We start from the raw sequence: 144,179 nt of genomic DNA on the forward strand, positions 1-144,179 counted from the left end.
ATTCACAACACTGCATGTTTTTATTGGCCTACTTATAACAAGTGCACTGGTTGAGTTTCTCCCAAAATCTTAGCCACACTTACAATGCACACATGCACCCGCCTATTCCACACTTCCTACTGCTTTGCAACCAGCCACCACTGTCAGTCTTTCCTGAATTTTACTTTGTGTTTGTGTGTGTCCTGCGGTGGATTGGCACCCTGCCCGGAATTGGTTCCTGCCTTGTGCCCTGTGTTGGCTGGGATTGGCACCAGCAGACCCCCCGTGACCCTGTGTTCGGATATACTGTAGCAGGTTGGATAATGACTGACTGACTTTTTTTGCCTGAAAAACAGCTTTGCATTGTCTATTTTTTCTTTCAATTCCACATCAGGTTTTGCATTCAAAATGACAACGTGCAACAACTCCTATGGCAATCTTACACTCTTGTCCTTGGTTAGTGGAGTTGAGAAAAAAAATTTACAACAACAGCATCAGTTTTCACAACTCTATACTAACTAGAGCTTTTTTATGTTTAAAAGATCACAGCATAAAAGTAGAGAAATATTTTTATTTATAAAGTAAGAGTGAGCTTAGTAGTGAAGGCATGTAAATGTTCGAGTAATGTTATGTTTGCTCTGACAGTTTGTTCTGCTAGGTGCATTACAGAATGTCGTATGTGTTTAAAATCGAGAAAGTAAACTGTTTACGTGGTTCTCTTTTTGTGATCAGATTGTCAAATATATCTAATGAGGCAAAGGGAGGGGAAAGTTAAACATAGCACTTAAAATGTAACATGAGGGACAATGAAGGCCAAATTACCTAAAAGGATTTTGTATTTGAAGATACTAAAGAATATTTGAACAGTCAGCAAAAACTAAAAAGAACAAAGCTTCAAAAAACATATACAGTATCTCAGAAGGATTATTATAGTTAATCGTCCTGACGTGCTTCAATTTCAACAATAAAAACCAAAGTAGTTTGCCTTTATTAAGTCTTAACTCCAGTAGTTCACTAGGCGTGACTCCAGGCCCTTGTGTGACCTTAAACTCAGCCTGTTGAAGTAAAAAGGGAATTTAGTTCCAAAGTAGTTTGTGTACATGTGACAGATCCACTGTACTTGACTGGGTTTTTTTCCAGGGTTGTCAGTGGAGATTCTAGCTCCAAAATTTTTAAGAGGTCTCGAGTATTACTAGGCCACTGGCAAAGCTTACTGTGAAATGAAGGACGTTGCCTTTGATGCCCATATCAACAAAGGCTGGATCATCAACTATGCCAGTGTTAAAAAGAGAAGAAATCCTCTAATCTGGAGGATTAGAGATTGAGGAAAAAATTGTGTCCAGTTTTGACTGAATCTGATGTTGGAATAAGAAAAAGGAATATTCTTTAGCTAAGGGATTCATCAAAATTAATTGGAATCAAATTTAACACAGACATAAATTCACAGAGTGTATGATATGCATGAGGATCGTGGTGATAGGCAGGGAAGGAAAATTTATATGACCTAAGTGGTTGTGGAATTAAATATGTCAATACCAATAATTAATTAAAAAATCTTGAAGACTCTGGATCTGATTGGTCAGAAAGGGGAGGAATTAGGAATAAATATTTATGCAATAGAGGCTCAGGCAAAACTTGGGGCAAATGTCTTCCCATCAAACTTGACTAATATATAACAAAACCTAGAATCCTCAGATGAAGAGAGCAAAATAAAAGAATAGGCACTCCACATTTATGTTTAAAGGGCAGAGGCAGAAATTGACATAAAGTAAAACTCACTAGCTCCTTCACCCTGTACAATATCCACAAAATTAGATGCAGCAGAACTCCTGGTCCACATAGCTTATCACATCTGGACTCCAGCAACTCTCTGCTGGGAGGAGTACCAGCATGATTGACCAAACCGCTGCAGATGATTCTAAATGCAGCAGCACATCTGGTGTGAAACCATCCACGGAGTGCAACAGGAGCAGGATCAACTTACCCCCCTGGATATCTCCCAGCTGAAGGCTGAAGAACGTTAGTGGGAGATGGGGAGCAGGGTTCCTGAAGACCCCAGCTGAATGCCCTGGTTGACGGCAAGAACCAGCAGCACAGATAAGGGATGACTGCACTTGCCGGAGGAAATATCCCTTTGCTGAGCAAACTTTAGAAGGGGAACAAGGAGAGTGTTTTTAGATGGAAGCACCAATCCTGTTTTTACCTTAGTATTATTGATGTGATTTTAATCTCCACTTCAACACTGGTTTTATTATGGACAATTTATTAACTTATTTATTGAAAGACTGCACTGCACTGTTATGAATTAAAACAATAAACACTTTAGCCCCTTTCTCTCGCTGTTGTGTCCTCATTGCCCGATCCAGCCCAGTCATGACTGTTGATGGTCCCGGGGGTTCAAGGAGTGATGGCAGCTGCACCTAACCCAAACCATCAATTTCCTACTTATGAGAATTATAAAGGTTTCTAGCCCAAAATAAAGTGAATTGTATCCAAAAAAGTTCTCACTGCTTATTATTTTAGCTTATTTTGATTATATGTTTTACATGAGTTATCCCTAATATTACCAACTTGTCTCATTTTAGCTCACTTATATGTATGAAAGTTTCGAGTGGTTGAGTTAGAGTGTGGGGCGCAGTGGGTAGCGCTGCTGCCTCGCAGTAAGGAGACCTGGGTTCACTTCCCGGGTCGTCCTGGCGTGGAGTTTGCATGTTCTCCCCATGTCTGCGTGGGTTTCCTCCGGGTGCTCCGGTTTCCTCCCACAGTCCAAGACATGCAGGTTAGGTGGATTGGCAAATCTAAATTGGCCCTAGTGTGTGCTTGGTGTGTGGGTGTGTTTGTGTGTGTCTTGTGGTGGGTTGATGCCCTGCCCGGGATTGGTTCCTGCCTTGCGCCCTGTGTTGGCTGGGATTGGCTCCAGCAGACCCCCATGACCCTGTAGTTAGGATATACCGGGTTGCATAATGGATGGATGGATGGAGTTACAGTGTGCATAAAGCGACCACCATCTACACTGTGATAAAATGATCTGCGTGATATTCGCATGTGGGAAATAACAAACAAAACCATGATATTGAAACTAACGATGTGTAGTGTGATCTTCTTTCATCTTAACTAACACAGTAAGTCCGCAAGGCCAAGGTAACTGCAGCCATCTGTTTGTGATGGAATTAGTTTATTACTGAAACAGAATACAAAGAGCTTTAGAGCAATTAGTCAGCCATCTCGACTCAGGTTTCAGCCAGCCTCAAAGGATAGAGTTTCATTTCCTTCAGTGTGGTGTCATGTAATTCATTAAAGATTAACTCATTCGGTTAGATTGTTTGTTTTCTTTTTTCTTCTTACTCTATAGAAAAGGCAAGATTCAAGCTGCCACAACAGACCTCTGCTTTGACCCTTCGTGTTTCAATGTTTATTGGCTGACATGTAGTTTCTGTCCCTTTCAACATGTTGGGCACATCTTCTCAGTCTGATCTTCAGTTCTCTCGTTCCAGTGTAAAGTCACCGGTGCTGGACAATGGGATGTTCTACCGGCCTTTCACACTAAGCATTAGCAATTTAAATGGACATAGCAACCTGTACTCTGGGAATGCTAAGCAGGGTGACAAGGTAAGAGATGTGCGCTTCATCTCCCCATTGCATAGCCCCACACCTACGTCAAGTCAGATGTCCATTCTTCCAGTCCGGCCCATGAGTTCCTTGAACTCAAATTCAGCATTTCTTCAGTTAAGTCGTTTGCAAGGGGAGCTGGTACGAAAAAGAAAGGTAAGATTTTACATTTATTGGATTTTTTCTTTCATATATGACTTTGAAGTGTTATGTGTGAATAGTTTACGTGCTTAAAAAAACAAAGTAAAGCAATTGCTGTTCTTTTGCACAAGTGAGAAATCAAAGTGCACGGAGCGAGCTAAACAAAGACTGCAAACATCCAGGGCTCTGGCTTTGTCAAATAACCAAAGACGTGCAGTAACATATTTAAAAAGAATTTTTTTTTCAATGTGACTGCAAGTTCATATCATTTTGGAATAATTTTATATTACTAGTTAACTATGCCAAAATTTCAACAGATGATGGAATAGCTCCTTTTCATCCATCCATTTTCTAATCCCACTTACCTTGTCACAATTGAAATGTAGAGAGTGGTAGCATGAATTAGAGTGTCCTCTGCGTGTGTGTGTGTGTGTGTGTGTGTGTGTGTGTGTGTGTATAGTACTGTGCAAACATATTAGGCACTTGTAAGGAAAAATGCTGTAAACTATAAAATCTTTTAAAAATAATGTCAACGGCAGTTTTTATTAATCTATAAACTTACTAAAAAGTGTAGTAAACAAAAAACATCAATGAAATGAATATTTGGTGTGATCACTCTTTGCCTTAAATCTTTTGTCCAATATCATCCGCACAGGGTCAGGGGTTCCAAACATCTTGGAGAACTTGCCATTGTTCCACAGCATATTTTGGTGATCTTACTTGCTTCTGTCTCCCAGACTGGCTCCAAGATGTTGAGATCAGGGCTCTGGGGGTGTCATACCACCTGTCGTTGGATTCCTTGTTCCTCTTTTCGCTGCAAATAGTTTTGTTTAATTTATTTATAAAGCACATTTAAAACAATCGACATTGACCAGTATGCTCTACATTAGAACAAATGAAGTAAGAAGAGCTACATTCTAAGACAGGATAGGGTTAAACAAAAACATAAAACACACTTAAAAATATTAAAGAAACCAATTCTAATTAAAAGGCAAAGAAAAAGATGTTACGAATGATCAGAGCTGTAGCAGATCTAACATATAAATAGGTAGTTTGAGCCAAAGCCTAGGAGTGGATGTTAAAAAACTACCCTCATCTTTAAATTTTAGGTGAGCCAATGGCACTACTAGGGCGGCACGGTGGTGCAGTGGGTAGTGCTGCTACCTCGCAGTAAGGAGACCTGGGTTCACATCCTGGGTCCTCCCTGTGTGGGGTTTGCATGTTCTCCCCATGTCTGCGTGGGTTTTCTCCCACAGTCCAAAGACATGCAGGTTAGGTGGATTGGCGAATCTAAATTGGCCCTAGTGTGTGGGTGTGTTTGTGTGTGTCTTGCAGTGGGTTGGCACCCTGCCCAGGATTGGTTCCTGCCTTGTGCCCTGTGTTGGCTGGGATTGGCTCCAGCAGACCCCCGTGACCCTGTGTTCGGTTTCAGCGGGTTGGAAAATGGATGGATGGCACTACTAAGAGCATCTGATCAGATGACCTAAGTTGGTGAGATGGAATATAAAGGTGTAAAATCTTGGAGAGACGGGACAAACAACAGCACCTTAAAATCAACCCTGTAAAAGAGCAGAAGCCAATGAAGGGAGGCTAAAACAGGAGACATGCTTAAGTATGCCAGTCAAAAGTACCTGAGAAGGGGATTGCCGGATAACTCCAATGTAATAGGAGTTTCAATAGTCGAAGCACAAAAAAAAAGTACGAGTCGTCTTTTAAAGATCAACAACAGACAAAAATGACTTGATCTTAAGTAACACTCATAGTTACTCCAACCCGCTCTATCCTAACTACAGGGTCACGGGGGTCTGCTGGAGCCAATCCCAGCCAACACGGGGCACAAGGCAGGAAACAAACCCCAGGCAGGGTGCCAGCCCACCACAGGGCACGCACACACACACCAAGCACAATTTAGGATCGCCAATGCACCTTTGGACTGTGGGAGGAAACCGGAGCAGACACGGGGAGAACATGCAAACTTCACGCAAGGAGGATATGGGAAGCGAACCCGGTTCTCCTAACTGCGAGGCAGCAGCACTATCCACTGCGCCAGCGTGGTGGGTGTTGTCATGCTACATAATGAAGCTGGAATGAATCAGACATCTCCCTGATGATACTGCGTGATCAATAACAATCTGCCTGTATTTCCCACCAGCGACCGGTCATTCACCAACTCCATTTGCAGAAATGCAGCTCCAAACCTACCAAAACAGGAAAGATCGAGGATTGGAAATGCTGTGCTTGGCTACAGAATCTGAGTGCAGCAAATGAGAAATACATCATGCTTACTTACTCTTGTACTCCATACCATCGTAGCATATACGGATAATACAAACTTCTATGCTAATGTTCTGTTCACTGCTTCCTTCTGTCAAACAGTCTAGGACCATAGCAACTGGCACCAGTAGATTCAGGGATAGTTCCTATCTACATATCAGAAGAACAAATACAATGCCTTGTGAAAGTATTCATTCCCCTCAGTATTTGTCCTGTTTTGTCCCATTTCAACCTGGAATTAAAATGGAGTTTTGGGGAGGTAGCACCATTTAATTTACACAACACGCCTACCACTTTGTGCAAACTATTCTTTATTGTGACATCAGAAGAGACACAACGAGCTGATAATTAAGGCAGAAAAGGTTTTCACCTCCCAAAGCTAATGCTTTGTAGAGCCACCTCTTGATGCAATTACAGTTACAAGTCTCTTGGGAATGTCTGTATTAGTTTAGCACATCCAGACACTGGGATTTTCACCCATCCTTCGAGGCAAAATTGCTCATAAATTGGTGTACAGCAATCTTCAAGTCATGCTACAGATTGGTTATTCATCTCTGAGCATTGTGGCCTATTGACATGATGGTATAATTACTTGTTAATATGAAGGGTTCACATTTATGTAATATCACAAGAAATGTGTATTGTTAAGCCACCTTAGAGCACCCCAAAGTGCATTTTTGTTAGTAAGTCACATTGCAGAAATAATTAAATACTTTATACATGCTTTGTAAGAGTTATGAAGATTCAAAGAAGTTCTTCTTAGCCTGTTACATAATAGTAAATGAATAATAGATGGATTTTTGCAGTATCAAAACTAAAGTGTTGCCAGGGTTTCATAGCAAAGAGGATGAATACATATACACTCACAACTTTTCAGTTTTTATTTGTTTTTTCACATGTATAAAAGGTGTTTTATTTTTCATGCCACTTCAACATTTTGGACTATATTGTTAAGTCTCTTATACGAAATCCAAAATGAAGATCCATTTTAATTCCAGATTGCAGTGTGACAAAACAAGACAAACACCAAGTCGGATGAAAACATTTGCAAGGCACTGTATAGCAACATGAGAAATATCTATAACATATAATTAATGCTATTAAATTTATATTGTACTGTATGTAATTGTATATATAAGTTGAATGCTATGTATAATGTTTTGTGTGTGTGTCTTTTTAATAGTATTGTATTATTATAAGCTGTTCTGAGGAGACATGCAAGGAAGAATCTCCTTGTACTGAGTCCACATAATTATAAACTTGAGCTTGAATTTAAACTTAAATCAAATCCCCATTACACACATGAGTATACAGACACAGACACAAACACAAAATCAAGTCAATCTGAACCCATCTTTTTATCGTGTGCTGATTTTCCCAGGAATGTGAAGATTTAAAGCAGCAAAACAAGGTTCTGTCAAATGAGATCCACATAGAAAAACATGTGATGCGTTCAGAGAGTGAACTGACAATGAGAAAACTCCGAAATTTAAACCAGGATCTGCAAGTCCAAGTGAAGGAGGTGAGTTAGTGACTCGTGAACAAAGTGGTGAATATTTTTGTGGTGTCTTTCTCTTGCATTCTATAAGATGGCAGAGGGGCATAATGCTTAAAGCTGTTACCTCTCACTATGGTGACCAGAAAGAAGCAACTTCAGATTTTCAGAGTCTGATGAACTAACACACAATTCTCATTCTCGGAATGTAGCATTCTTGGTTTTCAATTTATTTTTATACTTTAGCATTTTTTATGTGGATTCAGATTTATTCAGGCATGTTCCATAATCTGGGGTGTTAAATGACTTTCTTTCACAGCTTACTCATTTCTATCATACAGGGTGGCACAGGGAATCAAATTTTGGAATGAGGTTTTGGCGACACTGGGGTGTAGGCAGTTGTTGGGACCAATGCGGCCTTGTTTAGAACCTCTTGCCATTAGTTATAATGGAGCAAAGGAGTGGTGTGCAATGAACGTTCACTGTGAAAGCCTTTTATAAGAATGGTGATAGTGTGACTGCTGCACAAAAGGGAATTTCAGCGTCGTTACCAGTTAGGACATCATGATCGTGTCCCGTCTGCTCATGTTATTGCAACATGGGTACGTTACTTTGAAGAAACGGGTTCAGCCTTTAAAAAGAAGTCCCTAGGTGGAGCCACTTCACATATTGCCTGACAATCGCTGACATTCCTCTTGACATGTTACATCAAGCAATGCAGAATTTCCACAACAGGCTGTCAGAATGTGTACAGAGAAATGGACAACACCTTCATGATGTTTTCTCCAAAACATAATATAAATATTGAATGAATATTGATTTCCATCATTAATTGCTGTGATAAGCTGCCCGGACACAGACAGACGGACACCGTATTAAAGTCCACCACACGTTTATTATGCATTATATTTACAATAAAGTGCACAGACCCAATGCACAAAGCACCAATCACCCCTTCAAGTCCTGGCCACAACACAATGCCTTTCTCAGTCTTTTGGTCCGCCTCCACTCCTCTCCAACACGCTTCGTCTTCTTCCTCCCGACTCTTGCCCTGACTGGAGGGAGGCGGCCCCTTTTATGTGCCCCGGATGGGCTCCAGGTGCATCGTCAGGGCCTCCGTAGCCACACCCCTGTGTGGCGGAAGCTCCCAAGGTGAAGCCGGAAGTCCACCGGGTGCCCTCAAGTCTCTTCCCCCCAGTACTTCCCGGTGTGGCGGAAGTACTGAGGGCCAACACTCCCAAGGCATTGGGCGCGCCCCCTGGCGGTGACCACGGGCCCCTACAGGGCTGAGCTTCCAAGCTCCGTACCCGTGGTCCCCAAAGCCACCAGGGAGGACGCCCCCTCGTGTCCTGGAGGAGGCACAAGCCCTCCTCCACTCCTCCTAGGCGTCCCGGCCGGGCATGGACACCCGCTGGGCACCACAGTGCCCCATCGCCAGCGAAGACCCGTTGGTCCGAGCGACACACCCCGTTAGGGCGGCTCAACCCCGAAGTGGGTCCTACTCTCTGTCCAGGGTCCAATCCGGCACCCTGGAACTCTTCTTCGGCACCCCCTCCGAGATCTCCTCGCCCCGCTGTTTAGTGCCGCTCGTGCCTTCGCAGCCTCCGCTGGTTGAGAGGCTGCCCCATCGCCAGCGAAATGTCGTCCGGCCAGACGGTCCATCTGATGAGGGTCGGCTTCCCACGAAGCAGGTCCTACTGCTCGTCCCGGGCCCAATCCTGCAACACACAGAAACACAGGGGCAGAGCCGCTGCCTGGACACCCTTCCCTGGCGTCCCTCTGTGCCACGCACTGGCAGCGCTCCCCCCTTTTACAAGGACCCCGGAACTTGCCTGTTCGGAACCTTTTCCGCAGGTTGCGTGTCCCTCTGGCTGACGGGACCGCCTGCTTTTCTCTCCCTTCCACTGGCTCAGGGGAGTGGCCCTTAACTGGACGTGCGCACCCAGCAGCACATCCTTTCCTGTTGGAGGAATCGGCACTCAGCCCTCGATCCCTCCTTTCCCTCTTGGACGCCCTGACGGTTTGAGTCTGCGCATGACAAACGCGCAGCCCCATTCCCGTCTGCGTCCCTGCAGAGCGATGGGAGACTGCCGCGGGCTCGGGGCATCGGGCACTAGGACCCAGGGCACTTGTCAGCCCCTGTCCGCCCTGCTCTCTTGCTGTTACTCCCCTCACCACACGAGCAGCCTGCACTGCGGCATCCGCTGTCGGAGACCTACCGACATGGTCCCGATCACTGTAATCACGGTCCCCATCAGTAGGATCTCCCTTTCTTTGTACGGGGGCAGTCTCACTTACCGTCCCCGCCGCGTCCCTCCGGCTGAAGCCTCCAGCACCGCGCCGATCCGCCCACTGTCGCAGCGTCATCACGGACGTGGCCGTCTTCACCTCCAGCTCCTTCAATCCTCTACGGAGGACGCGCATCACCTGTAAAAGCGACTCTGCGGGCTGCAGGCATTCCTCCAGCTCACGCAGAGCCGCTGGCAAGCACAGAGAGTTTGTCGGCAATTGCCTTACCTTTCTGTCAGGCAGATCCGCCGGCTGCTCTCTGAGGGGCCTTCCCACCGGCCCCGTCGGGTCCTTTCTCAGCCCGGGATTGACATTCTGTGTGCCCGCCTTCATCCAATCATTGGCGGACATGTCAGACACACCGCCCAATCCCGAGCCAGTCTCTGGGAGCGGCTTCTGGTCCGTGGCCATTTTGGCTCTGTTTCCTTGTCTCCTGATGCGGCGACGTGCCTTCCTGGATTCCAGCAGCGGCTGCTGCTTATCGAGCTGCAGCGACTCCTCTCTTGTGGCACTGCCTACTGCCACCTCGGCGCCATCGACAGCCTGAGGCACGGCCTCCCGTTGCCACTGACGCAGTCCCAGGTAGTCCCTGCCTGCAGCACAAAAGGTAAACTTGCCCCCACGGGGCCTATCGCCATTGGGCAGGGTACTCACCTCCTGGGACTCGCCTTCCTGTCTCGCCGTCCTCACCGCGCTGCCAAACCGGACGTCTTCGGCGACAGTGTGCCTGCTGGAGCCCGCTGTACTCCGGCAACGTCCTTGTTTTTCTCCCCGCACCAGGAGACCATGGCCATTTAAGGGACCGGTGGCGGGCCGTGAGGTGAATCGCTCCCGCGGGGTTGTGCATGCGTCGCTCCCGCGGCGCGTGTGGGGGTGCCGCTGCTGCGCGAGGCTGCTCACAGAATATTTGTTAAATGCAGGTTCGCACCTTGTGCCAGGTGCAGCCTCCTGCCGACTACGCCACTGTGATAAGTTGCCCGGACACAGACAGACGGACACCGTATTAAAGTCCACCACACGTTTATTATACATTATATTTACAATAAAGTGCACAAACCCAATGCACAAAGCACCAATCACCCCTTCAAGTCCTGGCCACAACACAATGCCTTTCTCAGTCTTTTGGTCCGCCTCCACTCCTCTCCAACACGCTTCGTCTTCTTCCTCCCGACTCTTGCCCTGACTGGAGGGAGGCAACCCCTTTTATGTGCCCCGGATGGGCTCCAGGTGCATCGTCAGGGCCTCCGTAGCCACACCCCTGTGTGGCGGAAGCTCCCAAAGTGAAGCCGGAAGTCCACCGGGTGCCCTCAAGTCTCTTCCCCCCAGTACTTCCCGGTGCGGCGGAAGTACTGAGGGCCAACACTCCCAAGGCATTGGGGCGCCCCCTGGCAGTGACCACGGGCCCCTACAGGGCTGAGCTTCCAAGCTCCGTACCCGTGGTCCCCAAAGCCACCAGGGAGGACGCCCCCTCGTGTCCTGGAGGAGGCACAAGCCCTCCTCCACTCCTCCTAGGCGTCCCGGCCGGGCATGGACACCCGCCGGGCACCACATTGCATATCCTGTACAATATATTTCATTATTAAATGTAGTTTGGAATATGTTTATTCGTGCATTGAACGTCAGTTGAAAATTTCCCTTTTCCCTGTGCGTATAATTTATTCTCATTTTGTTTATAAATGTTTCCAGATAAATTTTTGAAGGGACGCGGTAGTTAGTACTGCTGTCTCACAGCTTCATTCTTGAATTTAAACCCCAGTCTGCTTGCTGCTTCTGTGACATTTGTACACTCTGTCTGCTACTGTTGTTTTTTCTCTCAGGAATATTCAGTTTCTTGCAATCTCCTAAAAACATGAAGGTTAGGATTAATGGCCACCTTAAACTGGCCTGGTGCCTGAGAGAGCGGGTCATTCCATGGCCTTGCACCCTGTCCAGGGTTGGATAAACCTTTGTGCTCAATACGCACATGGTATACTTTGGTCTTCTCTTACCAGAAAAATGTGCAAAACTGACCCAACAACAAATAATGCAATTTTTAATTTTTTTCCACTGTACTATATAAATGACACAAGTATGTCACTGTGCGATGATCTGATGTATCTGAATGAATGTCACCCTCTGTAAACCTTTTACTTTTAAATATTTTCATATTTTGTAAATGTTGTCACATGTTAATGCACTTCATATCCCACAGATATCTCCAATAAGGTATGTACAAACGACTGCACTGGTAAACTGGATGTGAGAGGAGGTTCAAGGTAAACATCAGTTTGAAGTCCAGAATAAAGTAACACCAGAGATATGTACACTCACTGGCCACTTTATTAGGTACACCTGTTCAACTGGTTGTTAATGCGAATATCTAATCAGCCAATCACATGGCAGCAACTTAATGCATTTAGGCATGTAGACATTGTCAAGATGACCTTCTGAAGTTCAAACTGAGCATCAGAATGTAGAAGAAAGGTGATTGAAGTAACTTCAAATGTGGTATATTTGTTGGTGCCAGAAGGGCTGGTCTGAGTATTTCAGAAACTGCTGATCTATTGGGATTTTCACACACAACCATCTTGAGGATTACAGAGAATGGTCCAAAAAAAGGGAAAATATTCAGTGAGCGGCAGTTCTCTGGATGAAAATGCTTTGTTAATGCCACAGATCAGAGGATGGCCAGACTGGTTTGAGCTGATAGTAATTCAAATAACTACTTGTTATAACTGAGGTATGCTGAAGAGCATCTCTGAATGCACAACACATCAAAACTTGAAGCAGATGGGCTATCGCAGCAGGAGACAACAATAAGTGCCACTCCTGCCAGCTGAGAACAGGCAACTAAGGCTACAATTTGCACAGGCTCATCAAAATTAGACAATAGAAAATTGGAAAAATGTTGCCTGGTCTGATGAGTCACGATTTCTGCTACAACATTCAGATGGTAAGGATGGAATTTGGCATCAATAACATGAAATCATGGATCCATCCTGTCTTGTATCAACAGTTCAGGCTGGTGTTAGTGGGGTAATGCTGTGGGAGATATTTTCTTGGTAAACTTTGGGCCCCTTAGTACCATCTGAACATTGTTTAAATGCCACAGCCAACCTGAGTATTGTGGCTGACCACAGTGTACCCTTCTTCTGATGGCTAATTCCAGCAGGATAACCTGCCATGTCACAAAGCTCAAATCATCTCAAAATGGTTTCTTGAACATGAGAATGAATTTACCTTAACTCAAATGACCTCCACAGTCACCAGATCTCAATCCAGTAGAGCACATTTGTAATGTTGTGGAATGGGAGATTTGCATCATGAATTTGCAGCCAAAAAATCTGCAGCAACTGCGTAATGCTGTCATGTCAATATGGATCCAAATCCCTGAGGAATGTTTCCAGCACCTTGCTGAATCTATGCCATGATAAATTAAAGCAGTTCTGATAGCAAAATGGGGTCCAACCTGGTACTAGCAAGGTGCTCCTAATAAAGTGGACAGTGAGCATAGATCAATTTGGATAAGCTCTCCTGTTCATGTACTACTGGTAGGATATTCTTGTGTAGCTGTAGCTGGTTCTCCTACAAGTTGCAGGCAGTCATGAGATTGGCTTCTTTCACATGTCCTTGGATGAGAGACTAGAGTAATTTTAATGGGAAGCACTAACAATCCTACCAAAGATCGAAATGCAGAGTTTGCCATCACTTAAATCCCTTTAGCAATGTTCAACCAAATTACAATATAGATAGATTGTATAGATTGTAATTAGATTGTTTGTTTCCTCAGAAGGGCCGTTAATAAAAAAAAACCTCCACTAGAGCTTCCAAGTTCCATACATTTTCAGTGTCAAAGTTTTAGAATTTCATATTCACTGGACTAAGGTTTGTAGGAGGCTGATTCCTTCTTTGGTGTTCAGTGCTGTTGCCATAGGCCTCAGTTTCCTGCTTATGTGTAATGGAGTTTGGAGGTTCAGCAAGGAATCAATAACTCTGGTATCCCATTTCAAATCTGAGGGGAGGAGAAAAGGAACATGGAATCAGTTAACATTATAAGACAATGTACCCAGGGATTATTTCAAATGAAAGAATGGGACCAGGAGATAATAACGTAAAATGAGAATCACAGTCAGGCAAGGTAGGGTCAAAACTAAAAGATCAAAAAGATCTAAAAGATCACAGTCAGGCAACAAAGTACTGGGGCAAACCAAAAATCAAAGTCAAAGAGATCAAAACCCTGTAATTAAACCTAGCACTTGAGGTTCTTGATAAACAAATTAACTACCAGTAAAGAATTTGAGATTTATCCAACTGAAGAATAATGTTACATGGAGTCTTCGACATATTTATAGCCAAATTTCCACAAATGTCACCCATGTGCCGATCATGGTAACATGACATGACTGTGTGGCACATAAACAAATACCATGAAAATAAGTTAAATAATAAAAATCAATCCCAAGACGTCCCTAAAGACAATGTGTAATACTACAGTTAAAGCTTGTTTTGAATGTCTTTGTACCATCAAAACACAACCTAGAAAAGATCCATTCACTGGGTGTTTAGATAATTAGAACAATACAGATGAGAACAGGCCATTCAGCCCAACAAAGCGTGCCACTTGATGATTTTTTGGAAGAAATAAATAAATAAGTCGACATTTAAAAGTCCTTAAAGTGATACTGTCTACTACACTACTTGGCAGCTTATTCCAAGTGTCTATCGTTCTTTGTGTAAAGAAAAGCTTCCTAATGTTTGTGTGAAATTTACCCTTAACAAGTTTCCAACTGTGTCCCCGTGTTCTTGATGAACTCATTTTAAACTAAGAGTCTCGATCCACTGTACTAATTCCCTTCATAATTTTAAACACTTCAATCATGTCACATCTTAATCTTCTTTTGCTTAAACTGTATAGGCTCAGCTCTTTTAATCTTTCCTCATAATTCAACCCCTGTAGCCCTGGAATCAGCCTATTCGCTCTTCTCTGGACATTTTCTAGTGCTGCTATGTTCTTTTTGTAGCCTGGAGTCCAAAACTGCACACAATACTCCAGATGAGGCCTCACCAGTGCATTATAAAGGTTGAGCATAACCTCCTTGGACTTGTACTCCACACATCGTGCTATATAATCTAACATTCTGTTAGCTTTCTTAATGGCTTCTGAACACTGTCGGGAAGTCGATAGCTTAGAGTCCACTATGACTCCTAAATCCTTCTCATAAGGTGTACTCTCGATTTTCTGACTGCCCACTGTGTATTCAAACCTAACATTTTTACTTCGTATGTGTAATACTTCACATTTACTGACATTAAATTTCACCTGCCACAAATCTGCCCAAGCCTGTATGCTATCCAAGTCCTTCTGTAATGATATAACGGAATCCAAATTATCTACTAATTCACCTATCTTGGCATCATCTGCAAACTTAACCAGCTTGTTACTTATTATTCCTATGTAAATCATTTATATATATATTAAAAATAGCAGTGGCCCTAGCACTGACCCCTGTGGAACACCACTCTTAACATTGGTCAGTTCTGATGAGGTTCCTCGCACCATCACCCTCTGCTTCCTGTGTCTGTGCCAATTCTGCACCCATCTAAAAACATCACCCTGAACTCCCACTTCTTTTAACTTGATGCCCGACCTCTCATGTGGCACCTTATCAAATGCTTTCTGAAATTCAAGATAAATAATATCATATGCTCCATTTTGATCGTATCCTTTTGTTGCCTCCTCGTAGAATTCCAGCATGTTAGTAAAACACGACCTCCCTCTTCTGAACCCATGCTGACTATTCAGAATAACTTCTGTCCTTGCCAAGTGTTGCTCAATCTTATCCTTAATAATTCCTTCCATTAATTTTCCTGTGATGCATGTTAAGCTTACTGGCCTATAGTTGCTTGGATTTGCCCTGTCACCCTTTTTATATAATGGGATGATATTTGCCATTTTCCAGTCCTTCGGAATTTCTCCAGTGCGCAGTGACTTCCTAAAAATATGTGTCAAGGGTTTATATATGTACTCACTAGCCACCTAAAGAACTTGAGGATAAATATTATCTGGTCCTGGTGATTTGTTCGATTTCAGCTTATTTAATCTGAGCAGCACTTGTCCCTCTACAATTTCCAAATCCCTCAGTACCTCCTTAGCAGTCCCTGTTACCTCTGGGAGGTTATCCACTTCCTTACTTGTGAAGACCTCAGAAAAATGTAAGTTTAGGGCATTCGCTATTTCATTGTCTATGTCTTTTAATTCTCCTTTACTATTTCTGATGCACTTGACCTCCTCCTTGACTGTTCTTTTGCTACTAAAATACTGAAAGAATCTCTTAGGGTCTCCTTTCGCCTTATCTGCAATGTTCCTCTCCAACTGTCTTTTAGCCTCCCTGATATCCTTCTTAATGGTTGCTCTCATGTTCTCATACGCTCTACAATTCACTTGGCAGTCATTAGTGTTGTATGCTTTATAAAGCGTTTTTTTCCTTTGCAGCTTCTTTTTTAAATCTTTATTAATCCACTGTGGAGTTTTTTAAAATTTCCTGTTAATTCCAAATTTAGGTATGTACCTATCCTGCATTACATGTAAAACATTCTTAAACCTGTTCTACTGCTCCTCGACTGTCTCCACACTTAAAAGCTTATCCCAGTTTATCCTCCTTAAACTTTATCGAATCTGCTCAAAATTTGCCCTACCAAAGTTCAATTTAACAATTTTAGTCTTTGCATCTGCATTCTTACAAAATACTGAGAATTATATTACATTATGGTCACTTGACCCTAGTGGTTTAATCACCTCTACACCCTCAATTCTATCCTGATTATTACAAAATACTAAATCCAGACAAGCTTCAGCTGATGTTGGTGCTTTAACATGCTTTGCTCCTCCATCTGCAAGGTTATTTGAATAATTAAAGTCCCCCATGACTATAATATCTCCCTGTAAACTTGCCTTTTTGATATTACTAAAAAGATGTGTGTTGAAATGACTGTCTGAATTGGGTGGTCTATAACACACTCCTAAAATAAGACCTCTTTCCCTAATGGTTTCCAGGTGTAGCCACATGTCCTCACTAAGATGGAGCTCATCATCCAACTGAAGAGGACTTACATTTAAATTCTGTTTGACATAAGCAGCAACCCCACCTCCTTTTCTGTTCTGTCTATCCCTCTATGTTACACTCATCCCCATCTTTGTTATTTAGCCAGGTTTCTGTTATTGCTATAATATTATAATTATGCTCTGCTACATGCAACTCCAACTCACTTACCTTATTTTTGATACTTCTAGCATTAAGGCAAGCTAATTTTAATGTGTTACTCCTTCTACATTTAAATGTTAGGTTGATGATGATGGTTTTGCTCTTGTTCCCACAAAGAGAAATGAGTTTCTTGTTAATTTCTGTAGGGGAAATGTCTGAATTGAAGACAGAACTCTTGAATAATGAATGTGGTGTACAGGCGGGTTTTCAATTCAAAAGCACAATTCCATGTGCATTTTGCAGATGTATTTGTTTAACAATATTTTAGCAAAAAATGGATGAGCTTTGACACTGTGAGCATACAGGTGAATTTGGAGTAATATGAGATTTCTTCATTGACATTTTTGATATTGTTTGCTGTTGTCCAGCATAGGTTTCCATTTTGTCAAAAACATGTTATGCATGAAAGCGTGAGATTACAAATTTTGCTCAGACCATCACTATAAACCACACAGGGTAAGTAACATATTTTTAAAAATTATTTTTGGGTGGAGTATTCCTTGAAGTGTTTTTTACAGTGCTTACTTGAAAATTGGGCTCACCTTAAAAGCCTGTGATCCCTAGAAAGATATGCTTTTTGTAGCAGCTCCTGTTTTCTTGCAAACCATACACCCCAAGCACCAGGTCAGCAATTTTCTATACAAAAAAATTATCTTGCTTTTGTCTAAACACAAAAGGAAAGCATTTGGGCATTTTACCCAGAGTTACCATATTTTACTAATACACCTCTTTTTCATTTGTCGAGATAATTCTGTCATTTTTTCCCCTCTTTCCCCTCAGCTAAAACAGAAATTGCTTGTTGCTCAGCAGAAGGCAGCCACATCTAACAGAATTGCAGAAGAAGCAGAAGCTGTCAAATGTGAAGCTGAGAGAGATCGTCTTCTGGCTGAAACGCAGGCAAAGGACTACTGTGAGGAAAGAAACCTGGTTATGACTGAAAAGGAAAAGCTGAAGGACAAAGTGTTTAATCTGGACGCTAGGGTAAGACAACGTCAGTAGACAGCAAATCCTGTCAACAATTTAAAGAATAAGTAAGGGGTGCTTGAATAATCTTGAAATTGGACAGAACCTAACAAGTCTATCCCAAAGTGCTACAAATGTCTACCACTGTGATTGCAGAGGTCTCACTTACATGTATTCTCTAAGCACCTTTTGACTAAAATATAGGTTTCCGGTAGTTGCCATATGGTGCTTTGGGATGAAACATTTTTGGGCTTGTTTTCTGGGCTTTCAATGCAACTAACATGTATGGCAACCTATGTTAACTGTTGTGCTGTATGTAATCAGATGAGATGACTCCTTTTTATTTCTTTTAAGGATTGCTCTCTGGTATATGCTTATTAGGGTATCCACATTGGTGGCAATAACATTTCCTACCTGTATGGCAGCCTGCTGGAGCCATATGTAATAAAGGACTAGATTATGTGGTGATCAAAGGACAGTGTCGCTTTCAAGGAATCGCTCAGGGTCTCAGCCCTCTCCATTCATATCCTCCCATGTACAGGCTATCCATGATCTCTTGGCCACCAAGTCAGAAGTGAATACTTATCCAGTTTCACTAAAGGGAATTTTCCATTCTCAGCGGTGTAAAGAGGCTTCTTGACACTTACTGTAATGAGCAGGTTTTCATATTACACAGCACAGGCTTTCTCTCTCAAAGCTACCCTTTTTTTACACAGTATAATAATTCTGTTCCCTATAAAAAAAATCGTTGTTAGCAAAGAAATAAGCAGTTTTGCATGTAGAGTAGATGCTTGTATTACTATTATTCCAACTACTGTATGATTATTATTAATGTGGATTTCCAGATGTTTTATTCAGTCACTGTTCCTCTCTCATCTCACAGAACTAATGAAGAGAGAAATGATTCATGCAAAATAGAATTGACAGTAAGGCTCAGTGCTCCACTTAAAAAAAAAAAAAAAAAAAAAAAAAAAAAAAAATTGCAAAATAAATGGTGCTTCGTTTCCAATGAAATTATTGCCATTCACACAAAAACAAAGATGTTCAGTTCCTGTCTGGGAGTGTTTTCATACACTAATTCTATTTCTGCCTGTCAGTTAGTATTTAAATAAAGATCTCTAGTGAAAAAAAAATCATCAGAAATGTACATATCCTCAGCTGGGTAAGGATAAGGTTGTACAGGAATTTGGCAAAAGTAACTTTTTTCCAATGACCAGTACCCCCCAGACCATCCCTACCACTTTAACAATTCCCACCAGTATGGGTTGTCTACAACTGAAGACTAAGTAAGAAGACAACTGAGGATGTTACACAGGGGAAAAGCCATGGAATCAGATAGAGTTAGTCCTCGAGTTCTTAAGGCCTATGTTTACCATCTTTGTGGGGTCCTCTACCACTTGTTCAGTCCTGCATTGTTCCTGTTCTAATGAAGGCAGGCTCCTCTTTGCCTAATCACTACAGATCAGTGGTAACACTGGAGCACCATAAAGATCAGTTCTGCCGATTTTTCTTTTTACTATGCACATCTCTATACTATAAATATAATACCAGGTCATGTCACTTGTAGAAATTCTCTGATGAGATACACTTATAAGGTGTATTGATAAGGGAGACTAAATAGAGTATAGGAGTCAGGTGGAGAAGTTTGTTTTCGGTGCAGAAAGAATTCTCTGCATCTTAACATCAACAAAACCAAGAAACTGATCATTGACTTTCTCTCCGGGCACTATACAGGGAGTGGGTGTCGAGGTGGTGCATTCCTACAAGTGCTTAGGGGTTTACATCAATGATACTTATAACACAGAGGAACTACATAAGAAAGGGCAAGTGGGCCCTTTCTCTGCACCCCTTGGAAGAAGTAGCAAAGGAGAGTGCTATTATGAACAATGCTGCACATCCTCTCTCTGACACACTAACACTGAGTACTTTCAGCCAATGAATCATTCAGGAGAAGTGTATCAAAAACGCTAGGGGCTCCTTTATACCAACAGCGACTGTGACTGTGAGTGTCAAGTCATAAATTTTCCTTTTTGGTCATTGCGGTGTGTGTTCAGAACATAGTTTGCCCGTATATACAGTATATTTATTTATCTGTTTATGTATTTATTTATTTAAAGGGCATCTATCTATCTATCTATCTATCTATCTATCTATCTATCTATCTATCTATCTATCTATCTATCTATCTATCTATCTATCTATCTATCTATCTATCTATCTAACACAGTAATGTGCACAAATGGTGCAATTTGGGGTGTCTTTGTGTGGAAAATATGCGAAGTGTCATGTTTTTAAAAACATGTACTGCACTCCTCCACTGTGTTTTGTGAACAAACATGTAGTTGATTTTACTGGTGTGGTGTGGATTACATGCTTTAAACAGGTGCAGTAAAGAAGAGAGGTAAACACAGAAGTGTGAATTAGGCTTTAGGAAGCAGTATGTCCTGTATGCAGAGTTAAACTTGTCTGTTTCACTCGTCAGTATTTAGAACCCAAGCAACAAACACATAAAATTTTACTTCAGAAAATCAAATACCATTTCTGTAAGGTTTAATATTTGGCTCCTCAAAGCCCTGGCACTGTTCTATTTTTTATCTTTTTTCAGTAAACTTGCTTGATGCTGCTGAGGCTCCAGTCCTGGAGAGTCTGAGTTTGATTCAGCAGCTGTGATAATGGACGGATGGACATGTCAAATGTGAATAGTCATGACTTTCTTATTTTGTCTCTGGAACTGATAACTGGCAGCATGTTTAATAAGTATTGTATTGTAACATATATAATACTTAATTGTGTCATATCATTATATAATACTGTATCATATCATGTTTTTATGTGTTGTTGCAGGTAACAGATGTACAGAAGGCTTTAGCTGAAGCAGAAAAAAAATACTTTGAAACCAAAATAAAAAATGACAGGATTACAGTGGAAAAAGAAGTGATAATAGAAGAAAATCGCTGTTTAGAACATGAAATAACAAATCTAAAACATAACCTCAACAAATTAGCCGAAGAGACTGGTAAATTGAGAGAAAGGTCAGACATTCAACTCCTCTGTGTGATCTGGGTGGTCTTCCTTTTTATCAAATGTCGTATTAATGTATGACCTCACTGAAACATAATAACAGCATTGGCTAATTGCCTAGCTTTTTGCAATGTACTACAGAAATGTAAAGCATTTTTTCTCTATTTTAAAATGTTGCATTTTGTGATGGATAAATTGCATTGCACTCAGACATATAGTATAGGGTAAAACAAGGTTTGGGGAACATTAATCTACTTTTAAAAGAAACTTTGTTTCAATACTCATTACTTACAACTAAAAGTACCCCAATATGCTATACAATTATAAAATCTGATCCGTTACAAACAAAGCATTACTTTTTCTTCTTTTGCATGAAAAACTGCATATTTTACTGTCTAGCATTGTTATTGAATCCTAGGCTCACATATGAACTGTCATGAAACTGACCACAAACATATCAAAATGTATTAATTTTCTTGTATTTTATAACTACATTTAGACCCTCCTGTAGTGTGAAATAAATAACATCCATCCTCTTTTACCATCCCCAATGTGGTTTGAAAACTGACTGCTGTGCCACCAGATCACACCTTTTCAACATGCTTAATAGCAAATGCTGCATTAAAACTCAACTAACACTTCATTAATAGGTTTCGGCTACTGGATTGTATGCAGCATAATTCTTTCTGATTGGCTATGTGACTGGCCCCTGCAAAGGACCCCCAAATTTGCTTCTTGACTTCCACCCTGTGATAATCAGTGGCTCCCATTGACTCTAAACTGGGCTGATTAAATTTACTCCTCAGCACATGCAAGATTAAATGTATACAGTACTTACAACTCTGATCAGTTCTTTTCACTTGATTGCCTACTATGCATGTGCTTATCTTCTTCCTCAGCTGTCAACAGATGGCCACAGCACACACGTATTACTATGTGAATTTACCCTTGGAGATTAATAAAGTATCTATCTATCTATCTATCTATCTATCTATCTATCTATCTATCTATCTATCTATCTATCTATCTATCTATCTATCTATCTATCTATCTATCTATCTATCTATCTATCTATCTTACAGGCAACACCTTTGCAAAACAAGCACATTACTTCTGTGAAATAACAGAGTAATTTTTATCAGGAGTTAATTTTGGTAGTAATGCAGCAATGCATATCTGTTTATTTTATGCAATATATTTTTTTTAACATCAATAAAATAAGCAGTGTGCTAGGTTACTCACTACTGTAAAAAGTAATCTGACCATGTAATGCACTTTAATTTTAGTGTGCTACCCCAACACAGTTTCTGACATGCATCATTATTGTTATTCTTATCAAAACTCCAGCATTTTCTAGTTAAACACTAATTTTGTGTGTCTGGTTTTACTAATTGGTAGAGGTATGGCCGACCTTTGCCCACACAGTACTTCTAGACAGTCCTCCACTTCAATGGGACACTGTTGGTTTTTCTGTATTTACTCCAAGTTCTGCTGCTCATGTATCTGTCTGCTCAAATCATAAAGTGATAAACCTCAGCAATGTTGTCACAGTATATCAAAGATGCACTTTAACAGCCATCACCCTTGTCAATCTGATAGTGAATACAATGCAAGACAAAATGCCTTGGCAGCTGAAGAAGCCAGAGGCAAAGCCACCAAGATGAGGGATGAAATAGAACGAGAGAAGCAGCAAGTTGAACAAGAGAAGGAGGAAAAAGCTAAAGAATGTGACATGTGGCAGCAGAAACACAGCCACCTGTCTGACCTTCTCCGACTGCAGGAAGAGGAGAAATCTAAAAGGCAAAACAAAGCAGTAAGGAAACAAAATATCATGTATTTGAATGTTAGAAAACTGCTTTTTAGATGCTCTGCAGTATCCATGTGATTTCAGAGATTGACATCAGGGTCAGAGTTAATGGCAGGTTGCTTTATAGTATAATAGTAGAAAGAAAGTATTTTTAAAACCTTTTAAAGTATTTAATACTGTGTTTTCTATGAGCACACTAAACTCTACAAAAGAAATGAGACGGTAACAGTAGAAGGATGTCGGAGTCCACAGCAGAGGGGACAGTGGCACCCACAACTGGCCTCAAGGGACAAGAGGAAAGGACAGGAGTTAGTACAGTGGGGTAGTGGCACTGATCAGCAGCCTCCAGTCCTGAACTAGTTGCTCCAATGACAACCATTTTCCAACCATTTTCCATGGACCTGGTAATCCACAAAGCAGAGTAGACAAGAAAGGTTATCTTAAGGAAACAGGGTTTACAAACACTAAATGAAACACAGTCCAGAAATTTCAAGTATGAGGTTACGAAAGCATTTTCACAGAAAATAAGAAAAAGAAAGAGAAGATAAGTCTGGATTTAATATGGGTGCTTACAGTGGATATAAAATGTCTACACCCGTGGTAAAATTGCAGATATAAAAAAAAATGAAACCAAGATAAATCCTGTCAGAATTTATTCCACCTTTATTGCAACATTGCAATTTATACTAAGAAGGTGAAAACAAATCAGGAAGTGTTTAGTGAAAAAAGGCAAACAAAAATCATACATAAACCTGGTTGCATGAGTGTGCACACCACTAAACTCATACTTAGCTGAAGTACCTTTTGGTTTTATTACAGCACTCAGCCTTTCTGGAGAAGAGTCTATCAGTTTGGCACATCTGGATTTTTGCCCACTCGTTCATGCAAAAAATTTCCAGATCTATCAAATTATGTGGGCATCTCCCGTGCGCAGCTCTCTTCAGGTCACCCTACAGAATTTCAGTTGGATTAACGTTTGATGTCTAATGGCTAGGCCATTCTAAAACATTGATCCTCCTTTGATGAAGCTATTGCTTTGATGACTTTGATGTGTGGTTTGGTTTGCTGTCATGATGAAAGGTGAAATTACTCTTCATCTTCAACTTCCTAGCAGATGTTTTGTGCCCAAATAGACTGATACTTAGAGCTATTCATGATTCCATCCACCTTGATTAAAGTCCCAGTTCCATCTGAAGAAAAGCAGCCCCAAAATATGATGCTGCCTCCACCATGTTTCACAGTGGGTATGGCTGATGATGTGCTGTGTTTTTTTTTTGTTTGTGCCAATCATATCTTTTGGAATTATGACCAAAATGTTCAACCTTGCTCTCAACGGACCACAATACATTTTTCCACATGGTTGTGAGAGACTGGTTAAACCTTTTTATAAAGTTTGGATGTTTTTCTTTTTGAGAAAAGGCTTTCGTCTTACTACCCTAACCCATAATCCAGACATATGAAGAATACGACTGATCAGTGTTGTGCAAGTTCACACCTCACAAGAACTAACTCAAAGTTCAGTTCACATAGATTAAAATGAATAAATTCACGTTTATAGTTCACCATTTCCGTTTTGAACTAGTTCATATTTAGTTCATTTTGTATTTTTTAAGGAGTGAGAAAAAATGATCCATGAGTTTACTTTTTTCAGTTTTGCATGCCTTCTATTAGGACATTACAGTATTCTTGAATAAAATACAATAATTATGAAGACTTTTTTATTTAAATACACTTTATTTTGTTATACCCAGCAACAAACACGTATAACCATATGCTAATATCCTCCCGATCAAAAACGAAATTAAAACGATTCAAGTATACATATAAATTGCCGCTCTATTTCCAACCGTGTGACACAAATGGTGACTGTGGAACCAGCATGTAGGTGAACTAATCTGCTGGTTAAAATTCTCGTCACATATTGCATGTCCAACGGGGAAAAATATAAAGTTGTCTTGTGAAGTAGAACGTTTTCCTAAAAGCAAAAGCAGAGCTTCACCACGTGCTCGTGTCAGTGGGGTTGCAGCTTAAGCTCGAGCAGGCAGACACAGACAGTGCCTATTTGATTTTACATTATTTTTTCTGGATAAAAATAAATGGCAAAAAAAATGTACAAAATAAGTATTCGTAAAAAAATCCACTATTGTTGCCGTATTCCTATTCGGCTCCAACCTCTACATTACAGGGTAAGGCAAAACGTTTAATCTGGACCAAAACCAGATCCAGAATGTCACATAAAATTGAACTAGCTCACGTTCAAGTTCTTCACTTGCAAATACATTACGTTAATTTCACCGTTCTTAGAAAAATGAGCTTGTTCAATAAACGCGCTCTTTTGAACTAGTTCATGCACAACACTGAGACTGATCATTGTCACATGCAGGTAAACAACTAGTATTTGCCAAGAAATCCTGCAGTTCTTTCAATGTTGCTATAGGCCTCTTGGTGGCCTCCGTGACCAGTTTTCTCCTTGTGTTCTCATTAGTCTTGGAGATATGTCCAGATCTTTGTTGAGTCACTGCTGAGCTATGTTTTCTTCAGTTGTTGATGACTGTCTTTACTGTGCTCCATGGTCCTAATAAATTTTTGAGGTACAATATTCCCCCTCGGCTAAAGCGGTACCTTTTGATACAAAGTGCTTTGGATACTTTTTTTTTTATCCCTGTCCTGATTGATACCTTTCAATGATGAGATCTCATTCATGCTTTAAAAGCTCTTTGTGGACCATAGGTTTTGGAGTATGTTGCAACCAAGAGGATATCAGAATAATTCTACAGGAACAGCCACACTTTATCTGAGCTCACTTAGAGCCACTTTAATTGATTTCAGGTGTATACTAACTACTCTATGAGATGAAACTTATTGTGATTGGTTGATACTGAACACAGCCACATCCTTATTTATTAAAGATTGTGCACACTAATGCAACCAAGTTCTTGTATGATTTTTTTGTTCTTTTTTTCACTAAACAGTTTCTGATTTGTTTTCACCTTCTTTGTGTATAGTTAATTGCAATTTTTCAATAAAGGTGGAATAAGTTTTGACAGGATTTATCTTGATTTCATTTTTTTATTACACAAAATATGCAATTTTGTCAGGAGTCTGTAGACTTTTTATGTCAACTGTATATGTGCTATGTGGAATGCCTTACTTTGTTCCCTCTATCCACCTTGAATGCCCTTCTATAATGTTTGCTCTTGGCAGATTTCCCACATTTCACCTTATGAATGTGCTTTTCATTAATGGCCAATAAAAATCTGATTTATTGCCTTCATTTCTCATCATCTCCTATCCTGTTTCCTGAAAACATAGCTATGAGTGAATGAGTTACAGTTTGTACAATGCCACACTATCTCATGTTTGTTGTTTCACTTGCCAATACTATAAAAAACAAAGTGTGAGAGATAGCAGGCCTTTACCCCTTAATCATATTGCAATAGAAGTAAACTGGCAAGACAGTCATCTAGAAAAAAAACAAAAGATAGCAAGAAAGGATGCTGGTCCATATCAGTATGGACACTAAACCTAGAAAGGGGAATCTTAGTTTCTAAATCATTCTAAAATAAATTGCATAATCATAAGTATTTTTAATAATGGGAATAGCTGCTTTCATTTTGGTGGTGTATCCTTCACTTTCGTGGGGTGATTGAGAGCATAGTTTTCATGAGATACTGGATGTAACTAAGTAGAGCCTTGCACTTAATTTATTAACCACAACTAGAAAATTTGATAACATACTATTTGTCTTCTCAGTGCCAAACAGGTATGAAGAAATATTACTTGTGTATTGCTGAAAACAACCAAAGACTGAAAGTTCTGAAAACAATAGCAGCAACTCCCCAAGTGTTTATGGTAAGAAATATAAGGATTCTGAAAATTATGAAAATATTAGTTTGTGCTTTAACAAATGAAAATGAGAGCTTAATTAAAAACCTAGAATGTTTTTTTTAATAGGTTGGAATGTTTTCAGCCTCATCAAGCAAATTACAATTGATTGTTTAAAAGCTTGTACTCTGCATACCTTTGCATTTTGCATGCTTGATATTAACAACCTCATACTCATACAGACAATTTTAATGTGATCTGCAAACAGATAATTTAGGGTATTTTTTAAGAATTGGAGCCCACACATAGTAATTCACACACTGAATGCACATTATTAGGTAAAAACAAAACAATAAAGAACTGAAGTGAAATAAATTATAAAATGAAATTTTACAGAAAAAAACAGTTGCTGAAAGGATTTAATTTTCATCCACTCATTATCTTCACTGTAGGGCCATAAGTAGCTGTAACCTATCTCAGCAGCAAATGGCCTAAACAAGGAATCTGCCCCAGATGGGATGTCAGTCCAACCCATGGTATAAACTCACACTCAAATGTACACTGTAACCTAATATGTAAGATTAGGAAGCACACCAGATTACCTGGTACAAACCCCCATTTCGAGAGGGTGAAAAGTGAAAAGAGCTCCATGTAATCTTCTGTGAAAATCAGAGTAAGATGTAGTGCTGTGCACAAATTCTAACATTCAAGGCAATTCAGGCATTGACCATTAACATAAAACAATGATGCCCAATGCTAGTATTAATAATTTATCTTAGTGAAGAGAGTTTCCCATTTACAAATCAATAACGTTTGCATTTACTATCTATCTATCTATCTATCTATCTATCTATCTATCTATCTATCTATCTATCTATCTATCTATCTATCTATCTATCTATCTATAGTTAGGTCCATAAATATTTGGACAGAGACAACTTTTTTCTAATTTTGGTTCAGTACATTACCGCAATGAATTTTAAATGAAACAACTCAGATGCACTTGAAGTGCAGACTTTCAGCTTTAATTCAGTGGGGTGAACAAAACGATTGCATAAAAATGTGAGGCAACTAAAGCATTTTTTTAACACAATCCCTTCATTTCATTGGACAATTGACTCAAAGGCTATTTCATGGGCAGGTGTGGGCAACTCCATCATTATGTCATTATCAATTTAGCAGATAAAAGGCCTGGAGTTGATTTGAGGTATGGTGCTTGCATGTGGAAGATTTTGCTGTGAACAGACAACATGCGGTCAAAGGAGCCCTCCATGCAGGTGAAAGAAGCCATCCTTAAGCTGCGAAAACAGAAAAAACCCATCCGAGAAATTGCTACAATATTACGAGTGGCAAAATCTACAGTTTGGTACATCCTGAGAAGGAAAGCAAGCACTGGTGAACTCAGCAACGCAAAAAGACCTGGACGTCCACGGAAGACAACAGTGGTGGATGATCGCAGAATCATTTCCATGGTGAAGAGAAACCCCTTCACAACAGCCAACCAAGTGAACACCACTCTCCAGGGGGTAGGCGTATCGATATCCAAGTCTACCATAAAGAGAAGACTGCATGAAAGTAAATACAGAGGGTGCACTGCAAGGTGCAAGCCACTCATAAGCCTCAAGAATAGAAAGGCTAGATTGGACTTTGCTAAAGAACAACTAAAAAAGCCAGCACAGTTCTGGAAAAACATTCTTTGGACAGATCAAACCAAGATCAACCTCTACCAGAATTTTGGCAAGAAAAAAGTATGTAGAAGGCATGGAACAGCTCATTATCCAAAGCATACCACATCATCTGTAAAACACGGTGGAGGCAGTGTGATGGCTTGGGTGTGCATGGCTGCCAGTGGCACTGGGACACTAGTGTTTATTGATGATGTGACACAGGACAGAAGCAGCCAAATAAATTCTGAGGTGTTCAGAGACATACTGTCTGCTCAAATCCAGCTAAATGCAGTCAAATTGATTGGGCGGTATTTCATGATATAGATGGACAAGGACCCAAAACATACAGCCAAAGCAACCCAGGAGTTTATTAAAGCAAAGAAGTGAAAAATTCTTGAATGGCCAAGTCAGTCACATGATCTTAACCCAATTGAGCATGCATTTCACTTGTTGAAGACTAAACTTCAGACAGAAAGGCCCACAAACAAACAGCAACTGAAAGCCACTGCAGTAAAGGCCTGGCAGAGCATTAAAAAGGAGGAAACCCAGCATCTGGTGATGTCCATGAGTTCAAGACTTCAGGCTGTCATTGCCAGCAAAGGGTTTTCAACCAAGTATTAGAAATTAACATTTTATTTCCAGTTATTTAATTTATCCAATTACTTTTGAGCCCCTGAAATGAAGGGATTGTGTTAAAAAAATGCTTTAGTTGCCTCACATTTTTATGCAATCGTTTTGTTCACCCCACTGAATTAAAGCTGAAAGTCTGCACTTCAACTGCATCTGAGTTGTTTCATTTAAAATTCATTGTGGTAATGTACAAAAGCAAAATTAGAAAAAAAGTTGTCTCTGTCCAAATATTTATGGACCTAACTCTATCTATCTATCTATCTATCTATCTATCTATCTATCTATCTATCTATCTATCTATCTATCTATCTATCTATCTATCTATCTATCTATCTATTCCTCTCTGCTTAAAGCATATGCTTAAAGCATAGCAATAGCATTGGGCACAAGGCAGAAACAGGCCTTTGATGGATTAATAATAATAATAATAATAACAATCTCTCTATTATAAAAAGAAATCCTGTCCTGGAAAGCAAAAGCAAGGCTACGATACATGATCTTCTCGGAAGACATTTAAAAGACCCGCAAGACCAAAGAGACTTGCCACGGTGCGTCTCGCGAGGACCATAAAAATGAGACTTGGTGCCAAAAGATTGTCCCAGGGCCGTAGCAAAAAGGACAGTGGCTGTACAGGCTTTAAAAAGATTGAAGGGCAGTGTGACAGCAGCCCCCCCCTCCCACCCCCGACAACGGGAGCAGCGTTATACGTCCTGCAAGAAAGAATTTAACCACGCCTGGGGCCAGAAATAAAGGACAAGTATTGTTTTTACAACGACACGTGAGACCAGGCACTGAGCCATCATTTTAAAGGAGTCCACAGACCTCTAACCAAGCAGTTGTTGAATTGCTTTTGGCAGACAAGCATCATGTGCTCCCAGCTCTTAAAACAACGACATGCAACAAGCAGAAGAGACAGCTAGTAAGCAGCAGAAAGATAGCAAATGATCCAAAGACATATCCTAAGCATGTGTTCAGATGCCCCCCCCCCCCCCCCCCCCCCACTTCACAACACGAGCAGCATTATACGTCTGGCAAGAAAGAGATGTAACCACACACGTGGCCGAAAATAAGGGACAAGTATTGTTTTTACAAAAGTTTTTAACGTAAAAGTGAAAATAATGCATATATAACAATTCCCAAGAAAATAACAATCTCTTTAAATTGTAGATTGCCTGCCTAAGGTAAAGTTATCCCTGATGACTGGGGACGTGGGAATGAGGGATCCTTTCATCGGATTAGCGCTATTTCAGATGTGGATTGGCAAAACGGGGGAGGCAGCTTGATGAATGAGGTCTCCAGGACTTAAAACAAATCCAAATCATATTATGTGATAACATCTAATGTGAAATTCTACTCCGTACTTCTAGAATTTTTATTTTTATACTGTATTGAGGATTTATTCTGTTGTACTGTATTGTATTGACCCCTTTCTTTTTGACACCCACTGCACACCCAACCTACCTGCAAAGGGGTCTCTCTTTGAACTGCCTTTCCCTAGGTTTCTTCCATTTTTTCCCTACAAGGGTTTTTTTTTTGGGGGAGTTTTTTCTGGTCTTCTTAGAGGGTCATGGCTGGGGGGCTGTCAAGAGGCAGGGCTTGTTAAAGCCCATTGCAGCACTTCTTGTGTGATTTTGGGCTACACAAAAATAAATTGTATTGTATTGTATATCCGGTAAACCAAATACGGGGGTCGGTGAGCGAAGCGAGCAGGGGGCGGAGCCCCCCTAGTAATAATAATAATAATAATATTTATAGAGCACTAAAGGCCGAACCCCCTACTCGCTTCGCTCGTCAACCCCCTTGTTTGGTTTTCTGGATACACACCTTTAAGATTTTTTTTTCTTTGAATTGTTGCTATTTCATTAGTTTCACTTTTATTTCAGAACTTTGTTAAAAACAATATATGGAATCTTTCGAGTCCCAACATGCTGAATCTTTTAAATGAGGTCCGTGAGACGTGTTTAATGACTTTGTACCATAATTCAGGATAGGTTTCTCTGTTTGGAATTTAAGCACAGACAAAACGATCCACATCAACAGCAGTTAATAATTTTTTTTTTGCAAAGTAACCAATAAATGCATATGAAGTAAACCCCATTTTTGAAATTCTCTGACTTAAACTTCAAAGCCTTACAATATTTACATACTTCTGACATATCACCTGAGTCCATATATTCAATCTCCATTCCTCGCTTTGTCCTGCTTTTTTTTTAATGACACCTGGTCCGTGGTGATTATTTTCCCTTTTTCGAGTAATAATTTCCATTTGTTTGCACTACTGCAATCTTTACTTTCTTTTTTTTTTGATACTTTCTAATTTTCCTGCTTTCATATTCTTTAACTTTCTCTGCATTTGCACCGCACCGTTTTTTTGAGCCTTTAGAATTCCACTGCTTTCATAATCTCTAACCTACTCTGCATGTGTATAGCGCCACCGTTTTTGAACGTCTTTATGAAGTTCTACTTTGTCTTTTACTCTGTCTTTTAATTCTGAGCCCGATTGGATGTGCTTTTTTTCAATTCCACTTGTTCTGGGCTGAAAAATAAATTTTCTGAATTTGCACCTAGATTATTCTTTTTCTTTTTTGCATTTTTTTTATCTCCAATGGTTTTGAGTCTCTTTTCTCTGTGCTGCTCTTTCTTCTTCACTTAGTCATCGTCATTTCATCTATAACGTATTGTCCCTATACGCTTTATATGCACTGAGAGCCCTGGATCTGTGTGTGCTCAAAGCCTTGACACGACTGAGTGTTTTGCTGCCCGTGCTCTTATTTGGTTGTAAGTAGGGCATGTCTTGCAAGAATCTCATGTTTTATGTCCCAGTGAAAAGGTCCCAAGTCAATCTCTTGGCACAAAGTCTCAAATTTAAGGTCCCCACGAGACACTCTGTGGCCAATCTCTTTCGTCTCGTAGGTCTTTTAAGTGTCTTCTGTGATCTTCACGTGAAGATCACATCTCGTCTCCCTATTCTTTCTCGCCAAGGATTTTTTTTATAATAGAGAGACAGTTAAATAGCAATCTTCTCAGAGTCCAAAACATTTAAAGCAATCTTATAAACATAGGTTACAATGAAGGAAATAAATAAAAAGACTGCAGTGTGATGTGAAATTTGGAGAAAATAGACTTCTGCAATTCAGTGGTCTTCAGACAAATTGCCAATTTGTAGGACTGTCTGTTTTCTTATTTTCATGCTATGCCGTAGAGAAAAGCAAAACAAATTGAATTAAATCTGCATGTAAAACCTCAGTATTTGACTTTGCAAAAGAAAAATGCAAGACGAACACCAGAAAAAATGTTTTGGCCTGCCAGGAGGCATTTACACACTTTAGTTCAGATTGTGTCTGCTGGCCATTTAGTACCTCAATAAAGATCTCTAGTTGGGTAAAACATCACTAGAGCCATTAGCTGTCACTTGTAGACATTTGGTTGAGCTTTCACACATGTTCTGGTAGTACGATTCTCAATTTGCCAATTATGATGACAGTTCTGGCAATCAAAATCCTAAAGATGCATCAGAGACAGAAAAAAAACCTTGAAACTCCACAACAGTTGCAGCATTAATGTCCTCAGCCTCTTCTGCCGGAATCAAGAAACAGGAAAGGGTGTTTGCTATGTAACAGTGTAGGGAGTGGCTTCCTGTATGGCGAGTTTTTTTTTCTTTGTGGAGAAAACACATTAATGTACATGAAGATGTTGTTTGGTGTGCCTTTGTGCTGAAAATACCCAGCATGTCAGATTTTTAAAAATGCACTACACTTTTGCAGTGATGTGAACAAGCATAAGTAAAACTGATTTGACAGTCATGCAACAGATTACATGCATTACACAGCTGTATAAATGAACACATGTAAACATGGAGGTGAGAACAAAGTTTTGCAGAACAATATTGGTTGTTTTCCACCCCAAAATATGTTTTTTGTGAGTTTCACATTTTGTAATTTTGCATTTTTATGTGAAATTATGTTTGTGTCAGTTCAATTAATTAATATTAATTTGATGTCTCCAAATCTTTAGAACAGATTGTTTTGTTGGCAGTTTTGCCAAGAAATTGCAAAACTGCATCTTTCTGCTACTTCTTTCAGCTTTTCCTATAGACTTATCCAGATTTCTTCAACCAATCCAAAGAAGAATCCCTCCACCACTTACTCTAGTTGTGTTCTCACCAATGGTCGTACTAAATCAATCCATCCAGAATTTTGGACTCAGTGTGGGGCCATAAATGATGCTAGCGTCATCAGGCAGCTCCCTGATGTTACTGTATCTCAGATTCCAAACTCTATATTTTAAGGACTATGAGAATTTATGCAGTTTTGACCAGTGGCTTTTTGAATTATTCAGCTGTTCTTTGTGGAGGTTCTACAGTATATTGTCACCTGCCAGAGTGGTGAAACAGTAACGGTTCATGCCCTGCAATATTTCTCTGATTATGGTGCCATTGAAGTAGCAGTTCAGAAGGACTTTTTGTCGGTACAGAGGCTACCACGAAATCATAACTTATATCTGCTGACTCTTGTAAGTAAAGGAACTTTCTCTTCAGTAACAGAGTTCTTTAATCCTTGAATTGCCCATCAGCCTCTTCCTTTGTTACACATGCCTGTCAGGTACTTTATTACATATGGTGATGTCATTCATGAAATATGAAGGCTTCAACCTCACCCAGTACTCCAGATTTGGCCTGAGAAGTCCAATGTGTATAGTATATTAAGCTTTAATTTTCATTACCTGTACTGCAGACCTCAAACCATATAACCTTGAGGCTTATCTTGGTTTTCAAATTCTTCTGTGCATTGTGGTTGGATCATGTTTTGTGTATTAGGTATGCTTTAGTTTAATCCTATTATAATTTGCATTTATCCAATATTTGTCCAATATTTGTTTACAGTTGGCATCATTACTGGGACAGTACAGAGTTGCAGTCATTAGGGATGTTCCCTGAGAACTTTAGGCGACAGAAATCAAATTGTGGTCTTTTCACTGTCCGTGTGAAAGTTTGAATGTTCTCCTTGTGTCTGCTTGTTTTTTTCCCCACATCTCAAAGATGTGCAAGTTAGGCTGACTGGTGACAATATATTGGCCTGGCACAAGTGATTATGTCTGTGTCTTTTCATGGAGAGCTTCCCCATGAATAATAATAATAATTCATTACATTTATATAGCGCTTTTCTCAGTACTCAAAGCGCTATCCACACAGGGGAGGAACCAGGAAGCGAACCCACAATCTTCCACAGTCTCCTTACCGCAAAGCAGCAGCACTACCACTGCGCCACCTGTGAGAACAATTCAGAGTTACCTTGACAGAATAGGCTCCAGGCCCCATGCCAGAGTGACTGAAATATTTAAATAAGGTGTGCTTTTATGGGGTGTCATTTGTAAAAGGGTGTGCTTGTTTTTTTTACCATCATTTTACATTTACATTTTTTCAAATGTGGATGTTTTTGAGTACAAAATGTGAAATCACTTTAAATGGCAAATGTTTAACCTAAATGGTAAATGTCCGTAATCAGCAGGGCTGACAGCGTACCACAAGTATTGTAGTTGCTGGTGAGAAAGGCCAGATCAAGCAGAAGAAATCTCTCAGTCCAAAAAGGTTTGTTTTAAATAGGTTTGGTGACATTTCTAAGCAAACAGTCCACACAAGAATAGAGAAGAGTTGTTACACACGTAGAATAAAATGCAAAAAAAGAAAAAGGTTTCTTCTTGGTAAGCTTCAATTGTTTCTACAATTAAGGTGTTGAGTTATTTCTCTATGCTTACCTTCACATTCAGTATGTGTTGCACTGGTACCAGTGGTGCCCACCATGCTTTACCACATGGCAAGGCAGCATGCTAACTCAAAATAATCTGTAATCAGAGGGACAAGAAATCCTGTAGTTAGAATATTCCATTTCAATTCAGATTATGGGGGTTATAAAAGCCTTCCATATGCTGTACACTAATTTATAGGCAAACATTTAACATAACTAAGAAAATACTTGCATCAACTTAACATGACTTAAATAACTGGCAAATGGCTCTTACAACTATTAACTGCCTGTTTAGTGCTTATTTAATCAGAGCTCTTACTACCTAAAGTTTTAACCTACAGATCACTAACTAACTGCCAAGCTCATTTGCTATAAAACCAGAGGCACTTAAAATAAAAAGAATAAGAAAAAAGAGAAAACCATCACCAGCCATAGTTTGGCATTAATAAAACTGGTGCCAGTGGTAAAAGTGGATGTGGTGTCAGCCTGTCCACAAACACAACCTCTGTTATTCTTCCACAACAACTCGATTAATGACTCAACTGCAGAGCTTAGAATGAGGATCTTCTAACAAGATGTATTTTAAAGTGAGGCTTAATATGTGAAATATGTTCAGTGCTCATTTAATCCTGAATGTGCCAACTGCCAATTGAAATTCAATGAGATGGAGAGTAAGAGACAGAAAAAAAGGTTAAAAAAAATCATTTGACACTTTGATGGTATTGAGAAAATATCACATTGTGCTGTTTACAAGTGGATGTAGTGCAGCATCATCTTGAGCTTTCGGGGCATCTCACAGTTTGGTTGGCCCAATGACTTCTGCTCATTACCCCTATGTCTGCCATGATACCTCTGAATGTAGTGTACTTTGCTTAGATTTTCTTTATTCATTGGCATACCTTGCCTAAGTAGTTATGCAGATGTAGAAAGAAGTGGGTGTAACCAATTTGCATATAGTGTAACACTCAGCGTCAGATTTTGTCATTGAATTTTTGTCATTAAGCATTTCCTATTTACATCTGACATCTCTCTATTATATAAAAAAAACCTTGGGTCAAGACGTGACCTTCACGGAAAGACACTTTGACGTCCTGCAAGAACAACCAATTTAAAACAAGGTCACGGACATCTAACTTCTCAGTTGTTGGAATGCTTTTGGCAGACATACTTCATGTGCTCTCAGCTCTTAAAAAATTTTATACATTCTAGATGGCACGTCAACAACTAAGCGAAGAAGAAAGAGCAGCGCACTGAAAAGAGACCCAAAAGCTTTGGAGAGAAAAGAATGCAAAAAAGAACAACAATAATCTATGTGCAAATTCTGAAAATAAGGAAAGTAATAATCAACCCAGACTAAGTGGAATTGAAAACCATGTACTGTAGGTCCAATCGGGGTCAGAAATAAAAGACTTCATAAAGACGTTCAAAAACGTTGGCATGATACACATGCAGAGCAGGTTAGAGATTATGAAAGCACTGGAATTCGAAAGGCTCAAAAAAACGGCGCAATACACATGCAGAGCAAGTTAAAGAATATGAAAGTAGTAAAATTCAAAAGTATCAAAGAGAAACTAAAGATCGCACTAGCACAAACAAATGGAAATTATTACTTGCTGAAATAACAGAACAGCAAAAAGAGATCAAATATATGGACATAGGTGATATGTCAGAAGTATGTAGATATTGTAAGGCTTTAAAGTTTAAGTTGGAGACTTGTAGATCGTCTAATTCATTTTGCCATCAGGGAAAAGTGGTGTTTCTTCCCAATGAAGTGGCGTATCCACGAGAAATAAAAGATTTGTTGTTTGGTGAAAGTGAAATCCACAAACACTACAGGCAAAATATCAGAGTCTACAATAATCTTTTCGCACTCACATCATTCAATGCTCAAAACGTAGATTTACACAATAATGGACCATACGCTATGAGAATCTGTGATCTCGCAACAATTAAAATTTAATTTTGAAGAAACCACAATTCGTTCCGGTGTATATTTATGATCACGGAAAAGCAATGTAACATAGAATTGAAAGAGTATGTAACAATTCTCATGAAAATAACAATCTCTTTAAATTGTATATCCGGTTAACCAAACCCGGGGGTGTGCAAGCAAAGCGAGCCCCCTAGTTTTAAATAACATAATTTAGACTTTATTTTTAAGTTTCTGGTTTGAGTATGAAGATTAAGAACACATCTTTATGTACTACATGCAATATTATCACAATAAATTACCCATTTAGATATAAAATTAACAAGGAAATACTCATTTTGACATTTATATTTAGCATTTAAGTGAGACATTAAGCCATAAGTGCAACATTTAGCAATTTACGTTGAAGATTTAGCCAATTAAATGTGACATTTAGCATTTAAGTTGGGTATTTAGCATTTTAGTGTGACATTTAACCATTTAAGTGTGATAATTAATGATTTAAGTTGGATATTTAGCATTTAAGTTGGACATTTAGGGTTTAAGTGTAGTAGTTAAGTATTTAGGTGTGATATTTAAATATTTAAGTTGGATATTTAGCATTTAAGTATAACATTTACCATTTAGCAGAGCCATTTAACATTTACGTTGGATATTCACAATTAATTTGAACATTTAGCATTTAAATGTAATATTTAACCATTTAAGTGAGACATTTACCATTCAACAGAGAAATTTACCATTTAGGTTAAATATTTGCCATTTAAACAAATGATTTAACATTTTGTACATGAAAAACACACACCTTTGAAAACAAAAGAGCATTATTACATTTGGCATGCTGTAAATAGGCCATACATGAAGGTACAAGAAACAAGTACACCACTTTACAAACAGCTGCCCTATGCTTTATGAATATATATAAATAAGCCACAGGAGTTCACAAAGACCAAAATAAATGATAAAGTCTCTTGATTTCTGGGTTCACTCTCACCAAATCCATCCTCTGACGCATCCCCTTTTTTTTTTTCTCTCTTCTGGCTTTAGCTTCTTTCATTGTCCCAGTGAAGCTCTGGTTAAATCTCTGTCCTCCCATTTGCGGGTTTAGTTTTAAATCTCTGGGTCACTTCTTGTGCAGTCCTAAAATTGCTCCTGGATTTTGCACCATAAGCCTCGTGTATAATGCTGTGTGTAGAACTCACACTAAAACACTACATAACAACAAATATGGAAAACCATGTGAAAACCAACTTCCATGCACTTCCACTTCATAAATCCCGGTCAGCGTGAAAAGTAATGCACGTGCATGCACCTGCCGTCCCACCCAGTCTCCTCCCAGAATTTTGCATATTTTAATATGCAAATCAATATAAATATCACCTTCCCCATTCAGTGTTTGGTTAAAAGACAATGCAAAAGCACGTGAAAAAAACAGAATTTCAGTGAATGCAAAGTGGAGGCAAGGAAAAATATTTGTTGGTTTAAGCAGTTGTATAAACAACAAAAGGAAGCTCAAGGTCAGAAAGTTGCACAGAGCTCAAAATACACACAATCAGCTCTTTTATAAATACCAGATCATCTGTAAGCTTAGAACACTGATTCTTCAAAACTTTTAAGGAACATTGAAATATCTTCGTAGTACATGTTTAATTATTCCTTCCATCTATCCATCCAGTCCCAGGAAGCATACAGCATGAGGCAGGACCAACAACTGGATGGGGCGTCAGCTCATCGCTAGCACTGCGCCACCATGCCCACATGTTTAATTATTAACAGAATACATTATTTAAATGAAGTTAAAAATGTATCGGTATAATGTAATGTACAAAATGATATCAAGAGCTCTACAAAGATAGCGCTTGGAAATCTAAATCGACTTAGAAGCCAGTGTTCATCATCTGTAAATACGTGCTCTCTTCTATTGAATTGCATTGAATTCCTTTCTTGTTATTGTATGGTACAATGAGATTAAATATGCAAATCCTCAATAAACTTATTTTCCTATAAAATAATAAAATAACAATAATTATAATAATAATATGATAAAAAAACAATGAAACATATACAATATGAAAGCATGAATGCAATATACATATACATATAGTGCAGATAATGCAAATGGATCATAAAGTGGCTCAGGTTGTGCAATATTGTAACTGTAGTGCATGTTTACAGTGAGGTAATTGTACTTATAAGTACAAACAGTTCTACCAGGAGCACTTGATGGACTGATTGAGTGCATTTAGAGCTCTTGGGATGAAACTGTTTCTCAACCTTGAGGTTCGTGCAGTAAAAGGCTCTGAAGCGTTTGCTGAATGGGAGCAGTTCAAATAGGCTGTGCACATGGCCGAGGCAGCATGTGCTATGAATGTTCTCCAGGGTAGAAGCTGAATCCTAATAATTGTCTGCACTCACCACCCGCCATTGAACTTTACGATCAGCTACTGTACAGCTGTGATTCCACACTCAGATACAGTGGGTTAAAATACTGTGAGTGATGCACTGAAAGTAACAACGCTAAAACAGCGGTGATGTTTGGAATAGTTTGGCTATTCCGTGGACCATTATATTGTTACAGGTTGATTACAATCAGATATCTTCAATTTACCTATAAAAGATATGTGGTTAATTTCAGTGTATTTCATAAAGCCGTTTCAGGGATGTGTATCTAAAAATGAAAGGGAAACCAAATCGGAACAGTAGCACTGCGAGCGGAAAACGTGCATACACAAGGCAGGGAGCTGGTGTGAGAATGTGCCTGGCTTTATGCCAAGTTTAGTTTTTATACATTGTGATGTGAGCGTGGAAATGGGCATATGCAACATTTTTGTGCGTATGCACCATTTATACCTGAGGCCCCAGGTCTGTATTTGCAATAGAGACACCAGGCTAGTGTTCTTCAGTGGCCACTCATGTTCTTATACCTTTAAGGATTTCATGCCCAATCATTAACCCATAATAATAAAGTGAAGTTATGTTTTCAGAAAGGTCTGAAAATTTGCTTAATAAAGATCAAAAATTGAAGTATTTCATTCACATACAGTAAGTATCTAACCCCTTAATTCAGTACTTTGTAGAAGCCCATTTGGAAGTAATGACACTCTTCCAGGGTAAATCTCTCCAAGCCTTGGGTTTTGGCAGTTTATCCTATTCTTCCTAGCTGATTCTCTCATGCTTCGTTAGATAGGATAGGAAGCATCTGTAAACTGCCCTCTTCAGGTCTCTCCGCAGAACTTTTAGGGGGTTTAAGTCTGGGATTTGGCTAGGTCACTCAAGGATAGTCAGAAGCTTGTCTTGAAGGAATTTCGGCATTGTCTTGGCTGTATGCTTCAGGTCATTATTGTGTTGACAGTGAACCATTGCCTCAGCCTGAAGTCACGTGCACTCTGGAGCAGATTTGTTTTAAGGTTCTTCCTTCAATTCTGATCAGTCTTCCTGTCCCTGCCACAGAGAAGCATGCCCATAGTATGCTTCAGCATAGAGCTGGTTTTAGGCAGGTGATGAACAGAACCTGGACTTCACCCAACACAGCTCTTGGAGTTCTGCCCAAAGAGTTACATCTTTTCCATCATGCTGTCATAGTCTTTTAAACTGTCATATGCCTTTTACTCAAGAGTGGTCTCTGTTTAGCCACTCTACCATAAATGCCTGGTTGATGGAGTGCTGCTGAGATGGTCATTCTTCTTACAGGTTCTACCATCTCAGTAGAGAACTTCTGAAGCTCTATTATAGTGACCATTGAGTTCTTTAACACTTTCCTGATCAAAACCCTTCTTGTCCAGTTACTCAGTTTGGCTGGCTGACCAGCTCTAGAAAGAGTCCTGGTGGTTCTAAACTTCTTCTGTTTCACAATGTTTGAGTATTTTGCTCCTTTCATATAACCCTAATAGTGACAATTAACAAGTAGCAGAGCAGACACCCAAGATGAAGAAAGCTTCAACTATTTCAGAGTCAGACCCACTAATTAGCAGATAATCAATTAAATAACCAGGACACCTGGAAAAAACAGAGTGAAAATTAATATGAAAATACTGTTAACAACTTAAAAAAACAAACAAAAAAAAGTAACTACATATTCCCTATGTGTATATATTAGTACATTTTAGTAAAAATCTACCAAACTTAATTTTATGATTTCTACATTGACTCCAAAGTACAGAAACTGGGAAATAATGACTCACTTAATTAGGCTAGGAGTCCAATGAAAAACGGAGGTTGGTTGGAAAAACAACCTGCAGCCACAGGGTGTCCCCAGGACCAAGACTGAGAACCACTGCGGAGTCTAGGCCCAAAATTCCCTTATTTTAGGTCATTATGGGACCAAATTTCGTGCAAGAAATAACACCAGTGATAAAGAGTAAACCAACAGGTGTCTTCAGCAAAAATGGTCAGAAGTACTTGCATGACATATCAACTGACCCAGAAGTTCACCCCCTAGTGGGATACGAGGGGTCAAAGTTAGTCTTTTTCACAAAACTTTGCAAAAATGGGGATTGGTAATACAGGCATGTAGAGGGTTACTTTATGCTATGTTGAGATTGCTGATCACGAATACGATAATATTTGGTGGTCCTAGACTTGTAAGAGCCCCTTCCAGAAGGTTAAAAGTGACAAATTTCAAACACATAGTGTGTTAGATAATGGTTGGATGGATGTATCTAGTATCATTTTAGGCTATTTCAAGGCCAGTGATTATGACTATGATATTATTTTTGATACTTGATCCTTTACTAGAGAGCTAAACCACTTTGGACCTCTGTCAAAGGGGGAAAAATGACAAATGTCTATTACAACTGAGAATATGTAGACATTTTAATATTTCAAATATCTGATGCAACTATTCTTGTTTATTATGTACTTCAGCCTCATGAAGCAATTCATTACATTTCTTAGGAATATTATTATATAAATTATATTAATTTATTAATATAAATTAGGCTTAAGAAAACCTGCCCATTAACATAGTTGTTAAACTAAGACAATGGAGAAGAGTTAAGTAAAAACTCCAGTCAGTTGGATCCCTGGAGAAAATAAAATTCTGGGGAGTCCACGCTCAGTTATAAAGGACAAAGTCAGACAGAGTCCCAGTTCTGGTGACCACAGTCAACTGGCTGCCCACCCAATCCTGGACATTCCATAGTTAAGTTTGCAACGGTCCGACTAAACTAACAACTGGATCTTTCCATCTGGTGATTCCAAGGCTCCCAGTATCTTAGATGTCCTTCCGTGGGCAGGAAAAAGGCTTGGAGTTAGAGCAGTGCAACTACAACTTGGCTATTAAAGATCATAGAATAGGAGGTACATGCCAGTCAGAAAATGTGACCTATGTCAACTGGGCAAGTGGGTAACAATGTGTTTTTTTCCTCACTATTAACATTTTATTCATTCTGTCTTGATCAGGAAGAAGAGCCCATGTGCTTTTCTGGGCTCGATGATGACACTGAAGAGCCTCCAAAACCCTCAGACAGGTAATTTACAGAAAATATTCCTACTTGACATCCAGATTAGTGCCTCAAACTGGGCACAGGTGATAGTGTGGCAAAATTCAAAAGATTTTCTGAATATTGTAATTTTAAATACATAAGCAGGGGCTAAAAAAAGAATTCACACCCAGCCTGGACATTCTTTGTAAGTAATTGTCTTACAAGGTGGCAGTGTATTGTATGCAACTGACATTTTTGGAATGGGAGCAGCACTCTTTTGCCCGAGTATTCATTGTCTCTCCTCATCACATATTCATGCCGGTTCAATGTATATTCATTGACATCTCTACCACTTTTGTTGTTCCTTTGATTGTCTCATTCCTGATTCTATCCTTTTTTGTAACTTCACACATCCAACTCAACATTCTAAGTCCTGCCACATCAAACTTCTTCTCCTGAAGTATACAGCATGTAAAAATTGCCTACCCTCTGGAAGCACCATCACCTCAACACCTGTGTTGGGGGTTTCATGAAATGGGAACTGCTTTAATCCTTTCTTATAACTCATCCCCTGTAAGTCCTGGAATCAACCTAGTCACTCTTCTCTAGACCTTTTTAATGCTTCTAGGTCCTTTTTGTAGTCAGGAGACCAAAATTGCACACAATACTCCAGATGAGGCCTCACCAGTACATTATAAACCTTGAGCATAACCTCCTTGGACTTGTACTCCACACATTGTGCTATTTAACCTAACATTCTTTTCACCTTCTTAATGGCTTCTGAACACTGTCTAGAGTCCACTATGACTCCTAAAACCTTCTCATAAGGTGAACTCTCGATTTTCAGACCGCCCATTGTGTATTCAAACCTAACATTTTTACTTCCTATGTGCAAGCTTTCAAGGCAACTCAGGCCCCTTCTTCAGGCAATCTTGCCTGACGAAGGGGCCCGAGTTGCCTCAAAAACTTGCATATTGTAATCTTTTTAGTCAGCCAATAAAATGTGTCATTTTGCTTCACTTTTCACTACATTCATAATGGCTAACACGGTACAACACCCTAGTATTACTTCCTATGTGTAATACTTTACATTTATAGACATTAAATTTACTCTGCCACAAATCTGCCCAAGCCTGTATGCTATTCAAGTCCTTCTGTAATTATATAATGAATTCCAAATTATCAGCTAATCCACCCAGTTTATATTCCTATCCAAATCACTTATGTATATTAAAAATAGCAGCGGCCCTAGCACTGACCCCTGTGGAACACCACTTTTAACATCAGCTAATTCTGATGAGGTTACTCGCACCATCACCCTCGGCTTCATGTTTGTGGGCCAATTCTGTACCCATCTACAAACATCATCTTGAACTTCAAATTCTTTTAGTTTGATACCCAACCTCTCATGAGGCACCATATCAAATGCTATCTGAAAGGCAAGAAAAATTATATCATAAGCTCCACTTTGATTGTTGCTTCCCCATAGAAATCCTGCATGTTGGTAAAACATGACCTCCCTCTTATGAATCTTAACTTTGACTGCTCAGTACAACTCCTGTTCTTGCCATGTGTTGCTCAATCTTATCCTTATTAATTCTTTACATTGAATTTTCCTGTGATGCACATCAAGCTTACTGGTCTATAGTTGCTTGGATCTGCCCAGTCACCCTTCTTATACAACGGGATGATAAGAGCCATTTTCCAGTTCTTTGGTATTTCCCCAGTGCTCAGTGACTTCCTAAAAATACACGTTTATATATGTACTCGATAACCTACTTAAGAACTTGAGGGTAAATATTATCTGGTCCTGGACGAGACACAAATGTTCTTCAAAATCAGTCTCCAGGAAAGAGGGGTTCCTGGGAGGAGAAAGCAATGGCAGACACATTGAACAGCAAGGCTCCATAGGATGCCTACTGTATATTGCTGCCACTGACACTGAGGAGGGGGTGCAGTGACTTGGCAAAGCTATTGAGAGGATGAGAAGGAGGTTAAGAGGATAAAGAAACATTAGAAGTTTTAAACCACGAAGGGGAATTTATAGAGGAATAAGGCATCATCAAATCAGGAGCAGAACATAACACCATTAGTATATCTTCAGGTCTAGTACAGACATTGTTTGTTCCAGTGACTGAGTAAAATGGCTAATTGGAGGCCATTTATTGTTCCAGAGAAACCTTAATATTAAGAATCTACTATTAGTCCAATGTTTAACGGGAGGGGATAAGGGAAACCCAGCACTTACTGTATACAGCTAATCCAAGAACTACACACATTCATCATTCATTTTAATTAATTCGGCACAGAATTTCTGGGGAAGCGACTTCTAAGATGATCACAATGCCTTAATGCTGCTAAAACTGTGATAGTAGTTGGAGGATTTAAGGTTTAAAAAAAGGGTAAAATAAATACCCAAACAGTAAAGGAAGAAGCCAAAAGAGTAGAGGGGAAAAATACACAATGTTTGTAGATGTCGAATACAGGAAGGTCAGATTTTGTCCAGTTGATCTTTTGACAAAATAAGGTTTCAATTGATTTAAGGTACTTTGGGGTGGGGCATTAATCACAATAAAGCAAGATGTCACTTGTGTACTGATTTTTTATAGCGGAAAGCATTAGCAGAGTTTCCTGCCTGGCACCTTCGAAGATCTGAAAATTGACAGAAAACATTAGAGTTGATTAGGAAGGCTGTCATGGCAGGGGAATTTAATGTTTTTATCTTATATGCCAGTGTTTCCCAAGTACAGGCCTGGAGGACCACCACAGATGCAGGTTGTCATCCCAACCAACTTTAAATTGCAGTCCTGACTTCATTAAACAAACTGTTATTTTCTCCTTTGTGTTTACAAAAAACAAAACATTTTTTCTTAGTAGGCATTTATGTATGTTATGTGGAGATACTTTGATATTTTTATCATTTCGATGTTCATTCCAGTTTTTCTGGCCATTATCTACTAAAGGCACACTAATGGGTCTGGCACTCAAATAGTTGCCACCTTTCACCAATCAGTGTTGTCTCTCCTGGTATCTTCTTCATGCTTCAAAAAAAAAAAAGCAAATAAAGAGGAAAGTGACAAAAAGTTAGATATTTCTAAATGTACTATAAATGTAAATCTCACTACAGTTTTGAATACAGCATAAGAGAAGAAAAAATAAAACACCAGCTAATTAAACAAGGAGATCAACTGAAGGTGAAATGGCTGATTGTACAAATGCCTCTTCAAATCTCATGGGAATAAAAATTTGCCAGAGGACACACCAGCACACAAGCAGTAGAGCCAATACATGGGCCAGTGTTGGAAGCACATCTGTATGCAGGAGATGTCAGATCTTAGGTGGGATAAAAAGAAAAAAAAAACAAAAAAAAAACAAACCTCCAGGATCAAAGTCTGTTGCAGAGAGCACAAGATGAACTCAGGCTTAGCTGACAAAGCTTGTGCGCTACCGTGAGCAAGATAGCTAATAAATTGGAATTAGAAATCATCCAAGCCTAAAGGTCACTTCTGCAACATGGCTCTCTCTAAATGGGGAAAGGAAAAGGAGAGGTAATTGGTTCAATGCATGAAAATGACAGATTGCCCAATCTGGTTTTATTCAAATGCTTGCCATTAAATTGTGCATTTCTAACGAATATACTGGTAGTTGTTAGCAAAGCAAATCAATTAAAAATAAATAAAACGCACCTCCATTAAAGTTCATGAACTGAAAGAAGCTTTAGCGGTAATGCTGGTCATTTTTGTTCAATTTATGTAACAACACATTAAATTGTAAGTAACTTTCATTGAGAATATAACAAAGCAATTGATTCATTCAATTGGCTGTCACCTATACACCTTACAAATTGAAAAGGGGTCACCCCAAAAGCTGGAAATTTCTCAAATTGTGCCTGCCAAACTGGCAAGTCCAAAGTGGTAATGTCTGTGAGATTTGATTAATACCAAGCAAGTTCTCTTTAAACTAGTCACTCATCTACTTTGTCCACAGGTTCTACATAATTACTTCAGCATCAACAATCCTGCATGAATGCAAATGCCCTGCCCTGCTGCAAAGCTATGAAATCTCACCCAACATGTTCTAAAATACCAGCCTGCCATGAAGAAGCAGAAGGGGCTGAAAGGACTTCCTGCTGAAGAGTGAATGGACTTTACAAGAATTTCAATGACCAGTTACTCTGTTGTCAAGTTTCTGCATATATCTGTACAAAAGGCAACTGTCAAAAGCTGAATTTTGTATTGTACCAATAGGGAAAAAAATCAGTTGAACCTTAAATGTGTGTGTGATTAAATGTAAATAACATTTGAGAAATTAAATAGTATCAGGCAATTAGAGATAGCTACAGAAGTGTATTAGGGCCATGGAGAAGAAAAAAAAAATGTGTATGTCGAGAAAAAATTCGACATGTCTACTTAATTCTTGACAGTTCCACTTTAATCTCGCCATTTAAGTCAAGCTTAAAGTCGACATTTCCACTACAAACTCTTGTTGTTTCTCTCTAGTTTAACTTTGCCATGTCGCAAACTTCCACCTTAAAATCAATGTTTACCAGATTTTCTCAAACCCCGTGTCATAACTAATATAGCACATTAAATGCTTTGTATTAAGTGTACCCCAACCGAATCGCTACACGCTTCTTAAACCGATTTCCTCTGCACGAAGATGAGGCGCAGGTAGCGATTGCTACATTGAAAACATTCACTTTATGATATTCCTGCTCTCTGAACATTTAGAATGCTACTTAAAGTATGTATTAAACGTGGGGGAATGGTGGTGTGGCAGTAGTGCTGCTCTCTCAGAGTAAGGAGTCCCCAGGTCTACGTTCAGTTTAGAGAACCTTTATGGCAGATGTGACGAGGCTCCAAAAAGCTGGATGTATGAATGGGTATAGCACTGCTTTAACTGAAATATTGTGTAAATGCTGGGTTCGTGACCTGGTGGTCAGAGACACACACACAGAATACAACGGATGCTCTTCTAAGAGGCCTCTCTTTATTGTAGGAGAGCTGTCTCTGGCAAATGTACCAAACCCCCATTTCCTATCTTTCCTTTTTCTTTCTCCACATAACCAATCACCACATGATAAACGTCTCTGTGAAAGTAAAACTAGCTATAAAAGTTAGGACAGTGTTTGGAACTTTTAAGGAGCTTTGAAAAATCTTCATCATACATGTTTATGCCATCCATTCAGGGTTGTGCCCATACACCAGCAGGCATTGCGCAGGAGGCAAGAATAATTCCTGAACGGGACCGCCAGCTCATTGCAGGGTGAATCCGAGCACATACACACACTAAGGTCAATTTAGCATAATAATACCCCACACATCCTACATGACTTTGAAAGGAAACTCAAGGCAACATCACAACCTCTACACCACTGTGCCAACATGTTTAATAAATGATATTTTCATGATGAAAAGTATTTATGTTACCATTCAAAATTTTCAGAGAGCAGTAATATCATGAAGTGAATGTATTGATCGGTGAACACTTAATACAAAGCATTTAAATGTGCTACATTAGTTAAGACGGGTTTTGAGAAAATCTAGTAAATCATTTATTTTAAAGATGAAGTTTACAACGTTCTACTTTAATGACAAAATAAAACATCAACATGTCGACTTTAATCTCGACAGAAGCATCGAGATCAAAATGGAAATGTCGAGAATAAAGTCGGCATGTTGGATTTTATTCTCAACATATACCATGGAGGAAAAAAAAAAATTTTTTTTTTCCTTCTTCCTGACCCTAAAACACTTCCATAGATAGCTAGGTTCTGGTTCTAAAGGCAAAATTCTGAAATAATTTGCAATGACAGATTAAAGTATATTACTCAAATGGCTCTTTGACATCTTTCTTATAAGGGACAATACAAATAAACCTGCACAAATTGCCAGAAGCATAGTTTTTTGCATTTACCAGCAACATGAACAGCCATTTGGATGATCCACACCCTGACACACACACACAAAAGCACCTGCAGACGCTATTGCTACAAAATCGGTGTACTGTTTATACTTGCACACATACTTCATGCAAATCTGGAGGCAGTGTGAGATATCATGGTGAGAAAACAAACATTCAGCTTTGCAATGTTGTGAATTGCCCAAAACATCCATTAATTTGCCACAATATTATCTGTAAAGGATGGATGTTTAATGATTACATTCATCAACCCAGGGATGTGCCCATTCCAATTAACATTAGGCATGAGGCAGAAACAATCCATGGACAGGGCATCAGCTTATCGCAAGGTGAATACAAGCACCCACGTACACTAGCGTCATTTTAGCATCACCAAATCCCTAAACCTGCATGTCCTTGGAAGGAAACCCACAAGAAAAACATGCAAACTCCAGGTATGGAACACCAGGGAAGTGACTCCCTACTGCAAGACAGCAGTGCTTACCGCTACAACACCATGACACCCCTACATGTGTAATTAATAACTGTGTTCATTACTTAAATGAAGCTATCTGTAAAATGTAACATACATGCTTTTAACACATTTTGTCATGAACATGATAAAGTATAAACCTAAGAATTCTAAATGTCCAGAGAGCTGGGATATCAAATTTAATGTGTTCTGTGTGGCAATTGCTGTCTGCCACTGCTGTCCACGCAGGAGGAAGCCCCAGAAGCACATAGCGATTAATAGATGGGTATGTTTTAAGATGTTTACAACTGTCTACTTTAATGACAAACTAAAATGGAAATTTCAAGATCAATGATGGAATTTCCAGTTTAATAACAAAATGGACCTTCTTCACTGTGTCCCCAATTTTCTCTCTGTGGCTCACAAAAATTCTGATGCTATTATGGGGGGGGGGGGGGGGGGGGGGGGGGGGGGAGAAAACAAAACAAACAAAAAAAAAAACACACAAGTTGGAATCTGTGACCTTTAAAATAGTCATTACAATGGCGAAAATGTAATGCTTGTATTGCCTTTGCAAGAAATAGATGAACAAAAGCACAACAAATACGTTTGTATGTCAGCATTTAGTTTGATATTTGCAGCACCACATCAATCAAAGCACACACATCAATCCTGCAAGATGGCTTGCTGTCACAAGTTGATAGTAAACAGACTGACAATGTTCCAACTTAAAACACACTACACCCTCGATTTTTTTTTTTTTTTTACAGGTACTGCAACTCGTGCATGCAGTGTGAATTTGAGGATATGCTCAGGGGACATGTGAAATGAATGCTGGGAATGCGCTGCATGTAAGCATTCTGAGTGAATTATAAACCAGCCCTAACACTCCAAATGAAAGGGTGGCAAGACAATATAGTGAATATTTAAAACAGCCAATCCTCTAATCAAAACTTCCAGCAAAAACTGGACATACCATTTCATTCTCTTTGAGTGTCCAAACAGATGTTGGCACAACAGCAGAAGTGATGAGGCCTTCTTACATGTAGGGAATGACCTAAGAAATGCTGATGCTTGGCGCCACATAGTTGAAGCCATGCCCGTGGGCCATCAAACCAAGGGAAACTGGCAGCTTCACAGTAAGGAGTAGTAGTTTTTTGGTGGAGTATTTTTACACTGTGTAGACTTGGGTTTTTTTTTTTAAATACAATTTATACAACTTGTCAAAATGCACAGAAATCAATCTTAACCCAATGATCACTTCTACATTGACAGTAAGTAGAAGTCGACCATCTTACAACTGCTCAGATACTTCAGCTTAACCAAAGGAAGCTGAACCCACATACAGTACTAGCCAGATGAAGTGACCACTTTAATAACTCAAGTATTAAAGTTTCCTGTACAAATGGGATTTTCACAGTGCAGGTCTGGGAATTACATGTAACATTTAGATCATACTAGCAGAAACCCATGGAAGCAATTAGATTATACTTGAAAACATCTTTATGGTGCATACAACACCTGACATTTTTAAAAAAAGACCACAAAACACTAATGTTCAATTTTAAGGGTCAGCATCCTGGAGCCTATATACTGCAACGGATTTCTCCTTGGTGCTCATAATTGTGCTTTAATTTAGCTTTTGTTTTCTCTGTAAAATAATGCTGTCAAGAATAAGGACTGAAATCAAGAACTCCTGACGTTGGTCGGGCCTACTTCAGCATGAGTCTGACACTTAATCAACTTGGGACTAACACCTCTAGAAAAGCCAACAAAGGGCTTACAAAGCCATTACAGGAATATAAGGAATAACTCGAGTTTTCTCAAAGCCCAGACAGATACAAAACACTTTATTGGTATATGCAAAACTCATTACATTTGTTGGAGATTTGAAGTCAGTTTAGTTAAAAAGGGGTTCCTAGCAGTTTTTTTGCATACCAAAATACATTCAATACATAGGCTTTTAATAGAGCAAAAAATAAATACTCAGAAGTGTTTGTTAATTTTTTTTATTCACCATTTAAAAGACAAGTTTAAAAAAAAAATCATTCTGATACACATCTTCCTAGGCTGACAAGCTGTACATCAGACTGTATGGGCAGAGATTTTATTTGAGTCCCTGAACATGCAGTATGGAATATACTGTATAATATATATGTTCAAGTATTACAACGTTTTAGTTACAGATAAGGGGTGCTTGGGATGCTTGGGAATAAGAGGTGGGTTAATGTGAACTAAACTTGATCATTTCAAATACTAAAAAGGGCTAAACACAAAATAAGATGGTAGGGGGCAGGTTTCCATATATCCACCACAACCACTTGAAGATCTTTTTGCTAACCACACAATCTGATCTTTTGTGCTAGTAAATCAAGTTGTACCAACTTGTCCACTGGCAGGGAGTTTATGATGTCATTAAATTTCATTACTTTAGGATATTCAACCCAAACACTTAACAAAGCCCATTACTAGGAGGTAGAAATAAAGGCAAATTACTATAATGTTACGGCAAAAACCGATATTACAGTTGAGGATTCTTTGTAACAATCAAGGGATATTTAGAATATTGCAACGACTCAAGTATTACACTGAGCAAAGTGCATTTCTACAGTGTTGCTTTTCAGTTTAAAACAAGCCTACATGGCAGCAAAAAGAATATATATAGAAAGATTTATATATATATTTATATATTTTCGGTCCTTGCAATCTACTGCCACTATATAGAACAGAAGATGTATTTTATTGCATGCTGCTAAATACATTATAAAGTCTCCTAAACATTGAGGGGGGTTCTAAACATCTGATGGTAGACTATGCTTAAGACACTGTATTCTAATTCAGACAGAATTGGCCAAAATCTACCTTAAACATAGCAGGGACCTTTAAGAAGACCAAAAAAGTCCCACAGTGGTTTTCTGGGTCAAGAAAAATTAAGTCTCGGCAATACTAGCACTATTTAAGGCTTTCCCATTTTTTATTTTTTTAATCCACTTCATCTTCTGATTCCTCCTCTTCTGCTGTCTCCAACCACGTTAACCACTGATTTACCTAAAGACCAAAAAAAGATTACATTTCTTTAGATTACGCTGTATTTCATGCAGACGTCACTTCTATTTAACTCAATAAATGGAACGAGTATACAAACAATTTTATAAGCACTGACCATAAAGCTTCACATAATGTGGCTGAACTCTCCTTCCAACTTAGACCTGCAGCATTACAGGTACTTTGCCTAGTTTAATAAAATGCTAATCAAGTTACTTTACTGGACACTTCCAAGACTGATTGTGAAGTTGTAGAAACTCTGCATCTTACATAAAATATTTTTTTAGGACATCTTTTCAATAGCTTAAGTGACAAAGGATCATGCCTCTTTAGAGTTTAACACAGTCCCAAGGAGGGCTGCATTTCTTAATTTTCATCTTTGGCCATTTTCATCTTTGTAGGTAAAGAATTAAAAGTTTCAAATGTTTAACCTTTTGAAAACTAAGGAGCTTCTCAGATGTTTTCTGCATCTTACAAACAATGTTATGCAAAAATTAGTGCCAAAAAATACCAAAAGAATGGCAATTATTTCCATAATCAATCACTACTGTTAACAGAGCTGCAAATCCCACTAACGTAGTAAATATCCTGCCACTATCAACAGAACTGCCTGTATATGGATAAATAGCTGTAAAACATCTGGTATCATCTGGTTTTCTTCCTGAATGGCTTATAAAGTGTAATCAATTTTTAGAGTTCTATACAAAGACAGCCTGATTAAAGAAACTTCACACCATAATCTGTTAAACTAACAGATTTAAAAATACTCCACACATCAATGATTGAGAGGGAAAAAAAAACAAAAAAACAAAAACAAAACCTATTCAATTTTGTGTTAGAAGCAGTGTCAAATTGAGAGATTTCATAAGACCTCAGCAGAGGTTATGTACAGTTCAAGTTTAGTTTGTTTAAAAACTTTGGCATCTGTTAAGTAACAGGCAAATGGTACAGAAGTGGAATTCAAAACCAGTTTCTCTCAAGTGTGCAAACACTGGAATGAACTCTACAAATACAACAAAAAGCAGCAATAAACCCTAGAGTGACAAGTCAAGAAACATAGTATTTCTTACATTTGATAGTGTTTGTTCCCATGAGACTATGATAAATACAGTGGGTATAGAAAAGAAGCACCCCCTTCAAAATACAGGTAAAATTCCGTTACAACGAAATATTTTTATGGTCCCGACAGTTTCCCCATATGACAAGAACCTATAGAAATCTCGTTACTACCAAATACATTCAGCAGATACTTTCAGTACAACGAAGTGCCCAAAAGACCTTGAAATGCCTGAATGAATCATCCAGAGTTAGTTCTGTGGTCGCAGCTCAGTTGTGCACAATGATCCCAAAAATTGTTAAAAATTTCTCTTCAAAAAAACCTTTCCTTATACTGTTTTTTTGCTGTTTTAATTTTCTGTGGTTTTCAGTGATACCTTTTGCTTATTGCTTGTCAACATTTGAAAAACATCCATTGGAATTTAACACAGTCACCCTAAACGGCACACACGAATAAATGATAACAGTTCATATGGGGGGGGTGTGGGGGTGATTTTTTTTTTTTTTTGCATCGCTCGATTGCAGAAGAAAAAGAAAAAAAGACATTGCCAGTGAATTTGGAATTTCGCCATTGACACTGTAGACTTTCTTGAAAGACCGAGCAAAAAAGAAAGAAAAATCTTGGGTTGCAAACGTATACAAACTGCTGCATTTGAAGATGTCGAAAAAGCAGTTTGTGTGTGTTTAAGTGATGCTCGTTCAAGAAACATTCCTCTTAATGCGGCACTCATTCAAGACTCAGACTGTTGTTTTGGGGTGCAAGACCGGGACTTCTGTGGTGCTTCACTGCAGCGCTGTGAGCCTGCCCCAGACAAACAATCTTCCACGATGCGGCAATCACACTTTGGAACGCACTTCAGCATGTCGTCCCCGCTGGGGGTGTGTGTGTGTCTGTGTTTATGGTTATCCCAAAAGAGTTCAGAAACCTGACAATATGAAGGATGATTCGACTTCTGATTGATAACTGTGCTGCCCACACAACATGCTTCCACATTTAGATAATGTTTGCGTTGAATTCCTCCCACCCAATTGCACAGCAGTGCTTCAGTCATTGGATTTGGGCATTATTTGCACCCGAAAGTGTATCACCACAAGGAAATGCTGAGAAAAACTCTCGTCAGCGTAACTTGTAGACAGGAGGAATTGAAAATTAACGTGAAAGAAGCTATTGAAATGATTGCAAACACCTGGATGCAATTTAAAGAAAGCACTATAGTGACAAATACAGAATCTCATTACTACGAAATTTTCATTACAACAAAATTTAGGTCCCTGGCAGTTCGTTGTAACAGAATTTCGCCTGTATTCCCATTTTTTGCTTTACAGCCTTAAATGAAAACACACAAACCAATATTTTTCCAGCTTTACTTACTCAATGTAATATATACTGGCTTCCACTTGTGATCAATTGTAATCAGTGTGATTAGTGAAGCATAAAAACAGCTGTGCCTGGAGGACCCCTTGCTTGGTAGTGCAACTAACAGCAAACAACTGACTATAGGTGGCAAGACACTTTCAAAAGATCTCAGGGATAGAGTTGTGGACAGACATAAGGCAGGAGATGGAATACAAAAAAAAATCTCAAAGGCTTTATCAATCCAAAGGAGCACAGTAAAGTCCATAATAAAGAAGTGGCAAGTGGCCAATGGCCACTTTGAAGGAGTTACAGGATTTTATGGCAAAGAGTGGTCATTGCGTGCATGTGACAACAATTTCACAAGTGCTCCACAATCGTGGCTTGTTTGGGTGGGTCGCAAGGAAAAAGACACTTCTCAAGAAAGGCCACATTAAGGCTCGTTTGAGCTTTGCCAGAATGCACCTTCAAGATTCTGATGCCTTGTGGAAAAAGGTCTTATGGTCAGATGAGACCAAAATCAAACTATTTGGCCTCAATACCAAACGGCATATCTGGCAGAAATCCAATACAGCTCACCATCCACAATACACCATACCTACATTAAAGCATGGAGGTGGCAGCATCCTGTGTTGGGGTGTTTCTCTGCCGCAGGGCCTGGGGCTCTCGTTAGGGAAGAAGGAAAAATTGATGGGGCAAAATACTGTCAAATTCTTGAGGAAAACCTGCTACCCTCTGCCAGAAAGTTGAAGATGGCAGAATGTTTACTTTTCAACACAACGACGACCCAAAGCACTCTCATAACTGCCATCAAAATGGATGAATGACACCCCCAATAAAGGATTCGTGAGAGAATGGATTAAATAGAATTCCACTTTCAAGAATGGACAATCCAAATTCTGACCTAAACACTACTAATTAAAGCAAGGAGATCATGTACAATACTACAAAAACAAATGGACCGAGATATTCTTTGAGGAATAGGACTAAACTCAAAAATAAACGCAGTTCTGATCAACAGTCAAAGGAAACATTTGTTTATGGTTAATGCTGCTAAAGGTGGTACCCCAAATACCAAATTTAAGGCTCCACTCCCACAACCCATGTCCTTAAGACTTAAACAATGTGCTCTACAATGAGAGAAATCTTTTGAGCAACTTATGTAAACATTCATTTTAACTTGTAAAAAAGATCAAATCCATTTAAGGATGCAAAACAGAAATCTAGGAAACTATACAGGATTCAAAAGGCTGGATGCACACAAATAAACAGATCTAAAAAGCTGTCCTACAGTCAAAAGGCTACAGTCCTAGCTTTTAAAAACAGGCTATTTTAAAAGATGTACTACACCACTCCATTTTATACGCCATTTAAGATACTGAACATTATCCAGGTTTCAAACCTTTAAAAGAAGATTTCCTAAAAGGTTAGTCATATTACCTGAAATAATGCTTTGCCTTTTCCAGGGAACTCTTGAGTGATATCTTCTTTCCATGCAAGGAAGGCTTCCTCTTCAATTATTTCCATATCATAAAAATTGACAAAAAACCGCAGTAACATGCCTAAAATTACATTTTACAAAAATATGAGTTCCTCTAATGATCAAATGACATACAAATTAAAGCAGGACTCTTCAACATCTTCACAAAGAGGCAAACAGCTAGATTCAACATATTTTGTACTGAAATTTACACTTACCTTTTGGAAAACTAGTGTTGTTGCAGTGAACCTGCAGTGCATACAATGCACTGACCTGCAAGTCAACATGATCGTGCAGAAACTTCTGCATTACGGGCTTGAAGGCAAGTAGCAGCTGCTTCTCCTGGTCTAGCTGTTCCTTTGTAGGAGCAGTTAACTGGTCATCCCCCTCCGGCAGACTCATTTCATGAGAAATGTACTGCAAGAAGCTGTCAACACAAAATATGGAATAAGAAAACAAACTTTCAAAATAAAACACTTCCTGTATAAATCTGACCATTTTCTTCATAGTCCAGCCTCAGGGCTGGGTATATACCCTTGTAACTTATTTGCAAGACTAACATTTTAAAATACATTATGCTGGACCAATTTATAGTTGGTAGTACTTTAAATACACCAATAATATGCAAACAGAAATGAGAATTCTTTTCCTTTGCTGTAGGTTTAAAAAAATTTAAGTACAATGAACTCTGCAGATTCAGGGAACCAATACATTGATAACATGATAGAGATTGGAACCATAAGTTAATTTCAATATTTTCCAAAGATAAACAGGAAATTATAACAAGGGGAGTCAAAACAGCTAATTTAAAACTAGTGATTCAGCAAATCAACCAGACTTGTACCAGCTAATTTTTTTGTTCAAAAGTGGCCATTTGTAGACAGACAACTTATACATGCTCACCATGTCCTTAGGCACCACTGTTTTGATTTGATGGTCTGTGTCTTTAAAAATGTAGATAATCCTATGCACACTTACTGGTCTTGCTTTGCTTACAATTAAGATGGTAACAGAAAAAATTTCAACACCTGAGGAACAAGGATTCATTCAGAGCCTGATGCCCATATACATTAATAGCCTGGATGGGCAAGAGGAGAAGACTTAAAAATCGATCAAACTACCCAAGGAGTACAAGTGGACCTTTTTGCTAACAAAGACCCAAGAATGAGGCAGGCAACTACTTTTGCTACAATTCATTTAGCCAACTTGTGTATAGCACATTACAAGATCAGTAATGAATATAGCATATATCCGATATACAATTATCAAAGTTAGTTTGCATTTTCTTTGAAGTGTATACAGAATATTTCTATAGAAAAGCAGGGCTTTATGTGTTAAAATAGTATACTTCGCCTAAAAACAGTAGGGATTCTAGAACTAGTAGATGTTAAACCAAAACCAAAAGGTCTTATGATCTACAGAGTGTATCAATGTCTTGCACAATTGGCTTTTCTAATATATGCATTAGAAGACTTTAGATTTTCAGTATAAACTTGTCTAAGCAACAATGTACACAAAAATGGGCATTTCAAAGATAATTAAAAAAAAAAAAAAAAAAAAAAGTTGAGATTTATTAATGTCTGCCAGGAATCTATTTCCTCACATTGCTAACAGACTTGACACTGAAGGACTACGGTTTCGCCAGTTCAACTTAAGTTGATCAAATTCTTGTTAAAATTTGGAATGAAAAAAATCTTTATACTGGTTTTAAAAGATTTAATGAGGAAATAAAAAGGGTGGCTATAAGGAACCTTATTAATGACCAAAGTAGCTCATTTTCGATGTAGTAAGCCTTCGATATTACATTCCCAATGGGAAGGAGTACAACTGGCTACAGGTCTATAACCTTGTACTTCACAGCTAGGAAGCATTTTCTGTTAAAGCAACACTTCGTGCACACTGATTCCTTTGCTCAAGGGACAGAGGATTTCAATTTCCAATCAGACAGTTGCTGTATAATAGAATGTTTGAAATCTGAAAGCAATAGCTTGTGTTATTTTATACTTAGGCTGACCATATGGTCTTAGCATTCATAATTTAGGAATCCACATTCAAAGTCTTGCAGTTTAGATGCAGTTAAAAATTTAAACAGCACTTGCTTACCTACCACTTAAAAAGTTGCCCCACACACTAGTAAGCTGATGCTTCACGATTATATAAAAATGGATTTTCTGTTTAAATAAATTTAAATGTGTTGAACTCCACCTCTTATCATATGCCACCGTTTTCAAAAGGCACCCTTGTTCAAATCACTAGTTAGAACAGGTAAAAAAAAAAAAAAAACAAACCACTCCCTACTGACCTGGTCATAAGAATATTGACAAATCCCTTGTCTGTATGAAGCTTTGGTGAAATGTTATCTTTGATCCACTTATAGATTGCCTGAGGAGATGGGTCTGCCTCAATCTGTTTTAGTAGCTCTTTCTCCAGCTTTAAAAGTGGAAACAGAAAACTAAGTCCTTTTCCTTCCAAGATTTCTAACATACGATCTTTGTTCTGGTCGATCTCTAAAATTGAAAAGATGCCACCCAAAAAATTAGCACAGATTAAACATCTTTAATTTGTAATGTTACATTTTAACAAAGCATATTCACCTGGCAACATCTTTTGCATGTTGACCTTACTTAGCTGAAAAAGTTCAGTGAGCCACTCTCGATCCCTTAATTTTGCAGCTTGCTGAAGACACAGTAAGAACAAGGGAAAATGGGTACCATTCTCCAGAGGCTGTGCCAACTCTGCTATTGTGATAAGCTCTGCAATAACAGCACGGGCTGCAAACTGGGCCAGATAGGATTTAACAAGTGGTATATCCACCTCCAACTTTGGACACTGGTCCAGAACATTTAAGAAAGCCTAAACCACAAAAAGAAAAATGTTGAATGTATGTAAGTTTTAAAGATGACAAATATTAAAATGAACTCAAAATTAATATCCTTGAGACAATGTATATAGAAAAATTGACACTTTGCCCCCCCCATTTGTGTTCTCACCATGAGTCATGTAAGTACATTATCATATTATACCTGCATGAAGTTTTCACCAGAGATTAATCCTTCTTGTCTAAGAGAATGAATGAGTGTACTGGCATGTTCTTTATCATCATCCGTGCGATCCAACGAACACAGAATTATTTTGCTCAACATCTCTGGTAGAAAATGTTTAGGAGCTTTCATCTCTCTGAGACCAGTGACAGCATCATTTATTGTTTTGTTATTCATGAATTCCGTAACAATTGCTTCCTAAAAATTGAAAAGAAAATGTTCACAACTCCCTCAACCACACCAGAAATGCAAGGCAGAAGTCTGAAATTAACATACAGTCATTTTAAGTAGTTCCTCTTTAGCTGGAGCCGGTCTCTTGCTATTTTTGGCAGGCTTCTCCTGAATTGGAGGTGGATTGGTTTTTAGACCAAGCTGAGGTGGCTGCATGGGAAGAACAGGTTTGCAGGATAAAAGAAAACTTAAATATTCACATTTGACAAAGACTTAAATGTGTAGCTGATATATTTCAATAAAAGAAAACTTTATATAGCAAGAATACAATTAAGAGTAATTTTAAAAACTGGAGACTTCAAATTTTACACACCTTTATCATTTTTGAGAAAGTAACAAGAAAACAGGTTAATCTCAGGCCAGTTCTCTATTATACAGTGCTCTCTAGCAATTCAAAACAATGACAGAGATAACATACACACAGCATGTACAATATACCGCTACACATCAGTCTGACTGCAACATTGCCATCCACAGGGAATTGAGGTCTCAGAATTGGCAACTACAAAGCTTCAGATGTTATAATTACATCTTCAGGGAAACAGGAACTTCTTAGGCAAACAATTAACATCCTTGCCAATTGTATTATCAGTTGTAAGTGTGAGCTTCAACTTAAAACTAGCCAGGTTTTCAGCTCTTCTCAGTATTTTTCCAATATGGCTGGTGTCACCATATGTAACGTCCCATTTCAAAATACTAATTAGCCACTCAAAGCCTTTGCTGTCAACCATAATGATGAGTAACAAACTTTGCTCTACAATTGCACACCCTCATGTGCGACTTCTATCAGTCATCAGTTTCCCCTTGCTTGTAGTGCTAATATGGTATATCAACATGGGATCACTGGATACATCTGCAGTGATGTGGACAAAATTTCCCAGTGCAAGTTGAAACTGCATAATCAAAGGGAGACACTACCACAATCTAAAGCAGACCTTTCATTTTTATTACTAGGTGGCAAATATACAAGCTACAAAAACCTGGACATTGAAACAATTAGATGAACACATAAGCTTGGTCCACAACAGAAAAAATCCTATAAGTACATCTGTATATTCCATGCATTGTATTCCAGTAAAAACAAGCTATCAATATGCTAACAACCCAATTGTTCTTTACTCACTCAGAACATGGAATCAATACAGGAAGAACTTCAAGATAAACAAAATCTTCTGTTACGCCTCTACATTACCACCTTTTTCTACCCTCTCAAGCTTAATGTTTGGAAAACATACCGGATTAGATAAATTTTCAGAACTGTATACAGATTGTAGGATGCAAAGACACTTCAAATTTAAAACATCCCATCAATATAATTTTTCCACTACTTCCAAATTAGAAACTCTGCTAAACTGAATCAGCCCAATTTTCCTCACCTATTTCTATTCGAGAAGAAATACTGATCAGTCTTGAAGACTTATACAGCATTTCTAGAATATATAAAAATCATTTTAAAGTCCCGTCCTTTCAAAGATCGTAGAGTACAGTGGGAAAATTCTCTCTTACTCAAAATTTCAGAAAAAGGAGTGGAAGGCAGCTAGGCACAGAATTTACTCTAGTACCCTATGCACAAAGCAAACAGTCAGTCAATTTAAAATCTTAATTGAGTACATCTATCTCATTTAAAATTGTCCAAAATGTTTCCAGGGCAATATCCAACCTGCAAACATTGCAATCAAGCTCCAGCCTCACTGGGTCAAATCTTTTCACCATGTACCAAAAACAAAACATTCTGGACGAAATTCCTGAACTGCCCATCAGACCATCAGCCTTGGTGTCACAATCACTCCTAACCCTTTAAACAGCTGTTTTTTGTGTACTCCCAGGTGGGTTTAAAATGGAGAAGGCCAAAAACTAATTGCTAATGCTATTCTTAAAATTTTACTCTGGCTGCTGGCCTTCATCTCTTGGGTGGGGGTTGAATTTAGTTTTGTCAAGCTTGACTTGATTGTATGGAATATTTACTTGCTTTTAATAAAAATCAATAGTAAACTGCATAATTTAACAGAAGTTGAAGGTTTAGTAATTAATAAACCTATAATATACTTGGCCCCATGACTTGATTGTATGGAATGTTACTTGCTTTTAATAAAAATAAATTATGCAGTCAATTATTGGATTTAAAGAAACTGCGTATTTTTATTAAAAGCAAGTAACGTTCCATACAATTAAGTCACGGGGCCAAGTATATTAATGACTAAATCATTTCACTTGCGTTTAATAAACTGCACAATTTAAAACGCAAGTTAAATGGTTTAGTCATTCATATACCTATAATGTACTTGGCCCCATGTGAACAGTACTGCTTTTTGGATGGTTGTCAAATTGTGGAAACTGATTTCACTGCCTCACCAAAACTTCAGTTCTTTAAACCATAGTTCCTGCACACACATGATTGTGCAATTCACAACATTCAGAATCTTAAATATCAATGAAAGTTATTCTCAATTAGCCAATACACAAATGATACCTCAGCCTAGTATCTGTTCAAAATATCTTGGAGCCCAAAAATAACTTAAAATCCATCACCATAAACAAAAAAAACTTGCTCTATACCCATTCCTCATTTCAAGTTTTTCACACAAACATGGCACAGAAAAGAAATTGATACTGTGACTAATAATCTTAATTGAAATACCTAGCTCTTCAATCTCAGGAAACCAAACAAATTTTCACGCTCAATCACTACTAGCTCCTGTCAAATCTATACATTTAAATGGGTAGACTGCCAACAAATTACTGCTTACTAGATATATCCTACTGGACAAAACTAATTATGCCCTACCTAAACAAAATGTGCTTACAATATATAAATAAAATGTATTACTAGAAAACAAAATGGGACAAAAACGCTTAAAGTATTGCTTCATGAAAGAAAAGCTGCTTTGTGCCATGAGTTTTTCTGAGCGGTCAACAAACTTGTTACCTGGCCCAGTGGTGGCGTGTTTGTTCGAGGTGGTTGCGCACTGGGAGGAATCATAGTTGGGATCTGTGGTTGCAACTTTGGCACTTGATTTTTGTTCATTAGGAATGACTGAGCAGGTCTCAAACTGATCTGCAAGTCAAAGTCAAAAAGTAAATCCAAAGTTATGTATCAGAAGACAGAACAGGGAAAAAAACACAGCATATGCCCTCATAATCTTTGTTTGCTCAAAGGATACTAGCATCCAGTTGGGAGAGATGAAAATGTAAGTGGGGGTGGTTTAGGAGAGAGGGAGTGGTGGGGGGAGGGGGTAAAAAAAGAAAAGAAAAAAGAGCTCAACTGGTTCTAGTATTAACCCTCACAATAACGCGTCTTTTTATAATCACTGGGCAATGCTGGAAGCAATTTCAACTTCATCTTACCTCATCTGCATTCAGCTGTCCTTTCTTAATGAACCGAGGCGGCATATCTTTCGACTGAGCTGGCTGCTGAGACGAATGTCCCTGGTTCTGATTATGATAATGCTGGTTTTGCCCCTGAACAACAAAGATTTATTTTGAAAACATTAAGATCATAAAAAGGATTAATAAGACTTTACACTCCATTTGTTTGAGACGAATTGCTGCCTTTAAGTAGATTACAAGATTCGACTTCCTTTCCTTATTTTGGAAACGGATTAAACAGTTGGGGTTATCGAATGAAAAAGATTTTGCTTATAACTAATAATGACAAAATTTCCATCTGCAGCATATTTGAAATTAGTGTTTTCCAACCTTTGGTGTGTGACAACCCAGTTTTTCCACATGCCAGTGTGTTCACGACCCACTGTGGTTGGAGAGTTGGCACCCCCTCCCTGAATGTACCACAATTGTCTGAGTGGAGGGAAAGGGGGGTGGTCATCCTCTGAATTGTGTGCAATTGCCAAAATGGTTTTTAGGTCCGGATTCCACATGCGATCACCAGAGCATTAGATAAATCAAGCACAATTGTCAATACTTTTCCTACTTGATGAATTGATTACTAGAGAGGGGGGTGGGTCGGGGTTTAATCTGGAGTCGGCCATGGCCGACAAGTTGGGAGGGGCTATAATACTTGAAAATGAAACAAGATTACGCTAAACTAAAAATGGAACCAACTACATTACTCCAACATTCAAAGTCCATTACAACCCATTATTTTCAAGAATGCTGAATGGACAATCTAATTTATAGGTCTTTCATTTCTAGACATAAATTAAGGTATATCAGAGGATCAGACTATGGTGTTGAGTGCATTTTGTTCTTGCAAACTAGTATAAAAGGTTATATCCAAGAAGAGGAGAAAATGCTTTTTGGGTTCAAGGAATGAAAGCCAGTACGTATGCAACAGTTGAAGTCTGTCTGAATGAGAAATACTGAATCCTGATGTTCAATAGAAAATTGAATCAAACCTGTTTTATTTGTTTGACTATGACCTACACAGAACTATTAAAACAGGCATTAAACATCAATGTCACTGCATAACTCAAAAGGATTAATTCACAAATCAGCTTTACTGATCTTTTACATCACCATAAACTAGAACTTTCAGTTCAAGAACAAAGAAAATCATTTAAAAACTCAGTATGTACAATTCGGTCAGCCTTAAATACCTGGTTTGATTTCATAAAAGCTTTGCCTCCAATTTCAAACTGGGACTGAGGAGTAGGCACGATATGTCCACCATGGCCATTAAAGAGTGGATTTGAACGATGGCGACCCATTGTGGGTGAAAATCTATCCTGAATAACTCCGGGACCAGTGCCAATCCCACTACCTGAAATTGAAATAGCACAAATCACATTTTTTACACTCCTAAAAAAAAACTTCAAAACATGATATAAATTGAAAAGAGTAGAAAATATCTATAGACCTGGCATCTGTCCAAACATATCAGCAAGTCCCCCAACAGCTTCTCGATCTAGTTTCATCCTGGGCGCCATAAAAGGTCCCTCAAGAAAAAAATCTGGCCTCAATCCTTGAGACATGTGTGCAGGAATAAAAACACCTAAATCCTAAAAGAAAACATGGAAAGAAATCAATCGGTAATTCAGAATAACCAGTGGCAGGTTGCAGTGAGAAAGAACACCGACACACCCATCACAAGTCACTTTACCTTTACTGCCTCCTGACGAATCTGGTTAATCGTCTTTGGTCCATTATCAATGAAAGCTTTGCGAGGAACCCAGTTGTTTTCTCGCAACTCCACGGTATCCTACAATAGTAAATGCACAAATAAGGCAATGTGCAACTTGATCGGAATTAAAATTAAGTTTAAAAATAAATTACCTGCAGCAGAAAACGAATCCTTGCTGGCAATTCCTTGTTTGTCATTAAGGATCGCATACGGGCAAAGTACTGATCCATTAAAGACTAAAACAAAAAAAAAAAAAAAAACATTTAGAATTTTTTTCTCATTCTAAAAATAATTTACCCTTTATTCCTATCAGATTTTAAATTTAAGGAAAAATTTTTTTTTTTTACTGAACAAAAAATGTATGCTACTGAAGCTAAAATGGAATAGCTATACTCATATCAGCATACACACTATATAATAAGCCTGTTGTAGCCATGTGTGTGCAGCCTGCAGAGGAAAATGGGACAAAAACAAAACTACTAAACATCTTAGAATTTAAATTCTCCTTTTATAACCTGTGATATAGCTATCAGAAAATTGTTAAGAGTTCCATATATAAAGTTTGTGTGTGCTGACCACAATGCTATATCCTTGTCTTTTAAATATTCTAGTGGGATGCTTTTGTGGCAGCCAATCAATCAGATGCAATATTTAACATACAGTACCGATTCCATTCTCTGGACACCTTGTACACACAGACCGATTTATACATACTCATTTCTCTCACGTATTAAGTCTTGAGAGATAATTAGTCTACTTGTAGTCATGCATGACATTCGCTCGGTACTACAGCTTGCATTTTAAAAAAAGCCAATACCATTAGGTTTTAAGAAATTGGGCACAGAGTTTATGCCAAAGTATCTTTTCTTAGGACCTACCTATTGTGGTCAACTACATGACTGCTACAAAAGACTTTGCAGAAATTGGAAACCTTATTGGTATAATTACAAAAAAAAAAAAAACCCATACACACAATTTTCTTTGGCCCAATATGAAAACAGACAAAAGTATTTGGTAACAACCAATCTTTATTCATATTTAAATTATAACATTAAAACAATTCAGACAAGAACAGACCATTCAGCCCAAAGCTTGCCGTACTATCCACTTAATTCTTTAAAAAAAAAAAAAAAAAAAGTCTTCTTTAAGTCCTGCCTTCTAACACAATACTCGTTAGCTTATTCAATGAGTCTATGGTTCTTCGTGTTAAAAACTTTAATGTTTATGCAAAATTTTCTCTCAAGTTTCCAGCTGTGTCCCAGAAAAAAACTCATTTTAAAATATGTATCAATGCACTGTACTAATTCCCTTCATAATGTTAAACACTTCAATCATGTCTCCTCTTAATCTTTTGCCTAAACTGAAAAGGCTCAGCTCTTAATTTTTTTTTATAGCACTGCTGTCGTTTTTGTAGCCTGGAGACCAGAACTGTACACAATACTCCACATGAGGCCTCAACAGTGCGTTCGAAAGCTCGAGCATACCCTCCTTGGTCTTGTACTCTACATATCATGCTACTGTATATAACCTAACATTGTTATTCTTAATGGCTTCTGAACTTCGTCTGGCAGTTGATAGTGTCGAGTCCAGGACAACTCCTAAATCCTTCCCGTAAGGTGTATTCTTGATTTTCAGACCTTCCATTGTATATTTAAACTTAACAGGTTTACATTTACTGAAATCAAATTTCAAGTATTACATCTGCCCAAGCCAATATGATGTCCATGTCTCTCTGTAATTTTATTCAATTCAGATCCACCTATCTTGGCATCGTCTGCAAACTTTATACTAGCTTGCTACTTTACTTATATTCCTGTCCAAATCATTTATATACATTAAAAATAGCAGCAGCCCTAGCACTGACCCTGATTTATGTACGTATTGACTGACTACCCTCCTTAAGAACACAAGGTTAAATATCTGGGGCCTTATGTATAAATGGTGCGTACTCCCATTTCCACGCTCACATTGCGATGTATAAAAACTGAACTTGGAGTAAAGCCACGCACATTTTCACGCTAGCTCAATCCCTGCTATACGCAAGTTCTCAGCTTGGTTTTGCAAACTGGCGGCACCCAGCGTCAAAGCAATTCTTTTGTTCCAGTGTGGTTTCCCTTTCTTTTTTTAGATCCACATCCCTCATGCAGCTTTATCAAATACACTGAAATTAACTGCATATCCCTTATTAGTTTAAGGCATGTGATTGTAATTAACCTGTAACAAAATAATGGTCCACGGAATGGCCAAACTATTACAAATGCCATAGCTGCTTTAGCATTGTTACTCTCAATGGACCACTCAGAGTATATATTCCACCGTATCGGAGTGTGGAATCACAGCTCTACAGCAGCTGATCGGAAAGGGAATTATCAGTATACAGCATCAAGCACACGCTGCCTCAGCCATGTGCACATTCTATTGAACTGCTCTCACACAACAAACTCTTCAGAGCTTTTCCTGTAGGGACATTGCAGGTTAAAAACGGTTTCATCTCAAGAACTATAAACACACTCAATCAGTCCATCAAGTGGCATGTTGGGGCTCCTCGTGTCTGTCTACTACCTCAGAACCTTTAGAAACACCATCTCTGCCAGGACCTAACAATGGTTTGACACTTCCAGTTCTGGGGTGGATATCCCCAGACTGTGTACACCCTTTACCTTGCACCTTGTGAACATGACGCACCTCTGTTCCTGAACCCTTATGCTGTCACCCTCTTAACTGCTACTTTCCTGACCATTAAGCACTGCTTATATCTAGGAAAATTTACTTACTATCTACTGCCAGTTAATTTCTTAACGTCTTGTCATCTCCTATAGCCATTTTGTGCCTAATCATTGTCTTAAAGCTAGATGCCTGCCTAAGTACCACCAATCCCTTCTCTTTATCGCTTTGAAGTCAGCTGATGCCTTTTTTTTAACCACTAAGGAATCATTATTTACATCTGTTAGAACAACGCTGGTTATTTACTTAGAGATGCCAGTGTCAGCCACTACTACTTACTGCCCTGCCTCACCAACGCTAGTTTGAATAAAACATATAAGATCAAGTAACTTTTCCAAATGCTCCCACAAACACACTGCTGCTTTTGCTCCTGTGTAGGCAAAAATAAAAGCCAAATTCCTTCTAAAGCAAAAAAGCGTTAAACTCCTGCTTAGCTCCTTAGTGGCAAACATTTTGCTTCTAAAAACTGGATTTTTTTTTTTTTTAAATTAACTCACCAGAAAAAAGAAACTTGCCACATGCCAAGTCTCTATAGACACGGACATATTCCAAATTTCACAACGGCCACCAAGACAGGAAATTAACACTTGTGAATATCAGAGTATGCTGTTACAACAGAAATTAATGTACATTTCATCAAACTAGTTAAGAAGGGATACAAAAAATGTCAGAAACAAAAAGAACTTTACAGATAAAGCCAAATAATTCACACTCAACACCATGTATACTAATTTATACTAGAGATGGGTTATATTAATTGAGACACCACTTATGTACAGCATAATATAAATATGAAGCTCTAGTAAATAAGAACACACACTGGAGTTACAATACCCCTATGAGGATTAAGGAGGTAGGTAACCTTTTAATCAGAAGCTTTGACGACGGATGTCACTTATTTGTTATAGCTTAAGTGATCCAAACATTAAGTTCTCATTTCAAAAGCAATATCAACCACATTCCTACAAAAGGTTGCCGGTTCAAATCCCCGTCACTGCCAAAAGAGATCCTACTCTGCTGGGCCCTTGAGCAAGACCCTTAAACTGTAATTGCACCAGGGGCACTGTACAATGGCTGACCCTGTGCTCTGACCCCAAGGGGTATGCAAAAATTAAATTCCTAATACAAGAAATTGTATATGGCAAAACAAAAAAAAAAAAAAAAAAAAAAAACACTGACCTACCGATTTAAAAGCTGTGACCCAACATAAATCCATGTACCTTTATAATTAATGAGTAGGTCTTAAGGCAGCCTTTGCCTCTTGCCCCATTTACAATAGTTCTGTTTACTAAAATGTCACGTGAAAGGAATCCCTATAAAAGTCAGAGCATACAAACGATAGGTGTAGAACAGAACCTCTTGCTTAGATGAATTCTGTTTTCACTCAAGATAGGGAGGTATTCAATCACTGACAATATTTCTGTGTTGTAGATGCCTTTATTTTGACAATAGTATTTTGTTTTGGGACTGAAGGCAAAAAATTAAATCTTTAAACCTTTTGAGGGTTGGGAAGGTTAAAGCCTACCTTGGCCTTTTCATGGTCTAATCTGGGTCCCACTGTCCTCATTATCTGACAGAGGCACTCCAAGTCCTCTCCCATATCCTTAAGCTGAACTCTCTTCTTCTTTTCCAAAAGCTACAGAAGGGAGAGAAAAAAGTTAAGTTAAATGTGACATTTAACCAAAAAACCATTTAACCAAAAAACCAACTAGTTGCAGCAATGCAATTCATTTTCAGCTGTATGCAGACTTATTTCATAAAGCTAGAGTTTCACTTTCATATTTTTAACGTCACAGGCATAAACAGGAAAACTGAAATATTAATTGCTTAATATTCAAACTCTGGAGATACTCCATTGTCCATTTATGCTCATTTTAAAATTCAGCTAAAGCACTATTGTACTTATGCCAAAAATTAGATGTTCACATTAGATGCACTTGCAATCTAAAAGCATTAAGCTATGTAAAACAAACACTCTCATCTGGAACAAGCTTGTTTTGCCTAGTACTACTCAAAAAACAAATTTACCTGGAGCTGAAATATAGTGCTTTATTACTGACAGCATAGACTTACACTTTTATCACATTTTCCCCCCCATCTAAATTATGCTACTCTACCCAGCCACTGGGGATCTACAAAACCAGTGCATTTCTCCATGCCGGTTCCAAGCTTGGATAAATGGAGAGGGTTACATCAGGAAGGGCATCCAGTATAAAATTTTGCCTGATCAATACGCAGACAATACCATTTTCCATACCATATTGGTCAAAACCTGGGTTAACAGTAGCCACCACCAGTACTATTAGCCAACACGGTGCTGGAGAGAAACTGAGCTGTTGGCAGAGTAAGAATAGGGGGCACTATCGGAGGCAGAAGAAGAAAAGGAAGGTTAGGAGAGTGGAAGTGAGGGCGGGAACTTTGGATGTTGGCAGTATGACTTGTAAATGGACAGCGTTAGCCAAAATGATGGCGAGAAGGAAGGTTGATATTGTGAGTGCAAGAGACCACATGGAAGGGCAACAAGGCCAGGTGTATTGGAGGCAGGTTCAAATTGTTCTACGATGTGGATAGAAGGAGAAACTGGGTAGGGATTATCTTAAAGGAACAGTATGAAGAGTGTCGGACAGTGTTGATTATGAAACTGAAAGTGCATTTATGAATGTGTTTACTGCGTATGCTCCACAAGTTGGGTGTGCAACGGATGAGAAAGAAGATTTCTGGAGTGAGTAGGATGAAGTGGTAGAGAGTGTACCCAAGGGAGAGAGAGTGGTGATTGGAGCAGATTTTAAGGGACATGTTGGTGACTGGAACAGAGGGGATGAGGAGGTGATGGGTAGGTATGATGTCAAGTAGAGGAATGACAAAGGTGACATTGAAGTGGATTTTGAAAAAAGGGTGGACAATGCTGTGGTGATAAACATTTTAAGAGGGATGAAAACTGATGTACAAGAGTGGAGAAAGATGCACACAGGCAGATTATGTTCTATGCAGGGGGGGTCAGTCTAAAAGGAGAATGGAGACTAAAATGGCAGTTAGGCAGCATAGGATGGTGCTCTATAGGATAACCGAGATCAAGAGGAGGAGAACAGTCAGTGAGGGCAGAGCCAAAGATCAAATGGTGGAAGATAAAAAAAAACAGACTAAGTGGCAGTGTAGAGTTACCAGATAGCTGGGCAACTACATCAGAGATGGTAAGGGAGATAGCTAGAAGGGTGCTTGGTGCGACATCTGGACAGAGGAAGGAGGACAAAGATGTGGTGGAATGGGGAAGTACAGGCGAGTATACAGAGGAAGAGGTTAGCAAATAAGTGGGATAGTCAAAAAAGATGGAAGAAAATAGGAGTGCAAGGAGAGAACCTGTAATTTGAAGACAGGTAGCAAAAGGTAAATACAAGGTATATAAGTTGTATGATAGGTTGGACACTAAGAAGGGAGAAATGGATCTGTACCAACTGGCAAGACAGACGCAACAAGCTGGGAAAGATGAGCAGCAGGTTAGGGTGATGAGGATAAATAATGAAAACGTACTCAAACTAGGAGAGCATGTTGAGCAGATGGAAAGAGTAGGTTGATGAATGAAGAGAAAGAAGTTCAGATGATGTGGAGACAGTGAACCAGGATGCAATGGATTAGCAAGAATGAAGTAGGTCTTTAGGAGAGATGGGTTTTTAACCAGACTTTAATGCAATTTTGGAAAACGAGAAGGTGCCCGAGGAATGGAGACCATGTGTACTAGTACCGATTTAAGGGGTGATGAGCAGATTTGTGGTAATCAGCCACAGCATAAAGTCATGAGAAAGGATAGTGCAAAATCAATTAAGCTAGGTTAAGAAGGGAGGAGATAATTGAAGTGCAGCAGTATAGTTTCATATCTGGAAAGAGTAATAGAGATGTGATGGTTTGCTCTGTGGGTGTTGATTGAGAAGTACAGAAAGTGTTGCATTGCGTCTTTGTGGACCTAAAGAAAGCATACGACAGGGTGTCTAGAGAGGAGTTGTGGTATAGTATGAGAAAGGAGTGGCACAGGAGCAAGAGTGGTACAGGATAGGTATGAGGGAAGCGTGACAGTGGGTAGGTCTGTGGTAGGAGTGATGGATAAATTTAAGGTGGAGATGGGATTACCTCAAAGCCATTTCTTATATGTAATGCAATGGTGATGGACAGGTTGACAGAGGAGATTAGACAGAAGTCCCCATGGACTATGTTTGCTGACCACAATGTGATCCATAAAGAGTATAGGAAGCAGGTTGGAGAGACTCTGGAGAGGTCAAGATATGCTCTAGAGAGGAGTCCTACTGACCTTCATTATTCTAAGTATATGCGTGTGAAAGAGAGGGAGGTCAGAGGAAAGGTGAGGATGCAGGGAGTAGAGCTGGTGAAGGTGGAAGATTTTTAAATAATTGGGATCACTAGTACAGAGTAATGGGGAGTGTGGAAGAGATGTGAAGATGAGAGAGCAGTGCACCAAAACAAAGAACAACTTCTACAAAGGTCTCCAGGTTTTGTAATTGTAAACTCCATATAATTGCAACTTCACATACCCATTAACAGTACATTTTCAATAGCCGAGCATTCAACTTGAAACGGCAATAGCAAGGAGGAGAAAACAGATTCTGCTTTTGTATAAATGGCATTCCTTCCCTAACACTGCAATACTTGGCTGCAAAACAATGGCAAGTGACAACTTTTATTAAGCTTAGTAATTAGTGCTTAATAAATATTTATTACTTACCTGCACTAGAAAAAGAAAAAAAAAAAAAATCAACTGGTACACTAGGCAAATAAGCAACAGCAATCTATAAAAGCCTTGGGTCTCCTCCTATCCTAGTAAAAATCATGAGCACACATTTTACAGAGATTTGCCTGCTTGAAGCAGACACCCTTCCAGAAGAATTTTCCCCAAATTGTAAATACTGGAAAGGACAAACAAAACATTTCAAAGTTTGAAGTGGCCGTGACACCTAACCCTCATATTTAAAGGGGAAGCAACTGCTGTGTGGAACCATCAACCTCTAGGATCATATCCCTTTGAATATCATGTTATGCATGCACCCATTTTCTTTGAGAGGAAAAAAAAAAAAAAAAAAATTTAGTCAAAGAAACGCCCACATGAGCAATACCATACAGCTTTCTCCCCTGACAACTTCATTAGATTACATGGAGAAGAGAAATAAAAACCCTCATTAAAATAAACATCAAGGAAATAAACTCATAGGTTCGTTTCCAACTATAAACAAATTATTAACCCACACTTGGAAAGAATTTCATTCACCAACATCAATATCCCCAGAAAGTTTCCAAATAAGCAAAACGGATCTTCATGCAAATTATGTAGAATCGGATGCCATAATTGATCTCCCTTAAATAATGAACTCACCTTGTGCAACTGCAAAATATTGCTGTTAAGAAATGTAGTGATTTTAGATCTGAGACAATTATGAAGATATGCAAAAAAAAAAAAAAAATAGCACAAAAATGATCTGAGCGCAGAGCACCTGTTAATATTCAGAATTTGGATCTCGTCCTGGACATATATTTTAGACTATTACATATGCCTGATGGGGATGGTTTTAACCCTTAAACCGCTGGAACCAGCTAGTCAGTTCCCAGTGCAATTTGCCAGCACGAAGGAGTCGAGTATATTCGGTGACATACAGTGCATCCGGAAAGTTTTCACAGTGCACCACTTTTTCCACATTTTGTTATGTTACAGCCTTATTCCAAAATGGATTAAATTCATTTTTCCCCCCTCAGAATTCTACACACAACACGCCATAATGACAACGTGAAAAAAGTTTGAGGTTTTTGCAAATTTATTAAAAAGAAAAAAAACAGAAATCACACAAGTATTCACAGCCTTTGCTCAATACTTTGTCGATGCACCTTTAGCAGCAATTACAGCCTCAAGTCTTTTTGACTATGATGCCACAAGCTTGGCACACCTATCCTTGGCCAGTTTCGAACATTCCTCTTTGCAGCACCTCTCAAGCTCCATCAGGTTGGATGGGAAGCGTCAGTGCACAGCCATTTCAAGATCTCTCCAGAGATGTTCAGTCAGATTCAAGTCTGGGCTCTGGCTGGGCCACTCAAGGACATTCACAGAGTTGTCCTGAAGCCACTCCTTTGATATCTTGGCTGTGTGCTTAGGGTCGTTGTCCTGCTGAAAGATGAACCGTCGCCCCAGTCTGAGGTCAAGAGCGCTCTGGAGCAGGTTTTCGTCCAGGATGTCTGTACATTGCTGCAGTCATCTTTCCCTTTATCCTGACTAGTCTCCCAGTCCCTGCCACTGAAAAACATCCACACAGCATGATGCTGCCACCATCACGCTTCACTGTAGGGATGGTATTGGCCTGGTGATGAGCAGTGCCTGGTTTCCTCCAAACGTGACGCCTGGCATTCACACCAAAGAGTTCAATCTTTGTCATCAGACCAGAGAATTTTCTTTCTCATGGTCTGAGAGTCCTTCAGGTGCCTTTTGGCAAACTCCAGGCGGGCTGCCATGTGCCTTTTACTAAGGAGTGGCTTCCGTCTGGCCCCTCTACCATACAGGCCTCATTGGTGGATTGCTGCAGAGATGGTTGTCCTTCTGGAAGGTTCTCCTCTCTCCACAGAGGACCTCTGGAGCTTTGACAGAATGACCATCAGGTTCTTGGTCACCTCTCTGACTAAAGCCCTTCTTCCCCCGATCGCTCAGTTTAGATGGCCGGCCAGCTCTAGGAAGAGTCCTGATGGTTTCGAACTTCTTCCACTTACAGATGGAGGCCACTGTGCTCATTGGGACCTTCAAAGCAGCAGAAATTTTTCTGTAACCTTCCCCAGATTTGTGCCTTGAGACAATCCTGTCTCGGAGGTCTACAGACAATTCCTTTGACTTCATGCTTGGTTTGTGCTCTGACATGAACGGTCAACTGTGGGACCTTATATAGACAGGTGTGTGCCTTTCCAAATCATATGACTCCAATTAAGCTGCAGAACCATCAAGGATGAGGAGGGGAAACAGGATGCACCTGAGCTCAATTTTGAGCTTCATGGCAAAGGCTGTGAATACTTATGTACATGTGCTTTCTCAATTGTTTTATTTTTAATAAATTTGCAAAAACCTCAAGTAAACTTTTTTCAGGTTGTCATTATGGGGTGTTGTGTGTAGAATTCGGAGGAAAAAATGAATTTAATCCATTTTGGAATAAGGCTGTAACATAACAAAATGTGGAAAAAGCGATGCGCCGTGAATACTTTCCGGATGCACTGTACATTCATTGAATGTCGCAACCGGCTATAGTCGGTTCCCAGTGCAATTTGCCAGCATGCCGGAACTGGTCGGTCAGTGCCGTACATTCCTTGAGCATGCAGCTTATGACCACTGCCACCCCCTTCAGCGTCACTGTCCCAGAGGTTCAGCCTCTGCACTAGACTAGCCTGCAAGCATCAGTGTTGGCCTCTGTGTGCTTGCGTGCAGCCAGTTCAAGCACAGTTGGCTCAGTGATTTACTGAATTTCAGTGGCGTCCATTGCACCATATACAGTAAATAGATTGTTGCAGTATTTTTTTTTTTTTTTAAATAGTTTTTACAGTTCATTGGCAGTGTGTACAATGATCAGTGTTGCAGTAATTGGGATACTCTTTGCATGGAAAAAAAAATTCCATTAAAATTTCACTTTCTTTTTGAATTGTGATGTTTCCTTAAAAAGTGCAGCAAAAAAAAAAAAAAAACATTTGGCATCCAGGGATGCATTAATTAAATGTTATTACTCTGAGGTAAATTCTTTACCTTACCACGGATGTCTGCCAACATAAAACCAATTTCTTTAATACACATTAGGGAATCCATTCAGGGGCTCCCGGTACCGGAAATGAAACTGCTATAATTCCCGGGAAAACGGGAATGGCCAAGCTCGCATATATAGCGTGTAAAAGTGTAAAAATCGATCAAGAACTAACAGAGTTATAGTTGAAAATAATTAAGGTGGCGCCATTGCTGCAGCTTGCACTTCATCAGACAACAGCTTTGAACAGCAACTTGAAATTGCAATGCGTCAGTCTGTTGCATCCACATTATCTATGCTAAGAAACTTGACAACACAGAATGATGACAAGAAACTGGATGCATGAGTAAAAGCTGAAATGGCGCTGTTTCAGAGCAACAGAAAGCACGGGCGTTGTTTAGAACAAGTGTATCTGATGATTGTGCCGCCTACTTCAGTTGAGGCAGAGCGTGCTCTCTTAGCGGCTGGCGTACTCTGCATGAAGGTGCGCTCTAGCATGGACGACCTCATGCTGGACACGTTAATAATAAAAATAATAATTCATTACATTTATACAGTAATCCATCGCTATATCGCGCTTCGACTTTCACAGCTTCACTCTATCGCGGATTTTATATGTAAGCATATTTAAATATATATCACGGATCTTTTGCGGACAATGGGTCTTTTAATTTCTGGTACATGCTTCCTCAGTTGGTTTACCCAGTTGATTTCATACAAGGGACGCTATTGGCAGATGGCTGAGAAGCTACCCAACCAGAGCGCGTATTACGTATTAAATAAAACTCCTCAAATATATTGAGCACGGGGGCTGTTCGCACCCCTAGAGGATACGGCCGCTCCTCAATAAATTATGAAAGATTACCTTCACATTGCTCTCTTTCTTGCTGGGCTTACATATGGCTGCTTTGTCAAGCGACATGCTTCCCGCACGGTGCTTTGCATACTTAAAAGCTCGAAGGGCACGTATTGATTTTTGATTGATTGTTTTTCTCGGTCTCTGACATTCTCTGCTCCTGACGGAGGGGGTGTGAGCAGAGGGGCTGTTCGCACACTGGCCTAGAGGATATGGACACTCCTCTAAAAAATGCTGAAAGACTACCTTTACATTGTACATCCTTGCTGCTGCCTTGTCCTGCGGTGCTTCGCATATTTAAAAGCCAAACAGCCCTATTGGTTTATGATTTTTTGCTTCCCTCTCTCTGACATTCTCTGCTCCTGACGTGCACTCCTTTGAAGAGGAAGATATGTTTGCATTCCTGTAGCTCTTTTAGGGCGGATGTCAACTTTTGTCGACAGGAGGGGTTGAGGGCGAATGTCGACAAAAGTCAACATCCAGGGATAGAGGGCGACAATCAGCTGTTAATGGCGACAAAACTCACTGTCATGTCGCAGGCATTCCATTCCCTGTGTGCTTGGAGGAATGCTAGACTCGTTGACTCGGCAACTAATCCTTGCGTGTGAGTTGCGAAATGTAAACAATGGCAAGATGGCATCGACATGTCACAAGGGAGCGAAGCGAGCGCAGAAAAGAAAACACTCGGCAGACAATGTTTTGCGCATTATCGCGGAGTCGGATTTTATTGACAGTGATCAGGAGATCGAACAAGAGTGAGAAGCCGGCATCAGCTGATCGAACACCAGCCGATGCCGCGCCAGCTGATCCGCTGCATCTATGGCAAGGTTCGCATGGGAGGAATACACAGACATTGATCCGTGGGAGCCGAACTGGCTACCGGACTTCACAAGACGGCACGGCTTGCTGTTGGACACGACAGATCACCAGCTGCTGGACTACTTCAGGCTGCTCTCTCCTGATGCTGCTTTTCAGCTACTGTCAGACTAGACAAACAGGTAGGCAGAGAAATTTTTTGAATCACAGGCTGCGCTTGCATCACATTCTCGGTTTTCAAAGTGGAAGCCCACAACAAAAGACGAGATGAAGCGCGCTGTGGCATTACAAATAGAGATGGGACAGAACTGGCGATATAACTTCAGGGAGCATTGGTCCAAACGTGCTTTGTCCCCTGGTGGCTTTGGACAGGTTATGCAGCGTGATGATAGGTACGTGATGCCACAAAGTTTTATTCACTTCTGTAATAAAAACAGAAGCAAATCCAATGGGGTGAGCCAGGCTATAATGCCATGCATAAAGTTCAACCCCTGCTTGACATTGTGGAACCAACATAGAAACAATTTTATCAGCCTGGCTATGATTTGTCTGTGCATGAATCGATGATAAAATAAAAGGGACACCTTTTTTTTCTGCAAATATATGCCAGACAAGTCCACAAAGTATGGCATAAAGGATTTTGTACTGGCAGAAGCAAACACTGGTTTCTGCCTGAAAGTAATTACATATACAGGAAAGTATTTCTTTCAAAGAGAGAACTGTCCCTTGACAAGTCAGGTTGTGCTGGAGCTGCTTCAGGGCTATGAACATTTGGGTCATGTTGTGTACATTTGGACAATTTTTATACATGTCTAGAATTGTTCATGGAGCTACAGAGCACAGGAATTGGAGCTTGCGGCACAGCGAGGGTGAACAGGATACACATGGCTTCACAGCTGAAGCCAGACAGGCTGAAGATGAAAAGAGGTGACAATACGGTTTTCATGCAGGCAGAAAACTTGGTGGCAGTGGCATGGCACGATGTCAAACGGGTGACTTGTCTCTACAGTACATATATGTGAGAAAGTGCAGCAACAGATAATTGAAAAGTAGGCACCAAAGCAACACATATTGTAAGCAGTGCAACGTGGCAATGACTGAAATTGGCTGCTTTGAGCAAGATCAGACTTTGCTGTGTAAAACGTACGTGATATGTATGTGAAATCATAGAGTATGCAGGCTCATACAACATGCAAGACAGTAATATTTGTCAAAAGTAAATATTTTTTGTTGATTTCAATTGCTTTGTGTTTTTTTAAAAAAAGTTAAGTTTTTGGAAAAATATTCAGCCCTGGGAGAAAAGAAAAAAAAAAAACTAGCCCTAAAAGAGTTAATTGTGAGACGGAACCGTCATCTCTGTCTTGTCATGGAGCACAGTTTAAAAACTTTTGAAAAAGAGAAATGTTTGTTTGCAGTGTTTGAATAAAGTTCCTGTCTCTCTACAACTTCCTGTGTTTCTGAGCAAATCTGTGACCCAAGCATGACAATATAAAAATAACCATATAAAAACATATGGTTTCTACTTTGCAGATTTTCACCTTTCACGGGGGGTTCTGGAACACAACCCCCGCAATCGAGGAGGATTACTGTATAGCGCTTTTCTCAGTACTCCAAGCGCTATCCACACAGGGAGGCACCGGGAAGTGAACCCACAATCTTCCACAGTCTCCTTAATGCAAAGCAGCAGCACTACCACTGCGCCACCTGTGAGGACGTTGTGCTTTTTACGCTCTTATTACCACAACTAAAGATACATGTACTTATATGACAGCATGAACTGCTTGTAGATAAGGTTAGTGTTTTATTTGTGTCAACATATTGCAGTAGTTTTATTAAAAATAAGTGTCGGTCGTTCTAAAACTGTTCACATGTGAGATGCCCCGTGCACTGTCATCCTGGGCGCCCGGGAATAAAATGCAGGATTCCGAATTCCCAGAAATGGATAAACCCGTCCGGGAATGGATTCCCTAATACACATCAGTATGATTCTGGTTAAATTAAAAAAAAAAAACAAAAAAAAAAAACACTAAAGTATTACACTTACTGTTTTGATGCACTTATGAAGGATAGATTCGTGGATAAGATCAAGCTTTCCAAGTTCTCCAATGAATTTGATGTTGCCCAGCATTTTGATCTTGGCAATGGCACGCTGCTCCTCTTCATCAGGTGTAAGAGGGTTGTCATGTTTGTCATAGACTGCATAAAGAATAATTGAAAAATGTACAGATTGGAGTAAGAATGTTGCAATAACAAAAACAAAAAAATTGTTATTGCAATAACAATAAAAGTTCTGCATTCGATACCAGTACTGGTGAAATTTCACAATACCCTATACCTATTCGATATCACAGTAAAATCAGAAGTTGCCTTTCAGCAATTTCTTTTTTTAAATTAAAAATTCCTACGTTATTGAAGTAAACAATGTCTCTCCGTAATATATAAATACAAATAGTAACAGCAGCTTTAAAACAGAGGTGGGTCAAGTAGTAACCCAACTATCACTTAAGCAAACTAGTATATTCATAAATATCAAAATACATTGTAGGACTTGAATTTTAAATGTACAATAGATATGGAGATTCCCAGTTCTAAACAAGAGGGGGTTTTATTATTATTGGGAGTTGGGATTTCAACACATTGTTTATAAATGACATTATGAACTTCCCAACTATTATAGCTGTACTGTTGAATTGGTGATTTACTAGAAAATTCACAATTTTAATTTAAACCAACAGGCATTTAAAATCTAGTTTGTTATTGGAATCAATTAGGTGTGCAATATACGCTACTGAATGATTTTAAATTTGCATCATTACATGATTAAAAAAAAGTTAGATAAATTGATTCAAAATTTCCAATACCACAAACCCCTGGTTCTTTAAAATTTTCCAAATGTACCATTTCTTGCATTATCCCAACTTTAAGGCTTTCTGTGTAAAAATCAAACTTGTCTGTTTTAGATTAATAAATTAAGAACTCCTGTAAAACAGCCTTATTTTGTTTTTGGTTTAAAGGGGTCTTGCATGTGTGATAAGACTTACTGCTTAGCCTGTGTATAAAGCCAGAATTTAAAAATTTAAAGGTTTACCTGTAATCAATCAATTGCAACCGAGAGCCTTCATTACATTTGCCAACATACCACTCAAATATGACACGTAGTGCTGGGCGGTATACCGGTTCATACCGAAAACCGTTTAAAATTTTTTTTATGATATGGATTTTTCTTATACCGCAAGACCGGTTTAAATTGCCTAAACGACGTTCGGAACGTGGCGCAGCGGGAAACTGTTCAAGTGGGAACCTTTTTCACTGCTACACCGCTAAACACAGATTTGTTGCACTAGGGCTCTTTTTCACTGCTACACCACCAAATAGTGGGCAGTAGCATAGGTATGCTGCGCAATGAAAATGGACAGAGAGCCGAAAAAAATGAGTCACGTCTGTCGCCTGGAGATGCTTTAGTTTTAAAAGGTCAGATGTGTAAATACTGTTTCTATACTACTGGATAATACTGCAAGCCAAGTTGTACTTGTTTTATTTGTTTTCAATACAGTGTAATGTACCAGGGTACTGTATAATATTATTGTGACGACATGTTGACTTTACTCTCGTACTTTGTCATTAAAGTAGAACATCGTAAACTAAACTTCATCGTAAAATGAGTATTTAATTTACTAGATTTTCTCAAACCCCGTCATAAGTTATACAGCACATTAAACGCTTTGTGTTAAGTGTTCCCCGAGCTTCTTAAACTGACTTCCTCTGCACTAAGAGGAGGCACCAGCAGCGATCGCAGCACAGAATCCATTCACATGATATTCATGCTCTCTGAACATTTAGAATGCCAAGATAAATACTTTGATATAAATAAATACTTGATATAAATTCTAAATTTTCAGAGAGCAGGAATATCATACAGTGAATGGATTCTGCATGGTGATCGCTTAGTGCAGAGGAAGTCCGTTTAAGAAGCGTAGTGATTAACAACTGGGTCGGGGAACACAACACAAAGCATTTAATGTGCTACATTAACTTATGACGTGGTTTGAGAAATCTAGTAAATTAAACAATGATTTGAGGATGAAGTTTAGTTTACGACATTCTACTTTAATTATAAAGTAAACTATGAGAATAGAGTGGAAATGTCGACTTTAATCTCGACGTATAGTTTTTTTTTTCTTCCGTGTCCGTATTTTTTCTTCTTCACCGTGGCCCTAATACGATTCCGTAAGGCTATACCACAAATACAATTATAATGCAAGTTGCAGTTGTATCATTTATGTATATAGCTTAGCTTGAAGCAAGGTCCATATTAATGCAGTTTGCTTAAATGATAGTTCAATTGGTAAAGATGTCATCACCAAGATTGCACTTTATTTTATTTTAATTTAATTTGGTGAATACTGTGTAATGCACCTGGGCTTTTGAAGCCTTGAAGTAATAGTGCAACTATCAGTAATAATACAATTATTTATTTTATTGTTACTATTTATTAGTTTAAATATTATGCAGTTTAATGATGGTAAAGTTGTTTAAAAAGTCCCTTTAACGTGTCAGTGGACAGAGATTGTTAACATTAACAGAAAGTGTAGTTTTACAAAAAATATTTATTTATTCCTTTTCTAAGACATGTTCAGTGCAATACAACTTTTGACAAGCACTTCTGGATATTTTCCTAAGTCTAAATACCTCTTTGGATGGTTGAAAATATGTTGTCAAAATTATAATTTAAGTTTTTGCAAAATCTGTTTAATAAAAAGGTTCTATATTTTGGCTGCATCTGTCATGCAATGTGATTTCCTTCTCTTACCTTGAAAAGTATCACTTTATGGGGCAATGCACACCTGTATTAATACTTGTGTGCACATTAAAATGTTTTTTTTGTACAATGTACAATGCTCTTGACAGTGGAATAGGTTATTCTTAGCCAGTAATTGCAGTGGAAAATGTGTTTAACATCCACTCATGCATGGGGAAAAAAATACCGTCAAATACGGGATAATTTAGAAAAATACCGTGATATAGAATTTTGGTCATACCGGCCACCCCTAATGACACGTCTACTTTTACTATGTTGGTCACATTTTTGGGGTTACTCACATGAACATTAATCTGCGTTAAAAAAAATCAAAATGCATATCACATATTTAGCGTTAAACTCAGCCAGCAATGAATCATGTCATTTTATCCATATTGCAACCTGCGCATATATTTCTATTAACAGAGTACATGTTTTAATAAGGAGATGTGCATTGCATTTGAAAGCATTGAAACAAACTCTTGCCATGTTTTGGGGAAGGGGGAAAAAAAATATACTTACTCTCAACATTTCTGGTACGATTTTCAAATTCATCTTGAAGTTTAGTAATTAAAAGTCTCCTGAACGTCTGTGAAGGAAAGAAAAAAAATTATACTAAGTGCTGACAAACTATTTTGTACATCATTTTATCAAAAAATTCAAACAGGCACAGAAATGTGAGCTTTATTTGAATATTTATTGAATAATTTCAAATACTAAATTTGAAAATATCAGGTTTTGGAAAAAAATTTTTTTTTTATTGATTACAGTGTTATGTAAAAATAGATAAGTCCATTATTAATCACAACTTGAAATCAGACTAAATTAGGCTTTGGGTTCCTTTCATCCTCAGTGTTACAATGGAATATGAAGTACAAAACCAGCATGAAATTTTAGATGAGGGGAGAACATGCAAAGTGGCACTGAGTAGATGGAGCAATCAAGCCACAAGTCTGCCATATCTATGAAAATGTCCAAGAGAGCTGCATTATTTCGCAGATTGGCACAATGTGGATTGAGCCATTCACATTCTCATTAAAAACAGATGCTGCCTGAGCCCTTTGATACTTCCGCTATGCTGTTAATATACAGACAGTTACTGAGTAATTTTCTGCCCCGAGGGTACACACAAATGTATTTTTTTTTTTTTTAATACAAACATTTAAAGTGAAATTATAGATCTATTATAATAAAAAAATCTCGGGTCGAGATGCAATTTTCACGGAGACGCTTGTCTCACTTCCTTGTCTCGCGGGATATTAAAGGACAGTTGCTGTACAGGCGTTTAAATGATCGATGTGCAGCGCAACATGCGCAAGAAGCAGCAGCAAACCACCTGATTGAGCATAGAGGAGGTGTAAAAATTTACAATAAAAAAAAAAGTTTCCCCATTGTATCACCGTTTAAGAGGGGGTTTCCCAGGAGCAACTGCATCTCTTTAGCGTGCATTCAGCTCCCCTCTTCACAATGCGAGAGGCAGTGATGCGAAGTGGCTGGTGGGTAGCACACACTGGGGGGAGGGGTGCAGGGAAACAACTCATTCACTACAGCTTTATTACTAGCAAATATCAAGCAAAAAAAAAAATGAACGAAAATAAAATCTCTGAATTGTAAATCCGGTAAACCAAACCCAGGGGTGGGAGAGTAAAGCCCCTTAGTATACACACACACACATTATTTATATATATATATATATATATATTACACACACACACACACATACATACATAGATCCCTCGCTATATCGCGCTTCGCGGCTTCACTCCATCGCGGATTTTATATGTAAGCATATTTAAATATATATCGCGGATTTTTCGCTGCTTCGCGGGTTTCTGCGGACAATGGGTCTTTTAATTTCTGGTACATGCTTCCTCAGTTGGTTTGCCCAGTTGATTTCATACAAGGGACGCTATTGGTAGATGGCTGAGAAGCTACCCAACTTACTTTCTCTCTCTCTCTCTTGCGTGGACGTAGGGGGGTGTGAGCAGGGGGGCTGTGTGCAGCTGCTTCCTGAAGGACATGCTGCAAGGTGCTTCGCATACTTAAAAGCTCAAAGGGCACTTATTGATTTTTGACTTTGTTTTTCTGTGGCTCTCTCTCTCTCTCTTCCTGCTCCTGACAGAGGGGGTGTGAGCTGCCGCCTTCAACAGCTTTGTACCGGCGGTGCTTCGCATACTAAAAGCCAAAAAGTCCTATTGATTTTTTTTTTTTTTTTTGACTGCTTGCTTTGCACTCCTTTGAAAAGGAAGATATGTTTGCATTCTTTTAATTGTGAGACTGAACTGTCATCTCTGTCTTGTCATGGAGCACAGTTTAAACTTTTGAAAAAGAGACAAATGTTTATTTGCAGTGTTTGAATAACGTTCCTGTCTCTCTACAACCTCCTGCGTTTCTGCGCAAATCTGTGACCCAAGCATGACATTCTAAAAATAACCACATAAACATATGGTTTCTACTTCGCGGATTTTCCTATTTCGCGGGTGGCTCTGGAACGCAACCCCCACGATGGAGGAGGGATTACTGTATGTATGTATGTATGTATATTATATATATATATATATATATATATATATATATATATATATACACATACACAGCATCCAGAAAGTATTCACAGCGCATCACTTTTTCCACATTTTGTTACAGTATGTTACAGCCTTATTCCAAAATGGATTAAATTCACTTTTTTCCTGGACGAAAACCTGCTCCAGAGCGCTCTAGACCTCAGACTGGGGCGACGGTTCATCTTTCAGCAGGACAACGACCCTAAGCACACAGCCAAGATATCAAAGGAGTGACTTCAGGACAACTCTGTGAATGTCCTTGAGTAGCCCAGCCACAGCCCAGACTTGAATCCGATTGAACATCTCTGGAGAGATCTTAAAATGGCTGTGCACAGACGCTTCCCAGCCAACCTGATGGAGCTTGAGAGGTGCTGCAAAGAGGAATGCGCGAAACTGTCCAAGGATACGTGTGCCAAGCTTGTGGCATCATATTCAAAAAGACTTGATGCTGTAATTGCTGCCAAAGGTGCATCGACAAAGTATTGAGCAAAGGCTGTGAATACTTATGTACAAGTGATTTCTCAGGTTTTTTTTATTTTTAATAAATTTGCAAAAACCTCAAGTAAACTTTTTTCACGTTGTCATTATGGGGTGTTGTGTGTACAATTCTGAGGAAAAAAATGAATTTAATCCATTTTGGAATAAGGCTGTAACAATGTGGAAAAAGTGATGTGCTGTGAATACTTTCTGGGCGTACTGTATATACATACATACATTCATATACAGTCATATGAAAAAGTTTGGGAACCCCTCTTAATTCTTTGGATTTTTGTTTATCAATGGATGAGCTTTCAAAGTAGCAACTTCCTTTTAATATATGACATGCCTTATGGAAACAGTAGTATTTCAGCAGTGACATTAAGTTTATTGGATTAACAGAAACTATGCAATATGCATCATAATAAAATTACACAGGTGCATAAATTTGGGCACCCCAACAGAGATTACATCAATACTTAGTTGAGCTTCCTTTTGCAGATATAACAGCCTCTAGACACCTCCTATAGCCTTTGACGAGCGTCTGGATTCTGGATGAAGGTATTTTTGACCATTCTTCCATACAAAATCTCTCCAGTTAAATTTGATGGCCACCAAGCACAGACAGTCTGCTTCAAATCATCCCATAGATTGTCGATGATATTCAAGTTAGGGGACTGTGACGGTCATTACAGAATATTTTACTTCTCCCTCTGCATGAATTCCTTGTAGATTTCGAACTGTGTTTTGGGTCATTGTCTTGTTGGAATATCCAACCCCTGTGTAACTTCAACTTTGAGACTGATGCTTGAACATTATCCTGAAGAATTTGTTGATATTGTTAGAATTCATCTGACCCTCGACTTTAACAAGGGCCCCGGTCCCTGAACTAGCCACACAGCATGATGGAACCTCCACCAAATATGACAGTAAGTAGAATGTGTTTTTTTTGGAATGCGGTGTTGTTCTTCCACCATTCAAAGCGCTTTTTGTTATGACCAAATAACAACCTTTGTCTCATCAGTCCAAAGCACTTTGTTCCAAAATGAATCTGGCTTGTCTAAATGAGCATTTGCATACACCAAGCAACTCCGTTTGTGGCGCGAGTGCAGAGAGGGCTTCTTTCTCATCACCCTGCCATACAGATGTTTTGTACAAATTGTGCTGAATTGTAGAACGATGTACAGATACACCATCTGCTTCAAGATGTTCTTGCAGGTCTTTGGAGGTGATCTGTGGGTTGTCTGTAACCATTCTCACAATCCTGTGCATATGCCGCTCCTGTATTTTTCTTGGCATGCCAGACCTGGGCTTAACAGGAACTGTGCCTGAGGCCTTCCATTTCCTGATTACAATCCTTACAGTTGAAACTGACAGCTTTATGTAGCCTCCCCCTAAACCATGATGCTGAACAATCTTTGGTTTTCAGATCTTTTGAGAGTTGCTTTGAGGATCCCATGCGGTCACTCTTCAGAGAAGAGTCAAAGGGAAGCACAACTTGCAATTGACCACCTTAAAATACCTTTTCTCATGATTGGACACACCTGTCTATGAAGTTCAAGGCTTATCGAGCTAGTCCAACCAATTTGGTGTTGCAAGTAATCAGTATTGAGCAGTTATATGCATTCAAACCAGCAAAATTACAAGGGGACCCACATTTTTGCACAGCCAGTTTTTCACATTTGATTTAATTACATACAACTAAAATACTGCTTCACTAAAAATCTTTGTTCGGAAAACAACCCAGTACTCAGATGTTCCTAGGAAATGAAAGACATACCACTGTTATCTTTTTTGTTGAAAGATTATTATGCAGGCTGAGAGGCCAAACTTTTTCATAGGACTGTACAAATATACACATACATATCCACTCACTCACAATGTGCAACAAGAAATGACTTGTGGTCATGCAAGCTGTATTAGCCTCTCTGTAGCTTTTGGGCATAGGGCAGCATTAATGGTCTGATGGTCAATTAGTGAGAGGATGATCAAGGGAAACAGGATGCACCTGAACTCAATATTGAGCTTCATGGCAAAGGCTGTGAATACTTATGTACATGTGCTTTCTCAATTTTTAATAAATTTGCAAAAATCTCAAGTAAACTTTTTTCACGTTGTCATAATGGGGTGTTGGTCTAGAATTCTCAGGAATAAAATGAATTTAATCCATTTTGGAATAAGGCTGTAACAAAATATGGAAAAAGTGATGCACTGTGAATAACATACATACATACATACATACACACACACGCAAAATACCCGCGCTTTGCAGCGGCAAAGTACTGCTTTAAAATTTTTATTAAGAAAAGTAAACCTTCTTAAACCGAGGGAAAATATACCAATAATTATTTGTTAAGGATCTCTTTCTATACCACGTTGTCAGTTTGGCCCTCAGGTCGTAATATTACCAAGCTGTTTGCCGAGCTTACTCTTGAGCATGCAACGTATAGTTGGCCATGTGAAAAGCAATCTTGCCTCAAATCAATGCCAACCTTTTGTAGGGTCTGTCCCTGAGACTTATTGTCATTGCGAAGCTGAGCCTTACTGGAAATTGGAGGCGTTTGAATTGAAATGGGTTTCATCGATAACTTCGCATCCAGCTTTTGAGAGTTTAAACATTGATAAACATCGAAGTGTCCACTACTCAAATCGTCACTTATGAATCTAAGATGTTTAAGAGGCATTGGCGGTTGTCCAAAGGTGTAAAATATTTGGCTGTTTCGGTACACTTGAAAGCGACAACCGACCAATTCAGCGGCAGCCATCAACTCACATGCAGAACCATAGGTGAAGGGCTTAAGCATTTTACTCTTATAGTGCTCCTGTGTAGTATAATTATCTCCTGTACCGTCATCAGTCCACAACTTGAACCTGTCCCGGTCATTCAATACATAAGACACAACGTTCCTCCGGATATCAAGAGTGTGCCTGATATGGCCGTGCAATATAACACAGAGAATGGAAAAGGCAGTCGCCATCTCTGGGCATGGAAACCACTCGGTAAGTGACAGTTCTTTGATCGATGGTGATCACCTCGATAGACATGTTAATGGGGGTATGGTTGGAACGATAAAGGAAATGGGTACCTGAACAATGTAAACCAAGTCTAAAATACCTACACAATAACTATAATTGTAATAAACTAACAACAGTGGAGAATCCGTAGATTAAATAAAAAGGCTGCAGTTATCAGCAGGGAGACGTGAATACCGTGGCGAAGCAAGGAAGGGAATGAAGAGACCAGAGTGACGGACGGCCTTATATAGGTAGGCAGCCAACTACGTGGGAGGTGTGGGGATGGGGGACCCAACGCAACCTCATACGGTGACCGAGCTGTAGGCTATGGACGTATATATGTACGTAAGCAGGATTCAGTTAGCGTTGGGAACCCGCGTACCAAATTTCTTGAAGATGGGTCCATAAGTAACAAAGACAGTTGGAAAGTTCAATATGGCGGCTGACAGTGACGTCATACCACCGAAATAAGTACGTACATCGGTTTCAGTTAGCGCAGGGAAGCCGCCTACCAAATTTCATGAAGATGGGGCCATAAATAAAGTTTAACATGGCGGACGTTGTCGACCGTTACGCGTAGAATTTCAAAATGAAACCTGCTTAACTTTTGTAAGTAAGCTGTAAGGAATGAGCCTGCCAAATTACAGCCTTCTACCTACACGAGAAGTTGGAGAATTAGTGATGAGTGAGTCAGTGAGGGCTTTGCCTTTTATTAGTATAGACATACATACATACACACACACACACAAATTTACATGCAAATGATAAATGAAAGGTTGGACAGGAGAACACAACCCTACATAGTGAGGGGCACAGGATGCTTTTACAAGTGGTTCAAGCTGTCCAGGGCTCTAAGTCATAGTAACCCTTCTAAACCAATCCATCCTACTTCCCTTTGAGGTTTGAGAAACTCACCCTTGTATATGAAAATCTGCAGAAAAGTAAATAAGAGATCCTGGGCATCATTAGAACATACACCCCTAAAAAGTTAAATTGTGATTCATTACATGATCATTGAGACACAAACATCCATGGAGCTGCTTATCCCAGTAATTAAAGGTTTACATGGTCATGTTCTAAACATCATCCATCACGCTGCCACTCTGGCACCATGATTTAAGGAAAAAAAACCAAAAAAAAACACAAAAAAACAACAACACACACATGGCATACTACAGCTATTTAAAAATCAGCACTTAATTCTTAGATACACACTCAAGATTCATTACATACATAAACCAAGAGGAGTTTTCTGTAACAAAACATTTTCCTCAAAAATGTTGTGATACTTGCCGTGCTTTGCTTTTGAGCTGGCTGAACTTCTGGTGATGGGCCATCAAAGTTGGGTGCATCTTCTGCCAAGCGCAGACATAGCTGAGCATATAGCGAGCTATACTTTGGCTCTTCTAGAGCTTTGTCTACAATCTTTAAGAGAAAGAAATGTGTACTTTTCATTATCATAAAGCAAACTGCAAAAAGAGTTTTGTTCAAAGATATAGAAACATTCATACTAAAGATTAAAATAAGTCTCTAACCCTTAAACAAAAAAACCCTTTACTGAACAAGTATTTAACACGTCATGAATCTTGCCAGTTTCCAAAACACACAAAAAGGAAGGTGTGCTACATTACAAAACGATTGACATACAGTGGGTTCCCAAATATTTCTAAATGTCAAATACTAAAAACTAACCAAAACTATCTTCTAAACAGATATACTGCAAGAGGCGTCAATTTGTTTTAAGCGCCATTTTTTTTGCATTGTTGCTTTTGGATGAAGACATGCGAGCTGGACAACACAAATTTATTCTATTAAACATTTTGTTAAGGTTTCTAATATAAAAATAAGCAATTTACATAAAACATGACCAAGTTTTATAATTAAAGACAAGCTCATAACTGGTTGAAATCAAACAAACAAAAAAAAATCACCAGGACCAGATATTTATCCTCTAGTTCTTAGAGGTTAGTGTGTGTATACAGTAATCCCTCGCTATATCGTGCTTCGACTTTCGCGGATTTTATATGTAAGCATATTTAAATATATATCTCTTTTTTTTGCTGGTTCGCGGATTTCTGCGGACAATGGGTCTTTTAATTTCTGGTACATGCTTCCTCAGTTGGTTTGCCCAGTGGATTTCATACAAGGGACGCTATTGACAGATGGCTGAGAAGCCATATTACGTATTAAATAAAACTCAACTATATTGTGAGTACGGGGGCTGTTCGCACCCCTAGAGGATACGGCCGCTCCTCAAAAAACGCTGAAAGATTACCTTCACATTGCTCTCTTCCTTGCTGCGCTTACATATGGCTGCTTTATCAAGCGATATGCTTCCCGCACTGTGCTTCGCATACTTAAGAGATCAAACAGCATGTATTGATTTTTGATTGATTGCTTTTCTCTCTCTCGCTCCGACATTCTCTGCTCCTGACGGAGGGGGTGTGTGCAGGGGGGCTGTTTGCACCCCTAGACGATACGGACGCTCCTCTAAAAATGCTGAAAGATTACCTTCATGTTGCTCCCATCTGTGCAGCTGCTTTATCAAGCGACATGCTTCCTGCACGGTGCTTCGCATACTTAAAAGCTCGAAGGGCACGTATTGATTTTTGTTTTCCTCTGTCTCTTACTCTGACATTCTCTGCTCCTGACGGAGGGTGTGTGAGCAGAGGGGCTGTTCGCACACTGGTCTAGAGGATATGGACGCTCCTCTAAAAAATGCTGAAAGACTACCTTTACATTGTACATCCTTGCAGCTGCTTTGTCCGGTGGTGCTTCGCATACTTAAAAGCCAAACAGCCCTATTGATTTTTGTTTGCTTTTTTCTCTCTCTCTGACATTCTCTGCTCCTGATGCGCACTCCTTTGAAGAGGAAGATATGTTTGCATTCTTTTAATTGTGAGACGGAACTGTCATCTGTCTTGTCATGGAGCACAGTTTAAACTTTTGAAAAAGAGACAAATGTTTATTTGCAGTGTTTGAATAAAGTTCCTGTCTCTCTACAACCTCCTGTGTTTCTGTGCAAATCTGTGACCCAAGCAGGACAATATAAAAATAACCATATAAACATATGGTTTCTACTTCGCGGATTTTCACCTTTTCGCGGGGGGTTCTGGAACGCAACCCCCGCGATCGAGGAGGGATTACTGTATTTATTTTATGCCCCAGGGGTGTTGATAGATACAACACCCTTGGCGCTAATTTTTAGGAAGTCACTGACCACTAGGTTTAACTCCAGAAGACAGGACAGTGGCAAATGGTTGACCAGGCAGATCCAAGTAACTATAGGCCAGTAAGCTTAATGTGCATCACAGATAAAATGGAAGGAATTACGACAAAGATTGAGCAGCACATAGCAAAAACAGGAATTCTACTAAAAAATCTGCATGAACTCAGAAGAGGGAGGTCATGATTTACCAATATGCTGGAATCCTATGAGGAGAAACAAAAAGGATATGATCAAAGTGGGGCATATGATATTAATTTGACTTTCAAAAAGCATTTGATAAAGTGCCATATGAGAGGTTGGGCATCAACCTAAAAGAAGTGGGAATTCAGGGTGTTTGTAGAAGGGTGCAAAATTGGCCGAGACACAGGAAGCAGAGGATTATGATGTGAAGAACCTTACCAGAATTAGCTAATGTTAAGGGAAGTGTTCCAAAGGAGGTCAGTGCTAGGGTCACTATTTTAACATTTATAAATGAATTCGATAGGAATACAAGTAACAAGCTTGTTATGTCTTCAGACTATAGCAAGATAATCTAGAATCTGCTGAATCACTACAGAGGGACTTCAAAAGCATACAGGCTTGGGCAGATTTGTGGCAGAAGTAAAATGTAAAGTATTGCATGTAGGAGGTGTTATGTTTGAATACACAATGGGGGGATTGAAAAGGATTATGGGGTCATAATAAACTCAACACTATCAACTGCCAGACAGTGCTCAGAAGATATTAAGCAGACTAACAATGTTCAATTATACAGTACAGGACCAAGGGATTTATGCTCAAGCTTTAACATGCACTAGTGACACCTTACCTCGAGTACTATGTACAGTTTTGGTCTCCAAGCTAAAAATCACATAGCAGCTCTAGGGAAAAAGTCCAGAGAAGTATACTCCTGACCAGGATGATTCCAGGGATACAGGGAGTGATTTATGAGGAAAGATTAAATGTTCTGAGCTTATCAGTTTAAGCAAAAGATGATTAAAGACTGAAATGTTTAACATTATGAAGGGAATTAGTACAGTAGCGAGCTGTGTTGGACTGAATGGCCTGTTGTCATCTAAAAATGCATTATAGAAGTGTTTTCCGTTTTGTAAAGTTCGATTCAAATATTAAACAATTTTTAAAAGGATTCCTTCATATGACATAATGCTAGAACACACTACCTCAAGAGCACAGCCAACAAATTTCACAAGTGTATGGTTTTTATATCAATCATATGCACAAAGCATGTTGACTACTAGTGTCCTGTGGGCTCTAAAATAAACCAAAAATTCAGATTTTAAAAAATACTAGAATTCAAGCGTTGTAATCATACAGAAGGTCATGGTTGATAAAAATTTACATTTTTTTAAAAATCAAAATACTATTAACTTGATTTAAAAACATAGCCAAGATATTAATATTGGAAATGGCTATTACCACTTCAATAGACCAAATTATACTACTCGCACAGAACAGTTTTCAGCACCTTAATGGCCAACTCTTAGCTCATCAAATAAATCTCCAATTGCATCAGCACAGCTGAAACATTCAACTCTGAACAACAAAGTAAATGTTATTCCTTGGGTTGCAACGTACTGGAATTCCTAAAGGTTAATTGTGGGTTCAAAAACAAGTATATTGCCGTTTTGCAAAATGAAGATTGTTCCATGCTACAGATTGCCAAAGAACGGAATATTTCACATAAAAATGTGTCCAATCGTCTTGAGAACAGGAACACTGGATATAACTAGGACAGAGGAAGAGGAGTCAAAGAAAAAGGACACAGAGGCACAAGGGGAGAAGTACTGTAGCCTGTAGTTTGAAAAACCAACACCTTACAGGATTCTCAAATGGCTTTTTCCTTAAATAGTTCATGCCAAATGTCATATGTACAGTAACAGTGAAAACAGGATTCTGGAATGCTGTCCTTAGAGGCAGTTTCAAAGGAAAAAGACAACTGAAACTGTCAAACTAGAGTTTGTAATCACCCAGAAATTCACTCACCTGGGTCTATTTTGCCCATTTTAATGTCTTTTCACGTTTAAAGGAGTGTGAGTTAAGTACTTTGGAAAAGTTGCTAAAAATTAAAACTCAAAACAGGTGCTGTCCGGTTTCTAATTATTTAGCAAACTTTTGTAACCCTAACATAAAAATCCTAATGCTACTGCTGCAGTAAGCCATGTGGCAGAAAGTAGGAAGTGAGCGCAGCAACAGTAAGCATGGTGTGTTTATTACCTCTGTGTTTATTCTCTCAATCAATCCTTCACCATCCTGCTTAGTTAGCCCTTGTGAAGGCATTCCCTGGAAGTTCTTTTTTCTAGTTTTACAGCTTTTGTTTAAGTAACTTTGGTTAGTACTGAACAGAATGTAAATGAGCATAGCGGCAGGCATTCATTCAGGGAAGGATATATGAATAATGGCCTCATGCCGGACATGCGTGTCCTCAACCTCTGGTAGCAGATGAAAATATAGCCCGAGAAGAAGCAAGCTATCTGGCATCAGGTCATCCTGCAGATGCTACTGTACACAATAAAGAGTCTCCTTTAAGGCAAAGGAGTCATCCCACCCTTTTAAGTAATCAGCCAAGCAGTGATCAGAGCCCGCCTGTGCTAACACCTCGCCCCAGTTGTTATAACCACCACATGGGTAAAACTGCTGGACACTCTTGTGACCATACCTCATCAGATTTAGCAAGGTATCTGGTACGAAGCCAACCGATATCAGGACTGAAGTTTGATTACCGGCCCGAGAATTATTTGGCCTGGAAATTCACATTCCTTAATGCCATAGAGACATTGGGCCTTACAGCCGGAGATAAGATTTATTGATTAAATGGCTTGGGACAATCTGCAGAACATGTGCATCGCATCAAGTCAACGAAAGTGCGTAACTTGTCTATTGGGTTGCAGCGCATTTGGGGGAGATTGGAGGAGATTTATGGGTCACCAGAAGCCACAGAAAGTGCTCTGCTTGCAAAACTGGACAATTTTCCTAAAATATTACCAAAAGAGCACCAAAAGCTTGGAGAACTGAGTGACTTCCTCTCGTTTTGCAGCCTTAACTTCGGGCAGTATTTTTTTTTTTTTTTACCAGGGCTTTCCTAATTGGACACTGCTAGAGGTGTTAACCCAATAGCAGAAAAGCTCCCATATGCAGGAGAAGTGGATGATGCAGGGCTCCTGCTATAAGCAAGAACACAAGGTTGCCTATCTCCCCCATTTTCCTTTTTTGCAGTACATACACAGTGAAGCGAAGGCACGTAATGACCCTAGCTTTACTCTCCCCTCCTCCACTGTTAACCCAAACAAGAGATTCGTTGAGAGTCACAGTAATGCCCGTAAGGCAGTGTCTGTACACAAAACAGATATTACTCCCACTTCCAATCCAACAGCCAATGATGACCTAGATAGACAACGTCCAGTTCATCGCAAACCTCACCCCTGAGAAAGTGAGAAGGCTTTAGAAAGATGCCCTTCGATGAATGGAAAAGAATATTAAAAACAACATCTGTTTCAAATGCTGTGTATCAACCAAACATGTTGCCAGATGTTGTGAAGAAAGTGTCAATGTTCTGAATGTGAGTGACAGGCATTCAGGTGCCCTCCATCCACGCCCAGCTCCTTGGCTTTCCAAGTCACCTTCTACCCTTGCACAGCATGGCGGGGAGAAGAAAGAAGCAGCAGATGAAGCTATTACGTCCAAATGCACCGAGGTGTGTGGTGGTGAAGGCTTTAGTGGGAAAACCTGTGTAAAAATATGCCTTGTGAATGTTTATTCAGCCAGCGACTGCAGCAAAAGCAGGAGGATGTATACCATGCTGGATGACCAAAGCAATAGGTCCCTAGCTCGGCCAGACTTTTTTGACATTTTCAACATAGATAGAACTTCAGCTGCATATACATTGAAAACCTGCTCTGGAATAGCCGAGACTACTGGCAGGCAAGCGGTTGGTTACATCAGAGAGTCAGATGAAAAAGTCTTCCTTTGCCCACACTCCTAGAATGCGATATGATTCCTGACAACAGGGATGAAATTCCTACTCCAGAAGCTGCTCGCAACCACCATCACCTCAAGGCAACAGCCTATGAAATACCACTTCAAGATACAGAAGCAGCAATTCTGCTGTTGCTGGGAAGGGACATGTTAAGGGTGCATAAAGTCCATAAACAGATCAATGGGCCCCATGATGCAGCATATGCCCAGAAGCTGGACTTGGGCTGGGTAATAGTTGGTGATGTGTGCCTGGGTGGTACACACAGGTCTTGAGGTCACTAGCATGAAAACGTACATCCTGGAGAATGGCAGACCAAGTCTCTTTCACCCATGTGAGAGCCATATGATGGTCAAAGAGGTTCATCCCTTCTGAGCAGCACCAACTCTTCTGCCACATTCCCAGTGGAAGCCATCTGACCGAAGTAAATGGGGAGAAACTTGGACAATTGGTTTTCTACCAAACAAAAGGTGATCACAAACTTGCACCTTCTATGAAAGATCTTTTATTTCTCAAAACTATGGAGAATGAATTCTTCCAAGACTCCAGCAACAGCTGGGTGGCCCCACTTCCTATTCATAAACCACGGAGGCAATTGCCTGATAATCGTGTATATGCTATGAATCGTTTTAGATCTCTTAAGCCGCACCCTTGAGAAACATCCAGAGATGAAAGCTCATTTTCAAGAATTCATGAAAAAGATGGATAGCCGTCATTGCAGAGCTTGCACCTCCGGTTCAAGGTGGTACGGGAGTACTAGTATTTGCCCTTCTTCAGAGACTACCATATGCAAAAGCCCACCCAAATACATGGTTTTTGATTCTATTGCCCAATTTGAAGGGGTTTCCCTTAATGTGCTGCTCTCTGGGCCGGACTTGAATAATAGCCTGTTGGGTATCCTTATAAGATTTAGGAAGAACCCTGTTGCACCTACTGCTGACATTCAGCAAATGTTTCATTGTTTTCTAGTGCAAGAAGATTGCAGGGATGTTTTACACTTCCCATGGTATCAGGACAGTGACCTGGACAAAGGGGTTGTTGACCATAGAATGAGGGTGCATGTTTTTGGTAAGTCCCTCACCTGCTGTGGCCATTTATGGTCTGAGGCAAGTTGCACAAGAGGGAGAAAGAGTATGGCAGTGATGTGTGCTGCTTTATTCAGAGACTTTTATATGGATGATGCTTTAAAGTCCGCTCCCACTGTGGAGGAAGCAACTGATCTTCTTAAGAAAATGCAGGAAATGTTAGCAGCTTCAAATCTTAGGCTCGACAAAGTGGCCTCTAACAAAGCTGAGGTGATGGATGCGTTCTTAATGGAAGATCGAGCCAAGGATCTACAAAATCTTGACATGTCTGTGGATGACCTACCTGATCAGCAAAGTCTTGGTGTAAGATGGATTATTATGTCAGACATTTTTACATTTTATGCACCTGAAACTGAGAGACCATATACCCGCAGAGGAGTGCTCTCAACGGTCAAGTGTCTTTTTGACCCACTGGTTTCCTGGCACCAGTGACTATCCGGGGGCACTTCTCGGAAAAGTCTCAAGACATAGCAGTGATTGGGACACCAACCTTACACAGAGCATGCATGAACAATGGGTGCAATGGCACAGTTCACTGCAGTGCCTCAGAGGCATTCAAATACCCCATATATATTCTGCTATTCCACCTTCTAATGCCCTACGCACGGAGCTGTGCTTTTTTCCTGATGCCTCTGTGGCTTACGTCAAAGTCCTAAGCCATGACAAGCAAACAGATGTAGGCTTTGTCCTCGGCAAAGTTTGGTTAGGGAATGTCAAAGTAAATGTTGTATTTCATCACGTAAATTCACTGAACTTTCGGCTGTTAAGCTCTTAGTTATAAATGCTACTGTATTTACTCTTACTTATACAAGTACTTAGTGTTTGTATTTGTATTTAGTTTCACACCATTTTTGTAATTAAACATTCTCAGCATCACTTTGTGGTTCTGGGAATTATTGCATGAAGGTGTTTAGCTTGCTGGATAATTGAACAGGAGATTCAGTGAGGCCAGTACAGGTGCCCAATTTTTAAACTGAAACCAGCAACGGTTCCACTATTAGGCTTATTAAAGCTGGTCACACCAAAGGCACTCAAAATACATCCTGCATAAAATGTGCCCTTAGACCCATGTTTACTTGTTATGTGGGAATACTTAAAGGAGGCAGTGGTGTTTAGGCAATAGCTAGAATTAAGACAGCTTGAGATCCCCTCGGGTTAGAAGGAACACTTCTGATTCACAGATGGTCAGCCATTTAACTGCATACAAACAAATGCAGTTCACAAGGGCATTCTGTACCAAATTGTTAAATTTACTGAGAATCTCACCTTTGAAAGACTCATTTCAAAACTTAAATGCAGCAACTGTTCTATATAGTCTTAAAAACAACAACAAAAACCTATTAAACAGAACTGGACGTGAACTTTGAGAAGCAAGGCAAACACTGACAATTTTAATTAACATCCAAGTTGTACAAGCAGTGAAATTCCTGGTCACCACCATTTCTAGTACTAACACCAGAGGTCAAAACACATTTGTTGTGTTAATGTAATTACAGAGGCTATGCTGAGACACTGGAATAAATACACTCTCTGGAAAAGTAAATTCCCTTTCTCACAGCAGTTATTAAAAATATCTGACCTTTCCATTACTGTCTACAAGCATTGCAATGTACTGCTTTGTGCCACAGATCATCACTTTTAAATATCTGACCAGACATTTTAAATATATAGTCTGCATGTCATGCCAACATCTGATTGGTGCTTTACCACAAGCATTCTAATTTCCCATTGGCATATTCCAAAAATATGACTCTAAATGGACCTAAGCAAATATGAGAAAACAAGAGAAGGAAAAACGGGGTGGGGGTGTAGGAACACCCAAGCCCTTTCTACTTGTGTGTTTTAAGAGAATTGTGTTTGGAGGGGAACATAAAAATGTGTTTACACTTAAATGAGGACTGGCTTAATATAGATATTTAAAGCCGAAGGTAACATAAAATCGTAAAATAGGATATACATTTTAAAATGAATTTTACAATAAGCCACCTTGCTAATTTACTCCAATATGTTCATTTCACAAATGAACAGAACATACAAATCTTTTCCCATTAGGATTCCCATTTGTATCGCATTTTAATGATAATAAAATTAGACAAATATTACCCACTACGTTAAGTAAAAACTTACCAGCAAGATGATGCCTTTAAGGACAAGTTTAGAATCTACACCCACATTCAGGAGCTCAAGGCATAGCTTGTCAAACTTTTCAGGGGTGAGTTTGTTTAATATACTGAAAAATGAAAAGGGAAGAAGGATGGAAGAAAGGTGTTAAAATCTTTGACAGGCTACAAAATAAGGTTCTAACACAAAAAAAAAGCACTAACTGCTTCCTCACACATACAGTGCCCTAGGTTCAGTGTGAAGTTCACCAGGTACTCCCACATTCAGATGAGGTATACTGTACCTTGGGTTATTCTGCCTACACAAGTCAGACAGAGAGAGTGTGCATGTGTGTCGGCACTGCAATGGACTAGCACCTGTATTGTAGCAATATTAGAGGACAGACTGAACCCTAACTTAGATGAATCTGATTTGAAATGGAGTTGCACATTGAGTCAGGAATAAGCCACATTTAGTGCTATCAAATGAAATGTAGCATGCATTTTCTTGGGGTTTTGAAGGAATCCAAATTTTTAAATTGAGAGATTAGATCAGGACAAAGAGAATACATCAATGCTTATTTTCTTTGATGTATTTTTTCGCTCTTAAAAGCCTCCACAGAATAATAGAAATCACTTACCCTCTTACTTTCCTAAAGATTGCATCATGTCTTTCTTTTTCATTTGTGGAGCTGACATCTCGTCTAGTGCTTCGTGAAGGAACCCATCTCTGAACGCTAGGCCCTGGGGTTTTCCCCAGGTACTCGCTAAATAACAAATAAATCAATGTATTAAACTCATAACATTCAGTGCACACAAGTTCTAAGCACAGACTCAAATGCCTTTTTTATATATACCTGTAATTACAGGGTGGGTGGGTTGATCAAAAAAATGGTGTTTTGGATATCCCAATAGCCAGTGCCTACATTTAACATGCGATATCGGACACTAAGAGACCATTAATAAGCAGTTTCCACAAAAATGTAGTTGTTGGGTCACAACGTGGATGTTAAGCACAGACTAAAGTTTTATGGTTTAAGATACTGAATTTCCCTTAGGTTTGTTTACTTTAATGATGACCTGGTTTGGCCAAAGAGGGTACAGACAAAAAATGTGCAGCAAGGATGTTTGTGTATGTGTGAACACTGCAGACCTCCAACTACATAAAATAGGTAGGAACAACCAGCAAAAAGTGTACAGGAATTTTCATATGCTCCCATTAGAAGGATATGAAGTTACACTGGTTCTCTTCTCTATTTTAAAAAGGATGTCAAGCTGTAATACCCCTTTTTCTGTTTAAGATTGTCCTAAATCATTAGACAGACTGCTGTCAAATTCAGATCCAACCGAGGAAATTAGTTTTCAAACATCACTTTTTAGTTAACATTTTGAATAGAAAATTTATTTTATAAAGTTGTCATGGTACTCTGACAATTTTGAACAAGTTTTATCAAACCAGCTTGGGCAATTCTAGATGTTCGCTTACTCAAGGCAAATGTACACATTAAGAGATTTATGCATTTATTTAAAACTAGTTAGGTGAAAACCATACCTGTTGCCGACAGTCTTGGGATAGTGCTGAGATGCACCCCTACCTCCTCCTCCGCCCGAAGAAGCACTATGGAAACAAAACAAAGTATATATGCAAAGTTGTACTGCAGCAAGATAAAAAACAGGAGACCAAACACACATCAGTATCTACATTGAAAAAAATTGCATTAAGCTTCACCCAATTCTACTACTGGAAGTCGAAACAATTAATACAGACAATGTTACAATTATCAAACAGCATCAAATGAGGCTGGTGATAAAGCTTTCCAACCCATTTTACTCACTTTGTTTTATATAATCCCTGCTCAGGTCTCTAATAATTTAAAACACAGATTTTTAAATACTTTTATCATTTGCATCTTTGGAATAGCTAAAATTTATTTTGTCAAATTTCACATAATGAACTTTGACCTCAGAATATGGACAAACCTATTCCCTAGAAAACAAATTCCTCCCCCCATCCCCCCCCAACTGTGAGCTCTGTCAAGGGGTGGTAATATTTGTGAATTATTTATCTACAAAGAAATGCACTTTACATTAGGCACCAACAAGTATTTTACAATGAAGAAAATGTATAATCTACTAGTGTTAACATAAGGACAGACAAGGATAGGCGTACTACAGAAGACTGGGCTATCACTAAAACATTACGTGGCCAAAGCTGGGAAGCACCTAATTAACTAGTTCAATACAAATTTAAAGAGCAACAGGTGTAGCAGCAGGCACCACTACTATTTTATAGCTCTGTGAATACGAGATTTGTGCCTAAACAAGCAGCTGCTGAAGGCAGGAAATCACAGCCATTTTTGTACAGGTCCTCCAAGTACTATGGGTTCCTCCCACATCAAAGATTAATCATCAAGATTTATTCAGTTTTATATTAAGCCAGATACAGGCAAAGCTGCAGAGTTTATACAACACAGTATTAAATGCTCTGTTGAGCTATTTAGCAAAGGAATGTGGTGGTGTAAGCGAGCAGACAATGGAAAAGAGAAAGCTTACAGCATAGCCAGCAAAGAAGTCATCTTGGAATTTTGGGTACCATGCCTAGGCAGTTTATATTTGTAGCTAAAGGACCTAATTTCAGTCTGGGAACATTACCTTTTTTTAAAAAGGAAACATTCCTAAATATCTGGCATGTTACAATCCAGTAAAAGGAATAGAGATACTTTATTAAACCCAAGGGGAAATTCACAAATAGCATTCTTATTTTCAAATTATTCATTTTGATTTATTGCTCACAACCAATTAACTATATTTAAAATTGATATTTATTAAAAAAATTCTGAAAAAGAATACATGACTAGTGAGTATTCATTCAGGGGAAAACAAGTTAATTAAATGCAATATTCCACCCCAAATACATATTTTTAATCCGTCACTTAGCTGTAGTGATGGTCAAGAAAAAAGTTAAATCTACTTTCATGGAGAACAGAAATAAAAATTTCTGACATGACTAGCTTCAATGGGGACCAAGGTTGTATAATAGCACCCAATATCAAAATGCCCAAATAAAAAAAGAGGTGGTTAGGGAGCCAAATGTCAGATAACCAGTTATATGGTTGCAGCATCACAAATGCATGTGTTTTTGCTTTCAGGCGGCACAATACTTTATTATCAGTACCAAGGAAATTAAACACCTACCAATACCATTCTGATTTCTTTCTAAAGTAATTGTTAAATGAGCTACTTGTATATAAAGGACTTCAATTAAGATTGTAATGTAAAAGCAGGGGTGTCAAACTCGAGACTTCAGGCTGGACCAGTCCTTAAATCTTAGTGGCCCCGTTAACTCTTTTAGGGCGGATGTCGACTTTTATCGACAGGAGGGGTTGAAGGCGGATGTCGACAAAAGTCGACATCCAGGGATAGAGGGCGACAATCAGCTGTTAATGGCGACAAATCTCACTGTCACGTCACAGGCATTCCCTCTGTGCTTGGAGGAATGCTAGACTCGTTGACTCGGCAAATAAACATTGCGTGTGCGTGAGTTGCGAAATGTAAACAGGCAAGATGGCACCGACATGTGAAAAGGCAGCGAAGCAAGTGCAGAAAAGAAAACACTCGCATTATGCGCATTTGCGCATTATCGCGGAGTCGGACGCTTGATTTTTCAGAATCGGACTTTATTGGCAGTGATCAGGAGATCGAGCAAGAGAGTTAGAAGCAGGCATCAGCTGATCAGACACCAGCCGATGCCGCGCCAGCGGATCTGCTGCCAGTTGCGTGCCTTCGCGCAGCCGATGCATCTACGGCAAGGTTCGCATGGGATAAATACACAGACATTGATCCGTTGAGAGCTGATCTGGCTACCGGAGTTTACAAGACGGCATGGCTTGCTGTTGGACACGGCAGATCACCAGCTGCTGTACTTCAGGCTGCTCTCTCCTGATGTTGCTTTTCAGCTACTGTCAGACGAGACAAACAGGTAGGCAGAGATTTTTTTTGAATCGCGGGCTGCGTTTGCATCGCATTCTCATTTTTCAAAGTGGAAACCCACAACGAAAGACGAGATGAAGCCCGCTGTGGCATTACAAATAGAGATGAGACAGAACTGGTGATATAACTTCAGGGAGCATTGGTCCAAACGTGTTTTGTCCCCTGGTGGCTTAGGTACGTGCTGCTGCAAAGTTTTATTCACTTCTGTAATAAACAGAAGCAAATCCCATGGGGTGAGCCAGGCTATAACACCATACATAAAGTTCATAAAGTTTCAGAAGATAAAGAGGTGACAATACGGTTTTCATGCTGGCAGAAAACTTGGTGGCAGTGGCATGGCATGATGGCAAATGGGTGACTTGTCTCTCTACAGTACACACTAACAATATATGTTAGAAAGTGCAGCAACAGACAATTGAAAAATAGGCACCAAAGCAACACGTATTGTAAGGAGTGCAATGTGGCAATGACTGAAATTGGCTGCTTTGAGCGAGATCAGACTTTGCTGTGTAAAATGTAAGTGATATGTATGTGAAATCATAGAGTATGCAGGCTCATACAACATGCAAGACAGTAACATTTGTCAAAAGTAAATATTTTTGTTGATTTGATATGTTAAACAATTGCTTTGTGTTCTTTTTTAAAAAATGTTAGTTTTTGGAAAAATATTCAGCCCTGGGAGAAAAGAAACAAAAAAAAAATTAGCCCTAAAAGAGTTAAACACATTGCATTTGGCAAGCAATGACCATTAGCGTTTTCTCAATATTTACACGTGTTTCACATATAGAATGCATCTGGATATAAATTTACATCTACATCTGGAACTAAAATGTATCTCTGATGTCCACTCATGAGCGAACCATCACTTCTTAAATATGTTTAGAATGGAAACGGGCTGCTTGGTGAATAACCCAACAAAAAGAAAGTGAAAAGTGGGATGTTATATTTAAAGCTTCACAGGTGTCAAGGATACTGATCCTGCCACTGCTTACATGAGTGCTACCATCAACCTACACAATCTCTTCTGCTGACCGAATTTAAGGATGATAGAAGATGGATTTGCATTTACACTGGTTTTAAATGTGATCACTGTCCACTTCTGACCAGCTGCAAATATAGTAGTTGGTGTGCTCCATTAGGTCTTTTTTTTTTTTTTTTATATAAATGTGGTCATTCTATTGTGATACATATTAACAGTAGTATAAACAGCTATAGTTTAAATGAGCTCAGACTGCTACTCTTACTCAACTATTAGTTGGCAATTTTTTTTTCATTCAATGCAGAAGAGCCATGCTCTCCATATTACAGCTGTACAATTTGTGTAAAACACACATGAATGTGACATTAAAAAAACACAGCCATTCACAAATCCAGGAGTATGTGTATACCATGACCAAAAAAAAAAAAAAAAAAACTGAACTGAACCCAGAACACTCTGTACCGCTTGTGATGCACATAAGAACTGCTGCCGAAAATATTTGTGAATGCTGAAACATATTAAAGTGTAGTCACTGATATTTTCTTCAGCTATGTTTTTATTTTGCTCCTAAGATGTGAGAAGATGTGGCGGGGGCTATCCATTTCCATTTTATATAAATTGTACGCTTTAAAGAAACTTAATTGGTTATAGAATCGGATACTTATAAATATATGATCCAGCAGTTTTTGTAGTTATTGCCCCAATATTGATGCTGTGTGTTGGACTGGTACGCTCTCTAACCTTTACTAAATCACTATTATATAAAATGACTCAATAAAATCCTCATTAACAACTGGGAAGCTTGTTTGAGCAGGACTGAATTTCTGAATTGAAGGCCTGGATCATGAGTTCTGTAAAACAAAGAATGAGATCATAAGTACACATGGCCAAAATGAGCTTAGTCCTCACAGGTGGCACAGTGGTAGTGCGGCTGCTTTGCAGTAAGGAGACACTGGAAGATTGTGGGTTCGCTTCCCGGTTCCTCCCTGTGTGGATAGCACTTTGAGTACTGAGAAAAGCGCTATATAAATGTAATGAAATTAAATAAATAAATAAATAATAAATATAAAACGTTTCTGGGCTCACACTCTGTGGCAGGCCATAAAGCCTGGCAACACTGAAACACAGACCAACAGAAGCCAGTTGAGATGACCACTTACTCCGTGGAGTGTACTCTGTGTAACCTAAGTGTCTGCAAAGCATAGCAATCAGGGGAAAGATGCAGATCCAGGACAAATGGGGATGGGGGGTTGTGATCTTGCTTGCTTGGCCCGGGAGCAAATTGGCATTACCCAGAAAATGTTGCCAAGGATAGTGTGGTCTGGCCAACTCATTTCGGCATGTTATGGCCTTCCTAAATTGGACACCTACACAGGCAGGTTTTTTTTTCCATTTCTGGGTCTTGAAAAGAAAGTCTGTATTACTGCTACTTTGCTGAAATATTCCCCTTACTCTTTGAGCAGGACCTCATGGCAGATGGAAGATTAAATACACTTTTTTTGGTACAATAAAACTACCCACAGTCGGAGCCAGAAACTAATGTGCTTTCTCCAAATGACTGAGCCTGAAAGGCTACATTCCATTTGGCATGTTCACCAAATCTGTGCTTCTCTAACTCATTTCAAGACCACCTTATCATAATATACTCGGTGCGGTTAGCAGTCTTCACAGCCCAATCAAAATTAGTGTCTATGGACAACTATTACAAATGTGTTACTTATTGAAGCTGCGGTTTTAACTATTTCAGTACTGTATGCATAGTGAATTTTTCAAAATGGTAACAGAATATGAAAAAAAATCTGAAATTTAAAGAAACCAGTAGAGCTTCCACTGTAAGTTATGCCTCAGTATTATTAAGCAGTTAAACCACGCACATAAAGCGAGCGATAAAAATCAGAATTGTACAATATAATACAGCTTGAATATGCTTAGATTAAGCTTATATTATGCTAACTGCATCTTCACCATGATGTGATTATTTAATTACTGTTAGAACCATGCGATAGATCTTTCATTAATTTTATTTTCTAATTTTGAAGAAAGTAAAACGGGCAAAGTTAACATGGTTATGTACAAAAAGCAGGCACTATTTTACCTGTAACTTTGAGTTACAAAATTTCAATGGATATGGCCAATACTCAAATACCACAAGTCGGATTTCCCCAATTCTAAAACAATACACACCATACCAGGTTTTTACCCCCCTCCTTTAACTACCGATCTGGGTCCAAATGTTAAGTCTGACATTGCTATTTAAATATAGCACAGCATAAAGACAGACATAAACCAATAAAGACAATATCAGTCTTTTGTGGGGTAGTATCTGAGCCAACTTAATTTTTTGTACCTCAGAAGATGGAAGTTTGCAGGTTTACCCTTGTTGAGAACAGTTAAGGTTTATGTACTACTCTCTGGCTGGCTCAAGACAGAGGACCAATACTCCAGTCTGTGGAGATGTGTAATATGGCCATCACCATAAGATAGAACATTTCCTACAGTAGTTGAGTGTGAAAAAGTCAATTTCATATATCCTCAAAAAAAGGGCAGGAACTGACACACCAAACAAATTCTAGCATTTTCTCCACAAATTTGTTTAGTACAGAATCTGGTTTGAGAATAAACACCACTAATGTTTTTTTAAAAAGCCCATCACCTTTAGTTTTTATTTTTATTTTTTTTGTATAATAAAAAAAGGATTCAGATGTGCATTGCTATTCTCCCGTCGCCAACAGTAGGGGAATAGCAATGAGGTTATATCTGTGCTTTTTAATGCAAATGTATGATTGTCAAGATGTTTCCAGGGTTCTAGGTTTTTACAGTATGTGTAGATTAAACTGACACTCTTACAGAAACCATGATATTCATGAAATTCTAATCTCTCCAAAGTATTTATCACCAGGGATTCAGAAAAACATGTAGTCCCATTTTTACCTTGCAACTGATACCAAGCCTACATGGCTCCATGCATATAAAATTTTGCAAGAAATGTTTGGATTCCAACAACCACCTTTATTCACACAAGATTTTAGTTTAAGCCTCAACTTTCAGAATATCAATATGTCTAAATGAAGACTTTACAATTGGCAGCATGTTAAGGCCAATAACTAAACAATTCTGACTGAACAGAGCTGCTTTCACACTAAAGGGAAAAAAAAAGGGAACACCAATGAAATGTATCAACTATCCTTTCACAAATCATACCTGAAACGAGAAGCACCCCCTTCTGCAATCACACTCTCCACTTTGGCGGCTTGACAATGAAGAATCTTCAAAAGAATAATTTCCAAAGGGTGGGGTGGGGGAAACGAACTAAAGGAAAAAAAAATGGGGAAAAACATGTTTAAGACATAAGCATCTCATATTCATTCAAATGTCTTCTCCAATTTCTTCTTGTAACCCTAATTAAAGTATGCTTAAAACTCATAATTTACACACAAGATAAATTTAACAACTCAATTTCCTTAAATCCACATACTGTACTACAATGTCTGCTTCTGCAGAAAGCACAAACTTGCCAAAAATGACAAAGAATGCATCTTCTGCTGTTCTCTTTAATGTTTATCTAATGTAATACATACAATTATACGACCAACATTTGAATTAAGTTCTGTGTGAATAAAATCGGCAAATTATTTTTCAACAAATAAGACATACAGTACTGGTGTTCAAGGCTCATTGGTTTGATATGTATTGTCAAATCTACGCTGGACAGGTGTGGGTAGAGAGCCCTGAAGGAGCCTGGATGTTGCTCAGGAATTATTCTAGCCTTGCCCCGCCTGATTCCAGGATCAGTTTCACAGTATTGGTGGTCGAATTACAAAGTACCATATGCATTAGGGCACAGGATACAAACATTTTTAAAATTTCATATACACACACAAGCGCAAACTTACTTCCATTCAATTTATTCGTTAAATACATATATATATATGCCCTTCATATTATCGGCTTAAATCAGGTTAAAATGAGTATAAACTCTCTGAAACGGTGTACATAGACGATAGTATATTATAAACGTTACTTACATGGTTATACAATTGAGAATAAAAACTAAGCAATAAAATTTCAAATGTCACCGTAATACTTAATCGAGGTCGTCGTTATCAAAGCTGCAAAATACTGAAAAAGATCGGTGTATTGAGATGGCAAAAACAGTACAAAAAAAAGACACAAAGGACGAGCCACTGCTCAAGTTACAAAACACACAGGAAATATTTTCAACTAAAATCCAGTTTTCACATTATATATATGTGATAGATAGATATTGCACACACTCTCGAGATCTCAGACCTTGACATGTTGCATACAAAATCAGACTGAAGCAATCACACAAGGCTCAAATTTTGGGCTGCCTGAAAACTGCGTGTTGCTGGTAGGCCACAAATTCCATTCACATTACAAAACACTTCACTTGTAGAACACTTTTTATACATATTTGGAGTTAAATCTTTAAATACAAAGATTACCTATAAACCTCTCATAGATTTAACACCGAGACACGAAAAATGAAATACATTTGACAAAAAAAAAACCAGCTCGATAACATAATTTTTACACAGAATTGCATGTTAACAGAATCTTTTCACCTGGTTTAATACACCGAGAATGTTAACTTGTCACGTCTGCAAAAAGTAAAACGAACTGAAATTAGACCGAGAACTGATTCGTAAATGTTAAAATCTGAACGAGACGTTTCCCTGTATAAATACGGATACATAAACGCTATTCTGAAAATGTGGATTTTTAGCAGTATACACTCGCTAATTAAGACAAAGGTAGACTGTTAACACATGCAAATACACCGGTATAAATAGTTTCAGAAGACTACAGCCATGTTGTTCCTTTCCTACAGGCGCCATTTTCCTCACAGCAACCGTATTGAAAAAGGAGGTGAGCAGCCATTTTCTAGTGAAGACAAGAGATTTGGACAGAATGGAAATAACCTCACCTTAACCGAAATCACTTCAGTGTTTCAGGATTATATGGGGTCCAAAAACTGAATAAAAATAAATATATAAAAAAAAAAGGAAAGGGAAGGAGGAAAAGAAATAAAGCGAGGGCGTTCCAACAGAAAACCTTTGGGATACAGCCCTTAAAAAAAAAAGAACTCAACCGTCTCAACGATCATGAGAAAAGACTGGCTGGTGATTTACGTCACTCATACCTCTAACTTTATTATCTACGAACAGCTGAACTTGTTAGTTATCACGTCATCTTCCACGGACATTAGGTTATCCAATGTCAATAAAGCACTGCGGAGTGGGGCGTGGCCACAGACTTACTCTGAAGCCGCATCAATCGCCCCTCCCAATTTTGCCTGATGAAGTTTGGTTGGGTGGAAGGCACAGCCGCAGTGCAGGATTTTATCCGTGAATAGAAATTTTTTTTCATATTTATATATACAGTATATGTAAAATGGAGTTTAGATGGAATTCCTTTATGTATTCGTATCCTGCAAATAAACTCGTACGAAGACATTTTACTGCAAATTGATAGTTTATGTAGCTAAACACTAAAAACGATTTAAGTATTTATTGTCAGAAACCTTGAAAATAGTACTGAATAAAGTGGGGGCTTTATGGAGGTGCAGTATTGTCAGTTTTTAAGACTTGGGAGGATTATTCCAGGTGTTTGGAAGAAGGCTTAACAGGGTTACGTTTAATGATTGTTTTAATTAAACACATTCTCGGAATCATTTTGTTTTGAAATACATATATGATACTTAGATGATTATGAAAACTGTAATTTCGATATGCTGAATATACAAAAGTAGCTTTTACTATTTTATTTGTGAAAAAAGGCTGGTGTAATGTAGCATTAGGCTTGTTCTAGAATATCTAGGAGATTACCAGTGTGGAATTACCATATTTTTCCTCTTTGTTTATAGATCTACTCTGATCTCTGTATTTCATATTGTGTGGTATATGTGACCAGTTATGAACTTGTGCCCAAGGCCGTCTTAATGTATGGGCATAATGGGCACTGCCTGGAGGCCCCAGGAGCATAGGGGCCCACGATGTTTCTGATGTCTATTTATGTTTCTGCTTTGTTATCAAAACGGGGGTCCCAGTGCAGTGCTTTGCCCGGGGGCCTACAATGCTTTTAAAAAGCCCCTGGTGTGCCCCATGTGATTTACTATAAATTATAATGGAAGAGTACCCATCGTGTTTTTTTTTTTTCAAGATGGGTCAATCTTTTAAACCCAGAAAGTTATGTTAGCACTGCTGCTCAAATGCAATTTTTTTCACTTACATGTGACTCATTTTAGATAAGTGTGAACAGCAAAAAACAAATGAACTCCAAACATTTTAGATCAGATTTATACCACTAAATCTGATACAGGAACATGCAACTTGAATGTCACCTGTGTTGTAATGAGAATCTGAATTTTGTTTCTAGAAATTTGAACTAATGTGCATTTTTTGTGGAGGGTGGAAATCCACACATACAATGTGTGAACATGCAAACTGAACAGAGACACTGACTGGGTCTCTGAGTTGTTTAGCAGCACCACTCACTATTTGTACCACAATGCTGACAGTTATTATTTCCATGTTAACCACTTTTTTTATTTTAAAACCAATATTGAGCTTCCTTTCACTGCTGTCTATCAAATTAGAAATTTTAAATTGTGAGTCTTTTTTGGCAAAATAAGTCAAATATGCATCCAATAAGCCTTAAATACAATACTGTTGTTAATCTATTCTATTTAAAATTGTCAGCAACTTTCTGATAAGTACCAGAAAGATTAAGTACAACCTCTAGGAAACCTGCATGTTCTTTGCACCTGTGCTGGAACCATTAATTTTTTTTAAATATAAATAATAAATAATTAACATTAACATAAAACATGGGAAGAAATATTTTTGTTTAAAAAAAACTGTTCATCGTATCTTGTTTAGCCATGCTTGATACCCATCTGTAATGCTGCTTTCTTCTCCACCGTGTTTGTAATAATATCTTTGCCAAGTATAGGAGGCAGCTACAGATTTGTTCAAGTGTGTTTGCGTTAAGTTATTTGTTTGTGTGCTGTTTTTAATGATGATTTCATTTCCACACAGTTGACCCAATCAATTTCCAAACAACCAGTGTTACAATGCCATGCCAATTTCTAAGAACGCACACACCTGAGATGACTGTTTACTTATTAAGCTGAATAATTGTTTGCTTGTTCTTTTATCTTTCTTTGTGGCTAATGACCAAAAAAGAAAGGAAAGAGGTCTGTGTAATTTGCATCACAATTGGTGCTCTAATAAGATACTAAAAAGATACACTTATAAGGTATTGTGTAGAAAAGAATCATCTTTCCAATACTTATGAATAAAAGAATTCCTGTGCTGTAATTTTTTTGCTTAAGGAACGTAAGCTATGTAATGTCATGAAGATCAATCTAAAGAGTTAAATATACCATACAACTGGTATAAGGCATTACATATATTCAGACAGTAGAAGTACGTATGCTTAAGAGGAGAGTGTTCAATACTAAGATCCCATCAGAATTTATGTGTATAAATGAATATTGATAACCAATGTTTGGTAGAAGTAAGGCATACAGAAATTTGAATTTACTTTCCCTCCACAGTTATAAAGGGAGTATGTATAGGGAGTATCAATAATCCTAGAGATAAAATAGGAACTGAGTGACTAGTATGACAGTAAACTCAAAAAATACTGTCTAAAGGTAAATAAAGGTAAAGTTATTTTTTACCTTTATCTTGTTTGTTGTAGTATTTCCTTATTGAGCCAAATATTCAGATAATCCATGATGTTTTGCGTTATTTCATAAATGTTTTCAGCACCCTGAACTTGTAAATGGGATTACATTATAAAAGAGACTTCAGGAGGCTACTGAGCAAAATTTGGTGCTATAGCTAACAGACTGAACACTGAATCATATGCAGACATTATTGAATCATATCATAACAAATGGTCTTTCTAAATTACAAGGGGAGCAAAGTGGCATGTTTTATTGCCTAACTTTGCAAAGAGAAAAAGGGCAAAATCGAAAATTTGGAATTTCATTTTGCAAAATGGACATGGGTAAATCTGCCAATTGCCTTGTTATTTAGTAGTCATAGAGTTAAGATTCCTTCCCAGGTTATTTAGAACAGTTCACTTTTTTAAGTGCCAAAGCTGGATAAGGAGTTGAAAGAAAACCTAAATATTCAAAATAGTGTAGTATATATCTTAATAATTTGAGACTTAAGAAGAGGACTGGTATTCATAATACAACAGTTCATGAAAGCAGGATATGTTTCTCCAACATTTAGACAATGTAAATAATAAATTATACTGAAACATACCATTGGTGTGTAAAACAAGAATTTACTGTACCCTCTACTTTTCTAGTGATATAATATCATGCACAAATCTTGATTGAATTATACTTAATATAATGTCTGTAAAGCATGGTAATTTAAAGTTTTATTGTTCTGAATAGGTGCATTAAGTTAGACAGATTTAGACTGAGCACCTATATTTGAATCTGAATTGGTCAGTACAGCTTTTAGTAGCACTGGATGCAAGGTCATTGTGGAGCACACTTACACTAACACAGCGGCAATTATCCTAGCCTGTATATTTTTGGAGATATGGGAAGAAAAGACACATAGAATTGGGGAAAAAGTGCAGATTCCAAACAGACATGATTTAGATGGCAAATCAGACAGTTAGTGTACCATGTAGTTTTTGACTTTGGAATTAACACCCTTGGACAGATACACTTTGCAAGAGGAGAAACAAAATCAACATAAACAAAAATTATACTAAGCACATAGTCTTGCATCTAACTATCCCTGGAATGACCAGCTTTGAAGTCAAAATCTTCAAGTTAAAACTAACCCAATATTGTGAGAATGACGTCATTCGACACAAACCATTAAGTTTTCCTGATGGGGTTTGCAACTACTTACTGCTAACCTCCAGTTGACAACAGAGGCCGAAATTATCCAGAAGCAGAAAATGGACCACACACAATGTATCATAATAATTAGTGGCCAATAAGGCACAATAATAAATTTTAACAAATGGAGCAATTGACACATATCCAGTTCCGGAAGTGGAGTCCTTGATACTGAAAAGATACTCTGCAGCATCTTTCAGGATCTGATGTAGGCACTTGTGGTCATTTTTGAAGAATGTGTCTAAAAGTTTATGGTCATGTTTATATCTTGCATGACTCCCATCAAAATAAATAGTGTGTCACATTTATTATAGAACAAAGTGGCTGGATATTAAGTTGAATCTCATATTGCAGATACTCTGCAGCATCTTTCAGGATCTGATGTAGGCACTTGTGGTCATTTTTGAAGAATGTGTCTAAAATTTTATGGTCACGTCTATATCTTGCATGACTCCCATCAAAAGAAATAGTGTGTCACATTTATTATAGAACAAAGTGGCTGGATATTAAGTTGAATCTCATATTGCAGATGGTGTTGACCTGCTCCAGTTCCCTTCATCCTAAATGGATTGAACCTACCTCACCAACCTTTTTATAGAGAGAGAGAGATTTTGAACAAACTGTACGTTTTCTGTTTTTCTTTCCATATCTGTGTGGTCAAAAATACACTTTTAAGGATGTTGATAGTTAAAATATATATAGATATCATGTGGAAATAACATTCAAAAATATGTACCTGATAAAATAAAGGAACATACACTCAGGGCAGCAACTTCCTGCAGCCTTATCACGTAAATCTGTAAAGGAAATATCACATTGTATGTAGAGAAAAAAGGTAAAATATTAATCTAAGATTTAGGGTCACATATACTGGGGCTAAGGTTAAAACAACATCTAACATGAATAATATAGAAACAAAAAACATTGAATGTAATTTTGAGGAGTAAAACCTTAAAATTAATAATTCTCCCTAAATTAAATCATGTAAAATAATAAAATAAATATATAGTATAAAATTTATGCACTTTACATCTGTAAATCAACCATAGTAAATTATGTAGCTATAATGTTTTATAGTCTGACCCAAAAAAAAACAAAGCACCAAAAGTCCATAGCTTACACTCTCAAATCTAGACTGGGAAAAGATTATATTGGCTAAACATTTTCTAATGCTTTATTGACCGATCCATTTTTACTAGGCAGGGGAGAAGGTCTTCCGTTGTTCTACTCATATGCATGGATTGAGTTGTTTGCATTTTGGCCATTTAACATTTATTGTAGAGTTAAATGGACTGTCCTAAAGTATCACATATTTATGAATCATGTTGGTATTTAATTGTAAAAAGTGCAAATCTGTGTCTTTAAACATTTTGCATATTCATTTTGTAAAATTGTAGAAAACAGAGTTTATAGCTAATAAATGCAAAAGTCTGCAAGAGTGGAAACATTCTCCAGCACCTGCATAGATGATTCCCTAATTTTAATATTTACATATTGCTTTTTTAGTTTCTTTTGTCACATAGGGATGTGAAAAGAAAAATGTAATAATCTTGCTATAACAAATGTAACTAGAAGACTACAAGCATGTTAGACTGGCATCAACCATTTTAACGTAACAAGAAACATGCATAACAAATACAAGGTTGGGGTAGCAGCACAAATGTCAAAGCACTTGAAATAAAGCAGACAGACAACATGTCTTATAAACATTTGTAACCTAAATAACTTGTCTGAGATTTAAGATAATAAGCAGAACCAAAGTAAAACAATTCTCAAATAATAATAATAAATCCCCCTTGTCCCAATACCATTAGATTTCTTTACTTAGGTACACCTACAGCAGTTCACTATCACTATGTAGTTATCCCCATTAGTGTCCTACATACATACATCCATAAAAATAACATCATGGGCAAACCATGCCCAGAGCATTAACCCCAGTATAAAAATGATAATCTGAAGCACATGTTCAGTGCAATGAACTCTTTCCTTTTTACCATTTTAATGTCTGAATTTGTAACTTATGAACCATGATAATGTATGCTCAAGGGCATAGCCAGAATTTGATTTTTAGGCTGGCTCGTACATAAGTGTTTGGCCTGCACTCTAACTGAAATTCCTGGTAGCATGGACGCTCAATTTACAATCCAGTCTTCATGCAGTATATTAAAATATCAGAATTAGTGGAACTGAGTTTTACTTGTGGCATGGGTCCATAAATGCGAGGGTGGGTGGTTTATAAGCTTAAATTTATAAAGAATGATAAAATCATCATTTGCATACTGATTTATCTTTATGTGTTCACATACTAAATTTATTCACTGACAATTCTGTTAGTTAACTGAAAAATGAATTTTGTTTCAAATTTCTATAAATATAATCAGAATACACTCTGTCTGTGTTTTGAATTTTTTGTTCATTTCATGTTATTTGTCTAAGTTGTACTCTAAGGACCTACTCTGTTTGACTGTATGTTTGTGAAAAAAAAATTGATTTTCATTAAATTTTGCTGTTTGTCCAACTTAAAATATAGGCCATATAGTGTTTCAAAAATTTCATTTTGGATAGTGTTGTAATGGAGGGACAACCTAAAAACTTCACATTATTCCAAAACAGCTGAGTAGTTCTTTCTGAATTTTTTTATTGTCCCAGTTCCATCAAGAAATGGTTGTAAATTGTAAAACTAAAGCCACAGTGTCATACCAAAACAGTTCTGCTGATACAGAAGTTATGAATTTGACGTATTGTTTAGGTTTGGCACGACTTACAGTGAAGGCTACTTTCCACAACAGGGATTCAATGGAAATAATGGTGGAGAGAGTGAGTATGGTTAGATGTGGACCATCACAAAAATCACACATTATTCATATACTGCTGTCTTCTATCACAAAATGATTTGATGTTATTGTTTATGCACATTTTTTAATTTTTTTTTATCTTTTATTGAATTTACTAAAAGCATGTAACATTCCATACCACCAAGTCAAACTTAACAAAACTAAATTCAATTCAATCCCCATCCATGAGAAAGAGGGGAAGGCCAACAGCCAGGGTAAAACTTTGAGAGCAGTAAAGAGGGAAAGAAGTCCTTCTCTCTAAATGTTTATTCTAAAATGTTATTGATTAGAGGTTTTAAAAAAGTTTTGAACAGATCCTCTTGAGTGAGAATTTGATTTTTTCCCATTTCAAATAGTATATAAAATCAGTTACCCACTGACTTAAGAGGTGGAATAGGATTCTTCCAGTTGAGCAAGATAAGTCTACACTCTAATAGTGAAGTAAGGACAATTACAGTTTGTTTGTCCTTCTCCACTTTAAGCCCATGTGGTAGTACACCAAACACAGCTGTTAATGGATTAGGAGGAATTGTGACACCAAGGCTGTCTTGATAGGCATTTAAAAAGTTTCATCCAGAATGATGTTAATTTGGTACACGCCCAAAACATATGACTCAGTGAAGCTGGAACTTGATTGCAACATTTGCAGATTTGATCTTGGCCTGGAAACATTTTGGGCAATTTTAAACAAGATTTTTTTTTTAAATTGTTTATGCAATTCAAAATATACTATATGCTTCATGGAGTTTCCAAATTTTCACTAGGTGGTCATTATGGGAGAGCTAATGCCACAAAAGTCATACATTATTCCAAAAAAGCTGAGTTGATGTTCATGAAATGTTGCATATATTTCTGTTTACCCAATTTAATACAGTCAACTTTCAAAAGTTTAATCTTGAATAGAGGTTTAATAGAGAGAACAACTCTAACAACAGTAATTTTTCCCAGCTTGCATTACATATCGGTGATTACATTATTCAAAAAGCCGTCCAGTTTATTAATGTGGGATTAAACATATATTTATCATAACAAAAGTAAACAAAGAAATACAGCATAGTGAACCAGGAAATGCAAAGAAGTAACATTCATGGTTGCACCCTAACATGAAGTCACAATTACAAAAGGAAATTCAATCCAGTACACAAAGAGAACAAATTCAAGACCTTTGACAGCAGAGAAACTGACAGTTATCAGAGAGGTAGCCTACCTCGTATGGATGAGACATTTGCATTTCAGCCAACATTGATGAAAGTTTCAACATATAAAAAACACATACATATTTGCTTTCTTACCTTAACCCATTATACAAACATACCTGGGGAAAGCATTTTTGCTAGTCTTGCCAAAAAACTAAACAAACATACACTTCAAAACAGATGCAGAATGACAGACACATAAACATTATTTTTGCCGTGCTGGAAAAATGGCACTTGAATGGGGCATGAATGAAAAACTGTTAAATCATGCTCAAAAAAAAAGAGATGATGGGGTTTCCTAAAGTAACAGACATAAGAGTAGTCACAAGCCAAGAAGAAGTCAGAACATGTAAGACTAAATACCATAACAACAAAGTAATAAATGAGAACTAAACTCCAAAGGATTTTTTGTAGTGAATATGCTCTGTTTGCCGATGACATTACTTGCTGAATATTTTCCTGGAAGTTCACTGTGTGACCAGCTTAAACAAACATTTTTATTCCCAGCTTCCCATGATGCTTTGTGAGGACAGCGTGAATTCACAGAGCTGTTGCAGCAATGCGTAGAACTTTAATGCATGCATACTGTAAGTGTAATCTGCTTCAAACATTTAACAGTGCTGCCCGATCTGCTTCACACATGCGTGATGTTACTCTGATATGTTTATGAGGAAAAAAAAACTCATTATATTTTCATATTATGAAAATATTTTTTTTCTTCTGCTAGAATCATTGTCCCTTGTATTTTCACTGCTGGATTAAGCATGCTATGCAGACGCAATTAACCATGTGCAGCGGCACCTAGCCAAAACAAAACCCCAGAGTCAGAAAACATATGAGACCCTGAGAAATATGAATAATAATGAAATGTTTATTACTGTTTATAAGGTGTTTTCAATGTTTTTGAAGAAAAAAGTGTGAAGCATCTGTACACATACTGTATATTGGACACAGCTAGCACATAATTTTTGTTTCTCGCCTATCTGTTCACATGCTTTGAACATTTTTCTTCAGATCAAAAAGTTACATTGTGAAGTAGTTAGTATTGCTGCCTCAGAGTTCAAGTCACATTTTCTTCCTTAACAATTGGTCCAGCATAGTTGGCAGCCACTTCTCGAGCCCTCAGGGACACTTAAAAAGCCATTGCACCATTATAATCCACTAAAAACTATTTACAGTGGTGTGAAAAACTATTTGCCCCCTTCCTGATTTCTTATTCTTTTGCATGTTTGTCACACAAAATGTTTCTGATCATCAAACACATTTAACCATTAGTCAAATATAACACAAGTAAACACAAAATGCAGTTTGTAAATGGTGGTTTTTATTATTTAGGGAGAAAAAAAAATCCAAACCTACATGGCCCTGTGTGAAAAAGTAATTGCCCCCTGAACCTAATAACTGGTTGGGCCACCTTAGCAGCAATAACTGCAATCAAGCGTTTGCGATAACTTGCAATGAGTCTATTACAGCGCTCTGGAGGAATTTTGGCCCACTCATCTTTGCAAAATTGTTTGTAATTCAGCTTTATTTGAGGGTTTTCTAGCATGAACTGCCTTTTTAAGGTCATGCCATAGCATCTCAATTAGATTCAGGTCAGGACTTTGACTAGGCCACTCCAAAGTCTTCATTTTGTTTTTCTTCAGCCATTCAGAGGTGGATTTGCTGGTGTGTTTTGGGTCATTGTCCTGTTGCAGCACTCAAGATCGCTTCAGCTTGAGTTGACGAACAGATGGCCGGACATTCTCCTTCAGGATTTTTTGGTAGACAGTAGAATTCATGGTTCCATCTATCACAGCAAGCCTTCCAGGTCCTGAAGCAGCAAAACAACCCCAGACCATCACACTACCACCACCATATTTTACTGTTGGTATGATGTTCTTTTTCTGAAATGCTGTGTTCCTTTTACGCCAGATGTAACGGGACATTTGCCTTCCAAAAAGTTCAACTTTTGTCTCATCAGTCCACAAGGTATTTTCCCAAAAGTCTTGGCAATCATTAAGATGTTTCTTAGCAAAATTGAGACGAGCCCTAATGTTCTTTTTGCTTAACAGTGGTTTGCGTCTTGGAAATCTGCCATGCAGGCCGTTTTTGCCCAGTCTCTTTCTTATGGTGGAGTCGTGAACACTGACCTTAATTGAGGCAAGTGAGGCCTGCAGTTCTTTAGACGTTGTCCTGGGGTCTTTTGTGACCTCTCGGATGAGTCGTCTCTGCGCTCTTGGGGTAATTTTGGTCGGCCGGCCACTCCTGGGAAGGTTCACCACTGTTCCATGTTTTTGCCATTTGTGGATAATGGATCTCACTGTGGTTCGCTGGAGTCCCAAAGCTTTAGAAATGGCTTTATAACCTTTACCAGACTGATAGATCTCAATTACTTCTGTTCTCATTTGTTCCTGAATTTCTTTGGATCTTGGCATGATGTCTAGCTTTTGAGGTGCTTTTGGTCTACTTCTCTGTGTCAGGCAGCTCCTATTTAAGTGATTTCTTGATTGAAACAGGTGTGGCAGTAATCAGGCCTGGGGGTGGCTACGGAAATTGAACTCAGGTGTGATACACCACAGTTAGGTTATTTTTTAACAAGGGGGGCAATTACTTTTTCACACAGGGCCATGTAGGTTTGGATTTTTTTTCTCCCTAAATAATAAAAACCATCATTTAAAAACTGCATTTTGTGTTTTACTTGTGTTATATTTGACTAATGGTTAAATGTGTTTGATGATCAGAAACATTTTGTGTGACAAACATGCAAAAGAATAAGAAATCAGGAAGGGGGCAAATAGTTTTTCACACCACTGTAGTTCCTCCATCCCTATAGACAAATGTTTTTAAGTTCTCAAATATTGCTGCAATTTTACCAAACTGATACTAATGTAAATTGGTGTCTCTGTCACTGAAAAAATGTCACACAGTCCCTCACAGTCTTTTCACTTCAATATACAGTGTAACAAGCTGTATACCGGGAAAAAAAGAGAATGGATATAATTTATTGTAGAGCATGTGAAGTACTAAAACGTTTTTGATGATTGACAAATATTACTGAAACATTTCCTGTATTCAGTTTTAAATGCACTGACTGATACCAATCAATCTATAAATATGTGAGGAGTATGTGCAACTCCATACAGACCCTGGCGCTATAAGACAGGAATGGCAGCTACAGTTGTGCTTGAAAGTTTGTGAACCCTTTAGAATTTTCTATATTTCTGCATAAATATGACCTAAAACATCATCAGATTTTCACTCAAGTCCTAAAAGTAGATAAAGAGAAACCAGTTAAACAAATGAGACAAAAATAGTATACTTGTTCATTTATTTATTAAGGAAAATGATCGAATATTATATATTTGTGAGTGGAAAAAGTACGTGAACCTTTGCTTTCAGCATCTTGCAGCTTGCAGCAATAACTGCAACTAAACGTTTCTGGTAACTGTTGATCAGTCCTGCACACCGGCTTGGAGGAATTTTAGCCCATTCCTCCGTACAGAACAGCTTCAACTCTGGGATGTTGGTGGGTTTCCTCACATTAACTGCTCGCGTCGGGTCCTTCCACAACATTTCAATTGGATTAAGGTTAGGACATTGACTTGGCCAGTCCAAAACATTAACTTTATTCTTCTTTAACCATTCTTTGGTAGAACGACTTGTGTGCTTAGGGTTGTTGTCTTGCTGCATGACCGACCTTCTCTTGAGATTCAGTTCATGGACAGATGTCCTGACATTTTCCTTTAGAATTCTCTGATATAATTCAGAATTCATTGTTCCATCAATGAAGGCAAGCCGTCCTGGCCCAGATGCAGCAAAACAGGCCCAAACCTTGCTACTATCACCACTATGTTTCACAGATGGGATAAGGTTCTTATGCTGGAATGCAGTGTTTTCCTTTCTCCAAACATAACGCTTTTCATTTAAACCAAAAAGTTCTATTTTGGTCTCAATCGTCCACAAAACATTCTTCCAATAGCCTCCTGGTTTGTCCATGTGATCTTTAGCAAACTGCAGACGAGCAGCAATGTTTTTTTTGGAGAGCAGTAGCCTTCTCCTTGCAACCCTGCCATGCACACCATTGTTGTTCAGTGCTCTCCTGATAGTGGACTCATGAACATGAACATTAGCCAATGTGAGAGAGGCCTTCAGTTGCTTAGAAGTTACCCTGGGGTCCTTTGTGACCTCGCCGACTATTCCATGCCTTGATCTTGGAGTGATCTTTGTTGGTCGACCACTGCTGGGGAGGGTAACAATGGTCTTGAATTTCCTCCATTTGTACACAATCAGTCTGATTGTGGATTGGTGGAGTCCAAACTCTTTAGAGATGGTTTTGTAACCTTTTCCAGCGTGATGAGCATCAACACTTCTTTTTCTGAGGTCTTCAGAAATCTCCTTTGTTCATGCCATGATACACCTCCACAAACATGTGTTGTGAAGAGCAGACTTTGATAGATCCCTGTTCTTTAAATAACACAGGGTGCCCACTCACACCTGATTGTCATCCCATTGATTGAAAACACCCGACTCTAATTTCACCTTCAAACTAACTGCTAATCCTAGAGGTTCACATACTTTTGCCAGTCACAAATATGTAATATTCGATCATTTTCCCCAATAAATAAATGACCAAGTATAATATTTTTGTCTCATTTGTTTAACTGGTTTCTCTTTATCTACTTTTAGGACTTGAGTGAAAATCTGATGATGTTTTAGGTCATATTTATGCAGAAATATAGAAAATTCTAAAGGGTTCACAAACTTTCAAGCACAACTGTAAGTCTCTATCACTCTGCCTTTTTTAACACATCTGTAAAAAATGGGTCTGACAACACAGTGGCACTATACAATAAGGGCCAGAGCAGCTGCACTTACTAAGGAGATTCAGGTGTTTTGATGTATGCAGTAAGATGCTGGAAATGATCTGTCAATCCATAAGTAGTCAGAATGTTGTTCTAAGCTGTGGTCTCCTGAGGAAGGAAATTGAGCTTTAAAGTTGCAATACATGAACAAACCTATTAGAAAAGCTGCATCACAGGGCTAACCCCGGACACAGTGGAAGCTGTTGTGGAAAACAGAGCAAAATTGGATGCCATCTTGAAAAATCCCCTCCAGGGACCACTGTCTTGGAGTACTTTTAGCCACAGGCTCATTCTACCACAGTGTGCTAAGAAGCACTACTGGGGATCTTTTCTGCCCACTGCTGTCAGGCAATTCAAAACTTTCTCTCTAAGTACTGTTTAAGTTAATTTTGAAATTCCTGCACAAGATACATTTATTTATTTATTGGCTGTTGTCAGTACCACATGGGCTGGATGGGCATCTCGGACAGGGGAGAGGAAGGAACCAGATCCAGGAGAGATGGCCAGAAGGGATGGATGGACAGACCATCAGTTGTGAAAGATGCTGCAGGGAATGTGTTATTCCCCCAGGACGCTAGATGGCAGCAGCACTCCGTACTGGTGCCCATTTAGAAACCAGCAGGTAATGCTGGGAGATATAGTCTGGCAACACTGCCCTGCTTGGCATCATGGGTGTTGCAAGGGGGCGCTTTTGGGAGATGAGCTTATTAATTTATAGGACTTCCATGTGATCCGGAAGTACTGGCACCAGAAGTATTCCCGGGTCCTCAATAAAAGGATCCTCCCTTGTCCAGGCGAGTTGGAGTTGGGATGACATGGAGCAACACTCAGCTGTAGGAGGAAAATGTGGTGGTGAGAGATTTTGAATGGAGAGAGGATATTGTGCTTGTGATTTTTGTTACTGTTGGGCCCTTGAGCAAGGCCCTTAACCTGCAATTGCTGAGCAGTGAGAAAAGCGCTATATAAATGCAAATAATTATTAATTGTAATAATTATAATTACTTGTGTAATTGTGTTGAAAAAACATTCCTTTATTTAAACCCAAGACTCTGTGATCTTATTTGGGGGGTTGGGGCTCACTGACGTTCTATCACACTGTATTATTTGTCCTGTGAGTCTGTATCCTTGTTTTTTATGTTTCTTCCAGCTGTATGCATCTAAATTTCCCCTTGGGATTACTAAAGTCTATTTATTCTAATATCTAAATATATGTCAATAACATCTATTCAGTTCTTGTCAGTTGATTGCACGCTATGTGTGTGCTCAACATCTCTTTCACTAGCTGTTACTAAACTACCGAAGCACAATGCTACTTTTAACAACAGGCAATATCTTTGTGGAAAAACACAATAATTTGAATGTCAAAACCCACAACGGCCACTGGTAGCAGATGTGAATAGGAAAAGTATTCTTACCTCAAGAAAAAAGCATCAAGAACCTGTGATAACATTTATCATTTCCAATTTATTTTTGTTGTCATAAGCATGCCTCAAAACATTTGCACTTCAAAGTTAACGTTTTTGGTAAGTGTAAAGGGTTTTGTTTTTACATTTGGACCTTGGTATCCTTCACCCTGCACATTTTAAAGTACAAGAGTAGGCTGGGGTGTTTTTGAAATATATAAAAAATGCTTCGCTTCCAGAACATAATTTCATACTGAATATTTTCTTTGATTTTAATTATTGTACCTAAGCTGACAAAAGACTTGTTCTTAAAAGGACAATTAAAAAGTTGACTCAGGAGATGAGGAGATCAGAGGTCAATGTACAACGCAAAATCCAAAAACTATCAAATGGTCAAAATTTAAAAAATCAAAAACAAAAGACAAAGTTTAAAAGGAGCAAAGCTACTCCGATTCAGGTGTAAAGTTTCAACCAGGTTTACTCCCGTTTTATATTTCTTTTGCTAATTTTTGATTTATACTGTTTAGGATGCACAAACCAGTGTGTTTCTTCTGCATAAATGGGGAGGGCATCCTGTGTAAAATTTTTCCAAATCAATATGCGGACAGATGATCTGCTGTGGCCACCCCCAAAGGGAGCAGCCGAAAGAAGAAAAAGATGTGCATCATTCTTTATTTTTTTGTTTTATATACCTGTATATACAGTGCATCCAGAAAGTAGTCACAGCGCATCACTTTTTCCACCTTTTGTTATGTTACAGCCTTGTTCCAAAATGGATTAAATTCATTTTTTTCTTCAGAATTCTACACACAACACCCCATAATGACAACGTGAAAAAAGTTTACTTGAGGTTTTTGCAAATTTATTAAAAATAAAAAAACTGAGAAATCACATGTACATAAGTATTCACAGCCTTTGCTCAATACTTTGTCGATGCACCTTTGGCAGCAATTACAGCCTCAGGTGTTGTTGAATATGATGCCACAAGCTTGGCACACCTATCCTTGGCCAGTTTCGCCCATTCCTCTTTGCAGCACCTCTCAAGCTCCATCAGGTTGGATGGGAAGCGTCGGTGCACAGCCATTTTAAGATCTCTCCAGAGATGTTCAATTGGATTCAAGTCTGGGCTCTGGCTGGGCCACTCAAGGACATTCACAGAGTTGTCCTGAAGCCACTCTTTTGATATCTTGGCTGTGTGCTTAGGGTCGTTGTCCTGCTGAAAGATGAACCGTCGCCCCAGTCTGAGGTCAAGAGTGCTCTGGAGCAGGTTTTCATCCAGGATGTCTCTGTACATTGCTGCAGTCATCTTTCCCTTTATCCTGACTAGTCTCCCAGTTCCTGCCGCTGAAAAACATCCCCACAGCATGATGCTGCCACCACCATGCTTCACTGTAGGGATGGTGCCAGGTTTCCTCCAAACGTGACGCCTGGCATTCACACCAAAGAGTTCAATCTTTGTCTCATCAGACCAGAGAATTTTCTTTCTCATGGTCTGAGAGTCCTTCAGGTGCCTTTTGGCAAACTCCACGCGGCCTGCCATGTGCCTTTTACTAAGGAGTGGCTTCCGTCTGGCCACTCTACCATACAGGCCTGATTGGTGGATTGCTACAGAGATGGTTGTTCTTCTGGAAGGTTCTCCTCTCTCCAAAGAGGACCTCTGGAGCTTTGACAGAGTGACCATTGGGGTCTTGGTCACCTCCCTGACTAAGGTCCTTCTCCCCCGATCGCTCAGTTTAGATGGCTGGCTAGCTCTAGGAAGAGTCCTGGTGGTTTCGAACTTCTTCCACTTACGGATGATGGAGGCCACTGTGCTCATTGGGACCTTCAAAGCAGCAGAAATTTTTCTGTAACCTTCCCCAGATATGTGCCTCGAGATAATCCTGTCTCGGAGGTCTACAGACAATTCCCTTGACTTCATGCTTGGTTTGTGCTCTGACATGAACTGTCAACTGTGGGACTTTATATAGACAGGTGTGTGCCTTTCCAAATCATGTCCAGTCAACTGAATTTACCACAGGTGGACTCCAATTAAGCTGCAGAAACATCTCAAGGATAATCAGGGGAAACAGGATGCACCTGAGCTCAATTTCGAGCTTCACGGCAAAGGCTATGAATACTTATGTACATGTGCTTTCTCAATTTTTTTAGTTTTAATAAATTTGCAAAAACCTCAAGTAAACTTTTTTCATGTTGTCATTATGGGGTGTTGTGTGTAGAATTCTGAGGAAAAAAATGAATTTAATCCATTTTGGAATAAGGCTGTAACATAGCAAAATGTGGAAAAAGTGATGTGCTGTGAATACTTTCCAGATGCATTATTGTCACAGGTGGCTGGGGTTCTGGCCCGGCCCGGACACCTAGAAGGACCTGAAGGTGACCTTTATGTCTTCCGGGTCATGAGGGGGAAACCGCCCTGGAGCAGGAGAGGACCACGGGAGAGGAGGAGAGACATTCCAACTTGTTGGGACCCGTGGCCATCGCCAGGGGGCGCTTTAAGCCTTGTGGAACCCAGAAATAGTTACTTCCACCACACTCGGCAAGATGGCGGAAGAACCTGCCAGGGACGCCCGGAGTGCTTCTGGTGTAAAGGGTAGCACTTCCGCCACACCAGGATGTGCTGCCGGAAGAACGTCATCAGACACCTGGAGCACATCCGGGCGGGAATAAAAGGGGCCGCCTTCCTACAATCGGGGAGCTTGAGTCGGGAGTGGGAGCAGGACGAAGCCTGAATAAGGGGGATTGGTGCTGAGTATACTGTGTGTTGTTTGGGACTGTGATTCTGTGTTTATTTGTGGATTAATAAACGTGTGCATTTTACAAAGATGTGGTTTTCGACTGGTGGTGTCCAGGCAAGTCTCACAATATATAAATATATGTATATATATATATGTATATAAGCTACTTAGGTTATGTTCCATGTGTTTTGAGAGTTATGCCCAATCACGGTCAGGACCTGTAAATCTGGAGGGTCTTTCACAGTTCCAGGTGGTTCATTTTGAATTTGCTCGGGAGTTTGGCGAGTAATTTTTAATTTTGTTCTGCCCTTTTTTGGGATTCATTGGATTTTTGACTATTTTGCTCTGTATTTCGATTATTTTTGGGATTTTGTTTTGGGACTTGTTCACCTTGGATTGCCGTTGTGCCCTTGTTGGCTACTCCTTTTTGCTTTGTGCATTCTATGGACCTTCTTGTATTTATAGAGCTTTTTGTGAGATACATCTTTATATTTTTTAAAGATTCGATGCTTGCTCTTTTTACTAGCCGGGGCTTGACAGTGATATCCCCCTTCTAGTAGGTATTATTATATTGGTGCTTTGGGAATCCCAGTCCACAACACCAGGGATGCTGATGTAATATATCACGTAACAAAATTAATTTCTCCCAAAGGCACAGGACCTGCAATGTCACACAATTGCATTGAGAAAACATATATACTTTAATGACAACAATACTCAGAAAATCATGACAATAACAAATATTTGAAAAATAGCACTTTTTATGCCTATTTGGCTTCCTTGAAACAAACACCTTTTTATGTACTTGAAAGCCTTTCATTACCATTATAAGTAGAACAAAAGTCTCTGGTTTCAGAAACAATCAGGCTTTGTTTTCCTATACAGCCTGCATATACACCCAGGACTTCCCAGATGGCTCTATATGTGTCAGTTTGAAAGAAAAAAATCTAAGAACTGGATTGCATGTTGAATATCAGCAAGGCAGTTAAATGTGAAAAATGGCAAAAGCCAGCAGATGGCCAGCAGCAAGCTGTGTAATGAGTACAGTAAAGCAGTCTAGTGTGAGCCCTTTTAAGTCCCTGCATCTGTCTGCAGATAACATGCAAATATCAAATGTATCTTCAAAGCCATTTAAAGGACAAATCAGAGTGACATATTGAGTACTGATTTTTGATTATATTCACTACTTGCTACAGCTAGGGCTAATTAGTTTTATGTTTACATGTTGTTATTAGAATTTTTAATAAAGAAACTTAGAATTAATTTTTATTTATATAGTGATGAAACTCAGCTGGATCTGTCTGTTAAACCAACAAAGTTTTCTTCAGTTGCATTATTAATTACCTGTTTCAGTTACCTAACGTTATACCTATGATCTACCATCCATCATTAGAGAGACCCCATTGATCTCAGCATTGAAATCAAGGGTTACCATAGCATGCTTTTGTCATGCTGCTGCTCAGGCTGTTTGTGCTGTTTTTAATAAATGTAGTAATACTTCAGCTGTAATAAGTCTCTCCTATTCTATATTTATTCTCAAGACTTCTGTGGTGTCATAGCCATTTTTGACAAAGTTTTATTGAAGCATAACCTTTTGGTGGAGGGCTTGTCAACATTTATTGACCAATTCTCTGTACGTTATGGCTTTCATCTAAAATGTACGTATATTGTCTACTCTTGTCATGGTGCACTGCAGAGTCTATAGTAGTGCTCTCTCTCTCTTATATGAGAGGGGAACCCAAAAATAGGGCATAGTAATCGATTTTACCACTTTTATTGTATGCATACAGTCTTGTTAATCAGTCTACCAAGTGGCATTGTGCTGAGTTGATCAATTGTTTGTTTATGACATTTATTCTACAGTTCATTCAGTTCACAAATACATCATGCACAACATAAATGTTTTTTTTTTCCATAGCAAAAAAGGCATGTCAGTTCATATCGAACATCAAAACAACAATGATCGCATTTTTGGCATTAACAGACTTGTTAATAAAGAGATTTCCAGTAAACAGACTGTGAATCTGCAACATTTCACTGAACTGCTGAGGCTTCTGCAGAAAAGGAAGAAAGTAGTAGTGCACAAAAACTGCATTTTTCACCATGACAACACTGCTGTGCACACTGCTGTACTATGATGGTGTACCTGCACACACCACACTGTCAGTCAGTTTTTGTTAAAAGAAAATATGGCTTTTGCTTTGCATCCCCTGAATTCTCCAGATCTCGCTCCCTGTGACTTCTTTTTTTCCCAAAATTAAAACGGAAACTGAAGAAATCCCAAAAAAAAATTGCCAGAGGCACCATACTTGGTACCAAACAATAAGTACCAAAAATGTTTCCAGGAATGGAAGACACACTGGGATTGTATTGCATCTCACCGGGTTTACTTTGATGGTGACTAACATTAATTGCTGTAAGCTGTACAATAAAGGATCGTAGGATAAAGTTTGTTTTTTTTAACAATTCTGGACATTTTTGGGTCCCTCGTCATATATCAAATCCATCAGTATATATCAAGAGAGGTTGCAGATATTTGCATCTTTTTTTTCTTCATGTGCTGACCAAAAGCTGTGAAAGTCGAGTATCCATAAAATTACTTCCACCACCACTCATAGTTCCCCCTCTACAGGATTGAAACCCATATATAGGCCACAACTACCTTTACCCCTCTGTCTAATTGGTAGGTTGCATCTGAAAAGATGTATCTCAAACACTTGCTTATTGTTGCAACTTTTCTTATTTTTCTTTTCTTCAGATTATACAGGGATCCCCAGCTGGTGCCCAAAATCTTTATCTGCATATTGCCTTCTCTTTTACAGTTGTGCAGTCAGCAGGACTTGACTGGATATGTCAAAACCAGTTAATCTCACTGTGGAAGTTGCGGCACAATTGGAGTAACTACAAGCACTTTGCATACAAGTCATGAACCAGGGGACCACATTCGGACAGGCGAAAGCAAGAACAATGTCTCAGGAGGCACTACAAGAAGGAAGAGCTCTTGGCTCTTCATAGGTATTGGTACCATTACAGCCAAAAGATAACATTGAAATCTTCCTATTTATCTTTGAGCAAAGACACCGCAAGGACAACAGAGAGATATCTATACAGGTCCTTGAGAAAGCATTCAGACCCCTTACTTTTTTACATTGTTATGTTGTAGCCTTATGCTAAAATCATTTAAATACATTTTTCCCCAAATCAAACAACACTCAATAACCCAGAATGGCAAAGACAAAGCAAGATTTTAGAAATTTTTACAAATTTATTGAAAATAATAACCTTTACCCTTTACTCATTTGAAACACATTTGGCAGCAATTTTGGCCTGAAGTCTCCTTGAGTAAAATGCAAAAAGCTTCACACCTTGATTTGGGTATTTTCTGCCATTCTTCATTGTAGATCCTCTCATGCTTTATCAGATTGGATGGAGACCATAAGTGGACAGCTATTTTAAGGTCCCTTCAGAGATGTTCAATTGTGTTTTAGTCTGGTCTCGGCTGGAACATTCACAGAGTTGACCCTAAGCATTTTCTGTGTTGTCTTCGCTTTGACCTCAGAGTCATTGTCATGTTGGAAGGTGAATCATCGGCCCAGTCTGAGGTCCAAAGCTCTCTGGAGTAGGTTTTCATTAAGAATACCTCTGTGCTTTGCTCTGTTCAGCTTACCCTCAACACCGACTATTCTTCCAGTTTCTGCTATTGAAAAACAACACCACAACATGATGCTTCCACCACCATGCTTCACCACTGGAATGGTATTCTGCATATGATGAGCGGTGCCTAGTTTCATCCACACGTGATTCTTAGAATTGAAGCCAAATAGTTCAATTTTGGTATAATCAGACCAGAGAATCTTGTTTCTCATAGTCTTCAAGTATTTTAGGTGTTTTGTTTTGCAAACAAAAATATGTTATCTGGCCACTCCGCCAATAAAGTTGAGATTAGTGGAGTGTTGCAGTTGTAGTTGTTCTTCTGAAAGTTTCCCTAGTCTTCACGCAGACTCTCTGGAGCTCTCCTACCAAGGCCCTTCTCATTCCATTTTTCAGTTTGTTCAGAGAGCCAGCTCTAGAATGAGTTGTGGTTGCTCCATACTTATTCCATTTAATAATTTTTGTTGCCGCTGTGCTCTTGGGAGTTGTCAATACTGTAGATTTTTTGCAGTCTTCCTTAGATCTGTACTTCAATACAGTCCTTTCACTATGCTATACAGGTAATTCCTTTGACCTTATAAACTCATGACCTTGTTTTTGCTCTGATACACATATCAACTGTGGGCCTTTCTATAGACAGGGGTGTGCCTTTCTTAATCACATGCAATCAATTGAAATGACCACAAGTGAACTCCAAACAAGATGCAAAAACATCTGATTAATGATGATGACTTAATTATGATAAACTTGATGATGACTTAATGATGTGGGATGCAAAAAGACATCTGACATGACTTCCATGGTTTGGCCCCTTGAGCTCGTCCCTTCCTCCTTGGCCTCATCACCAAGTTTACTTTAGTCTGCACTGGGACTCGGGTCTGAAAAAAAGTTTTGTTAATTGATTTAAATTTGTTTTTGTTGTTTTTTTTACAATATACAATATTTACCTTTGTTCTGTTACAGTGGCGTAGTCAGCAGAATCTTAAATGGGAAGATGACTGAACCATTGGACCTAATGAGAGGAAGTGTAGGCGGTGTAGATGCAGGTGGGGAACCAACTGACCCAGTTTACCGAGTCAGAGGATTGTCTCACAGCCCAGATGGCACTCTATGTAAAACAACACCCAGGTAGGATGCTGCTTAATATTAAAGAGAATGTTGAGGCATACCTCATCATCTTTAAGCAAACGGCAACACGACAGCAGTGGGAATGACTGGGAATGCTCTGAATGGGCACACAAGCTGGCAGGTGATACTCAAAGGGCCTATTACAACCTTGATGAGCAGGCTTCCAGGGATTATGATAAATTAAAGGAAAAGATCCTGGTACGCTATGGCATGATTGAACACATGCAGTAGAGGAAATGTTTGGGGTATCATTTCAGCCCAGTGCACAAGCCCTGAGGGAGGCTCTGGCACTAGCTCAAACCAGGGCCAGACATTGCTGAAAAAGTAGTAAAAATAGATGCTTACGTCTGTCTAATCAACTTGCTCCCAGAGTCTCTCACCCATCAGGTCTGCACACAACCACGAAAGAATATGGACAAGCTCAATGAAATCATTGAGAGTCTCCTGCTAGTCATGCAGCTTGAGGGAGTAAAATGGCCCAATGATCGCCATAAGTACCAAAGAGAGTGTGGCCAATGCAATGAGCCAAGTCAGCACCAAATGGTTCGAGAACAAATCCCCACTTCTGGTGCAATAAGTGCAGGGAGGTTGGACATATCGTCTCTAACTGTCCTCATTGGGACAAGTCTATGTAATGCTGGTGGGGCAAAGGAGGAAGTTTCTGTGGTTTTGCTAGGCCTCTCTTCCTTCTGTTTACGGCTGTGTTGTGATCCTGAATGAGATTAAACTGAAAGCACTAATATACTCCTGGAGCAACATCTTCATTGTTGCTCGCTGATATGTACTACCATAACAGTATAACCAGTCTATCCAAGGGGAAAACTGCTGGTTTCGAGCCACCTCTTGTGTGATTACATTGCAGGGTGACCCGTACAGTCACCATGACTGTCATACATAATCCCCCTTATTCAGTGTTCTTGGAGTGGAACTGGTCCAAAAGAAAGACCGCAGAAGTACAACACTTACCTGAATTAAGATGGGCCTAAGTTGTGCACATGGAAACCCATCCCAAGTTGTCTTCACACCATGTACTAATTTGGCATGACGGAAAGAAGATGTGGCCAGTCAGTGTGACATGAGTGACGTCATAATGTCTCATTGTGTCTCTATGGAAGACAAGGGTAAGGCGTCATGGACTGAAACTCCACCCCTGAAGGTCGCACCTGATCCTCTGATCTTGCATTTTTGATTTGTGCAACTGTTGGCCTTATTCTAACTGGAACAATGAAATGATGATTCCCTGGGGTTTGCTAAGATTGCAGTCATCTTAGTTGATGAGCAACACACTGCACATCCCATGCCTTAAGGGCCACATTTTGCTTTAAAGAATGACTTGTATCAGGTAGTTGAACATGAAGGTGAGGTCAGGTCATTGCTGTTCGTCCTGAAGCCCTACCAGCAGCAGGTTTAACAGCTAGCACACATCCACTTTCTCAGTGCCCATCTCAGGCCTGACAAAACCCTGGAGAGAATCAAGCTATTCTTCTATTGGCCCAGAAATGATGAGGAGGTCCATCACTTTTTGTACTTCCTACCCAGACTGTAAATTGCGGTAGATTCCTAGAAAGGACCTTGCTCCTCTTGTTCCATTGCCTCTGATGGACATTCCATTTGAGTGGATCTAGTAGGATACTCCAGTCAAGCATTCTGCCTCAGGACATACTGTAAATATATTCTGGTCATCATGGATAATGCCACCTGATACCCAGAGGCTATTCCACTGAGACAAGCTTATTCACTGGTGGGGGTATTTGCATGTGTCAGCATTCCTAACAAAGTCTTCATGGACCAAGGGATCTCCTTTTTTATGTTCAGAGAAGTTGCCAAGTTACTCAGGATTAAACATTTAAAGACCTCAGTGTATTACGCTCTAAATGCTGGTCTATTAGAGCCATTTAATCAAGACACTCCAGCAAATGCTTAGCAAGATAGGTAGTGAGGATGGAAGGAACTGGGATCAGTTACTCCCCCTTATATTATTTGCATATGGGGAAGTCCTACAAGCCTCCACAAGGTACTCACCATTTGAGTTATCGTATGGAAGACAGCCCTGAGGTCCATTTGACATTCTAAAAGAGGGCTGAGAGGGTGAGGCACTCCCTGCCATGAATATTCTTGAATATATCACACTATATGTATTGATGGGTGAATACTTCCTGAAAGACACAGTTGTCCAAATGGGGTGGGTTTGAGGATACGACTAAGTGCATGAAAAGATGGAACTCTGGAGAGAGCAATATACAATTGTCCGTGACTGAAAACTGAAGGACCACCGCCGCGCCTCCACCTCCCAGAGCTAGGGACGGGGCTGGACGGTGCTCGGGGGCGGAACGGGGGGAGACGGGAAGGACGCACATTCCACCCCGGCCCCCTCGCCTCTCCGGAGAGAGGGTGGGGAAGCGGGCCCAAGAGGTTTCGGGTCCTAACCGTCTAACGACGGGTCTGTAACACGTGTAACACCAGTGTTTTTGTTGGCTTGTCTTTGTAGCGCTTGTTCCTCATGACCCTCATGAAAGAAGATGATTTGTTGTTCTGGCAAATGAACTGGTAATCGTGTAATCACGTGAGATTTTTCTGAAAGACTGTACTCGTTCAAATGCCACATAGCCTCAGGAGCACTAACATATCTACCGTCAAGGAAAGTCTGTATTTCGTCATGTTGGAAAATATCATCGGCTGGCTCACTGTGAAGTGCAATGGATGCAGCGTCGTGTCCTTTGTACACATACTTATATAGATACTTGATACATTGAATGGACGTGCAAACTTCAACGTTAATAATGTCCGGATGTGTTGACCTCTGCTGTCCAATGAAGAGCATTGCAAGAAGCACATAGTGCGGTAGGTAGGCCAATGTTATGTTCTTGGACGTGAATGGCGGTATCTTCTTGAAAAGCTGCGGAAAACTGAATGCGATGTTTGTGCATGAATGATTTAGTGCTGTGTTGACACTGAAAGGAACTGGAATGAGTTGTTTTGAAGCATTGCTGGCAATGTTCACATTGCATAATTCGTTCAGTGAAGTGTGTTTTTAAATGCGTGTTGAGATATCTCTGCACTCGGAATGTTTTGGAACAAAAGGTGCATTGAAAGATCTGTTTGGAATGCGTTTATTCAGTGGAGTGTGTGTTTAAATGTTCTTTGAGATATTTCTGGCGCGTGAAGGTTTTGGAGCAGTGTTGACACTGAAAGGAATTCATCAGGGAATGTGTTTTGAGATGGTTAGTAAGATATCTGCGTGCGTGAAAGTGTTTGTCGCAAATTTTGCAGACAAATGTTTGTGTTGAATGGATCTGCACATGGTTGTGGAGATCCATCTCACCCGTGAAGTCCTCGTTACAAAATGTACAATTGAAGGTGAGAGTGGAATGAGTTTGTAAGTGCTTTTTGAGAGCACGAGTTGTTTTGAAGCATTGCTGGCAATGTTCACATTGCATCATTCGTTTAGTGTTGTGTTTTTTTAAATGTGCGTTCAGATATCTCTGCACTCAGAAACTTTTGGAACAAAAGGTGCTTTGAAAGTCCTGTGTGGAATGCGTTTGTTCAGGGGAGTGTGTGTTTAAATGTGCTTTGAGATGTTTCTGGAGCATGAAGGTTTTGGAGCAAATGTTGCATAGAAATTCTGGTGTGAAAAGCGTTTGTAAATGTTTTTCAGGAAGAGGAGAGTGGGCAGGTGACGTCACATTAGTGTGGCGATCACGTGGGTGTGCATCCTGTGTGCACATACCGACAACGTCAAAAGATGTCACCAGAAGGTTATCACGTGTGTATTTGAGAGGCATGAGAACCTCGTAATGCCCATGATCCAAAGGACCGCTAAAAATCAGGGATATGGAGAGATGTTGGGCCGGATTGTAAACTCGAGGAGAGGCATGAGGACATTCTCGGAAGTAAATGGTGATAATAGCTGGAAGCATTTGGGACATTGTCACAATTTCTGCCTCACCACTATAGACTCTGGACGTATTCGTGTAGTCAGCGTATTGTTGAGCAGACTGTATAACAATGCTTCTGTGACTAACAACAACGGACACCACGTCGCCGAAGTTATCCCAATGTTGGCAAACAAAGCTAACAGCTATGTTGCGAAGTTTGAGAGCAACAGTTTCGTCGATGACATTTTTCCAGAAAAACCCGATTGATAGAAACAAACAGTTACCTGATGCAGGAATTTGTATAACATTGAAAGAAGTATTGTTTCCATGTAATACATTTGAAGCGGTGGCCATGGAAGGCAAATGAACAGTCAACGTGGCTCACAGCTGGATGTGGACTGTAGCACAGACCAAAGCGAGTGAGTATGTGTTTGGTGAGCTGTTGGGGGTGGGCACATGAGTAAGCAGTGCCTCGAGAGCGAGGGTGGACGTGGGAGGACATTTCGAGTTGGCGAGCGGGGCTCTGAGGTGCGTTCCCTATTACGTGGGAGGAGGGTTAGAGTTTGTGGGTGGGGCTTCATCGTTCCTTTCCCATGGTTTGCGATGGTGGACGCGGTCATGTGTCGTAACCGAAAAGAATAATGAAAAGTCAACGTGGCTCAGAGGTGCATGTGGACTGTAGCACAGACGAAAGCGACTTACGGGGTGGTTGGTGAGTTGTTGCGTCCGGGCACATGAGCAGGCAGTGTGAATGCCTGGAGAGCGAGGGTGGATACGGCCTGGGAATAAGGAGTGTTAGTGGGCGGGGAAACGTTTTCCGTGTTCCTGCAGGACCATCTAAGAAGAAGCATGTTTGTCGCGGATGCGAATCGCCGTATGTAGCATGTAAAACAGTTTGTGATGGTGGACGCAGTCGTGTGTCGTAACCGAAAAGTCAACGTAGCTCAGAGGTGCATGTGGACTGTAGCAGAGAAGAACGCGAATAACGCCGTGTTTTGTGAGTCATCGCGTCCGAGTTGGTGGCCGTGGCTCTGTGAGTTGTCGTCCTATCCCATTTGGTGAGCGTGGCTCTGTCCTGCGTGCTCCATGGGTGTCTTACTTGCTGGCGGCTTAGTGAATTATATATATAGATAATTACAACAGATTTGACAGGATTTGATCTTTTGTGAAAGAGAACATAGAACGTGCACAAGCAGCACAAGTGTGCCTTTATAACTGAGGCTCGACCCTCTAAGATTTCAGTCCCAATGATCGAGTCATGGTCTTCATCCCCTTCTCACTCCAAATTGTTAGTTCATTGGCAAGGACCCTATGTGATTAAAAAGATGAAAGACTTGGTAGATTATTTGGTTAAACAACCAAATCTTTGGCTGGCCAAACAAATGTATCACATCAACTTGCTGAAGCTGTGGAAGGAACGAGAACCTGACCCCATCTCCAGCCAACCTTGCTCCCTCTTTGTGCACAGGGTTCTCCTAAATGTTGGCCCCTGTTTGATGTCCTACAAAGAATGGAGCTGAATAAAGCCATCCAGTTTGTCCCGAGGGTGGTGGATGAGAAACCAGTTAGAACCTCTAGACTACATTTATATATATTGTGGCCGAGTGTTGGAAAGACAAGATGTGGGAGCGAAGGAATAGTTGGGACACCAACCGAGTCATTCCGTTTAATCACACTGTCCAAATATATATACAAGGGGGAGTCAAGCTAAAGTTAAAAAATGGGATTTATTAGAAAATGGAATTAACCTTAACAAAACTGATGTCATTCTTCAATGTAGTCTCCACCCTTCACAATGCACTTGTGCCACCTGCCTGGAAGTGCCATTTTTCTGTGTACCATACATACTTCATTTTTTGTGTTTAATATTATACTTATGTTTTTGTTGCATCAAATTTTGTGTTTGAATTAATCTATACTGTATTAATAATGTATATAGTATGATGTTATAAATAAGTGGAAGTGCCCTTTGTAAGACTAATTTAAATTTCCAAACCCAGTGATTCAAAATGAGAGATACAGGAAGGTATCTAATTTAATTTAAATTATGTGTATGCTTTTACCCGTGGCTTAATATTGCCAAACATAGTTGTAATTCTGCAAGCATACACTTTTGTTTCAAAAACTGGAGTTATTAAAGAGAATTAGTTTATAATCTCTAATTTTTTTGAATATGTTATGAATTTAAAATAACATATTCAAATAAAATGAGAACAAGATGTTTATTGCTTTATATGGATCTGTATGTTTGTCATATTGGTTTGTGAATTGTTTTTTTAATTAAGCGTATTATACCATTGATATTGCTATATCTTAAAAGATTATTTCCAATAATGGCATGTGTTCTCTTCCTCACCTTGAATAGGGCTTTATGTCTAGACAGGCTGTATTTCTTGAAATTTCCCTGGTTAATTAAAGGTGCTGATGAGCCTTTTTGATAGCTGAAGTTATATGGTTGACTGATATTTTACTGTTAATGATAAGGCTGCTGAAAATATTGTCAAGTATCTCTAGACCACCCCATTAATGTTATACTTCTTTCTGCTTCTACAGTATACGCCATGGCTTGCACAATGTTAGGTCATTCATTCACCTCTTCTGTTTGCGCCGACTTATCATTGTTACTGACCTGATTTAAAATGGTAGTGTCATCAATAAACTGGAAAATGAAGTCCAAATTGTAAGTGCATTGTGGGTAAAGCTAGGGCTAAACAAACATCTGTGGTGTAGTTTTTATGAAGAATAGGTTTCTCTTAATTGTACTTTGGGAGGGACAAATACTTCTGTTTTAGATGTTTGAAATTAGACAGTATAAAATATATTATTTTCAGTGTGCCCTTAGCCCCAAACCCTATTCACAAATGAACAAGACACAGATTCTTGTACCAAAAAAGATCATTTTTATTAGTACAGTAATTTCTTCCACAGACAAGTACTTCCCAAAGATGCTTGCAATACAAGAGAAACAGTAACCTTCTTCCTTCTCCTCCTCTACAGGCGAGAATTGTACCCTTCCACTATAGACTCCAACTTACCTGGTTGAGGTGGAAGGGACCCTTTTCAAGCTAGACATAGGAGTACTTATGGAACAACAGTATTGACTGTAAGAAGCACTACCATGTCAAAATGAATCTCCATATGATAGTGCAGCCATCCTGCATCAGCACCCAAGGACCTTGACAGGGCTGTTTATTGGAACTACAACCCCCATGCAGCCCTGTGGGTGTCCAAATGTTAGCTACACCAGAGTGATGCCACTGCCCAGGGTACTAGGGGAAGACATGGGAGGCAGTCTCCCATTGTCCTTCCAATATCCAGGAAAGGAACACCAGCCCTTTAAGCCAAGAAGCCATTCCATTCACGTTCTCCATTACATCAGTTTTACATGAAATCATATAATATATTTAACACTTATTTTGCCTGAAAATGCACAATGTAGTCCTGTGTTTCAACATGAAATGAACTATAAGCTACACAGCCAAAGAATTTAATTTTCATCATGTCACTCAAAAAATAAAAATAGAAAAAAGTAATGAAAGACAAGGTGATGTTTTTATAGAAAATTTTAATTCAACATGAAATGAACTAAAAGCTACACAGCCAAAGAATTTAATTTTCATCATGTCACTCAAAAAATAAAAATAGAAAAAAGTAATGAAAGACAAGGTGATGTTTTTATAGAAAATTTTAATAAAAAATGAATGTCATAGTTGTGCACAGCACTACTAGTACTAGTACTACTACAGCTAGGGTTAATCTCATTAACACAACAATATAAGCACATCATAAGAACTCTACCAACAGTGAAAGTGTTTCCTTGATGTAAATATAGTTTAAGACTGTCAGCATTTTTTTAGAATTTGCAGCTATTTTCTTGTACTATTACATTTTTAAAACAGAAGACTAGCAGCTCTACCTAAGGGAACTAAAATTCCCATCATTCAAAGGCATTACAACTCCGCCAGACTGATTTGGCTTACTCTATGTAAATGGCTGCCTGAGTTTACTACTTTTCAGTTTTGTATTTTTCTGAACTTTATTCTAAAAGCTATCTATGAATTTACTTTATTTTTGGCAACAGCTACACAGTGGTATTTCATCACACAGAAGTCAACATTAAGACCTGTTAATCACAAAAAAAATCTTTCTGGCATGAAGCAGCTCTTGAGTTTCTGAATTTGGACACCATGCAATTGTTTTATAATTTAATCCTGGAAGCCACCTTACAGTACAATAAGTTCAACACTGAAGCCTCCACAGAAATGAAAACCAAAAAACTGTACTTAAAGAAGAGCAGACTAATTTTATGTTCACAATGATCAGAATTATGCATCTCTAGAACGAAGCTTTGTATCTTGACCAGAAACTCTGACCAGACTGATTTGGAAATTCTTTCCAGAAGGGGACAACATCTGTACTACTGGCTTACTGAAAGGTTTTGAGGTACATGATCCCAGAGGTTTAATCAAAAATGGCCTCTTGCAGTGGTTTCCAAATCTGGTTCCAATCCAGACTGAGATCATGAGAGCCTGCAGGGTTTACAGTGCCACCATCACTTCGACGGCCTGTATCATGATTATTAAGCTTCTGAGATACCACAATAGAGTCCAAACATTAAGAGCTTTTCATAAACTGACTGGAGCATCTTAGGTCTTTCCAAAGATTTTTCCAGATTTGGTTCCAAGCTCTGTTCAAAAAAAGAGTTACCTCCCAGCAATTAAGAAGACAAAGCAATCCACCTTGATGCCTTTTCTCCTTGTTTGCAGCTTGCCAAAAGATCTTCTTAACAGCTCTCTGTGTCTTTGACTTACCCAACATTAACGCTATAGAGGACTTCATTGTTCTTGTCACACTTGCTAATCTAGAAGTTGTTTTCGATAAATTACCATTGTTCTCTGTTGTTAATTCTGATTCATTTTTATAATAATAAATTTTATATAATAATTTTATTCTTAATTTGCACAAAAATGTTCTAGAAAGTTATTTTTTTTTTCTGTGTTTTTAATTTGATAAAGCGAGAACTGGCATAATCATTATTTGTAATGTTTACTATTCTATTTAAATGGGAAATCTGTTCTTATATCTGCAGAACTATTCATACAAAGAGTGCATTAGCTATTATTATGGAGGTGGAGAGTGGTTAAGGAAACCACGTCTCTCCAATGTCATGTGACTCTGTTCATCTTCCCCATGCGCTGCCTAATTACTTCTTTTTTGTATAATTATTTGACTTTTGAGGTGATAATATGAGTTACTGGCTTTCAGTCTCAAAAAAGAGCCACTGTTATAAAGTGCCCTTCAGGTCTATTTGTTATGACAAACATGCTTGTGATGTTTTTGGTTAAAGAAGGAAGGTGTTTTTCGATGTAAAGTAATTATATCCACTAATCATGGTGCAGGAGAGTGGTGATGTGTTGCATGTTAAGTAGCACTGGCAAATAAGAATTTCACTGTACTCGCATATGTGACAATAATATGTGACATACGTGACATACGTTCTTTTACTTTACATATTCTGACTCCTTTCTAGTGTGAATATTTTTCTATTTTCTATAGGTATTGGGGCTGTTCTTGAGATACAGAAACTGAGTCCAAAGAGCAAAAAAAAATGTATTTACAGATATTTGTCTTGATTCAGCTAAGTAAGTTGCAGTACGCAGTGGGGCAGAAGCCAAGATAGCACAGAAATCAGGATATTCTATAAAAACACCTCTTGTCTATGTATTAAATGTAAAACAGTTAAACACTATTTCCAAAAGGAATATAATTTTTTTCAAAGGACAAAATAAAGTAAACAAATCAAAATCGAAATCTGTAATCTACAAAAGAGAATTGTAAAAAGTAGTAAGGTGAGCAGAACAACAAAGGGAACATTCTGTGTCTCCATAGCTGTTCTGCCAAGGATTGAAAGGGCAGAGATAGAATTAATCAACAGACTGAAAAATGGACATTGCAAAAAATAAAAATAAAAAATCCTATTGGGGGGTCATTAACAAGAGTCAAAGGTGTTAATTAAATTTAGCCCAAAATGCAAAAAAAATAAATAAATAAATAAAAGTTGAAGAATGCAGATGTCAGAATTTTAAAAAGACACACACATTATACCACCATAAACTGCTCTTTGTGTGAAGCAACCCAAAAGTGTGTAATGATGATGTAAAGTGTCGCAACCTCCAGTTGTCCCAGCAGTAGTAACCACAATTAGCAGCAGTAAACAAATAGAAGTGGAAGTGGCAGCACCAAAAAGAAAAACAAAATGGTGGTGAACCAAAACAAGAAAAATATTCAAGTATCTCAAAATGATTTCAAAACTGAAAAGTAATTAAAGAATCAGATTCTCTAAACTCAAGACATTAGCAATAGATAACGCGTTAACAAAACAGAAACTACAAAAGGCAAGAAAATGAACCCGAAACAAGAACACAGAATAAAAATAAAATACAAAACAAAATCCACAATCGAGACATGTGCAAAAAGTAAGCTTATATGTAGATAGTCTATTCCCATCTCATATGACTCCACAAACTGACATAAAAGAATTAGAAATGATTGTAAATTTGACACTAACAGATAATAAAATATCTTCAACCAAAGTCTTAATTTAGGACAGTCACAAAACCTATGACATAGCTAGATGGCATCATTCACAGAATGCTTTGCACAGATAGGTAAAGAATGCATGCTACAAATAGCTGAAGTGAGTCATTTTCCAATCCGCTTAGTCCTGAACAGCAGGGCTCTGCCAGAGCCTATTCCATCTAACTTAGGGCGCAAGGCAGGAATAAACCCAGGACAGGGCGCCAGTCTATCGCAGGGCAAACAACCCCCCCCCCAAAAACACACACTACTGCCAATTGAGAATTGCCCATTTCACTTTTGGACTGTGGGAGGAAACCAGAGTACCCAGCGGAAACTCATGTAAACATGGAGAGAACATGCAAAATCCACAAAGAGAGGACCCAGGGCATGAACTCTGGTCTCTTTACTAATAGCTTAAGTCCAGTTCATACTGGGACCTGTAGTCATGTAGGGCAGCCCTGTTGGCTTCCGTGAGGGCCACCAGGGGCAGTGCCGGGAGTAATCATCTCTACTTTATGTGACTTCTGTTTGACCCAGAAGTGCTTCCATCGGGATGTGCTCTAGCACCGGAAGTATTCCCAGGTCCAGGATAAAAGGAGATGCTCAACCTCATCCAAGTGAGTTTTCAAGCTGGTGGAAGAGGACCATGCTCCCCTGGGAGTTGTGAAGAAAGAGAGAAGAATTGTATTATATTATTGTGCCATTGTTGAAACTTTAACGTATTTTGTATAATAAACATGTGTGTTTGTACCTGAGACTTGTGTCTGTTGTGTTTGGGGTGCTGCAACCCCTTAAACTGGTCACCCTTATATTTGGAACAAGACCATATAATAATATGTCTCCACCTTATGCTGCAGGGCATAGTGGGTAAACCAGACTAAAAATGGTCGTGCTCCACAAACTGGTTGTTGCTTACACAACATTTTTTGGTGAAGTTATGAGTGAGTGTTGTTTTTCACTCATTATGAAATATCTACATTTCAATAATAATAATGACTATGATGAAGTCAATTATCCAGCACCGAACCTGTATAAACTGTGGGATATGTATCAGTTGATCCTTAAAAATATGCAGAAGGTGTTTGTTCCTGATCATGACTTAAGTATTGCCGAAAGTCTCATGGGTTACAAGGTAAGGCAGCCCATCACATCCAAATGGGCATGATTTGGTATCAAGATCTACATACTGTGTGTAGCAAGCTCTGGGTACATCTGGAATATTACAAAAAAAACATTTTGCTGTCTACGTGAATATCGCCTATGTGCGTTACTGACTATTTCAAAACATACCAAACGAAGCGCGTATGCTAAAGCTGTGTCATTGCAGCACTAGACATACCTTTCACACTGTGATTATGCTGATTATGTTTCTGTTACACATAAAACATTTTTAATTTAATTCTTTTGGCTCATTTCTGTAGATAGATAGATAGATAGATAGATAGATAGATAGATAGATAGATAGATAGATAGATAGATAGATAGATAGATAGATAGATAGATAGATAGATAGATAGATAGATACTTTATTAATCCCAATGGGAAATTCACATTCTTCAGCAGCAGCATACTGATACAATAAATAATATTAAATTAAAGAATGATAATAATACAGGTGAAAAAAAAAAAAAACAGACAATAACTATGTATAATGTTAAATATTAACGTTTACCCCCCCTGGTGGAATTAAATAGTCGCATAGTTTGGGGGAGGAACGATCTCCTCAATCTGTCTGTGGAGCAGGACAGTGACAGCAGTCTGTCGCTGAAGCTGCTCTTCTGTCTGGAGATGACATTATTTAGTGGATGCAGTGGATTCTCCATAATTGATAGGAGCCTGCTGAGCGCCCTGCGCTCTGCCACAGATGTTAAACTGTCCAGCTCCATGCCAACAATATGTATGAGGGTAAACATAACACTAAGAAGGATACTTGGATGTGAAGTACTATGTAACTAAATAATTACATTTTTGTATACAATATTTGTAGTTTTTTATTTTTTATTTTTTTTAACAGGGGTTAATATTATTACTGTGGTTCACTGAAGCTGCTTAGTTTTGAACATGGTACATTCCTGCCATAGATCTAATTCCTGTGTTTCCTAGTGACAGACTGGTTTTTGCTGTTGGTCAATGTGAAAGATAAACTTTACAGGAAACTGTATTCTTTTGAATTGAACCAGGTCATCAATAGTAACAATGAGTATTTTGAATATTTATGTCCACCTGCCTTTCACCGTGTGCTTGTTGGGATAGGTTCCAACTTCCCCACAACTCGGCTCAGAAGAAAATGGGTTTAGAGAATGCATGGATGTACGGATTATTGTTATTATTATATGTTAACAGTTTTAATTTGTTTAAATTATTCACTATAGCATTATTTTTCATTTTTTTCATCAGTTGTATGTTCAAGCGTCTTAGCTCTAGAGAGACAATAAAGTTGTATCACTGAATTGTGTTTTACTTTAACTTTTTTACAAAAAGCAGTGATGTTTACAGGCTGCATATTTGATGGCTCATCCAATGAATCAAATGTCTAAAATGCTTACATTATAAACTAAAACGCATACATGGCATACTGGAATGCAAACCACACACCTCTTATAGCCAGGAAGCTAGGAATTGGATTAAACATGTTTGAGAATGGAATTACAGTACACATAAAAAGCACTGCAATATGCAGTAAACCTGTGTTTAACAGAACCTACCTGTAAAATACCAATGAACATATACATTATCTCATAAAAGTGAGTATACCCCTCACATTTTTGTAAATATTTTATTATATCTTTTCATGGGACAACACTGAAGATATGACATTTGATACAATGTAAAGTAGTCAGTGTACAGCTTGTATAACAGTGTAAATTTGCTGTCCCCTCAAAATAACTCAAAACACAGCCATTAATGTCTAAACCACTGGCAACAAAAGTGAGTACACCCCTAAGTGAAAAATGTCCAAATTGTGCCCAATTAGCCATTTTCCATCCCCCGGTGTCATGTGACTTGTTAGTGTTACAAGGTCTCAGGTGTGAATGTGGAGCAGGTGTGTTAAATTTGGTGTTATCACTCTCACACTCTCTCACACTGGTCACTGGCAAGTAAATAAAATTTGTTGACTATTTATTAATACAACAGATAGTGTATATGTTTCAGTGCACAGTGAACGCATTTCAGTATGTAGTGTAAGCATTTCACTATTTAAATCTTACTATTTAATGTATGTGATTCAGTATGCAGGTTATGTGTTTTATTATATAGTGTATTTGTTTCAGTACACAGTGTAAGCATTTCAGTATTTGATTTACTACATGTACTGTGAAGAATGAATAAAGTCACAAGCACCTTAAAGAAAATAAATATTGTGAACTATATGCACAAGCAGTGTAGGTGCAGTATAGCATTTTTGCTACCTAAGGCAAAGGGGTAAACATCACGCACTTACGTAGGAATATTGACGGTGACCTATATGTGCTTGCAGTTTAGGGTACCGATTAATTTGCATGAATCAGAGAGACACTCAGCGGGCCGACAGGAGGGGGGCGGGGCCATCCTCACTCACACGGCAGCCTCGGGGCACAACCTTACCTCTGCTCAGATAGCAAACGAGAGAACTACTTAGGATTTTTTTTCTACAGTTCGCTTGAACATCCCAGTTGATTTTGCGACTTCTCTCATCGCGCTAAGAATCATAGTTTGCTGCAGGACGAGGGAAGAGGGAAGAATTACATCAAGAGTGGGGAGCTGGGCAGGGCCTCCTTACTGTCCTGTTTCACCACTACGCGGGTGGAGCCACAGGGGACAGTTAGTCAACAACTAAAAAAGCATAGGTTAGCTAATTCTCTTTTTCCTTTAACATCACCAAATTTCAATCAAATCAATCAAGGAGTTTTTGAGATATTGGGGTATTTAGTTTTTCTGTTTGTTTACCACTAAATATTGAAATATCGAAATGTCCTTTGTTTGCAGATACCTCCTGCCCTAGATGTAAAATCTTGCCAAATTTCAGCCTTTTACCTAAATGGAAAATAGTGTTTTTGTTAATGAGTGAGGAGTAAGTGAGTTTTATATATATAGACTGAAAAAAGTTTAAAGCACTACCAGAAAGGTCAACCTTATAATCTGTAGCATTAAGTGCATACATTTAATGTAAGAGAACAATAACAAATATGTCATTTGCATCAGCATCTGTCATTAAATTCTACTGATACTTATCAAGAATAGAATGTTTATTTAAGTAATCATATAACCGCTTAAAAAACATTTATTTTTTTCTTCAAAATGGTTGGTTTAGAGAAGTAAGTCTAATTCTTTCAAAACAGAACAGTAAAGGTTATTTCTCTTCAGCAAATGTTTAAACACTGAAGTTTTTAAAAAGTCTAGAATATTGTGTTTAGTATTCTGTCAATTAAGCAGCCTGATATTGTAGGAACAGGATCAACGATGTAGATGGAAGCTTTGAGTTATGTAATCATTCTGTGTATTTTAAATATGCTTATTTTTCAAATAGAATTACATTTGGTGCTTTGAATTGGTGGATGACTTAAAAAGCTCAACACTGAGCCACCACTTCTTTCATCCATTTCATAATTGGAGAAGGGTTGAATAGATGGTCAGTGGCTAAGAATATCATTCTTGCATTTCTTACACTATTTTTTGTAATTTTGGATAAATTAGACTATTCCTCTGACCGGATTTCTATATTTTATTTACTTATATGAGTCCTCACAATTTCATAGTGTACCTATAACTTAGCTTTTCTCCATTTATGGTCAGCTTTACAGACTGCTTGGGTTTTCCATGGATGAAAGTAGAACTTAATGTTTTAGTAATTATTTATGGCAGTGCTTCCCAAACCCAGTCCTGGGGGCCCACTGTGGCTGCAGATTTTTGTTCCAACCAGCTTCTGTTTTTAATTGGACTCCTGGGCTAATTAAGTGAACTGTTATTTCCCAAGTTCTGTGTTTTTGAA

General features: G+C 38.8%; 2 protein-coding genes, 1 long non-coding RNA gene and 1 other non-coding gene across 4 annotated transcripts; 2 read left to right on the forward strand and 2 right to left on the reverse strand.

The window, feature by feature from the left end:
• The first annotated feature begins 26,583 nt into the window (after nucleotides 1-26,583).
• On the forward strand, nucleotides 26,584-46,174 carry LOC127526739 (uncharacterized). The gene is made up of 3 exons (XM_051923260.1): nucleotides 26,584-26,671; nucleotides 42,016-42,083; nucleotides 46,026-46,174. Exons 1-3 carry the CDS (start codon nucleotides 26,585-26,587, stop codon nucleotides 46,117-46,119), a joined length of 249 nt encoding a protein of 82 aa, XP_051779220.1. The 5' UTR covers nucleotide 26,584; the 3' UTR covers nucleotides 46,120-46,174.
• Nucleotides 46,175-50,404: 4,230 nt separating this feature from the next.
• LOC114646605 (eukaryotic translation initiation factor 4 gamma 2-like) lies at nucleotides 50,405-120,300 on the reverse strand. The gene is made up of 22 exons (XM_051922573.1): nucleotides 120,281-120,300; nucleotides 105,262-105,369; nucleotides 98,644-98,709; nucleotides 97,733-97,858; nucleotides 97,120-97,222; nucleotides 88,002-88,133; nucleotides 81,175-81,241; nucleotides 77,899-78,050; nucleotides 67,945-68,055; nucleotides 63,848-63,931; nucleotides 63,675-63,773; nucleotides 63,432-63,573; nucleotides 63,172-63,335; nucleotides 61,964-62,077; nucleotides 61,545-61,673; nucleotides 58,664-58,768; nucleotides 58,370-58,585; nucleotides 57,941-58,199; nucleotides 57,649-57,853; nucleotides 55,565-55,773; nucleotides 55,307-55,428; nucleotides 50,405-51,459 (listed from the first exon to the last, which is right to left on the reverse strand). Exons 1-22 carry the CDS (start codon nucleotides 120,298-120,300, stop codon nucleotides 51,394-51,396), a joined length of 2,799 nt encoding a protein of 932 aa, XP_051778533.1. The 3' UTR covers nucleotides 50,405-51,393.
• LOC127526742 (uncharacterized) lies at nucleotides 58,925-59,491 on the forward strand. Its single transcript, XR_007934173.1, has 2 exons — nucleotides 58,925-59,261; nucleotides 59,416-59,491. It is a non-coding gene; the product is annotated as an uncharacterized LOC127526742 (long non-coding RNA).
• LOC114647479 (small nucleolar RNA SNORD97) lies at nucleotides 61,746-61,934 on the reverse strand. Its single transcript, XR_003715541.1, has one exon. It is a non-coding gene; the product is annotated as a small nucleolar RNA SNORD97 (small nucleolar RNA).
• Nucleotides 120,301-144,179: the final 23,879 nt, after the last annotated feature.

The sequence above is a fragment of the Erpetoichthys calabaricus genome, chromosome 2 (genome assembly GCF_900747795.2).
Source record: "Erpetoichthys calabaricus chromosome 2, fErpCal1.3, whole genome shotgun sequence".
Taxonomy (NCBI): domain Eukaryota; kingdom Metazoa; phylum Chordata; class Cladistia; order Polypteriformes; family Polypteridae; genus Erpetoichthys; species Erpetoichthys calabaricus.

Coding starts and splice junctions, on each gene's coding strand:
- LOC127526739 (XM_051923260.1), top strand. CDS start 26,585: ATGAAGAAATATTACTTGTGTATTGCTGAAAACAACCAAAGACTGAAA. Junction 26,672..42,015: donor CAACTCCCCAAGTGTTTATG/GTAAGAAATATA, acceptor TGTCTTGATCAG/GAAGAAGAGCCCATGTGCTT. Junction 42,084..46,025: donor CCTCCAAAACCCTCAGACAG/GTAATTTACAGA, acceptor CTTTGTCCACAG/GTTCTACATAATTACTTCAG.
- LOC114646605 (XM_051922573.1), bottom strand. CDS start 120,300: ATGCCCATCCAGCCCATGTG. Junction 105,370..120,280: donor ATGCCCATCCAGCCCATGTG/GTACTGACAACA, acceptor TTTTTCCTTTAG/TTCGTTTCCCCCACCCCACC. Junction 78,051..81,174: donor TCGTACCAGAAATGTTGAGA/GTAAGTATATTT, acceptor TTCTTTATGCAG/TCTATGACAAACATGACAAC.